Consider the following 134,166-nt stretch of genomic DNA (forward strand, 5'->3'; position numbering starts at 1 on the left):
ATAAAGGTTTTTTTTTCCTCCAACCTACCATACTGTTTAAATTCGTTTCCAATGCAACATTCTACTTAACACCAAAAATGCTTGTATCTATCATAAATACAGAAGGCTGATTCTTTTTTTTCTTTTTTCTTTTTTAATTAAAACTATTCATCGCCCGTTATCACGTCTGCAATGCTTTCCTTGTATGGGATCATCGGGACTGTAACTTCCCCACTTTGAAAGGATTTCTGATATTGAAATCAGCAAATCGTTTGACCCTATTTGAATGCCCAGAAACAATGCCTTATCAAAATTTAATTCAACTTAAACTTTCTATTAGTAAATCAAGTTCAGAAAGAAAACAATAATAATGCTCATCTCCTGTTGGAAACACAAGGTGAAAACATGAATTTCTGTAACAGAAAAACATCTGTGAGCTGTTGACCTGAGAATAAAATAGACATTACATTATTCTTTCACTTTTGCAAGCCATTGGTATCTGAATGCTTAAATAGCAAGAAAACTGATAGACTATTCTCCCATACAGTACATACTGGCTTTTTGTGGCTGTGCTATTAAGTAGAAATTATTACAAAACAAAGGGACAGCTCGTTGACTTGCATTTCTTCAAAAGGGTTCTTGGGCCATCTGTCAACTTTGAGGCAGTCCATTGCCATACAGTACAGCATTCCTCCACCATTACCCAAAACGTAACTGCAGCGATCTTTTTCTGTTCTCACATATTAGTATGCCTGTACACAGATTAGCCACGACATTAAAAACACTGACAGCTGATTAAAAAAAAGAAATTGTTCACCTCGTTACAGTGTGATGCTGGGAAACCTTGGCATTCATGCGGATGGTATTTTGACCAACCGCACAGCAGGATTAAGGAACACGACAAAGAACCTAAGGCGTTAACCTGGCCTTCAACCTCCCCCAACCTCAACGCAATCCCAGTCTGCAGCCGACATCCCAGTACCAGAAACCACGGGACACACCGAAGGGTCAAGTGTCCATGCCCTGATGGGTCATAAACTATTTTGCTGGCACAATGGGGCATACACAATTTCATGCAGGTGGTTTTAATGTTGTGGCTGATCGGTGCGTTTCGGTTGAGTTAAAACAAAAACAAAAGAAAAACAAAGAAATACAAAAATGAAAACCAGCATGTTGATATGGGAAAACAATCCACTAACATTAAAATTTTTGGTTACAAGCTTTGGAATTGCAGTTAGTCTTTACACATCTTTTTCTGAAATTGGTTTGTATACTTTTAATGTATTTTTAACATTGCTGCTTTTTATGGGTTTTTTTAATTTTTGGATTTTTTTTTTTGTCTTTTAGGGAGTTTTTTTTAAATATCGTCCATCACTGAAAGCTCTTTTACAATCTGATGGAGTCTGTTCCTACACTAGCAAGATTACTACTACAACTATTACTGTCTTTGACAAAGCCAGGCTGCTGCGGCTCCTCCGCCGTCCTGCCCAGCCTGTTTGCTGACTTCTGACTGCTGTCAGAGTCAGACTCGTCGGTAAAGACGTCTGTTGGTATCGAGGTCTGAACTCCTGAGGTGCTCAATGAACTTGAGGTAACCGTTGAAGGTGAGGACACTGGAGGAAAAGAGGAGGAAGAAGAGGAGGGACTAGCATTGGGCTTCCCAGCTAAAGCTCTGGGGAAAGGGGCCTGGGGCCAGGGTTTTCCGGCAGCTGTGGTGTTGAGTTGGGTAGTAGAGGAGGAGCACAAAGATGAGGAGACAGCAGAAGATGGCATGGTGGCTGATGTTGTTGGCGGGGGAGGAGGGCTGCTGATGGGATGAGTGGCAGACTGCGAGGTAGATGCGGTGTTAGGATTGGGGAAGCAGGCTGAAGAGTGAGGTAATAAACTAGTAGCGTGCTCTTTGGCATTTCTGACCGATCTCTTGATTGTTCTGTGTTTGTGCAATGCCGATTCCAGGTGTTGACTGAGTGCTTTCTCCCCATCCAACGTAGTGTCACAAGCCAGGCAGTCATAGAGACTTCCAGCCCCTACACCTACGCCACCGGGGACACGCAGCAACATCTCTTGCAGGTTTGCCACAGACTGACCGAAAAAGCAGTTCGATTTAAGGTGGGTAATAGCCGCTTCTTCCTTGGTGAAAACAGCTTGACACTTGCGGCATGCCAGTTTATACTGCACCTTGGGGACGATATACTGGTCTAGATGGGTGTCCACAGGTTTGCCATCCATCTCATTCTGCTCGGAGGGTACTGTAGTATGAGAAGAGGAGGAGGAGGACGAGGAGGAAGAGGAAGAGGACGAGGAGGAAGTGGGAGGTTCACTTTGTGGATTGCCCTTTTGCTCCTCTGATTTCGCTGGATCTTTGGCAGAATCTTTGCGATCCCCCAAGGTTTGAGGGGGAACGGAAGTTTGGCTCGCCTTGGGTTGCTGGATCTGCTGAAGCTGCCGCTGCTGCTGCTGTAGTGCCTCCTGCAAGCTCTGCTGATATTGCTGGTAATGCTGCAGTAGGGACCCTGGAGACAGGCCCATCAGTGCTTGTGACAATGCTGGGTTGTAAGGGAAGAGACTTTCCATACCATACATTGGTTGCAGGTAGCCCCCTTGTAGAGCCCCAGGAATCTGAGGGGTATAATATGGGGAAAAGCCAGGCATGAAGTAGGGTAGAAACTGGTTTGTGAGGAGAGCTGTGGGATCTGATGCCAAAGCAGCCTGGAGGGCCTGAAGCTGGGCAGGATCTACCACATACTCCATTCCAGGTGTGGGCATAGAAGTGGCAGGAACAGCTGTTTCAGGTTTCTCCTTTTTGGCGCTGGCAGCAGAAGTGGAAGGGGCGGGGGTGCTTCCAGTTGATGATGGAGTTGAGGGCTTCTCTGTCTTTTCCTTGGCCTTCTCCTTCTCTTTTACTCTCTCAGCATCTCGTTCTTTGGGGGGTTCAGGTCGCGACTGACTGGTTGAGGACGTGGAATTGGAGGTGGAGTTTGAGTGGGAAGTAGACGTGTTGGTCTGGGCTGGGCTGGATGCGGTGAGAGACGATGAGGAGGGAGGCTTGTTGGGCAATCCAGACGTGGGGAGGCTAGGTGAGGGAACACTGGCACCAGGCATGTTCAGGAGGTTTGAAGGTTTTGGAGGAGTTAAAGCTGCAAATGTGTCAAATACAGACAAGAAAATAAGACTTAATAGGTTTTCATTTCATGGTAGTGCAGTGCCTTTTTAAAAGATTATTCAGCTGTAACAAAACTAATTAATTAAACAATACTGAAAGGTGATACAAAAGAGGCAAACGTTTATTTTTATGTGAATCATAAAAAGCTTTGTGAAATGACTACAAATATCACAAAATCAAAGCCTTGTACTTTGTGGTATTTTCTGGTCTAAAGCTTAAGTGTTAGCATTTGAGACAGGTTGGGTACATAATAGCACAACAATAGCAACAATGGCAAAGGTCATTAAATTATGTCAGATATATTTGCATCAGTGTTAATGAATATATGTGGCAGATGGATTCATAGTTAGATCTGATGCCTGGAAATACACAGTACTTCCTGTAGCAATGGATGATCATTTATTAAACTAGTTTAGTTGAGAAAACCCATCTGCAACTCTAAACCTGAAATGTTAGTAGTGAAAAAATGCCAAATAGTGACGTACCTGAATTAGATGAGTTAAAGCTGGGAAGAGAGGGGCTGCCAACCCCTGGTAAAAGGACAGGTGGGATACCTTGCAGGTTTGGATAGGCCGACTGGAGATTTAAAGCCTGCATTGCAGGGTTATCAAACATCCCCTGCTGCTGCATGGCCTGTTGCTGCGCCAATCCTAAAACTTCATTGGCCTTCTTAATGCGGTCCATTTCTTGCTGGGCCATAAGTTGGCGGACAGTAGCTGGGTCAAAGTACTCTTTCTCTTTATCGATCTGGCTGCCAATAGTATCCTTCACCTTAGAGATGTGTTGCTGGGAGAAAATGTGATCGCGAACAGAGAGGCGAGCGCTATATTTAACACCACACAAAGTGCACTCAGTCTTCGGCCCCTCGTAAGACGTCTGATTTATTCCGAAGTGCTTGGCCATATTGAGCTTTGCCTTTTTCTCCTTCGCGCGAGCATTTTGAAACCACACCTGAACCACTCTCTTTGGAAGTCCAATATCATTGCCAAGTACCTCGCATTCCAGCATGGTAGGTGTCCTGTAGTCGTTAAAACAGGATTTTAACACTTTCAGCTGGAGGTTAGTCATCTGGGTTCGGAAGCGCTTTTGGCCAGGTCTATCTCCACCTTCAAGGCTCCTGCTACCAGAGGCTCCAGGACTTGGTGAGCAGGGGTCAGCCAGACTGGACGTCTCACTGTGGTCAATCATATGTTCATTTTCATAGTCCTTAGCATAATAGCTTGTTGCAGGGCTCACTAGTCCCGAGGACATCTGGTCATCATTTTCAAGGATGGGAGCTGTGCCCCCAGACTTAGACAGGTAATCGCCACTATTTTGGCTGTGCTTTGCATCAGCACTGTCATTATCAGCATTAGCCTCATCACCTGTGGTTGTGTCTGTAATGGCTGTATTCACAGAAGAGCAGTCATCATTATCGAGTTTGCTCTGATCAAAGTTCAGGTTCATAGAGGACATTGTGGCACTCTCAAAGTCTTCCATTCCTTCAACTTTGATGGACGAAGGGCTCAGTAGACCCCTTGGAGACAAGTCCAAGCCTTTGTTCATGGGTGACATGGAGGAGCTTTGTCCATCACTGTTTGTAGTAGGGGGTAGCTGGGAGTAACCTGATGTATCAAGAACATCCATTTTTATTTGCATGTTCTCCTGCTCAGGTAACATACCGCTGAGAGTTAAATTATATCCAGCACGTTTGGCTTCATGCCAGTGACGAGAGCGAATGTGTGCTTCAAGGGCAGTCTTTGCTTTAAAAAGAGCTCGACAAAAAGGACACCTACGATGAGCTTGGGCTGGCCCAACAGCTCTAAACTGGCCTTTTCTCTCTCTGGCTCTGGTATTCTGGAACCACACTTGCACAACTCTCTTTTTCAAACCCACCTCAACAGCAATGTGGTCAAGCATTTTACGCGTAGGATTAGAATCTAATAAATACTTCTGATATAAGACCTCTAGCTGTTCAGGTGTGATGGTGGTTCTAAGCCTCTTGTCTCGCTGTGGCTCTTCTCCACTATTTGTGCTATCGTTTTCTCCTGGACTAGTGCTAGCTTTCTCCTCTAACTTCCTTTTCAGGGAGTTCATAGTGGAGGTTGGGGTGGACGGAGAGGTGGCAGAGCTGCTTGGAATTTGTGGCATCCCAGAGATTAGCTGGGTTGCCAGGAGAGGATTGCTAGGATCAAAAAGCATGAAAGACATGTCAATTGGACGGTCGAGGAACTGCGGGTGGATGAATTGATTTTGCACAGAAAGGAAGTGTAATTGCTGGTGTTCCTGCCAGTGCTCAAAGGAGGGGAAGCCAATTTTGCACTGCTCACACTGGTATGGGATCATCTGCTGTGCCAGTTGTTGTGTGGCAGAGGTCAAGTGTGGATTGAGGCCCATGTGAGAGCTTTGTGATGAAGGCTGGCTTGTCTGTGAGGCTGACAGACCACTCTGCTGTTGCTGCTGAGAAAAGGAAGGAGTTGAATGCTTGGAGGGCTTAGAAACATTTTGGATCTTCTCTTCTCTCTGTGGTCTCTGGTGTTGTACCTCAGATTGAGGTTGGTGCACAATTTCCTGCTTAATGGAGGTTTGGTTTTCTCGCGGATCAGCGGTTATTTCTGGTAACTGCTTGGGCTTCTCATCATAGAGGTTTGAGGTGGTTGCTGGTGATGCCTCCTCTTTCTCGGTGGAAGGGAGGTGTGAGAATGCTGAAGTCGTGGGTGGAAGTGGGCAGAGACTCGAAGAGGAGGGCATTGGGGTGTGACAGGAAGACCCAGAGGGAGTGTAACATTCATGGGAAAAATCCATTGAATCCTCATTTTGGCTGTCATACTGTCCATCCTCATCTTCATCTTTGTAACACAGCTTCTTTTGGTGTTTTATTAGATCAAATATACGCTGGAAAACGAGACTACATTTCTTGCACTGGTAGTTCAGGTTAGATGTGCGAATGTATCGGTCGTTTGACAGTTCTCTTCTTTCACCATCTTTCCCTCCATCACCTTGATTTTCATAATTCTTCCTTGCTTTCTGACGCGCATTTTGGAACCACACAACAATAACACGGGTGGGGAGGCTCAAAAGGTTTGAGAGCTGTTCAAATTCATCATCTTTAGGATAAGCATTGGCATCAAAGAAATCTTGCAGAACTCTTAGCTGGTAGTCAGTAAACCTAGTCCTGGATGATCTCTTGCTTCCATAGTATTCGTGTTTCTGAGGTTCAGGAGAAGGAGGTTTGGAATCAATTTTAGTGTCTTCCAGAGTTGTTGTTGGTGGATTGTTGAAATTGTAAGGCGAGTCTTTATTGCGCTGCCTTTCTTTGAAAAGGGTGTTTCTGAACCAGTGCTTTATCACTTTTTGTGGAAGCCCTGACTTGTCTGCCATCTCTTTGATCTGGTCCTCATTTGGTGAATTGTTGATATCAAAGTACTGTCGTAGGACCCTAAGCTGGTCGTCGGTGATGCGTGTCCGTGGTCTCTTGTTCTGCTGCAGCATGGCTGGTGTCAGTTGCTGTTGGTAGAGTTGGGCCAGGTCTGAGGCCAGGCTTGGCTCAACAGACGGCAACTGGGGAGGCAACTGAGTAGGCAGGGACTGAAGAGACATGGGCTGCATCATAAGTGGGGAGAAGAGCGGCAAATCCATTGGCATGGGTATTTGTGTCATTGGAACTGGTGCCTGTGGAGGTGGCACGGTTGGAGGTGTGAGTGAGGCATTAGACACAGGTATATTTGGGGTGGGAGCTCTTTGGGGTGGAGGAGGAGGTGGGGGTGGAGGAGGGGGAGGTGGTGGAGCTGGAGCAGCCTCTGGTGTAGGCGGTCTCAGTGGGTAGAGCTTATCATAATGTTCTCTGTATTCCTTGGCAAACCTCTCAAGGGATCGGAATGGAAAGAAAGCCTGGTGGATATGCTCCTGGTGACTCTTCAGAATCAGTATGTTTGAAAACAGCTTGCCACAGGCTTCACATTCCAGCTTCTCCAATCCCCCAATGGGATCTATGACTCTTGTTATTCCACCTGGACCACTTGATCCAGTAGGTCCAGCTGTCTTTTTCTGAGCTTTCTGTTTATTTTCATTGTACTGAATTACTAACTCAAACCCAAAATTTTCCAGCAGGGCTTTAGTTGCATTTCCTCGAGCATCTGAAGCAATCCTTGGTGGAGGCAAGCCAGTATCATGGTTTATGTTTATTGAAATATGCTGACTCTCCCTTTCTTTTGGCCTGCTGTCTGCAGAATCCTTATTTACATAGTCCCCATTTTTTTCGCTTGCATGCCTCTCCCTTTGTATTTCTCTGTCCTTGTCATTCTGAGAGGAGGGAGGTTTCTGCTTTAATTCAGCTTGTTGGAGGAGTGATGCACTCTGTTGCAGCAACGCCATTTGGCTCTGAACCTGCAAGTGTGATTGTTGTTGCTGCTGCTGCTGTTGCTGCTGCTGTTGTTGCTGTTGTTGCTGCTGCTGTTGCTGCTGAAGGTGGTGGTGCATCAATTGCTGCTGCAAGCAACTCTGTTGGGCTGAGTTTTTAAGATCTTCAAGCAAAGAGCTGGGGGATCCAGTTAAGCCAAGTGCTGAGCTGCTGATGCTGATCTCAGGATTTAGCTGAAATTCTGCTCCAGGGATGTAGAAAGGAAACAGCAACTGCTGCTGCTGCAGAGGCAGAAGTGCATCAGTTGTCATTGGGAAGTGCTGCAGAAGTGCTGGGTTGAACAGCTGCGACTGTAGAAGAGCAGCTTGCTGCTGGAGCTCTTGTTGAAGCTGTGCTTGAGCTTGGGCTTGAGCCTGAGCCAATTGCTGTTGCTGCTGAAGCTGTTGCTGTTGCTGTTGCCCCCTTGCAGAGAGAATGTCTGAAAATTTGGACTTTTTCACTTCGTGGTTCTCAGACGGTGAGGAGTGGCAGCTCACCGAGGAATTCCCCTGGTTTTCAGTGTTGTGAGTCTGGCTTGTGTGGTTTCCTCCTAGAATATTCTGGGCTGCCTGACTCCCAGAAGAGCTGTGGTTGGTGGAGCTAGTGTTTGAGTTGCTGGCTGGGCTTGGACTTGATGTTGATGTGCTCATGCCGGATCCTCCACTGCTTAAACCAGTTGCGCTTGCAGAGCTAGTGATCCCCCCTGCTGCCTCAAGTTTGGCTGCCCTAGCTTTGGTCTGGTGTAGAACAGAGCGCATGTGGATTTCCAAAGTTGAACTCTGGCTATATGCCACATTACAAGTGCTGCACTTGAATGGCTTGTTGTCAGGGCTGCTGGTAGGCTCAGGTTGACCAGTAGTAGACTCCTGAAGAGCCCTCTTCACCTTGTGTAGGTGGGAGACAGAGTTGTAATGAACCAGAAGGATGTTCTTCTGTGTAAAAGACTCTTTGCATACAGTGCATTTAAAAGGACGAGATGGATCCAGGAATTTCTCCATCGTAAAGTTTGGGCCCTTTCTGAATGGCAATGCACGTTTAGGTTCAGATCCAGAATCTTCCTGCAGTGAGCCAGAGTCACTGCCTGTCGGGCTTTGTTTTTCCTCTGGATCACTTTCATCTCCATCTTTGTCATCCTCTCCCAGACTTCCATGTTCTTCACCAAGGCTTGGATCACCCATTGCCATAATGTCACCATTCATCAATAATCCCCCATACAGCTGCTGGATGTCAGCTTCACTCAGTTCCAGGTGGCTGGTTTCTAAATGCTTCTTCAGCGCCTGTAGTGTTCTGAAGCTTCGCTGGCAAAGACAGCACATGGTGGCTGCCCTGATCACATGATATTGTGAATGGAGTTGTAATTTCTCCACAGTCTTGAAGGCCAGACTACACTGGTTGCAGCGGTACTTGTAGACATGCCGATCTGAAACAGGCAACTGGTGCCTTTTGTTGTGAACCTCATTGAAGTGCATTTGTAGGGAGTTAGAGGTCTTGAACAATTGATTACAGCCTTTCTTCCAGCACAGGAATCCTGTGGCATCCTCCCGTTCTGATTGTTGATCTTCCAGAGGTGACTTGCGAGCTTCAGCTATTTCAGTAGGGAGTGACACCCCTTTTTCTGGATCAGCATCTGATGCATCTGTGAATAAATAAGTCAAGAGAAGATAGCCATTCATCAGATTCTACATTTGCTGAGTGGAATTTTTCCAGTAATATCAATAAAGGACATTCAGTGTGTTAGTGGCATGGAAAGGTGCCAAAAAAACAAACAAGCCAAGCACTGACTAATTACAAAATCTGCAAACACCAACAATCTTTCATAATGTGTTGGTGTGAATGCAGGCCAAAATTGTGAAATGCTTCAGTAATAACAATTTTTTCCAGCCTATGCAATAAATACTGACTTTTCCAAAGTGTAAATACACAACAACAACAACAACAATCTTCATTTATTACACAGGTATAAGGTTGTAGAATGTAGCTGAATCTCATTAATATACACCAAGTGCATTAACATGCTCACTACAGAACACATAGCTTTTAACAAACAGATACTAACCAGCTTGCTTCTTTGTATCTTCAGCGTTAGAGTTGGATGTAGCATGAGGGGTGCTCTGTGGCTCTCTGTCTGGACTCGGCACAGGTATGAACATGCTTGCTGGTAGTGCTTCAGTTGTCGTCACCTGGAAAAGCAATTGTAAAGGAATGAGCAAACAGGTGAGGTAATGTCATCTCTTAGTTTAAACGACTACATGAAAGAATACTGACACAAACAAGAGGATACACAAAGACGTTACTTAGCTACTTACATACATACATATTCACATATACATTCTCCAGTCCCCCACATATATCCATGACAGAAGAAAGGCTACTTTTGTGTCATCCCTCAAGAAATGAGATAGATTTCTTGAGTACTAGTGTTTTTGTTTGCTAATTACTTAACAAAACACAGTACGTACTAATAAAGTAGAAAGATGAACCTAGCTTCCCCCTGGTCTCAGAGGGTTATGGTCAATCGTGAGTAACTGATTGCACAACATCTGTTTATTCTTGCTGCTCTCCCCTAACTTAGCTCATATTTCGCCCTCTGATTGCCCCTCTTCACCCCCAAACCTGACACTTCATTAAACATTCTCATTAAACAGATCACCAGTGAGCAATATTCCATAGAGTTTAATTTAGTAATAAGACTCTACCTTTGTTAGCCTTTTTTCAATTAACTTTACAAGCAGAGCAATAATCTTCAGTCTACGAGTTGCATTTCAGTTTACATCACCTCTCCCATTTTTCCTTCTGCGTTGCCTCTATATTAAGACTTTTGATTGGTAGTTCTTTCAAGTAATACCAATTAAAGGTGCCTTGCATAAGGGACACGAAAGAGGAAAGGGATCTTGCATATTGCTGGGCCCCAAGTATAAATGTTGGTCTATACACAGAACATATTCTGTATGCTTTCTAATTACTCCTCTAATAACAGTGAGAACACAACCGAAAGTACCATAGCATGTCATATAACCTCTGGGTGAGATCGAAATAGAGCAGAATCTGCCCTGAAGCAACAGGATTTTTGAGGTCTGGTGTAATCCTTTATATCCCAAAGTCAAACACTATATGACAACTGTGGTCACACATTTACCAGAAGACATCCACACATTCCCGTCTTTGTTTGTGTTACCTCTTTATTTCTTAAAAATGAAACATAGAAAATTAGTGCAACCAGCATAGAAACGCTTAAAAAAATTTACATTACAAATTTGACTGTTTCTAGACAACTGCTTCATTAGGCGATTAGAGGCAGGAGCAGAGTATCCCAAGGTCACTTTTAATTTGGACAGCCTAATTGCCAAACATAGTTCAAAATGGCTATCATCCAGTCAGACTCCAAATTAATGAAGCACAATTATTTTCATTACCCCTATCTTCCACAGACAGAAAATGAGACATAAAATCAGAGAGGGAGGATTGGAGGAGTATGTATATATTATACATATAGTTTTCTATCTATCATCTCTTTACATCTATCCATCCATCCATTCATCCATCCATCCATCCATCCACTGAATGTCAGGGAAAAGCATTACAGACGTGCAAAAGAAAGAAAATTAACTGAAAGGAAAGGAAAGACGATAAGTGGACGAATGGATGAAGGTTGTTAGAGTGAATGCATCATTATGCATGCTTGGCAAGAAATAAAAGTCACCTATTTCAAAATTAATCAGGCTCCTCTCAGTAGACATGTGAAAAAGATAAAGTACCTTTCTATCTGCATTCACTAGTTATAAAAAGGTGCTGGCTTTAATGTGTGTTATATTACCTCTGTTCTATCTCTTCTTGTAGTGGTTCAGTACATTACTACCTCTATAAAAGAAATAAATACTGCCGTCTACCATACTAATGTGCTTGCCATTTACTTTCTGGATGGGAGATGAAGATGGTTAGGCAGCAGACAGAGCAATGTTTTATTCGCTGATTGTCCAGCAAGCTATTTAGCTTCACAAGATAGAAGAGAAAAAAGGTTTGCTCAGTGATTTACATAAAAACGGGGATAATAAAATTTTATTTCTCCTTGATGAGCATTAAAAGATGCGAGGACATTTTTTTTGCATAGGTACAAAAGTAAGTACCAGTGCACTGCGGCAGGTAAAGATTTCAGGGCTCGTGGTACAAACCAGCCAAATCTTTCCCTGATAATACTGAGAGTGCACACTTGCATTTAAAAAAACAAAACAAAACAAAAACAACAATAAAAAAGAACTCCATAAGCTGTAATTTAGTCAGATTAGTGGTGAATAACAACATTTCAGTTGGTTTTATTAAAATTTCATGAAGTGGTTTGACTGTTCATTATATTTTGATTAAGCAGTGTCACATTTGTTTCACCACAAATTGTAAAAGGCCTTGTTTTGACTGGCATGCAGGTGATCATAGACATGGCAATAATGTCAGTGAACTAATAAATGAACTGGGAGCTAAGAGACCCGCTCATCTTGAAATGATTAAAAAACACAAAAACCGATTACAAGCTCCCCTCCCCAGATGACTTTGATTAGAAGAGAGCTGGAAAAGCCTTTCTGATTATGGGTACATTAAGACAATGAAGAAGAAAAGAAAAGAAAAAAACAGAAGAAAAGTATGCATCTTAAAAGGTTTGATGATTTGCAGCAAGCCAATGGGATTGCCTGTAGCCATTACACAATTAACAGCATTCTTTGTGTTGACTGAGTGCTCGCAATTTAGAGCAGTGAGGGCAAGAATGACACAGATACAGAGGCATTTCAGTGGAAGGGGATTCATTAGCAGTGAGTTGCTATTCTTTTCGACAATAATGAATCCTTACCACAGTCCTTCACCTGACACACTGCTTGTCCCCTGACTGGCCATAATATAAGTACGTAGCAATACTCTCGACCTAGAGCTTTGATTAGCGGTTGCTTTCTTGCCTTCACCACTAAGTATAAAAGAATTTGGAGATAATAACACTCCGAGAGATTGGTCTGTGTGGATAGAAAACTGGAATAAAACTAGGTGCTATACATGCAATAAAGCTTGTGAAAGTTGGAAGGACATTTTTTTTCATCCACTTATTTTTCTCAGCTGCTGTAGTAAATTTGTATGCTAATGCTATGGCAGAGCTAAATGCTAAATGACCAGAGTAATAAAAATACTCCTACAGTCAAGCTAATGAATGCCACCCTAACAAAAGAGAAGCCAATTTCAATATACCTGGAAAAATAAAGATTAAAGAAATAATAAAAATAAAGAAATAAGGAGAGACATGGTAATAAACCCTGCTGTGTCCAACCACATGCAAAATACACCGAATACAGAACTCACTGTGGCAATGAGCTTATCAACGCAATCGGGTGCCACGCTGTGGAGATGTGTGAGGTGAAACTGCAGGTGGATCTTGTTGTTGAGCATGTCCTGGCACAACGGGCAACGTAACATGGGCTGGACAGAGTGCTGTGTCATCACGTGCATTCTGAGGCGATTCAGATCCGTGTTGGTAAACTTGCAGTACGGGCACTGGTACATCTGGGTGAAAGTAAAGACAGAACAGAGGAAGAGAGACGGGGAGGCGAGAGGAGAGGAAACACAGATCCACAAAGAGTTAATGGGGTGAAATGGGTGCACTGATCATGGTGGGCCTGCTTGAAGAGAAGCGGTGGATCAGGGATAGAGTGGGGGCCTCTTCCCTGAAGCAGGCAGATCCCTCTGATCACAGACAAGTGTGTAATACCAAGCACCGCTGAGTCCTGGCACCCACTTCAAAGTGCTCTCATCTGTCAAATACTATATTGATTTTCCACCTTATACACAATTAGCAGCGCAACTGCAGCAGGAAGCCTAATATAATTTTGAGTATATTTGAAAAGAAGATTTCTGCATAATATAAAAAAAGTCGGTGAGATAACCAACTGAAAATTATTAGTATATTTTTGTACTTTTTTTAAAAATGATGTGCAAGTTTTAGACTTTTAATGAGGGCTTGGTAATTAAGGATGATATAACCTTTAGCAAGAAACCTCTAATTCAAAGTCTGGAAAATAGTTTTATGAACATCTGAGGGCATCAATATTCACAAAATACTGTGGTGTGGAACTCTCACCTGCTCCGCAGCACCCTTCTCAGCTGTCCTGGGTCGTTTCGAGGAGAGTGGGCTTTCTGAGGCCTCTGACCGTGAAGAGGGCCTTTTGGAAGGAATTGGGGAACCTGACTGGTGCCGTTCCAAGTGGCCGGACAAAGCTGAAGAGAGACACATTCACAAAGACACACGCAAACAAGGAGGAGAGTTTTTAATTATAATATAAGTGCATTTAATGGTAAATGAGCAGAGGGGTTGTTGTTACAACAAAAATTATTCACATTTTGTCTTCCAAATCTGCTGCTGCTGCTGCTGCTGAGTGATAAATGTCTGCTTCACTGTTGGCTTGTAAGAATATTATACAACACTGGAAAGTGCTAATAAAAATATTAGCTTTCTGCAGGTTGCAGATTTAGGTTTCATACCCCCACAATTTCAGTCCATATGAGGTTCAAAACCTGAGACAAGACATACAAAGTCTTTCTTCCACAGAGAGAAGGCTGATGATCCAAACCAGTATTAAACTACTCTAAACATTGACTCTTTCCGTGATTACCCTTCAGTCCATGAGAACTCATGTGCAACATACATGCGACTGTCAAATTTGACACAATGGAAAATATATATTACAGTATGATTTTTGTTATATGGCATTATTATTGCAATATTTGGATGGTGAAAAAACAAGTGCAACAAGAAAATAACATATCTTTTTTGGCTTAAACCAAACTTTTTGTTTAAACTGCATAGAGAGAGCTGAGGGGGGAGTTTTAATTCAGGTACCTATCCATTAAGTCACAGTTTTGCCTCAAAAGAAAATGTATTTAAGGAGTGATCACACCGTTTTATGGAAGATTTCAATCAAGCAAAGCTGGGAAATCTTATCAGCTGTTTTGTTCCAATAAGATTTTTTGTATTTCTGCTACCAAATGTCTTCAGCGCATTGTAGGTTGCACGATTAATCTGTGACAAAGAGGAAAATGGAGCAGCAACATGGGAAAACCTTTTCTTAAAGCATTGACAAAATCCTGACACTACGCCCAAAGTTCGGATGCACAAGATAACAAGCTCTCATTTAACAAAAAAGCTTTCAAAGATAAAAAAAACAAACAAAGAAAAAACCCGCCGCTAGATACAATGACGGCATGAGACTGATGATTAGTCATACCTAAGTATGTTTACAAGATTAAACTACACTTTGGTGCTCACAAAATGTGCTACAGCCATTCTGAATTGGTTGGCAATTCTTCTTACTGCATTCTTTGGATTTACTTTGAATGTTGGTTCAAAGTTGGCTTGTTGGTTGTTTTGGAAATGCCTCCGAGCCAAACACAAAGACAGTAACAACAGACAGTAAATTGTTGCGAACTGCATTACCAAGTCTACAATGCATTTATCGGGACCGTGTTAGGAGCAAAGCAAACACTACTGCGAGTGGCGACAGGCATCCGCTTTCCTCCTCTTTTAAAGTGCTGCCATCTCCATGGTGCTATTGCCCTTTTTTCCCCTCAACAAAAATAGGTCTAAACAGTCTGGCCAAAACATCCCTAAGGCGCAATGAAAATGTCTGTTTGTATTGTATGTTTTTATGTATTGTATGTTTTTGGATTGTTACGTGTTGGTGTATGGAAATGTCATGTGATTTCCACTGCAATCCTATCTATCCATATATAAACTTTGAATGCAAACAACGCTAATATCACCAAAATACAATTTCTGTACAGCAAGGCCTCACACAACATCGCCTGCAAACCACTTTAGACTACTCCACTTCATGAAGGAAAGGAGAAACTGGTGGTGCACAGAGAGTCACGACTGTAGTTGAGCAGTTTAGCGTGGGCTCAGAGAGGAGCTAAATCCACAGAGCCTGTATAGGGGGAGCTGCAGTGGCACCCCACTTTGTCACCAGTGGAAAGAATTCATGGTGAAAGTATTGGAGTTGTCTCGCTGAACCCCTAACAAGCCCATAAAGAGTTAAATTTGCCCTGATTTGTACAGTCCTGGAAGGGCAAATTGAGAACAGAGGGCATTGGTAGGGGAGGGTTGGTTTGGCAGGGGGTCAGGTTAAGCAGGGCTGACCACGCTCCTGCTCCAGACATTAAAATGTCAGCTCCAATCAGGATGAGGGCAGTTGAGCTGATTACCCAGTGGGGGACCTGGTTTTGGCCAGAGCAGGCTGCAAGATCTCCCAGAGTCACCGGGATCAGCAAAGGAGACCCTATTAGGGTCCAGTCACAGTCAATCCTATTAAACACATCCGCCAATAAACAAAGGGAATGTTAAACAAAAGGAACCTCCCATTCCCTGACATTAACCTCTCAGTCATGGCACTGTCCTCACCAATTCATCCTCAACTCCACTTCAGTCCACTCTTACTTCCCCTGAACTCATCTCTCGAGGAGAAAAAATCTCCGGTCACCTTCACATTTCAATTGTCTATATCTTTGGCAAACCCACTGGCATTAAATTTTAAATAAGCATATAAATATTTTTTTTTTTAAACTGTCTTTTGTACTATTTTCAATTAAAATAAACATTTTTACACAGCACCCCAACATTTTAGGAAATGGCTTCATAATTTTATTTAACAGTAATACTTTTTCCTTAAGGACACACAGCTATCTATATTTCCTACAGCACTGCATGTCATATTTTATAAACACCATTTCTGCACCAATAGGTAGCTCCTTGGCATTCCACCATAATTTTCATACGTCAAGATAACTTTTCTCAAGGACAGATAATGAAACATATCAAAACAACTCTTACAATTTAGATAATAATGTAATTGAAATTCCCAGATAATTACCCAACTTCTTTAACTGAGGGAGAGTTATAAAGTGTGAAAAAAAAACCCCTCACGCAAACATTAAGAACAGTTAACTTAGCAGCAAAGCACATACATACAGTACAGCAAGTAAGCAGGGACAAAGTATCACGCATCCACCCCCCTCTTATCATTAAGAGGACAAACATAACTAAGTCAATTCCACTTTCACATTGCTTTCATTAATTTCTCAATTAGCACCGGAGAGGTGAAACAAGTGGCAGTTTGTGTTGAAAGCACAGCCGCTTTCTAGTTCAGGTGCTTTATGTTCATGAGTGTGTAAAAGTGAGAGCAGGACAGATGGAGGGCAGGGGAGGCTTACTGTGATGCAGTCTCTCGTCACGGCCAGTTAGGACTCCATAAATCAATAGCATTCTCCTAAGACTAGTACACCCCAACACCTTCACCGGCACCGTGACTAACATCCAACTACTGTGTCAGATTTTTTTTCTCTTCAAGGGTGATGAAAAAAATGACCGAAACATTGACAAACTAGTATGAAATAGAGATAAAACTTTTTGTTTTTGGTCATGTACAGTCTGACATGTTAGATTGGACACTGTTGTCCGAAGCTCACACATGTGACACACATATCTGCAGTGTGAACAGGTGATCCGAACTAATGACCGAAACATTGCCTCCCGATGGAGCATTTACAGTCCATGGTGAGATTTGTTACTGATGTCAGAAGGAGCTGGCAGTTGAAGGTAAAGTCTAGTGTTACTTTGTGGTATTAAAATAGAAGGTGTAAGAGCACAGAAAAAAAACCCCAACTAAATTGCCATCTAGGATAATACTGCAGTCATTAGAAAAAGTCAGTCGTGGAGTTACATCTTCATTACTGGGCCCTTTATGTCTTGTGGTGGAACTTCTAAAAGCTTTAAAAAGCTTTAAAAGCTCCTAAAACTACAGCGTGTTTATGCAACCTCAGCGTTCGTTCAGATCATCAGTGTCCATCCTGTTCACACAGAGAAAACTGGAGTGTCCACGTCTGCCAGTGACCCTTTAACTGCCCAGAGTCTGCCTGCCAACCTGACCTCTTCTGCCCAGTCTCTAGACACAGTGCCCCCATCCGCAGCAAACGTCTTCTGACAGATACATAGAGTGGGCTTTTGTCTGAAAGCACAAAAGCCAGAGCAAGAGTGGAGAAAAAAACTAAGAGTCAATTAGGTGATTATTAATTCATGCCCCTTTTCCGTAAACCAGAGGCTTTTGTGCTGTCGAGTCCCGTAAGTGAATTGGACTTTGGCACCTTGTCTTTCCCCCATAGCTGGACTGTATTATTCAAGCAGCAAAGGGGCTGTCAGCACACTACACCGGTCTCAGGAGCAATCACAGCCTTGTTGTGCTTTCAAGGGGGGAAAAAAAAAAAGATGGCTGCCGGACAGAGTGACTGACACAGCACAGACTAAATTAACCACAACAGGTCATCTGCCATTGAATTCTTGCAGGAGTGCAATCACAGCTGCCATTAATCTTTGTCCTTGTGAAAGGTTATCCATATTCTAAAATGTGAGTTACAGTAAACGGTATGTAAGGATGTTGGAGACAGGAAAAATGTTTCTTGTGTTTAGGAGAGGAACTCTCCTCCTACAGAATGAGACGAGCTCCTCATCGTGTCCAGAGCCTCTCTCATTACCATAGCTTCTCTCTCACCATCAGTTTTAGGCAGCAGTTATAAAAAACATAGCCTATTATCCATTCTGCCCATGCCAACAAGGTCATATAACTTTACTGTCACTTTGCCCGGAACAGCCAGAGTCTGCCAATCATTTTAAACTTAAGCTCAGTCGACAATTTCCTCACTATAGTGAAACTCAATGATTCTTGCCGAACACCGTTTCTTCTGATCCCCAGCACCCAGAAACCTTTCACCTTCACAGTGCCGGGACCTTCATGCACCCGCAGCTCTCTGCTTCTTGCACCGCAGAAAATCCTCACCTCTATTCCCTCAGCAAGTTGGCCATTAATATGGAGATGATTCAACTCCCCATGCTACAAGTCATTTTCTTTCACCGCTATGCAAACAATACCTGAATATTGTCTTTTCTCTTTCCCCATTTCTATCCTGGTTTTTTTAATCTACGGCCCCTGTCAGAGCACAGAGCAATAAAGGGCAGTGTTCCATCTCACCTCATATTTCCAAGATAATTATTCTGCATTAATAATAAAAAAAAAAGAGAGAGAGAGAGAGACAGGGACCTTCGACAAAAAACCTGACATTGGGGCTACACCTGGATTTATATATAAAACCATTCTTCATTTACAAAACAAAACAAAGTCCCTCTTATAACAAACTGTATAAGAAGGAGTGAGAATAGCATGCGTTGTGCAGTATAAAATGAGATGCTAATTAGCGGCGGCTCTTTTCATCTATAGACCACTGCACAACTGGATGACGAGTTGTTCACCTTTAAATGACACAGTACTGCTTGGCTATTAGACAGCCTGTGGTAAAACTCATAAACACTGAGCTTTCAGGGAGGTGGCTCACAAACAAGGACAATTTATGGCCTATTATCTTCAAAGACAAAAGGAATTATAATTTCAGGGATGACAAACACTGAAAGGATGTGCTATGAATATGTAAACATTTCCGCTGCTCTGTCTCCTGATTTCTCATGCTACTCAAGGTTTAAAAGCAATAACAAATCACCACCGCACTGAACGTCTCACAGTTTGGAGTAACAATAACATAAACGTGAGTAATTTGATTGCAACTAACCATAAGGCTGCAATTTCAACTTTCAACCGCAGCCAGCATTAAGTCTATGTGTTTCCAGTGTTATTTGGGAAACAATTCATAACGTTTAGCATGTCTGTTTGTGAGGCAGCAACAGCACAAGACTAACAGTATTATATGGAGCTCAATAAAAAGAACAGAAGAAGAAAAAAAAAGGAGCAGACTGCAATGCCACAGTGCCGCGTCTAGGGGATGCTAATCATCTAGTTCATTATACAGATCAAATGCAGTAGCCTCGGTGCAGAACACAACATCTGCTTCCCTTACGCACAGCAGAGCTGAGTGCACACACACATGCTGCACATTTACATAAAAACAGGTGGATGCGGAGCCCAAAACGCACACAGATTCACTCACTTACAAATGCATATTACAGGAAACTCTAGCGGCTTAGTCTTTGTTTTGACAGATTTCACAGGTTTAATGTCAATGTTTAACTGAGAATGCTTGAGCAATTTTTTTTAACACATATGTGAGAAAACTGGCTGGAGAAGCATTAAGGATCAAGAAAAACTGACACAGGATTGGCACATGCTACAGAGAAAGCCACAAACTAATGTCTGAGTTGCTTTCTAGTCGAGTAAATAGGTTTTGGGGCATCATGAAGTGATAAAAATACCGTGACTATTTGTACAAATGTAGTGTAAAAACAGTTTGTGAAAGTTCAAATCGGTAAGAACCTGTATGTAACCTTTAATTAATGCTCCAATAAACTGTGTCAAAATCACTCTCTGGGCTCTTTGTTAAGAGAAATAAAGAATTTAGAAGAATGTCTGCAAATACTTACAGATTCAAGATTTCATTCATCACTTGTTAAAAATGATGAAAAAGCATGAAAAGCATGAAAGTTTGAGGAAAACATATATATATATATATATATATATATATGTAGCTGAAATAAATAGTTTTTTTACCCCTTGCCTTCACCACCTTGCTCCGGCTCCTATAAACTTTTTTAAGTGCAGATATAAAGAATAAAATATTATCAAGCAGATTTTTTTTTCAAAGACTGTCCCAGTATTGACAGAATTATATATTTTTCTACCCCTCTCACCTTCCCTCAAACACACACACACACACATACTTTGACACAGCCCTTCCCATACATTTATGTTAAATTTGTCAAACCACATTGTGCCCAAGTCTGCCGGTGTATTAACACAACCCAATCCCCACCCTGCACCCACCTTCATGCTCTCTTCATCTTTCTGTCTCCCCTATACTTGCCACCCTCCCGCCCTGCTGCATTCCTATACATTCAGCTGCTGCATAAATACACCACCTGCTTTAATGAAGGTAAGGATTCCATTCCTATGCAGAAACTCTTTCCTTTAGCTTGTGCTGTCTCAGCTAGGTGAAGAAAGTGTGGAGAGACAGAGAGGAAAGAGGCTCATGGCTATCCATTTATACATATTTCATACCTGGCATTAAAAATGACCCTCTGAATTACTAATCATGCCAGATGATTCAGTTGCAGCTGGCACCAATGTGAACATCATGTTGAAATATATATATATACATATTTCTGTTTAATGTATTCATTGGATTTACTTGTAAATGTGCATTATTTCTGTGCACGATCAACAGTCAGCTGTTTAATCATTAAAAGTTGCCCCATGTATGCAGAGTTTGCGAGCATATGGCATTTAAATATGTCTGAGTGCCTTCACGTGCACATATGTGAATTATCTCTGCAATAAATAAATAAATAAAACACCAGAATAATGAAGGCATCTTTCAAGAGATGACATGCTGAATACATATGCATTTTACAAAGGCTTCTGATGTACCTCTAAATGATTTTAATGAATACTGAGGAGCTGTGGAACAAGAAAGAAAAAATAAGATTGACAGAGGCTTTAAAAAGGAGGAAGCCTTTTTTCTGTGCTCGCTAATGCCGTCTGTCTGACAGTGACTGTCATTTGTAAGGGAACAATGTTGTGCTCTGTTCCAACAGCTACATGACAACGATGAGAAGAAATACTTCAGTAGTTCTAATGATGGACTTTAGAAACAGCTCAGCTTCAGAGAGTGGGAGACTGAGCACCTTTCATATAAATAACAGGTTGGCCAAGATGCTCATACGCCATATTTTAACATATACACCCCTTGCGTACGCGCTGCACAACATTTTCAGGCAATCACCAGCCCAAACAAGAGCTCCCGTGTTTACCAAATGGATTCTGAGGTCTTCCTCACGCCCCCTCCGCCCCACAACAACAAGATAGGTTTGCATACGTTTTGAATGGGCATTGTATTCATCAATCACAAAAAGTTTGAAGCACAAAAAGAGACCCTTCCATTAAACTACAGCTGTCTACCTTTTGCTGACAACACAGCCTTGAACCCAGCATCCCAATCTACCCACCCACCTTTTCACTGACATCAAACAGAACCTCAGACCTGGTTCCCTAATGCAATGCTATTTTTAACTAAGCGTTTCTAATAAGCTGCTGGGAAGCTGTAAATTTTTCATATGCAAGCACATATTTCCTTTGTGAAAACACAGAAACACACTTATTTGGTGATTAGCGACTGACAGAGGGGAGGAAAGGAACTGAATATGCTTGTATCAAATTGCATGCCTTTCAAAAAGGAGGAATCCTAATGCGAGGAGTCGTCTTCCTGTGCACCACAGGTATGAGTGAATTATTAATCGGCCAGCTCATTTTAATGCTTTTTAAAGTGCTTTATTTTGATGTGCTAAAACATACTTTTAGCCATATTCAGTCAGGCATGCATATCATTATTTCTTCCATCAAAGAAGAGTGTCGCCCTTTCAAAGAGCACAAACAACTCAGCCTCATTTAAAATAGAAGTTCGAATATCAAAGACATTTTACAAAGCCTGGGCTTCAAACACTGTGATGAGTTTTTTTTTCTTTTTTTCTTTTTTCTTTTGCTGCACTTTATAAAAACTTAGGTATGCAAAAGGTCTGAATTGTTTTCCAGCTTTTAACCTGACTAGTGTAAATCAAAACATCCTGCAGTAACACAAGAAGTTAGACAAGTGAGAAGCATCTATCCAAGCCCGTTACTGCTCAGTGTCACGATTATGAGAAATCTCTCTACTCAATAGGAAATGTCTTGACTGCCAGCCTTGTTTTCTGAACACAGACAAGTGAAATAAACTGGGCATAAAAAAGAAAACTCGGGCCATTTTTTTTCCTTCTCAGAAACCAGAGCAGAATCAGTAAACAGAGCTTTTCATATATAATTAGATCCAGTGATGCACATACAGAACGCGCTGTGGGGGGGGGTGTAGTTTTACATTAAGCTTGTTCGTCATTAAACTTGTGCTTGAGACAGTTTTTCGTTCATTTTCTTATTTCAACCAATCTAATTCCACACACGCTCCAAGTGTCATTAATTCAGCACCTATAGCAGTGCATTCAGTACAACTACAGTAACTTTCAGCAGTAAACTATTTCTTCCAGTTGCAGTGTAAAAAAAAAAAAAAAAAAAAAATCACAACCGCTACAAGAACATAAACTTCTTCTGTTATGAGTGCTATCATCTGTTATGGTCAATAATCTGTCAAAATAATATAGTGCTTCCCAGAAATCCCTCCAACTATCCCACAAGTTCTACATGATGGAAAGTTTAGGGTTCAATGCTGTTTTCACTATACGGCATGATCACTGGTGGTCCAACTAAATAAATTAGGTAAGTAAATAAAAGCACATGCATTATCGTGAACTGTATTTACATTAATAATGCCCTCTGATGTGAAAACATTTGTTATAGTAGAACATCCAATGCATCTTGAAAAGTTTACAGCAGATAAATGCAACCTGCCCTGATCAGAGAGTGCTGAGGCCCAAAGCTCCTCCCCTCACACTAAACCCAACCCCCTGCTTAGGAGCCAGCACCTATCAATAAAGAGGACCAGAGATAAAACCATCCTGATCTGATAAGGGAAAACACAGGTAAGTGGTGTCAATGTTCTTCTGTGTGTACAGCAAATTTGAGAAGGGGGCAGTGCTATTCAAGTGTATGTGTGTGGCACACTGGGAGTTACACATGCAGGCCCTGCTCTTCACATCACCCACTGATCAAAGACAAAACATGGGTCACATGTTACCTGAACTTATTACTTAAATTGACAGCTTATTCTAACTGTAGCTGATGAGATGCCTGGGAACATGCAGCATGAAAGAGCAGCCTTTGAAAACTAGATTAGGGAGTTTTGAGAGTATTTTCAATGCTTAGAAAGGCTTTGAAACCTTTGTTAAAATATGTTTAATTTAATTTGGCAAAAGGCATGTTGCTTAGCAATGTTCAGCTGCATGGCCACGTGAATCATGTGAGTAGTAGTCCCTAAATGTGTGTAAATATGAGCCTTACCTGTCCCTTTGGTGAGCTCCTTCTCCCCCCCACTTTCTCTGTCTTTGGTTTGGTCCTCCTGGTCTGTGGTGGTCTCACTAGCAGCCTCCACATCCTCGCTCAGCTCTCCTGAAGGGGGAGGGAGAACGGGATATGTAAATCACCACGCCATCAGAATTGGTGGAAGCACTTAAAGGGGCGGTAGCGTTTTTTTTCTATAGGAGCTTGCAACAATTACATTTGCTGACACACAGTTGCAAGGCTAGCAGACAAAGAGGGCAGAATCTGCTTTCTGTCCTGTGCTGTCTGATTATCTCTGTTAAAAAATAATTCCAACTTGAATAAAAAAAAATCTGAGCTGAATTATAAGGGGGGAGGAAAGTCGAATATCCACTCTTTCTTTTTATTGCTATTGTTTTGTGTATGTATTCAAAACAAAAGACACAAGGACAATTCTCTGTGTTTAATGTGTAGATAAAACTAAAAGCAAGCACATGGGTGCAAATGGCCAGATGGAAAAATAATTGAGCAGTACAGTTCAAGAAAAAGACCCCCATTTGCTTCCTCTCATAACGCACACACACGCACGCGCACACAAACACGCGCGCGCTGCAATCTGTTAGGTTACTTACCAATACAAACCTCATTTCACTTCTGCTATCCCACTATAGCAAATAAAATAAATCATAAATATTTAAAACTTTCAGAGCCACAATTCATTTTATTTTTAAGCCAAGTCAAAGGCAGAAATCCCCTGTAACCACCTTAAAAGCCTCAGCTCGATATATCAGGCCATTTAGAGCATCGAAGTCCAAACAATGGATATCCAATAACGCCATTTGTAAGTAACACACAGAGGAAAAGATAGCAAAAACAGATAATAAAAAGGGCATCAATCTTGTTTATTTCCCTCCAGTGCCCCCTGAACATCCCCTTTGCCTGTTAAGTTTGTTTAAAAGTAGTGTGACTTGCATGGAATAGCATTGATTTGACAACAGTAAACTAGGCCGCAGTCAATCAGTTATTATACAAGTCAGCTAATTCTCAGCAAATGTACTTAAATGCTCTTTTGAAAATGCTTTCATGCATAGGTCTCTACTCTATGAGCTATTGATATATTGACAAAGCTACAACAGCTACTGAAATATCCTGTTCAAGTATTCAGCCCTGCAGTCATCACACATCTAATCTAAGCTCACCACATGAGTACCCACAGCCAAAACCATTTTTATGACAGTACATTTTCCCCAACACTCACTGTTTAGCCTGTTAGTTATGAAACAGAGCCTATGTTGTATATACAACAGGTACGTTTCTCAAACTCAAACTATGTATCATTATTACAGACACACTTAATAACCATACATCTCTAAACCATGTGGCTGTTCCTTTACTGATGACAATGACACATAAATAAAATAGATCTTAATTTATTCTGCTGAATGGGTTTTAAAATTCCTTATGCAAATCAGTCCTATTTATAACTGGAAAATACATTAGAAAAAAATTATCGTTTTGTTATATGACTTTTTTTAGATAGTTGCTTAAGGAGCTTTTTCCACTTTTCTTCATCGCGTATTTATATTTATCGCCTTTTTTTTTTACGGTTCTCTTAAGTATACACTATAGCTACAAAACCATAAGGGGGTGCTTATATCAACTGTGATATTTTATTATTCTAAGCACAAATGCACAGTTAAGAATAAGCTTTTATTTAATCATAATCAGCTGCAAAAAACCCCTCAAAACAACAACAAAAAAGTTGCATTACTGTGTTTCTTTTATGTTTCCAAGGGACTCTATGAATTCCTTCCGGTACTGGTGAGCTGGATCTTAAACATTCCCAAAAAACCCAGAGATCTGCTGCAGAGTCCCAAAATCCTATAACTCCTACCTGCATAAATCTCTACAACAGTCTGAGAATTAGGATACTGTACAGCTGCATAGGTGCTCAGATTACAAAATAATCCCCAGGTAAATTTTTTTCACCTTTAAAAACGGGGCAAGGTGTCATTTCTTAGCTATGTGACACTTGTAGTGAGACTAATTCCCCACCTACACATTAATACACACTTTGTGCTTAAACATTTCTCTGATAGGCAGCCAGCATTCTAATGCTAAGCTTCTCTGTAACCGCCCCACCTACTCCCAACTTCCTGCACACATGCTATACATGAGCACGCTGGTACTGATTTTTTTCCTTTTCCCCACTCATGTTTTTCACACTTTCTTTTTAGATGTTTAATGATCATGTCACTTTTGGCACACAGAACACATTTATAATTTATGCAGAAATGCAGACATTTCATTCCAGAAGTACCGTTACATCTTTAAGTGGCAAATGGCTTTGCCCATTTCTCATCTCATCTACAACTAGTATTACAGAATGATTAAAGCTGGGGCCAGCTATAATTAATGAAAGGTCACGAGTGGCCTAAGAGTAGGATGCAAATGGTAGAGACACTAAAACTGTAGCCATAGATTAGCTCAGAAAATAGATTAGGAGAAACACTCAAAGCTATGGCAGCAGGCCATTTCTAACCCAAATCTGAGAGATGTAAAGGACAATAGCCTGAAGGTTGTCTTCTAATTAATTGTCTTCATTAACCATCCTAATACAATGATATGAAACAGTTCCATTAATCTAATCATGCAAGCTGAAAAACCCCATTGCCGACACAGAGATTACACTCATCTGTTCTGAGCATGAAAAATATCAGCTTTGCTCTCCCAGTCACTCAGTGGGGACAATTCATGGGCTCCCTCACAGACAGACAGACGCACGCACACACTCCTACATTGTGTAGGTGCTTAGCGGTCTTCCTCTCTTGTGTTTTGCCAGTGAGTGCAGAGGCTTAATCAGACCCATAGGTGTCACTCTATACAAGCTGGGCGAGAGCAACTTGCTCACACACACATTAATGAGGTGAGGGGAGGGTGGTGGTGGGGGGGGGGATAGGGGCCGAGCAGCAACAGACAGAAACACATGGGGAAGGGGAAAGGGAAGAAATATGTGGCGATGACAAAAGCAGATGCTATGCAAAAGCTGTCTGGTGACGATGAGACACTGAAAATGGCAAGATTACCTTCAGATGAGAGAGAGCAGCCTTCCTTTTCCCCTGAAGAGCAGTGATTACACTAATGCTAATCAGACTGACAAGCACAAACGGCCTAATAAATAATTGATGGTAACCACTGCACTTTCCAGTATTTCTTCCCAGACTGTGGAGAAGAGCAGCAGCAAGTAATAATAGTCACTCTAGATATCTTTCACTAGGTCAGGCTCCTCCTCCATCCTCGGCCTCAGCAGAATATAATGCTGTGATGATAACTGCCTTTCTTAAAGTACAGAATTCCAGTCCTACCTGAGAACGGCTCCAGTGTTCCTCAAACAGCAGTGACAGTCTGCTCATTTTTAGTTGCATATATAGCATCTCAGTCACTCCACTGTCTTATTTATCTCGCTTGGGTTTCGTAAGTCATGGAGCACCAGCGCGGGGGCAGAGCTCAGCTTCTCCCTCTCCCCGGCTCTCGAGTACTGGGAGCGAGGGTTGAGCTGCGCTTCTCTCTGGGCTCTTGTGTGGAGCCGTGCGTCTAAGCTCTCATTACTCTCATTATGATTATTGAGGCTGTTGTTATCATTTTAACCAGGTGTCACAGGACTGCACTGTAAATCAGAGAGGTGTGCTTCCCCCGCTTTATCCAGAGCCGGACAGCTTCCTTTTCTTTAGCGCTGCACTGTCGGATAAAAAGCAATCTTATTTCACACTTCAGAGACTCTATCTTTCTCCCCTTCTCCTTCTTTTAAAAATCCCCCTCATGCTCCCCAGCATCCCTTGCACCCCTTCCTCATATCAAAGTTAGCCTGACTCTGGACTAGAGGGCGCAAAATGAAAGTGACAGGAGGGTACCATGGGACAATGAGACACAGGACTCATGCTGAGGGCTTTCATGCATTGTCCACTCCTCATATCAGCACCTCTGTGCCCCATACGCAAGACACCACCCCCCAAAAAAAGCACAACACACAGGAAAACACTCCCACCCCTCGTAACTCCCCTCTCAACACATACTCACAGAAGCTCTGAAGCTACACCTCATAAAACCACAACTGAGCAAAACATGCCCACAACACTGTCAGACACAAGCGGGGCTTTTGCTCATGAACGACCAATAAACCACAACACGGTACTATCAGTAACCATAATGGCCTCTGCACTACAATACATAGGGCTTAATTAAAATGTGGACACATGCAATACTGGAAAAAAACAACTGCTTTTTAAGTGAGTTGCAAGATATTCTTACTGATTTCTGTGTAGTATTTCAGTTGTAATGAGTCATATAGACCTCAGTTATGAAATGCATTTAAAATTTAGCCATGCATTCAAAAAATAGATCAGTGTACCAAAATATACATTAATCCACGAAAGAATCAATGTAGTAAAATCCAGAAACTACACCAAGCACTGCGCACAAAATGAAAGCTCATCTGTCCCTGTACTCTTCTCACTCATGCTCTTACTCCCCCTCTCCCACACACTTTCCTTTTCACATGGAAGCAAGAGTAAGCTAGCTCAGCGCTGCTGGTCAGAGTTACATGTTAGATTCCTGACCTGTCTATGGGGGGGGGGGGGGGGGGGGGGGGCGACTCACTGGCCTCTCTCCCTGCTGGCCCTGCTGTGACCTCGGGATCTAAATGTGAATGAATACTTTGTGTCTCCAAAGGGCTGAGGGCAGGAAGAAGAAGGGCTGTGGTGGGGGGTAGCAGAAAGGAGGAGCGATGGAGGAGGGGTACATCGGTAGCTAACAACTAAAGAAACTTTAAACAGCAAGTTAATCACAAACAGGAGTGACAGTTCATACTGCCTTCCGGCTATATCACAGCAACCCCTCCTACATCCTTTCAGAACTTCCCTGGTACATGCTCATCAAAACAGCCCATAGGTCCTCCACGGAGCATTTTATCTGACCCACCCCAAACCCCTGTGTTTCAAATTCCTGGGCCATTTTCAGGTAATCAGGTCGTGGTTTTTCGAAAGTGTTTTCTAACAGAAAAAAAAGAACAGAATAATGCACAAAAAGGCTCAAAATTTGCTTTTTGTGCTTTCAGTATGAAAGTAAATTAGGAAATGTTATTGAGACCACGTAATGTATTAAATATTTTCCCTAAAGTGTTATCTCATGGGAAATCATACTAATTAGAAGTTCTTCTCATGATAATGGCATGTTTAGATACATTACAAATAAAGTGGATAAAGTGAGTGCTGCTCTACTTCTTTTCTCTTTGTGTTTTTCTTGAGTGATGAAGGAGAATAGGATCTGGGTTAATGTGGGTACACAGGGACTGAGCATTCAGGGACTGCTCACTCTTCTGCCCCATCTGACACATACACCCACACACACCACTGGGTTCCTTGAATGCCCAAAATGATGGTTCCTAACCAACACATATTATGTCCACAATGGAAGATGCAGGCTGTACTTTTCCCTGCTAGGACAGAGGGCTAAAAGCCTGGACAGGGGGCAAAAGCATCACTGGGCTGTGCTCTTCCATCTACTCTGCCTCAGGGACAATGTCCTGCACAAAGAGTTACTCTGCCTAGCTGCGACTGCCACCCCCCACCATGCATTTATGCTTATCGTCTTCCACCGCTGCCTCCTCTTAAATCAGCCTCCTTTTTATTAATGCATCTTTTTTTTCTTTTTCCTCCAGCTCACACCACAATGCCTTCACCTATTTGCAGCTATTCAAAAGGACCAAACAGAACCGGGATGGGTTGATGCGGAGTGTGGGGGTGGCTGAAGGGTTGCCTTAAATAAAGAAAGGGGGAGGGGGGGGGGAGCGGGAGCATCACCGCTGTCATGAAGGGCAATCACATCAACTCTGAAATATTCACCAGTGGCTTGGAAAATGCGATGGTACAGTTATGACAGGCGAACAGGCGACTCCCCCACTCAAGCCCGCAGTCCCCCGCCCCTTTCTCCATCAGGGCGGAAGCATGGTGGACACTCTGAATATGTATAACCCGGAAAATGTATTGATTTTTCATTTGGCAAAAAGGGACACAAAAATCACATAACCTGAAACTGTCACAGCTCTTTTGTTCATAGCTCATCTCTCCTGATGTTTGGCTTTTGCCACAAACTCTCTTTAATTACCAGGTACAGTGAGCTTCAGAGCCATTCTCCACAGAGACACAGCCACATACAGCCTGCTGGGCTTAACAAGACAGCCCACATCTATTATATATGACATACACCCAGCAGCTTTTGTTTCATATCTGACTAATAAGCGTGCTGAATATGACTATACCCACAGTTTGTTTTGTTATTATACACAAGATACAGTGCAAAAACCTTGGAAATTAAAAAATATTGTGTGCCACATTAAAAATAGCACTTTCATATTAAAAGCTAGCAACGGTTAGTCCCAGCATTTATTTGATGTGCTTTTCTGAAGCACCTCTGCTTAACACGAAATTCTATTATCGATCTAAGTTTTCCCAGGTAACGGGCAGGTGCTTGTATGTTTGTCTGAGTGCACACACTTGTGTTTGTGTGTCCATTAACAGGTACTTATCTGTTTATCTCTCCTTTTAGGCACTGCAGACCGGTACAGTGGACTGTCTGAAAAAGATCTCTGTCTGTCGATTTATCGAATGCATCATTTGCATATCTTTGTAGTGCTTCCATCTGCCCGTGGACCGTTCTGTGGAGGTATTAGCTCAGAAAATCAATGTTGCCATGGTTGGATGTATGTAGCCCCTACCACGGCGCGTGTTAGGAGTCCGGCTCACAGCTCCCACATGGGTCCTATTTACATGAGTCCTGCCGACAGAGGCTTTCCTGCTAGTTCTTCAATCTTTGGAAACTTAAAGTACACAAACACAGCATGCCCCCCTAGAGTGGGCTGGTTCGCCATTCCTCCTCTGTGGTCATTCTGCCTCCCTGTCTCCAACCACCGCCCTGGGCTTGACCGTCTGTTTGTTTATGAAAGCGTGCGCAGAGATAAAACAGAATCTGACAAGGTTATGAATACCAATTTTGCTAATCAATTTTATTTAAAATATAAAATATAGGCCATCATTGATGTGTGTTTGCTCTCAAAGGCTTTAACGGCCTGCTAAGTTCAGATCTTTCATGATAGTTGATAAGGGGAGGGTGGTGTACTGGAGTTTTATCCTACTATTTATTACCGGTACACTTACTTTTATTTATTACATCATGCAGCTGTACAGATATACATGGGACACCGTGTGGGGGCTTAGCATTGATCTATATTTCTCTACTAGAGATTACAGTGAATACACAGGGTAACTTGTTCTCTCGAAAACCACCCAGCTGGTTGCTCAAAGCTAATTGCTAAAGAAAACCAATGATTACGCTGCGCAGGCACTTTAAAACATCCACAAGAGTGCGATCACTTATTGAAAAAAGCTTTCCCTACCTCTATCCATTCAGTTTCTAATACAAATCAAACATAGGGAGCTTTCTTTCACCATTTGTCTTTCTTTCTATTCCTCTTTGCATAGCCCATCCATTACTTTCACATGAAATATGAAAAGGCAATATCCTCTCTGTGTTTGTACTGAAGCGTAATGCAATTGTGTTGTCATTTATAGGAAATAATCACAAACCTCTCTTTCATTTTCCAGTTCAAATAACCATGAAAAATTAGCCTTCAATGTCAGGGAGGACAACAAAGGGATGCACACAGACTATTGCTTCACCACCGCGCTTGACATTTCTCCTTAATAGGAAAACGGGTGGTTGTTCCTATCTTTTTTCCCCAATCTTTTTCTTTCTGCCTCTTTTTTTTAACCTAATTAAAAAGTTCTGCACTCACATCTTTGTAAATCATTCCTACGTCTTTATTCAGCGTGCAGTGAGTCTTTATGTTAGAGTTTGAGGGTAAGAAAACTCCAGTCCTTGCACACTGCACCCTGCTCATTAGCACCCAAAACCCTGTCTGTTAATGGCTACTGTTGAAGGGAGATGTCGCCAGACAACCACTACGGGGCCTAGGTCGCCGTGACTACCGTCCAGCAGCCTGAGAGATAAATAATTCAAGAGCTATCAGACTCCCTGGCAGCAGAGCAGTCCCAAAAACACACACTCAGGACACAGCGTGTAAAGGCCTTCCTAACTGATCAGCATTTAGCCCTTACAAATGATGTACAACTAGATGCCTGCACAAGACCCCACACAATTAGCCTTAGCTGTAGTCTAAGGATCCTTTTAATTTAGAGAAATCTTTATTTTCAGTGTGTGCAGCAAAGTAACGGTAATTGCTTTCTATATTACTGCCATTAAATGCTTAATAGGCAGGTTGTTTTCCACTGCAATTATGTGCAAAATTATCTACCAACTTTGCAGTACAATGATGGGAGATGCATTTCTTTCCTCTGCTTGTAGCACTAGGTAATACGAGAGCGCATGTTAATCTTGGAAGCTGTATTGCACATACACAAAATGTTGCAAGTAATAAACCTTCTATGTTGATATTGTATATGCGATTAGCAATTATCGCACAGAAAATTTTCATATGGTTATTTCTCAGTACAAAGTGAAACTGCTCAGTCCTATTACACTGGTAATGCACCTTCCTACGAGTTATGCGACTTTTCTCTTAAAATACTCGATGCCAACGTGTTCTGCTCCTGTGAGACGAGGATAAATGAAGGCTCTATAAACTGTACTATAGACTAGACAACAAAATCATAGCGTTGTGCCTATTCAAATGCTTTGTTATGACTCATATGATTTTCCCAACATAAGGTATTATCCTTATTTGCATACTTTAAAAACAGGATTTCATCTGGCTTGTGAAGCATATAATGAAATTTCCCCTCAAAAGCATAATGAGAAAGACTCATCTTGTGCAATTAGTTTCTTCTTTATGCACTTCCTGTAATGTATTAATTTATTAATCACACAATGCAGGCAACATTCTTTATTTATTTGAATATGAACACACCTTACACCCTTAATTACAAAACACAACTGTGGCCAGCTGATGAGATGCAATGTACCAACTCAACCATCATTTAAGCTACTCGTCCTTCTAATCTTACTGTATGTTTAGCTCACATTAATCTGTTTCTGTTTAGTAAGCCAAACAGCTTTAGGCTTTCAATTTTATCCGGAATTCAAAAACGCCACTTAAACACTTGACAGAACAGGCCTACACAGTTTTCCTTGGAAGGAGGCTTCTTTACTGTAAAGTTTATTCAAATGACTGCTGCTGCTACTGGTTCAGTTTGAATGTATCCTTTCTGAGAGGGTCAGATGGTCTGTGTTCCTAACTGCATTACTACACTATATATTAATCTGAACAGAAACACAATTTGCATGGGTGTGTTTGCGTGCGCTTATTCATTACATATCCAAAGTTGGAATGGCTGATTCTTCATGAACATGCAATAGCACTGAGAAAGTGGGCTGAGAGCTCCTAGAAGGGTGGATCTGTGCTGCCCGCTGTGCTGCTCTCCAGAGAAGGAGACTTGGAGTGATTACAGTCAAACACTGCTACTCAGTTATCTTTGGCTCAGCCACAGGAGAGCGAGAAGACGAGACAGGAAAGAGGGAAAAAAAATTAAACTGATGATGTGGCTAAAACATGGGCCAGCTGTTCTAAAATGACCAGAGTGACTAGTAGTGTCTGATGCTTTTCTTGTAACATGCTAAAAAAGAAAAGGCGCAACACCCAAGCAGCAAACTGAGGCCAAATGATGTTTAGGATGTGCGCTGTCAGACGGACCATAGCCTACAAGACAGTTCTTTACCAAATACTGTCACAGATCAGTCATTTTAAATGTCCATAGTCCATACTTTCCATAGTATACATTTTCTGCCAGGAGAACAGCTATGATTTCTTCTTTCTGGGAGAAGGGGGGCAGGAAGATGTCTTGACCTGCTATCAGCCAACTTCGCCAATATTAAAGATTGACAAATACTTCGATGACACAATATCGCATAAAGTCAGGATCTAAATGGGAATCCACACAGGAAGCAATTCACTCATCGCGCACCGCTTTTCATCTGACAGCTGGTCTAGTGGACATTGCAGACTCCGTTTGCTTAGATAACCCGCTAATGTATTTACCACACTGTCATATGTCACTCAACAGTATCTGGTGCTCTCATTGACAGTCACTCTCCTCCAAGTTGTCGAAAAGTTTAACTCTGGACTCGCCCACCAGGCAGCGAGCCTGTCCTCACTTGAAGTCGCTGAATGTCATTTCTATGAATGACTTTCTATGATTTCTGGTTGGCAGATCGCTTCTGCTCACTTCCTGTGTGGGTGCCCCTTAAAGATCACAGAGCGGCATTTGTAAAACATCGGGTTTCCCTACCCGCCTCCTCCGCAGTGTAACGCTGACTCTGCATATAACTATGGAAATGAGAAGGTCTGTTGTGGGTCTGTGTGAGTCTCTAGCCTCTTAAGGCATAGTCAGGGATTAATAACCTCTTCACTATAGAGACCTGGCCTGCTGCTAAATTGATACTGTGCTATACCACATCTTGCATTTCTATTGTATGCATGTGTGGTTGTTAGTGTTGCACTTGTTTTTATAATGGGTGCTGTTATTGTCCTCGCTGCAGAAGACTCTTCTCACTCATTAGCTGGAGGTTGGAGAGTTAGGGGTTATAGCCCAATAAGGTACAAAATTAATTATTCATCTCAGTTGTTGGTGTTTGGGTGCAGCTATGGAGCCTAAAGCTGGGACTCTAACTAGCAGAGGTCTGCCTCTGGAGGACTGCTGGAATAAACAAGTGAAAGAATTTTATGCCGTGGGTGTCAGTTACTGGGAGAAAGCAAACACTAATCACCAAACTAATCATTAAAACAAGCTCCCTACAATAATATGGTTCTCTGTGGATTTGTGGTTCCTCTCCTGTGTACTGATCCAGCTCCTAAAGCTCCATCATGTCCGCAGTCTACATCCTGCTTCAGGCTTTTGAATGGGCCTAGATAAAGCCCCTTCCTTTTTATTCAGCCATGGCTTCTGCTGGCCCCTGCCAGGAGTCAGGACCAGTGGCCTCCTGAGAAGGCTGTGATAAGAATTCATTTCTTCCTATTATGTGCCCTTGTCCACTGCCTCAGTTCATCAGTTCAGTGCAACCAAGTCAATGAAAGGGCCTGTAATGAAGCAATCAGATGCAGCCTGGTTCTCTGGGCCCAGCACTCCATTCTCAGCTCCCAGACTCTAGCTCCCAGTGCAGGGTGTGGGTTGGGGGCGATCACGAGGAGAGAATGGACATAAACTGCATGGAAGCATTAATTCAAGACCTTGTCTTTCATAGAGTGGAGAATAAGCTGCTCTCACATGTGCTTCACACCAGGTCTGCAGTCTCCCGTGGGTTTAGGGAATCATCCGGTTTTAGAGAGCTCCATTAGTTTAACCAAGCTTCAATATCGCCACAAAACCAGCCAGTCAGGTTTCTGTGGGATCGTATGCTTAATTTACCCGCGAAGGTGGTTTGACGGAAATCTCTTTCTTCATCTTCCTCCATTTGCATCAAACCCTTTTTATTCCATTGTCTCCACTCCCTTCCCTTCTCTCCTGCCTCCACCTCTTAACATCTCCTCAACATGTGGAAACTATTATGGGGAGTTTGGGAGAGGAATGCATGTGTTGAATCTTAATCGGTGCCTTAAAGTAGGAGATTCTGGGTCTCCTTTGTCTTGTAATGTTGTGAAAGTTTCATTTCAAATTAAAAGGGGCCTTTTTGATCTACCTAATATTGTTTTCTCTCCCTTTAGGGGCAGGAAATGGTTTGTGTTATCTTTGATCAGCCTGCCTTCCCAATTCTCTCTCTCACATACACACACATATACAGTACAAACACACACATATTTTATAGGCTGTTTTATGGAGCGGTCAGGGTTCAACAATAGGTTGCCAAGTCTCCAAAAATACATCTAACAGAGTACACAAACAGACTGTAAACTTTAGTGGCAACAATGGTACTTAAAAGTTGCTAACACATTTAAAGTCAGACTTTTTTTGATGTTTGTATTGGATTTTATATTGCCTAAAACATAAGGGGGGATGCCTAAATACCTCACTTTCGCCCCTTCATGTATACCTCCTCTTCTTCCCTCTACAGTTCACCTGCTGCCAGCTTTGGCAGAAAAACCCTGCCGCTGGATTCTACCTGACAAGAGCTTCTTAACAAGCAGCAGTCATTAACCTCAGGAGCAGGCAGCTGCCATGTGATGTAGTGCACTCGGCCTGCTGCAGAAGGGCCCTATTGATCCCAGACATACTTGGTGCCTTCCTGGATGTTTATAATCAATATGCAAATGGCCTGCGGCATTGATTCAATATTAATTTTCAATTAGGGAATTCTCGGGGGGTCCTCAGGGGTCAATACAGAACCATTCAGAGGAAAGGCTTGAGCAAGTTGCAGGCATTGACGTTCCTCTACCCAAGACAACTTACTTACTGTTTATTTACCCTGCCCTGCTGTAAGTCCCGATTAAGGCTTCAGATAATAGGCAGAGAGACAGATGGGCCTTTCCGCACTTCTGCAACACCCATTACATAAACAGGATTTTAGTCTAAAGGGCTTGTCCCAACTAATAAGTCATCATTTCACACTTAGTTCTCCTTCTTGTTTTGTTAAATCACTTTAGGTAGTTTCAATTTATGTGTTCATAAAAGTAAACAAGTGCTGTGAATACAGACATTACACATGCAGTCTAAAATTCTCACACTTTGATTTTACTTATTTAATATATAACAAATCACAAGCTAAAGTGACTGTTTAGTCCTAGGCACAACTAGCATTTTTTTGGATACCCCCCCATAATTAATTGATGCCAGATGTAGCAGCCATGTAATGCTTAGTGAGTGAAAATCATTTACTGTAAATGAGTAATAGAAGGCATTTCAGCATGAATGACCTGTTCAACACTTTGATGTTTTTAAAGTCAGACTTTTCCAACCACTATACTTTTTCTTTTATTATTATAAAATTCCTGAACAATAACCACGCAGTAAAATGTACAAAAGCGTGTTTTATTTATGCCAAATAAATATGCGATTAATTCAATGATGAGCAAAGAATGAGGTATGGCATTCCAGGTAAGAAAAATCTTACTATATAACTCAGAAAATATCGGTTTGTAAGACTGCTGCTTATATTTATGTACAGAGTCTGCATATTTCAGAGAGAGCTGCAGTTTGTTATTTCACTCTTTGTCTTGCTCTTTGTAACCATGAAGAAAATCAGGCTTTTGTGGCCATTTACATGCAATACAGACAAATTCTATATTGTGTGTACGTGCGTTACTCTACGTGCGCGCACACACACACAGTTAGACAGTTAATAGTTGCACGGTTTTGTAGATGCTGGCCAATGGATGAGTCATAAAACATCAGTATCGGCTAATTCTTTGAATGTCTGAAGAGGCATCTGAAATGTTAGTCTGACTCTGAACACCTTTGTTTACAGTACAGACTACAGAAAACCTAGAGATTTACAGTTGCATATTCAAGACATGAAAAGTAGAACAGGCTGTGTGTTTTTAGTTCTGTTAGACTGTGTTTGTCTATAACTTTGCTTTAGATGAAGAAATGCCCAAGTTGTAAGAAACATCCTGTTAATTCCAAAGGTTATGAAACTTTTTTCCTTTCAAAAAGGCTCAAAGATTCAGCTGTTGAATGTCCATATAAAGAAACAAGCCGTGATGGATAAGGTAAGAACACTATCTTAGCTGGTGCCATAACGTCAAAGAAAAGACGACAAAAAAGGTGAAGTAAATTTTCTGTACAAAACATAATATTTTAAATATTTTAGATTTGTTTGATAGCCTCTTGAAAGACCGCACAATTATTATTTTTTTCTAAGGCCTGTGAAAATTCTGGGACAGCCTTACAGCCACAGAACAGTAAAGACTGCATGAGAATATTGCCAAGAGTACGACAGAGATAACCTGGTTGGACAATTTGGTGTTCTTTCCTGTAGATGCACTGCCTGAGGTAATTGGTTTAGGGATAACATTAATTGCCACATTGCTCATTAATGGATGAAGCCTTTATTGGTTCCATTGATCAGCCGGACCTGTTAGCCATCATCCTAAGCAATGGTGGATGTAACAAGCTTACATATTGGCATATCAATTAATGCAATCAATTCCTGTCTAGCAGTTGCCATTCCCCCGTCTACCCCACCCCCTTACAATTGGCCCGTCTTTTTTCCTCTATCAAGTATCTGGATGGCCGAGACAAAAGACCCATGCCAAACAAAAGTTCATTAAAAGATTTCCTAATTATTCCTACGGTTGAGGTCATTTAACTGGAGATTGACAGAACTAATGTTAGGGTGTTTTCACAAATGAGAGGTGCAAAATACAATCTACACAATACTGGGGAAAAGACATTTTAACTGACAGCAGTGACTTGATATTCTTGCTGAGCTTCAATTGAAAAGTCCAGCAGGTTAAGTGTGGATTAAACTTAGAAAATTAGCATTAGTGTACTTGTGAAGACATTATGACTAAGAATAAATGGATTTGAGCACATTAAGACTTAGATTTAGTTCTGTTGTGTTCCAAGCCTCCTGTTTAAACAAATATGAGAGTGATGGCAGATTTGTAGTAGGTCTGCCCATTTTACTTTATTCTACTCAGGGGGAAAAGCCTACTTCCCTTTTCTTATTTAAGATCAATGTGCCTTTTAAGGAGCCATTGATTACAACTCAGAATCCTCTCTGTGCCTTGTATGCTCCAAAGGGACGACTGACTTCAAATACGAGACTGCCGTGCCCTGGCATAACATGGTGAAATGGGTAGAACATAAGGAATGAATGAGAGAGTAGGGTGTGATAACTGAGAGCACACCATGACAAAGTGGAGGGATTTACCGTTGGGCCCACAGCACTTCATTTGCTTAATAACAGATCATTCTATAAGAAAGTGGCGCTCGGAGGGGGATATCACCCAACGAGGATGTCTCACTTGCAGAAATCCTATTTGAAGACAACACCTTTTGAGCGCTCATCCTCCTCCACGCCTAAGACGATCAACGCGCATGACAGGCCCCATTAATATGACGCCCTGTGTAACCTTGCTCTTTCTCCCTCTCTTCCAACAGGAACAAAACTGATAGCCAAGGAGGAGGGGCATTATGTACCAACTGAGCATGTAACAGGAGGGGTGGTGTTCAGTTTGAGAAGATATCTTGCATATCCTCTTTCTGAGCTAAGTGGAGCCACCTTTTTAAAGGTGGGAGAAATTTAGCGAACAGGAAACAAGAGCAAAGCGCTTTTGGTTTGTGTCTAATCAAATAAAATGCCTGTTTTTCTTATTTTTTTGTTCCTCCAGGGTTTCCTCATTTCTGAACTGTAACTCACACTACCATGTACAGCTGTGTTACCAGCCTGAATCACATATTACATGGACAATAACAACCACATATCGGTTGACACACAAAGACACTAGTGACCTGGAGCCACTGGTAAAATGATAACAGACCGAAAAAAAGATTCTTTTTTAAATATATACACATGTATCTAAATACAAAGCACACAATTTCTCTATTTTGTGTGTGTTTTAAGTGTTTTACAAAAGCTATTAAACACCATACAATACTTAGGAGTAAATGCAACATAGTGTTTAAAAGAGAGCAAAGCAGGAGAAAAGGCAATAGAAAAATTAAGCTTGTGCAATAAATACACAAAAACAGACTTTATTATCCAAACAGATAAACCTTTAGCTGGGTTCTAAAAGGATCCACAGATTCTCAAACTCTTTATGTAAGAATATAGACATGGGCAGGATGATGACACAGAATCATCGGTTCACACATTAGAGGCTGAATATGTCCTGGTCTACTGCAACAAGCACGAATTCTATTCTAGCTATAATCATTTTTTAAATACACTATGCAGACTGGGCCTCTGATGATTGCCACTGCACCTCTGTGAACCATGCAGTGACTAAAAAAAGACAACACGCTTGTTGGACAGTGTTTTGCGTCAAGAGGGAGACCACATGCGCAGGCAGTTGGTCGGACAGCCCCTGCTCGCTCGATGCGGACCTCCTGAAGGCCCCTGTCCCCTGAGCGGCACACAAGTGGGCTGAGCAATTAACAATTTCATGCTGATTGCCTGAAGCATGTTTTGCTATGCCATAAAGATAATAGCATGAAGGGTGCAGCGGCAGCAGCCCCCCCACCCCGCCTCCTCCGGTGTTCCTCTATTGCTTCCATCTCTCAATTCTCTCCTGTGCAATTCACATGTTGGAATGGCGCTCTGCCGTCTTGCTTTATTAAAGGCACTCTCCGTGCTTAGAGGGCGCGTTTAAGAAAAAAATATATAAAGATGACTCCCTGAAGAGTAAACAGGGATGATTATTAAAGGGAAGGAGAAAACTACAGTCTTGGTCTCCCACTGGCTTCTTGATTTGAAAGTCTAATTTGGCAACTGCACACAACAGGCGTGCAGGTAGACAAAACAAACAGATTCCATTCCCCTAGACAGACGGCGCATGCTCAGAGCGGCTACTGGTGACAGCCCTCATCTCCTTCATTCTCTTCCCTGCCACAGCATGACAGCAATCCACTCTGACCATGGAGCTCACCGCTGTGCAACAGGAAAATCTGTGTACCATTAAGCCTCCTATTTGTGCAGATAAAATATATAACATGTAAAGAGTGCAAAGCATGAGACAGTAGTTGTGTAAAGCTAAAATGCTGGTGATCTCAGGGAACGTAAAGATGAAAATGATATGAACTGTAATAAAATGATATGAACTGTAATATCTATTTGGGTATAAGTAAAGGGTTTTATATTTATCCTGTAAAAGAGTTCACCGTGCACGAAGGGAAACAGGCTGACCCACACAAAACAAGAATGCCAGCCACCATTACCGCAGGTGGACAACAGTGGTTATAGTACACAGCCTGGTGAATTCACATTATTAACTGCATAGGACAAAGAAGCATTAGCATGGCTAACCTCTTTTTTCTTTTTCTGATAATTTCAGACTAACCGTATGAACAGCACAGAAAAATTCACATGCCCTTGAACTTAACATTTGGATGGTTCACAGACATGTAGAAGCTTTCTTTTGTGCACCATTACTTCAGTTCCCAATGTGTGCCTTTCCTTTTCTGAATATGTAGGTGAGACGTTAAAAAAGAAATATTTCTGATTAAAATCCACAACTAAATGATTAACTGAATTAAGTCTGGTGCTCTCAGTATTCAGAAGGCCACATTATTAACAGTGTAGCTCAAGGCGTTCTGTTTTTTCTATGTGAAAAGAAGCCACGCAGACATAAGGAGAGGCAGTGGACAAAGGGTTGTGGCACCAGCACTCTGCCCCGTTAGCCCGCTGTATGTGACACCCCCAAAGCACCACACACCTCACTGGGTTTTGGCTGCCCCCCCCACTCCCCTCCTCCAGCTGAGTGTGAAAGTCCAGCTGGTGGACTGACAGCCTCGACACCTCAGCTGAAGATAGCTGCATTACAGGCCCCATATTGTTTATGTCATGGAGTCTGTCATTAATTTGCATTCTGAAGGAGCCAACGCGCACATACACACTTACCATTCGATAAGGAGAAACATGTTTTTGTGTTAATTTATACGATACAATGACACCCTCCCACCCCCACCCCAGACACACAACAACACACACATACACTTATAAATTGCAGTCACATCCCCCTGCTAGAAGGGGATGATAATTGCGGACGGCCAATAAATTACTGCTGCCTCCACATCAATTATAAGCATCACGTCTGGCAATGAGGAAAATGAGATCTTGTGACAAATTTCATGAGGCTTGGCTGCCCAGCAGCCTTTCTTAACATGCTACAGATAGCAATCCCTTATCTAGCCTCTGTAATGGGGAGCTACGGATAGAGAGATGGAGCTGCAGCCATTTAATTAAAAAGCTGGGGGTAGGGGGTGGAGAGGTGTAATTCATTGAAAAGGCACAGGAAGGAGACAAAGCCTTTGTCTCCAATACATATTTTCCACAACATTGTCACTCATCAGAGGCTAACTTTGTATCTCCTCTGACAACAACTCTGAAGATTTTTCCCACAGTAATTTTGCTCGTCTCTCTGCCGTTCTCTTCTCCGTTTTTTCCCTTCTCTCCTCATTTTTTTAAATTTCCCAAGAGTCCGCTGTTTTCTCCTCTGGGACAGATAGAGCATTTTTTTTTACGAATGACTGCGGTGGACGGACAGTGGCAGTGAATGAAATGGCCCCTGCACCTAATTGTATTCCCACCTGGGGAAGGCAGGCAAGGGCGGAGGCTTCAAGAGCACAGCAATGAGGATTTATGGCAGATGGGAAGACGGCAAAATAAAACACCAAAAGGGATGGCTCTTAAATCTCATTCCCAGTGCAATATTCATTGTAGTTGCAATTGGGTCTGCTGATGGAGCACTGAAAAAAAAGGATGGGGGGGGGGACTGCTGTGTTCAAATTATGGCTGTACTCTCTACTAATATTTAACATCATTAGAAAATCATTAGAAAACCATCATAAAACCTGGGATTATGACCAGAGCATTAAACACAATGATTATTCAGTGTATTCCTTCTCCGCTCTGCCTTGGAAATGAGATTTGCAATGCTGCGGCTATGTAGAGGAAAGTATGAATATTTTTCATAATTACTGTAACATTTGAAAAACATTGGCTTGCATGAATTACTATAACATTATGAAGTTGTGTTTGTCTGCCCAAAAGCAAAGTTTTCATTGAAGCTTGTATGGGATATCATTAATGCACTTCCATGGGGGCATCAGCGGGAACAATGCTGGTTATTTTATTAAATTCTAACCTTACAAGGTTTTACCAGTTGAATGGGTGGCAGAGGCACGCATCATCGTAACCGTCATTATGTTGTAGTTTCAAAGGCGGTGGGACGTGAGAGAGAAAGCAAGTTCTATGCATGCTGAAGTTTCAGAGCATTTAATAAACTTTAGTGTGGGATATCAGCTTTCTAAGGAAAACAGTGTAAAAAAGGAAGAAAGAAAGAAAGAAATCTAGCAAATCAGGTTATGTGACTGCAAATGAGAGCACATATATCTACTACTGTAAGCTGATGTACTCTGCTTGAAGAAAAGGAGGGCCGATAGTGTCAGAGTTGAGTCTTTACTTTTTGGGATTTCTCGGCAGCCCCATTATCAAGAGCAGCCATCAGCACAAAGATAAAAGATCCTAATGGAGCTGGCCCTAGTGGAGATGAAAGGTGCAGAGATGGCACACTGTTATGAATCTCTAATGCAGCCCATGTTTCTAAGGTAATGACTGACTCTCAGGCCCCTTTCATAGGCTTACTTGCTTAAGGCCTGGGTGATAAAGGTCTCTTATTCCTTGTCACTAAGCAGTAAGGAAGAAACCCCAGGCACGGCCCTTGCTCTCATTTATACTCTATCCTAAGAAGGTACAGGGTTTTAGTGAGGGGGGAAAAGCAGATCTGCATCAACTCTGATTCAGTGAACAGATTGACATAATCAGTACAAACTAGTGGCAAGGTTGAAAATAGTCTTACTCATCATCTGAATGTGACTTGTGGTCTGTTGCTGCTCCGCAACTAAATGGTAATCACTGTGATAACAACGAGAAGTGGCAGATAGCATAATTTCGGAGAAGCGAATGGATGTTGAAAATAAACATTTCGCTTTCTTTGAATTACACAGAAGACAGTGAATCTTTTTTCTTTTAAATGTTGTAGTATGCTGTTTTACGATAGGTGAAGAAGAGAAGCAACATATTCCTTTTGGGTCAGGATGAGCAGAAGGCTAATGTAAGAGCAATTCCTTGTCAAGCTTTTCAGAGTAATTGAACTGACACTTATGAGAACCAATGTTCTTTTAAATGCATTACTTGGCAGATATTCAGGCTTTTGTCCCTTAAACTTTGCCAGCAAAAAATCGAGCCCTTTGAACAACAGGGAGAGGTGAAAATACATAGTGAGAGAAGTCTTTTCTGCAGTCCCTTTCACAGAACCTAATGGATTGTGAGCACTTAATGCATTAATCAATCAATATCTCTCACTGTACATCAACAGTGCGACCAAGTTATGAATGACCTCTGCAACAAAAAAGGACACTTAAATGCACACAAGATTGCTCCTAGGTTAGTAACTTGGCCCAGGTTTTTACCACCATGATTACACCTTTGCAAGGCACAGGGCCATTAACAGTGCACTAAATATACTGAGGCTGGTTGTTATACAATTTACACATGAATTTGCTGGAGTTAGTAAAATACTATAAGCCAAAGTTCTTGCCTTATTAATTCAATCTCCTACCTGGATATCCTTCAGGATGTATGACATAAGAAATACTTCACATAGAGCTGCATCCACTTTCTGCATTACACCAAGGCCACGCACGCTTATACCTATCACATTATAATCCGCTATAAGTAGCAGGTTTGGTCACCAAGCAACATGAGAACTGCTCTGGCTTGCTCTTAGGCATCATGAAAGGTAAGTGCACTTTGTCGTAATGTGGCTCAAACACTAATTTAAAGATGGTCCCCATCTTTAGGAATATTAATATGAAAAAAGCACTCTGGGTTGAGAGGAAACGTTATAAGTAGTCGGGTATACTCCACTGATTGGCTGCCGAATGGAATTTTCAAAACTACACTACTTTTAAGATTTACAGATTAATCAGTCAGACAAATTTGCAGCCGAATAAGAAAAACAACTTAAATACTAACCGTCTCTTAATATCTGATGATGTCAGAAAAGAAATGTATTTTCATGACTACAAATCATTCCTTAGATGTTGCAATGACCTTGCGGCAGGACTGTTAACTGGTTTAGCTATGGATTTTGATCATTCTCAAACTGAAATTCTGGGCAGTGCACACTTGTCTACTTTTTCTTTTTAAATGTCTGGATAGAGAAGATAGATGAGAAGAGCTGAGGAAGTTGATGGTAGATGATGGTAGGGGGATTGTGAAGAGTGTTGATAGGGGGCATGGCTTTTTGGCCCCCTTCCTGAGTATTGCTGGAGCACAGAAGTGAACATGGAGACATAGTGGAACGGACAGGCGCTCAGGGCAAAGAGTCAGAGAAAAGAAGAGCTCAGAACAAGAGCACAAACTAATGCTATTGTGGGCAAGTCACAATGGTCTTGAAAAGTGACCGCAGAGGGCCCTTAAACAAAAAAGGCATTGCCATTCACTCTCCCCCACCCAATTAGATTCTTTTGCCCAGTTTAACATGACAAAAAGCAGTCAATTTTTCCTAATTCCTGTTGCTACACCGGCCCCTGTCCTACCTTAACTTCGTTCTACCTCAGAATGTGGCCCCATCTGTTAGACTGACAGCAACTTGTGACATGGATTCAAACACATCCACTGTGTTCTCCGTTCTACATCTCACACACAAATACGCGCCCCATCTCGGGTTTCCCAGGTAGGTGAAATATTCAACATATACATGAGAGGGACCGATTTCCAGAAAACCTCACTCACCAAGCACTGCCAAGCTTATACATTTTAATTTTTTCACTGAAAAATAAAAGTATTTCTTTCTTCTCTAGATCTTAGATTAGATGCAACTAAAGATTGATGTGTTTCCTCCATTCTCCACAGATTGGAATATAAAGGTACTCTTGAGATAGTTGCTGCTCAGCATTTCTGCTAAAAAGATGACAAACTGTGGTAAAAAACACAAATGAACTGATGAAGCGTAGCCCTGAAATTCATCTAAAAACAGTACAATATTGTGCTGCAAATAGTACTATAATTCTATTCCATACAAACATCTGTATCACTGAACAGATCCATCAACTATGGGTTTTTTGTTTTATTCTTTACAGGCACCGTTAGAGGCTAAACATATAGAACAGCATACTTAATTATCATTTCTGACAAGTGTTAAACCACACAAGGCTAAACCTAATAGATGAGGTCATTTCTAATTACAAGAAACAACAGACACCACACCGCTATTGATCTTTCTGTTGGTAAATCCATAAAGTATCCCACCACCATTGCTTAAAACTCACAGATGTCCTGAAATTGTCAAGGTTCAGCCAAATGTAATTAGCAAACACATTTATTTTACATATAAAATTAATCGATTGGTCCTGTAAAAACACACCTATATATGTATAATGATTTGAGATCACTAATGATAACTTCAGGGATTTATGAACAATGTATTTTCATAAGGGGGAGAAACATCACCATCAGAGAATGCTATGTTCACTTGAAATCGATGGTGATATACTTAATAATTTTAGAATATACACAGTTTGTATTTGTGGAGAAATTGCAACACATTGCACAAACCGACTAATACGCGTGTGTATTAAAGTGCTACTGCAAGCTAGAACACATATAATATTAGGGAAAAAAGCTGCCTCTCTCTATAGCAGAACTTGGTTTAACATAAAAGATTAATCCAAAATCATAGTCTCAAAGTTTTTAAAGTACAGATTATCAACAGTACTGCGTAAAACGACGTGTAAATGAAGGCTATGTGTAAACGAAATGAGAAAACTAGGCCAATAATTTGCTTAGAAAAAGCGTGCCGGACTTTTTCCTACCACTGTGCCATTTTTACAGTTGGTAAAATAAAAAGTGTGAAATATGACAGCAATAGACACAAGTGTGCAAACTTGTTTATTATTCATGTCTGTGTCACAGGGTGAACACTGACAGTTCCACCAGAAGTAAGTAATTAAGCACAAATTACAGTATATAGAAATTTGTTGTTGTTAGGCATTGATTAACTGGTAATTAGTGGAAATCTTGTTGTTGCAGTAACTCCTTCTCCATCTCGAGGGTCATGGTGGAACCTTTTCTCACCAGTTTGTATTTATTTGTGTATATGTCAGGATTTTCATTTACAATCTCTTTCTTATCATCCATTACTCTGCTCTTCCATCCTTTGCTCCAGACAGTGGGAAGAAAATCTACAGCCAACTCACAAAACAACAGTGGCAGAGCAGCATATCCAGGCAGATAAAGAGAAACTGAGAGGGACTGGCTATCTATTGGAGGAAGAGGAACACCATAAATATGACTGAGGCAAACAAAAAGCATTCTGTTCCAGATTGGTACTCGGCAGGTGTTCACATCTAGTTAAGCAGAGTTGGGATGTGAGAAATCTATAGAAGCTTTCTTTAACAAATGTTGCCCTCACAGAATAATTATTGTTTAGCTAGTAGACACCACCCACTAACATACACTCTTCTGTATGTGTTCTGCTAATCAATCGCATTGTTCTTCAAAACATGATCTTATTTCATGCATTGGGGCCTGTTGGGAAAAATACCTGAAAGTACGCAGCCAGAGGCTCTAGACCTAAACGTGCTTTGTAATCAATGGGAACTTACCACAGCATCACTGGTGGTATCACACTCAAAGTGGTGTGAGAATTTCTGTTTGCTGCCGATAGCCAGCTACAGAGGGGAAGGGGTGAGGGGGATATTTGTGCACACTAGACAAATCCAGCACAATTCCCAATATCCGTATGTAGAAGGTTCCCTCTAATGTCACACACACACACACACACACACACACACACACACACACACACACACACACACACACACACACACACACACACACACACACACACACACACACACAGTAGAGCCTCCCTCCCACACATAATATCCTTTTGTTTTTTTCATCAAACTCATCCATTTCTCTTCATCCACCCTCCCTCCCTTCTCCCACCCCCCCCCCCCCCCCCCCCTCCTCAGGTGGTGTGTAGTGTACTGTCAAGCACAGTGTGAATCAATGACTGGTGCTCACGCCCACAGGTAAAGGTTAGAAAGGTTCACTATTGAATTATTTCTGCACTTCTCTCATTGCTGCCATCTGCCTGGCTGCTTTTAGTTGATGCGGTTAAGGCACTGGAGGGGACCCTTTTTACTAATGCACTCAAAACATGAATGCATGTGTGCGTTTGTGTGTATCCCGTATGAGTCTGCATGTTGGTTTATTTGTAAGGATGTTTTCTTCACATGTAACTAACATAACATGAGTTTTGCACACATGAACGTGCACACACACACACACAATTATGCACACTCTGTTCGCCACTCATGCCTATCTATCAGACAGTAGATAATGAATCACAACATCTGTGCTTTCAGCTAGTCTTTGTTTCATGTGCCTTTATTCTAATGGAGCCTTCAGAGTGTGAGGGCAACATGCTGTTGGATAGGGCATCCTTCACTCTCTGGTTTTGTTTTGCTGTCAGCGAGGCTGATCGTCTCTGCTGGACCCAGGGTGAGCTCATCCATAGCACAGATCATGCCCTTTGATCCACCAGCTCCCTCTGGGGGGCACAAACAGCCTTATTAAAAATGGCTAAATAAAACTTTCCTAGCCTCAACTCGATAGTTCCCAAACTTTACCCCAGCTTCCTCTCTGATGCTGCCTATGGTCAAATTGAGCAGCCTAATTCTGACAGCAAGCCGCACTGTTCACCCGATACCAAAACACAGAAACAAATGAAGCCATATATTTTTTTAACAATTTATTGCTTCTAGTTGCTAAACTACCTGGCATTACACTAGCACTGCAATCAATACCACAGACAAAAGAATGTTGGGTATAAGACGATAATGCGAGCCTTAGGGGAAAGTTTAAGTGAGGAGTGTGAACGGAAACTTAGGAAGAAGCTTAAATATTAGAACTATTATATACAAAGAGGTAAAAAAAATTATAGGAGTAGTAGTAGATGTAGTAAATTATTGGGCCACCTGTATTGATTCTACAAGTTTATTCATTACTGGAAGGATGGAGCGCAACACATCAATCCAAAACCTCCAACATGTGTTCAGCTACGTCTGGTCACCGTAAAGGCCCTGGCACCATTTTTCTATCCTCATAAAACCACTACTTTTGAATCATCCTGGAAGAGACCACTCCCATTAGGATAGAAATGTTTTATCACAGGATAAAGGTGTGATCACTCAGAACAACTTTCTATTGATTTGCAGTGACCCTTTCCTGCAAGGGGATAACTGGACCCAAACCATGGCAGCAAAATGCCACCTACAGCAGAGCAGAGCTATCAGATCACCTCCCTGAATGGGTCAAGCATTCAGGCCTATACCATTCTCTCCACATATGCACTTACAGACTTATTGAGAACATGCTAAGGGATGACTCATCTTATCACTTTTTGTTCCCAGATCTCTAGAGAGAATGGTTTGCACCACTAAACACTCAAATGTGTATTCATCTTAATAATGACAGGCTTATACACTGCAGTCCTATTCTAATATTCCTCTCTCTGTTATTGTCGAAGGACTGTTCTTGCTCAAACACTCTGATAACGTTCTGCATCGACATACTCAATCCCCTAAGAAAGAGCTGCTCATGAGAGTTGCTTTTGTGTTTCTTTTTAACTAAAGCAAAAGCATCTTGGCCTTTGAATGTGCACAATTCTTTTAACTTATCCCTTTCACATAGATTTAAATGCAGATGTCAATTTATGCGCTGTCCCTACAGTGAGCAGTCTGTGTGACTGAAACTCCTGAAGCTCCTGAAGCTCCAGCCATTTCTGCCAGAGCAATGATCAATGAACAAAGTCATTTTAATCTTTTTGTGTTGGTATCTCGATACAAAACCTGAATCAGTGGGGTTTGTTTTGCATTTTTGTTATTTTTGTTATATACACCACAAAGCATAATTGGATGCTAATTGCTTAATTGTTCTATGTTCTGCAGCTGCATGGAAGCGTCTGCATTTGTTGCGTTTCTCCACTCATTTTATTTGTTTTTTCCCCTTTAATTTCACACCTGCTTGTATTGTATTGCTTTCAGTGTATTAACATTGCCCAATAATTTCAAAAAGTTATTTTACTAACTATGTATGCATCTCTTGAGAAATGCTCTTTACCATCAAAAGATTTGACAATGAAAGAAAGCTTGTGATCACATTTAAAATAGTTAAATCATGCTATTTATCCGTATGGGTTTCTTGTAAATGGTCTAATTAGAAAAGTCATCCACCTACGCTATCTCACATTTACCTCTGGCAGAACTAAAAATAATTTCTCTATAAAAGCCAGATAGAGATCAAATAGACTTCATATAATTTGGTCATTAAAGGGTGTAAACCTGTTTTTCCTTCATCTCATGTACCTATGGCAGCGACATGACTGGTGCTATAATTAAACCCATCACAACCATTATGTCTTTGGCACCTAATCTATTCCCTCCTCCTTCGTGTGTGTCTGTCTGTAACCACAGACTTCTCGCCCTCAGCTCTGATTGACAGACCCTGTGGAGGCTGTGGTCACTCCGTGTGACTGACACGAGGGGCAGCGAGGCTACTGCATTACCTCCTTCCCCTGCCTTTGAGTGCCTTCTGATCCTGCAATCCAGCACCTCACACCACCGATCGTCACCTCTGCTCCAATATCCAGCAGCAAAGGCTCTAGGCCTGAAAATAGAACTCATTAACACGTTTAGTAAGTACAAATGAGATGACTCTCTCCTGATGGACTGTCTATCTTTTGGATCAGCTTTCAAGGAGAGTGTGTGGTAATGACAAGAGAGAGGGAAACCAATATTATAATGTGCTGCCGGCCTGCTCTGAAAATGGGCTTGATGACAGGGAGAGCCTCTTGCACCCACACGGCCTGACTTTCAGTGTGGACACCTATGTGTGTGCTCGTTTATGGTTATGCAAGTTTGCACAATAAAATCTGGCGCATAGTTACACTCACGTAACATAACTAACACGCAGGGTGCAAAACATACAAAGCACAGACAAGGTGGACTAAAGTGAACTAATGTGTGAAAGTCTCACAGTGCGACAGCTTCATTAAAAGGTTTGTATTGCGCTTTTGAGGGCCACTTGCTTTTGGTGTCTTAACATGACTCAGTCTGTCCTAATAGGATTCATCACTTTTCTGATAATCAAATTTTTATGCAAACTCTCATCTTTGAACTTTATGCTGCCACAAAGCCAGATGTATTGGACCGAGAGGCACACCAGGAGTCAGACTTTACCCAACTTCCAGCCTGAGGGGAAAGCTAACTAGTATTTACACGAACGATGGTTCAGTCACCAGACATTTTTATTCACAGCCTATCCCAGAATAGAGTTGCGGCTTTCTGGTCAATTTGCTATTACAGGATGAGCCAGGAGATGAATTCATACCAAGCCTGTAAAGCAGGGGGCACAGGGAAAGAAAGGACTTCCTTGTGTTAGTTTGAGCAGCAGGGTCATGAATTCTAAAATACAACTGGAAAATCTATAAAGCCATCATTTTGGCTTTTTAATAAATGTCTAGTCTTTTGTAATATTTTCAAAATGAAAAGTAATGCATTTATGAATTTCCTGGCACGTTTTGCAGACAGCAAACAATTTCCTTTGCTGCCTAGATGCCCTTCGGACAGGGATTAGAAGGCAGGCGACTGACAGAGGCCTGACTGAGCTGTGGGCCCTCTGGGGCCCTGCTCATCCAGGCCTGCACAGCCCTCATCCTCATATCCACTCTGCATCACCAGGCAATAACAGCCTTTATTAAAAGCGCATTGCAGCAGTGTCTGTCTATACAACTTACTTTTAGATTGGCCATAATGTGGCATGTAGAAAGGGTCTGGTGGTTAGGGGCTATAATATCCTGTTTCTGGAAAGGTTTACTTTGCATTTTAACAAGCATGAATAAAGAAGGACATTCCAGAAATGGCTACCGTCTGTTTTGCTCTTGCCTGTGGGGAGCAAAAGCTCTGACCATAGCCATTGCATGCCATCAGAGCGTGGCCGGGCTCACCTCTGATTTTACGTAGCTTTAATAGCAGTAAGTTCGCCGCTGGATGTGAAGATGGTTATAGTTTGATAGCAGTAGATGGTAAAATCCTATAAAAAACATATACATATATATATATATATATAAAGATCAGTAATATGCATTCTGAACACATGGTAGTAATTTGACAGACAGGATGTCAACACACTATCTCCCATCATTAAATCTCAAGGTGAGCTCCACAGTGTTTGGCAAACCCTAAAATATGAGCACCTTTGCTCTATCAGAACATTTTCCACACCATTGTGTATTTTCCAGCGTTTTCTGACTGTCTCAAGAATTATGCATGAGGTAGAAAGGGAGGCATGTGGGGAGGGAAGAGAAATGCCTCTGTTGTCAGGATGGGCCTTGCTATTAGGTGTGTGACCCTGAAAGTGCACCCCTTTTAGCGAAACAAGCAATGGATCTCATACTGGATACCACTATTATGCAGTAATTTGTATGCATCCTCTTGTCTCATTTCCATTTATTAAAGCACACAGCTCCCTGCCCAGTTTCTCAAACTGGTCATTGAAAGTAACACTGATCCAAACCGGAGGTTTATGTACCATTTTCAAGCAGTTATGAAGTGGCAGAGAAAACAACCGCAGAGTTAAAGTGAGATAACCCCTCCCCAAACCAGTCTTCGCCCTCGAATACCCAGGTCTCTGTGTCCAAACAGACGGGAGACAATGACTGGTGGTTGCCCAGGTGGCCCCAGCCCCAGCCCCAGCCTTCTCCTTCTCAGCCTCCTAGGCTCACAGACAGGGATTTCCTCCTGCGATGAGAGCCAAGCCGTCACAGCCCAGCGATCAAGGGCCCGCCATCTGTGACTGAAGCAGATTTACAGCAGGAGCTAATCCACACTGTCAGCTTCGTTTGTTTTCCATCTCTGCCTCCACCACGCACATACATAAACTCACTGCAAACTCTCTACAAGTGAGAAACACTCACTTTTTACCCTTATAAAACACTCTCTTCTGAATCTCTTCCATCCACGCACAGACCTAAAGCAAACACTAACCCCTTGCACAGAAGGACATTTACCCGTCAGATCAATTTAATTTTGCCCCTATTAAAAGGCATGATCTCATTTTGCTCTATGCTTAAAAATAATTTTAGTTGTTAAAAATGAGAAACCTAAATGTGTCACTGAGTTACATGCCCCGGTGAACATCATTCATAAGAAATAGGGTCATCATATCTCTCCAACACAAGCTCCCCAAATTCCTCTGCATCCGTTTGGGAGTTTCCTCTGTGTATTAGCTTCTCCTGGACACTTGTACAACCTGATTCTTTACACTGACAGCTGTCAACAATCACTCTAAACACCTACAAACCACTCTTGGTTTCACCTGTTTCTCTGTAGTATCATAAGATATATTTGCTGTTATGACTCTCTTCATAACTGAACACTTGATGGGAATTTTAAACATCTTCAGTTTTCAGTTTCATCCCTGTATCTTTTCTATTTTATCTTTATGTAAATATGCCAGCTGCTATTCTTAAAAAAAAGAAAGTAGTGCACTGGTTCAAGTCAGTGCTGAGCTTTGTTCTCTGCACACAGGGCAGCTGTGTGGGGTTGGGGTCCCTCTGAGACCTTCTTTGTTTCGCCATACATAAAGGGTTAAAGAAGACAAATGGAGGTGGGGCCACAGAGCAAAATGCCTAAGCAGCACATTTATAGTATGGGCAAGAATTAAAACAATGCAGGCTTTTTATCCCCGTGTTAGTCTAATTAAAAAGAAACCTAATTTCTGCTGCCCTTGCTCTCCTTGGACATTCAGCCCGGAGGAGATTTGTGGCAATAAATCCCAGCAGTCAGTGTTTGCTGCATCCTCATAAAGAACATGGATATGCAAAGTTGTAAAACACTCCAGATCACATGTGAGGGCAGCCTAAATTTACTGCACTGCTGTCATAGCAACTTAACAGGCAACTTCAACATAATTAGCCAAAAGAAAAATTATTATGTAAGAGTTGTGCCAGACTACCATTGCATCCCACCTTTGTGTAACGCTGGCATGTCTTTGATCACAGAACTGAGGGATTTTTTTGCTTTGTTTGAAAGGGGGGAGGTGGGACAAATTTCATATGTTCTGGCAACAAACCCAGAAACGCAACAAGCCCAGCACCTAACCCAGCAGAGAAAGCCCTCGCAGGATCACAGAACAGCAGCAGGCGAGGGAATTACTGTCTAGGTGACCCAGAAATCCAGGGGCAACTTTGTTTTAACAAACCAGGGAATGTTCCACCACTTTAGCAAGTATGCCTCAACCACAAAAAGATCCCTGTGCCACAGAAGAGCTAAAGAAGAGGAAATTAAATATTACACTGGGAATGGCTCAATCCTAGCTGAGAGGTGGGGCTGGCGGTCCAGCACAGCTGATGCTTTTGCGGTGTGAAACGGCAGAAGTGAGGGGTGTGGAGTCAGCAATTTTAGAGTTAACGATTATAGACAAAGAGCTCTGATCATTAAAGTAGTAATGTGATCAAGATGCTGAGTTTTTACACACTGCCTTCCACCTAAAAGATCTAGTTTGTACATGGTTAGCTGTCAAGGAATAGAACGAGTAACATCCCACAAGCTAAACAACAATACTACACAACGTTAGAGCCTAAATAATAACAAGAAATGGCATTAACGTCCATCCCGATAATCAAGCTTCATCGTCACCAAAACACACTCTACAACTTTTTAAAAAACTTGTTCTTGTTTTTAAATTCTTGAATCTGTTAAATACCAGTGGTCTTTTTGAGTAAGTGAGAGTTGCTGTAATTTGATGAAGCTCTGCAAGGCAGTAACCACTGCTGACGTGTGTGTACATGTAATGATACCGTGCACACGCAGCCCCGCTGCAAGGACACTTTGCCTAACCTAAGATCCTTCATCCTGGCACAAACACGGGCAGCGGAAACATGAAAGCTTAAAAGAGGCGAAGAAAAAAAAAAAACGAATCATAAACACTGCATCTACTGAAAAACAGAAAACACATTTATTTGCAAAGAGCAAAACAACTCCTCCTGTCTGGAAAAAAGAAGAAGAAAAAAGATCCCAACCCCCCACCCCTTTTAACCTAAATGGCCCTTCCTCTTGCCTTGCATGTTCGCTTGTCCACTGTACTGTAGTCATTAACATATTTGGAGTGCAGCGAGCAGAAAGCTTAATTGTCCCTAATTGCTCGGCTAAATATGTTCTCTAATGATTTGCTTCAGATCTGTGACTGCCTTTTGCGCAATTTCCCGGCTGCTGGCTTCATTATCCCTGCCTCCTTGGAACAAAGCGTCTTCACAGGCTGGCCTTTTTTTTTTTCCTCCTACATAACACAGACAGCGAGTATGTGTGCGAGGGAAGTAATGGTTCCCTCTTGGAAGGACACACAATAGAGCCCCTTTGTCAGGGCACAGGAGTTAAAGTGATTAGAAAACCAAATCTCTACTAAGAAAGAGTGTTAATTGACCACAGCTCACTCTTCCTAATCAGTCCATAATAAATGGGCAATTGAGGCACTTTGTTTCAGCCATGCAACTGTTGTTGTGGCGGAGTCTGTGTTTTTTTGGGGGGGTGTTTTTCTTCTTGTTGCATCTGCTCCTGTTGTTCAGCTCCTCCTGCCTTCGCCCTAATGTTTTGCCTCAATGTGTCTTTAATGGCTTCTGTTCTCGCTGCACAACGTTGGCTTAGTAGGAACATTTTACGTAAAGCATAGTAGATCACAACTACAACGGAAGACTAAAGTTGTACTGGCATCTATTGTTGAGTATTGTGTCACACAGTTCTGTATGCGTAAAAAAGTCTAAATGTACAAACAAGTGTAGTGCCCATGCATATAAGTTATGGTTGAGCGTCTTCATCATTTCAGAGTAAACTAAGAGCAAATGAAACAAAAAGGCAAACAAAAAAAAGAGTCATTTAATTTGGAAACATATCTATTAATGGTCACATTTAGTCTATGAGGAATTTTGCGTGAAAGTGGGAAGCCTTTGAACAATTGTGGATGCAAATTGTTAATGACTTAGGCAAATAAAGCTTCTCAATTGGGCATGTGAATGCGTAATTGTGTGCAAGACACAGATGTGTAGGCAAAGACATCAAGAAAGTAAGAAAAAAAAGTACCATAAAGAGACACTAAAAGCAAGCCCCAGGGGCGTGTTCTGACCTGTATCTGAAGAAGGGCATTTGCGGATGGTAAAGATGGAGCTGAGGTCCTCCTCCTCCTCTGGCAGGCCCTTCTGCAAGCGCTGAAGCTTCCTGAGGCTCTCACTGCGTTGGTGCTTCATAGAGCGCACATGCTGGATCAGGTTGAGCTTGGCCTTGGTCGAGTAGTTGCACAGCACACAATGGTAGTAGCAGGCATCACCCTCCACCGCGTTTTCGTGCTGCTGCAGGTGCTGTGGGAGGCGAACGAGCGAGAGAGAGGGGAAAGATAGAGATGGAAAGGAACACAGGGAAAGAGAGAGATCGAGAGGAAAAGAGAGAGAGAAAGAAGTTATTGTAGATGGCAGATAGCTGGCTAGGCACCACCGACTCACTTTCACTCACACAGTTGGCAAATGAACAAATCAATTCCCAATCACAGCCCTGTTGTTTAACATCCAGACCTCTTCCACTTCAGGACAACTGTTTGGACTGCACACTTGTCTGCGTGAGTGTCTGTATCAGTGGGCTAAAAGGACAGGAGAGGCCTGGGAGGCACGCAAATCTCAGGGGCCCAAGGGCGGGCAGGAATCGCATCAGCCACCCTTCAGAAGCCGCGGGTCTACAGCCTCACAGACGGAAGGAAGCATTGATCCCCTTCACTCAACAGAAGCTTCCCGTCTCTGAAAAGGAAACTCCAAACATCTGCCTGTTTCACGCATGGCATACTAAATATTGATCATGGTGAGTTAAATCCTCACTCTCTCATAGAAAAAGAGAGGCAAAGCCAGCCGGTGGTGAGGCAGGAGGGGGACTGAGGGAAAATGGAACATTCCACAACAGGACGACAACCTTCAGAGGACAGGAAATCAGCATCAGTATTGACCTGTCAACCCCAGCACTTCCTCCAAGGCTCCACAGCACGCCTGGTCCAGCTTTCACCCACTCTCCACAGAGTCACAACATGCACAACACCCTATAGTGACACCATGCCACAACAATCTCTTGTCACACCACCAGGCTCCAGTCTAATTACCTCCTGCATGGCTCAATCAATGATGCAATGCCAACACAATATGTCTGAACCTGGTGCGAGCAACAGAGTTATTGACCATTATCCTAAAGCATCACACTGATTGTTGCTGGATGTTTACAATAAAAGCCCCAGACCGGGCATGGCTACTTGTGTCATGCCTGTCACGTGCTGTTTCTTATATCAAACTCTGCAGTCTCGCTGTGGATTTCTGTGGCTGCAATCGATGTCAATCACCAAAAGTTTTCCTCTTTTTCCTCTGATCTTATTGGCGCCTGTGTCTCCTGTGAGGCATGCTGAGAGAGTACAACTAAATAATTGTAAAATGCAGAGTGTCTTATGCAGAGAGATTGTGGATGAATATATACCTTTTAGTACATACAGTACAAGTGAAGCAGCTGTTCAACGAAGGCCAAAATAAGGATGAAACACTGCTGGATACACTGAAAGGTATTTCTGCTAATTTTTAAAGCTATAATATGCTTCAATTGTCATTTACTTTGTAAACACAACACTCCCTTGAATCTAACACTATATATATATATAATTTTTTTAAAGAAAATCCTGTACATTGTTTCTTTAACCAGGCAAAATGCACTGAAGAAAATTAACCTTGACGTTCACCTATACCATTTTTATACATTCAAACAGTATTATCTTCTATGTGTCAGTTTCCCTTTATAAACCATTCGTCAAGAAGACACTGAACTATCCTCTCCTGCACTAGACGGCCTGTTTGGCTGGCTGGAAGACATAAAAGCAATGGAAACATTACACATTTAACCACATTACTTCTAAATCAGGTGTTGACAGGCTGGCAAAAAAAAAGTCATAACAATATTATGCCTCCCTAAAAAGCTCTTGTCCCTTTCTCCTAATGTTTAATTTTCTGGCAATATTCTAATATTGCTATGGGGTTTTCTGAGCTATTGTGTTTCATTCTCTTTGGCTTCATATTTCTCACTTCTACACCTAAAATGTGCATTAAGACACTGCTTCCAGGAAAAGGAATAGGAGGTTTTTTTTCCTCTTTGTGAGCCCCAAGGCTCAGTGTAATAGAGTTATTAGGTGATTGTAAAAAGCTCTGTGTGCTCTCCTTTCTCGCCTCGTTTTAAGCCATCCATGATGTCATGAATAGGTGTTGCTGGATATTGGGGGGGGGGGGGGGGGGGGGGGGCTCCTCCTTTTCCTCCTTTTCCTCTGTGCACAAATATTGCATCAGGACTAAGGCAGAGAGAAATCTGAGAGACAGATTTGGTTATAGATGACATCAAATCAATCAAATTTCTTTTAGTCATAGCAGATGTCTTGAAGTTTAAAAAAGGAGCTCTTGCTGCAAATGACTCAAGACTCCAAAAATCTGCAAGAAAACCAGTTTTTAAAAAAGTGACAGCACCTGACCAAGACTTCAAAGCTAGTCTCATGAGGCAGAAAAAAAAAAGTCCTGGGAGTTTTACAGCTTCCCATAAAAAGCACAGGGTTTATATAGGAGTGAACCTGAGACTGCCTGCCCCAGAATCAGCCATAATTCACTATAAACCTCGACTGGCCAGGAAGATGTCCTCAACAGGGCCAGATCTGGCTAGCCCCGTTGTTTGTAGCTCTGTCTACAATGTCAAATGGTTACACCTGTAAACCAACACTTTCCCCATCTCTTATATTGGCCATGACCCAAAGCAGTCTGGAGCCCTTTACAGAGCTCGTGAACGAGAGAGGAGAGTGAGGTGGTCACCGCTCATTCAGTATTAGGGAGAGGACGATGGTGTAAAAAAAATACTTTTGACCAATGAACAACAATGTGCATTTGATCATATCACACTTTCTCTAATATTGATTGCGTGATAGACTATGATCTATCTAACTGTACAAACTGCTTGGACAAAGTGCGCTTGCGGGCCAGCTTCTTTTCCGATTGTGTGCACACATGCATATACACTTTGAATGTGAAACATAATAATGTATGAGACAGGGCCTATGTCTGTTTCCTATGAACCTGCAATGAAGCCCCCAGTTGATAAATCACCTCCAACTGGAGTGCAGGAATTTGGCAGCTTAATGAAAAAGTCATGTTGGGTTGGGAGGAGTTGGTGTGCCTGGCTCTTAGGTTTCTAACTGCCCTATCAAGGCCCCAACTACAGGGGAGCTGTGGAGCATAATGGGGGGAATCTGGCTGGGTCAGTGGCATGGATTCAATACCACTGAACTGTCTAGGAATTTACAGGAGTTATATAGGAGATTCAGCTGGGCGAGTGTTTGTGGCTGCCTATATAATAACATATTAAAAATATTGCAGCAGTGATTGGGAGATTTTTAAACACGATTAAAGGCAATGAAAGTGCTGCAAAACTGCGACTAATAAAACAGCTAAATAAGCGAGCTTTCTGAAGCTTCACATTGTACAGTAGCAGCTGTTACAGTAAAAAATGAAATGCAGTCATAGTTTTTTTAAGCCTCTCTCTTCGATGGAGCACCTTACCTCTTGCTGTGGAGGCTGAAGCAGTGCTCGGTGCTTTTTCAGGTAAAGAGGGACAGGGGCGGTGTGAGCACCACCCCATCCTCTCTCTCACAACTCTACAGTGCACCTTGCCCTCTGAGTGGGCAACGCATGCCTGTATCAGTTTCACCACCCACCCAGAGCACTGCATACATCTGCATTTCCATCCACTTAAATGCAAAGTAAAAGTGGACCTTTAACACAAAACAGTGTGGTTGCAGAGAGAGTCCAGCTAGCACAAGATGGAGGTGGGCATTACTGGAAGGGTGGAAGGGAGACAGAAAGCCGGTAATTCCAAAGAATGGCTCCCAAAGGAGCCGTATAATACAACGTGTACACGTAACAACACATACAAAAGTATAGACAAAAAGAGAATCAAAAATGTACGCATACAAACACGCACAAATACGCACACACAAACACACACACACATACACAGCCGTATACCATTATGATCATACCCTAATTTCCAACATTAAATTTGGCAGTGCTGTTAATACAAAATTAATGCATTAAAACAGATGACTATCTGTGAGCTAAATAGCTATCAATTCTAAGAGAGCTGCCAAATTCCCTCTGTGAGAGAGCTGGTGAGTATCTGCTTGGATATTGCTTTGTAATTGTCTCCCTGATTCTCTGTACTAAAAGCTCTTGTCTGTGTGTGTGTGTTTGTGTGTATGCATGATTGTGTGCGTGCGTGCTTCATGGTTTAAACTGCAATTCACACCTGAAGCAATGCAGTGCACAGCACTCGAGCAGATCTATGATAAGATTACGTCCTTTAAATCGCAGAAGTTATTATTGGGGTACTTTTGATTTTTTTGGGGGGCTTTTTTTGTTATTCAAATATAGCAAAAACAATGCAAAAATTCCAATCAGTGAAGTATTACACTCTGAATGGAGACAATGAAATGTGCCGGTTGGGTTGAAAAAGCAACTAAAGACAAAGGGATGATAAAATCACCTTGTGCTATCGCTTCTTCATCGAGGCAACTTGATACCTGTGCCTAATCTTCAAATAGTATCACGTGTTTTGACAACCAAAGAATCTGCTCTTAGTGAGAAAAAGTGTTGCACAGCAGCACAAACACTTTGCAGGACTCAAAACTGGTCTGGGGCTGGAGGTAGGATTTTCGTGTCCAAACAGACCAAAGCTTTGTGGTTACCATAAAAAAAATTTTTTTTTTAAAGTATAGCATCTGGCATGCCTAATGCAAACAAGAAAAAGAAGACTAAGAAGAAAAATAAACATAAAGTTTCAATATGGATGTCAAGTGGATAAGCCGATTAGGTCAATACTCACGTCGCTCTTCAGGAGGACAACCTTCAGAGGAATGGAGACTGTTACCTGCATTTTTATGAATGCAGGCTGACAATATTAAATCATTGAACATTTGGGCTTCATAATATCAAAGTCTGGGAATGACAAATCCCGCTTCATGTCAGAATGTGTAAATACAAAGCAGTTTTTTGTAGCTGTACGATACTTAAGGCTGAGTGTTTTCAAGATATTTCCAGGCCATCTCAATGTGTAAATATATGAAGTGATTAGTTAAAAAAGCAGTTGGCCAAAACTGACATCTGAATCTTAAAGTTTAATTTAAATTTAAAACAGATTATGTAAATTGGGATTAAGTTGAATTTTTTCAAAATAGATGACCCTTTTCCTCCCAAGCCAAAGTATACTTGTACATGTGCAGATTTGTTGGGAACTTCGTGAATCTGCATTCTGGGATTCCCCTAGAATAGAAGCAGGTTATTCAGCAAAGAAAAGGAGAGCGACTGTGACTGGAGTCAGTGAGTGCTCGTAGTTTGGCCTGTGATTTCCCCGATTGCCAGCAGCACGAACAACAGCTCCAACCACAGGCCCCACTGGGTGCCAAGTGTGGTGGCTGCTTTGAATTAGCCACTGCAAGTTGCAACATGCCTAAGAGTTAGGTTGTGGCTTAAGGGGACTGTGTATTCCAGGCCAAACTGCATACCTACTGCTTCCTGAACCTCATCTCCACCCTCGTCCTTTCTTTTCCTTTACTCTTTAATACCTGCCAACCCTCGTCTGCATCCTGTCCCTCTGTCTCAAAGCCCATAATGTGCTAAGTTGCTTCCTCTACTGTCTTGCTGTAGAAATGATCCATCACTACCGGTGAATAAAACCAGGCTGCATATTTGTCTCTGGGAGGGAAGGGAGAAACAAAACGGACCTCTGTGTCGTAAGTGGGGGCAGCAAAGTAAAGATGGATCACTGTAGGTGTCCTTGGAGAGGATGACTTAACATGGGCCTATAAAACAAAGTAGCTTGGGAGGGGTCATGGAGACACTTAAAGACAATGCAGCTACTGGTGTTCCACACCCACCACTCTTACTTACTTTAACATTAAATAAAGCAATAATTATTGAATTCCATTTGAATGAGTAAGATGCTAGAAAGTAAACAATGGGAACATAATTGCAGAGGGAAGGCAATCAATGCAGGCAGTCATTTGGGCCATGTTGATTATGTAGGCTGCTGTATGTGCTCTGTGTGTAAGAGTGTGTGCACTTTTGTGCAGCCATTGCAAATCTAAGGTGAGCCAAGGGGAGTATGTGCTGTGACAAGGAGCTGAGTAATACACTCTCCCACATGCACACACAAAACAAGAGTCGGGTAATCCCTCCTTCAATAATGACCCAGGGCTCTAAACAATAGCTCTCAATCAGCTGATCAATGTGTCCACATAATTCATGTGCGACTCACTGTCTTTGAAAAAGGAGGAGGAGGAGGATAAGTAAGCAGGCAGGCAGTAGAGAGATCAATGCCCTGTGCGGTGATAACGAGCCTGGGCCTATGCCCACAGGAGCCCCACTCTGGCGTCCAGGGTCTCTCTCATTAAGAACATTTGGATAAGCATGGCTATACATACATAATATGCACTTCTAATCATAGGCAGATAAACACATTTCTCCCCCTATTAATGAGCTGGGTCCTGCTTTTGTGACACACAGCAATGACTCCAAAACAGGCAGGAAATGATGTCAATCCCCAAATAAGAAAAAAAAAAAAGAGTAAAGCAAATTAACAGCAAGCTGTTGGCCTCCTCTTTCAGTAGCTAATTAACAGCTTAACCTCCTGGTGCTTTTATGAAAGCCATGCTGGGAGGAGCTTGCCAAAATTGCAGTACAATAAGTCTGCCTGCAGGAGGCGAGAGCAGGGTGGAGCTACGGGGGTACCCAAACAACTATTACAGCCACTTGATGACATGTGTACTGGCAAGGTACCATCTGGAAGCTGAATGGGGTAAATCAGGACCTGCCCTGGCCCTTCTCTCCATTACCCAGAGTACTGTGTCAACATAACAACCCTCCATTTTGGACAGCGGTGAGAATAATTACTTGTACAGGGCTGCGGAAGAACATGTTTTTGATTTTCATTTAAGCAAAACAGGAGGCACACAGCAGGCTGCAATATTCAGATTTTGTGTTTCACTGCATAAAGTGTTACTCTCTTACAATAAAGACTCAGGACATTCAGGTGGAAGAGAAATAGTTTTGTGTTGATCTCAGTCTTTTGACTGTGACAGGTGCCGGTGAGACAAAAGATGAGACAAAACCTGAACATGTTCATCTCTAAAGCAACCCGAAAAGGCTGCGATGTGATTTTCATACGAGAGACAGAAAACAGGCAGGTATTTTGAATAAAAAGAAACACACCTGCTTTCGGCACCCAAAGCAACAACTTAACTTCTTAATGCCCCACCCCATTCTTTGAGTTTTCTTTGCAAGCAGTAATAACAGCGTCTTGAGGCCACTAATATTAAACTATAAACCACTCCCTATCTTCTGGCTAAGAAAATGGGCCAACATGAAAGACTATCTGAATCATATCTAGCTTTACACAAGTGTTGGACCCCCGTGCGTATACAGCTTTTTCAAGTGCTTCCTGTGAATGTTTGCAATGCAAACCACAGGAGTACCTGATGAAGCTTGGCTACAGACAAGCAAAGCCATCAATCAAACAGAATCCCCTTGTACTCCTATAGAACGAGTTCCGTGTGATTTAGAGGGATATCTCAGGAATTTATGAAAGGTGCTGCTCAGGTTGTCTGAGGAGAGCTTTACAGGCCTATTAATGGAAGCGAGTGTGAATACTAGATGAGAACAAGATGACTGACTACAGTAGATCTGGACTATGCTGTACTGTAGGTCACTGGTGTGTGAGTACGTAGAGGCAGAGGCAGGGCTGCACCCGTCCAGCTGACAAAAGTCTCCAACACCTCCCTGCTACTCATTTGTCACTTGACAGCCAGACAATGGCAGTGTGGCCTTGAGGAGCAGCTCTGAACACGAGAGGCAGAAAGCTTGTTAGATGGAGATGAAGGATGAAAGAGTTTGGAGAATGAACCCTACATGAGTACATGAGGAAACGGCAAGAAGCAGGATGGGATTGTACCAAATACAATTAGTCTTCGAGAACAAACATCACACTCTGCAGCGTATGCAGATCTGGCGAGGGAGTATCCAGCAGAAATAAAGACCTCCGGTGGTGAAATTAAACACGGCCATCATCTCGTGTCAGTGTTAGTGATGTATCCTTTTTCCCACTTGTCGGCCATTGCGACTCAGAAAAAGAGCCTTAAACATCCTCACAGCATTACAGGTGACCGAGGGCCATGCTTGCTAAATTGCAGGTGTGCCGACATTCTTCTTGCCGAGTCTATTGTCATTAGCTGATCTCCTTTAGCACCTCTGCACTGACGTAATGGGAGAGACGAGACACAGAATCAAGCCTCCTCAGGCTTGTATTATCTAGCTTTCACCCCTGGCGTTCTCAGTTTGGTAGTGTAAATATTTCATTAACACATAATTGGTTACAGCTTCAGGCTACGCAATAAGGCTGTGATAGCTGTAACACTGTATATATCTGGCTTCTCTGTATCCTTTTTAATGTAAAATTCATAGAAAATGTGTTTTGGGGAGAGGGTGTTTGAGATCTCGTAAAGGGAAATGTTTGGTTGTTCATGCACTGCCCTCACACAAGCTCAGCAGAGACACCAGCTAATTAAGAACAGTGATGATGTGCTCAGCCCGTGTCAATATTTAACCCAGTCTTATGCAGCTATCTTTATTAGTAGCACTGCACTAACAAAAGGAGCAATGTGGCTTTTGAGAGGTCCTCGTCTTAAAATGAAAATTAATGAGTGGGGTTGAGTGGAGGTGAATATACAGAATAGCTCTATATGTGGGCCTATTTGCATGGAACATGAAGTACCTTGTTGCGGTGAAACTGCTGTTGAGTGTTCTTCAAGCAATTCATACACCAAACACCCACCAGTTTCACCTGCCAACTAAAAGCTGAAACTTTAATGAGAGAAAGCCTGACATTTCACTTTTTCTGCGTGTAGATACTCGAAAGCTTAACACTAAACGGCAATACCATCACTTCCATAATATGGGATATTTATTTTCTCAGTTGCACTTATAAAACACGTTTAACAGAGTCGCCACATACATCCTTTTAGCTTTCCTCTTCATTGTTCAGTAATCAGTGCTTAAACTGTTACCTTTTTCAAGTAGAAAAATATTAAACAAAGTGGCGCTTAATACGGTGGCCCCACTCCCCAACCTCAAGGACACAGCCAGCGCCATCTGTACTTCCTGTGGCCTTGCTAAGACGGACTTCTTAACAGGGTCACTGTTATTGCCGCTCATTAGCCAAAGGGGAGAGGGGGAGAAAAATAACTCCATTTTCCATGAAAAAGAAACAAAAGTGCTCATTGATCAAGGGGATCAATTGAGGATCAATAACCTAAACTTTCATCATTTTCAGCACAGCATAATTACAGCAGAGATATAGTTGTCATCACTGAAAATCAAACAAAGACCAGACTAATTGGGAGAGCCCTATTGCTTTGGTCATGCTGGCAAGAAAGCTTTATAAGCCCCAGAAAGACTTGATGATGAACGGTCTTTGGAGCTTCCCAAAATAACTTCGTGTGCCATTAACAAGTGTCATCATGGAGGTCACTGAGCTGGCTGCCCATTCACAGACATCTAATACTGGGCACACAAGATCGCCTTTCTCATGTGTGCATATAGGGTATAAAATGAAAATCGTTCATATGTTTATGAGATGACTTGATTTTGATATATTGTTCTGGAAGCGCATTCTTATTATACCAGCACAATTTGCTGCTGACCTCCTGTGCCATAAAAAGTTGTTTCCCACTGCAGTAGCTGAGCACTGTAAAGACACTTGCAGAGTGGGTAAAGCAAAGAGGCATGGCTGATATAACTTATATTTCACAGCCTGGCATCGCCGCCAAGCCGTCCTTACTTTCCACACCATATACACTGCTCAATCGTGCAAAAAATCTCAAACTATACTTCAAAGCCTACCACTTTTCCCCTTCCTGTTTATTGATTAGACAGAGCTCTTGTTCAGTAATTGTGCAGTAAATCAAGCATGGTGCGCACTAATCTCAACCCCGGGAGGAAAGTGTTAAAGGTAAAACCTGCTGAAAAGTGCATAATTATGGTGCTGTGTGCAGCCAGGAGAGAGGATATTCTCCTCCCTCTCACATTTCTCACTCACTCTCTGCCTGCGCAACCAGAGGCAGCAGGGAGAGGGGTTGGCAGAAGAGCAACGGGAAGTGTGTACAGTTTCTAACCACCTCTCGCTCTCCCTCCTTTACTCTTTCAGTCCCTCTCCCTCTCAGTGCATTCCCAACCAAAGCGCCGGGGGCGCCATGCTTGTAAGGAAAACCACAGCCTTTTGAGTGCCTCTTGTATTTACAAACGGAGGCATGTTGGAATCAAAGGCATTACCACATGACATAACACATTAAACAGTTGGCAGATTGAGAATTTATATGCTGAATAGATATTGAGTTGGGTAAACAGGAATAGTGTCCTTATTGGATCAGTTTAGCTAACAATACTTGGTATGAGAGTGAAACTTACCTAGACCAGAGCACACTTTCAACTGCAGAAGCTCCCTCCTTTCTCTTGCTTTTCCTTCTCTCTTACCACACAGCTCAGGCTAGAGCCCAGGTGGAGACAGCTATCACTTTCCCATCAACTTCCTGTTCCTCTTGTCTCTCCGCCCCTCTTTCTCTCTGCTCTCTCGCTCACTGCACAACTTTTTTTCTGTGCCGTTTTTGAAGTAATACAAAGCCACGTCTCGTACCCATTTTCAAAAATAATCAACGCTGCAGTTCACATTTTTTTCCCTCCTCTCACTTCTCTCATCCTCTTCCCAACAGTTTCCCCATGTTGCTGTTCTGCCTAATCTCACCCCAGTTTTTATTTCACCCTCATCAGCAGGGATCTAAAAATAAATGATAAATGGAATATGATATTTTAAAGCCTTATCTCTTATCTGTTCCTACAGGGGAATAATAAGGTAGTTAATCCTGCAGATCCTACTCAAATTGATTAATCAGCACATGCGGACAATCAAATAAATGATTAATATTCCCCAGTCCTGTGGTCGGACAGTTACCCCTGAAACCATCAGTAATAATTCAGTAACCCTTCCCAGACCACAGGCTGTAGCTAGTCAGCCTCACTCAGCATCAGCCTTCTGATCTGATGTTCAGCAGGACTTTGAACTCCCCACACAGAAACTCAGACACACCAGGGGTAAAGCATTCTGCACCATACTCTCTCTATAGGCCTCCTCCAGTGCTTACCTGATCAGAAGCGTGTATATACAGAATTTAGGTAGATGAACAGGAAAAAGTGTTCTTTATCTAGCTGCTGTTAAAGATAGCAGCACTGGGTGGGAAAAGATCACCATCATATAGTTTCCAGGTGACTTCACAGAAGTGCTATAGAACAGAGAAAAAAAGCTTCCACAAAACAGCGTTACATAATACACACACCAAGAATAAAAATGTTCAAGGAGTCTTTAAAAAAGAGAACATCCATACTTGAAACTGTTTTATGCAAGTACTGGGTAAAGTGCTGCTGTGTTGCCAAAGACACAGAAGCCTGATGACTTCAGGCACTCACATGCGGACATACTGTCAGAGAGACGGGCTATATGACAACAACTATCCCCAAGATTCGCCACATTGAGCACATCTTTCCCTGTTGGTGAACAAATGGGGGGGCCTTTCTATTCTATCCTATTACCCATAGTATTCTCCCTCCCACAGAGGTCACAGAGCAGCCATCTACATGGTGCTCCTCTGCATCTGCCAGCTAGAAGAGTTATTAATCAGGGAGAAAGCTTGTGGCAGAAGAGAGCACCTCTTGCCCTTCACATTTGCACTAGGCCAAGAATGAATGGTGGGGGTGGGTACTATGGTAGGGCGGGAGATATACGATTGCACGATGGGAGTAGGGGGGTATAGGGGGAGTTATCCGTCTCTGCTAGCTTTTGAATACAAGAAGTTATGCAAAGTCTGTAGTCTAACCCAGCAAACAGATACACACTGTATATACCAAATGTATACATATGGGCCCCAGCCCACCCCAATCCGTCCTCTCTGCCTAAAGGAGACTTGGCTTTTGTGTTGCTTCTAACCAGCTGGTTGCCTGAATCAGCACATGTAGCCAATGAAAGCTATTTATGATTACCAAGACACCGTGAGTCTTCAGAATTGCTATGACTTTTTTTATGGCTTCCCAGCATTACTGCAGCCATTTAAACTCCCTCTAAGAGGTCACTAACTTCAAGAGAGATACAGTTTGGGATCAGGTTGAAATTTAGCTACAACACACACTGAAGTCCATTCACTGGTGTTTTGCAGGGCGACGCTATAAGAACTAGAGTCTGAACTAGAAGAAGCTTGAGCCCTAGAGTGTGACTGGCCATTCAGTACTCTTGCCAATATACTTTGTGATATATGGCTTTGTCTTTAATAGGTATGAGCATGGTGTGTAGAACAGTGTCATGAAAAAAAAGCCTCTGGTTTTATATATAAGCGTTACAGTTCACTTTGATCTCTTCTCTTGCTCCACTGTTTATAAATCAGCCACACAAATATTTATGAGCGGAACGAGGAAAATGGCTGGTCTGGTTTGTATCTCTGCCCTCCTTCCCTCCCCGCTGCGTTCTCTCCCTCCCCCTGTGGCTGATGTGTAGATGAGGCCACCGCAGACGCAGAGCGAGCATATAGGCCCCAGGCCACATCCATCATATCTGTTCTGTCTCTGGCTATTGTGTGGCCCCAGAGAAGGTTGAACCAACCAGACTGGGTTAAAGAAAAGATGGCAAATTGACTATGAATAAGAGACGAATGCAGCATGTAGCACATATCTCACTTATCACAGGCTTGTAACTGCTATGTTTGAATGAATTGTATGAGTCAAACCATGAACAAAACAATGAATGTCAGCGTGTGGATTTTGTGCTGTGTGGATAAAGTTGTGCCCCCAACTTGCGCATCGCTAGTTCATCAGTAACAAAACTCAATAAATTAATACAACCATGTTCAATGTGTGCTGCCTTTGGCTTCTTTTTAGCCAACCTGTCTGTTTGTGTGTTTTACACTCACACAACATGCCCTAAGCTTCTGGATCTTTATGCTTTAATTGCTCCCCCCAGCTCTGACCCCTGATCCAGATTACTCTGATATACAGTATCTCCATTAAATTGGGAAGTAGGTAAATATTTTCTAATGACCCTTAGTTCTAGCGACACCATTAAAAATGGAAGGAGGGGGGAAAAGAAAAATCAATCTTCTTTCCTTTTTGCCCTTCACTGACTCTATTAGTTCCCTTTTTTATCGGTTGTCTCCAAAAAATGTGGAGGTAGATCGAGCAGAATGGAGTGTCCACTCTCACTTTGACAGGGCAATGGACTTTACTGAGATGCATTTCAGTAATGAGGAGATTACCGACCTACGGTCAGAAAGAGAAATCTTTTGAGCAGCATCTCCTCTGTCCTTCTCGTAACACATTGGATTTACCGATCTGATACAAAAAAAAGGAAATAGTCAGACTGCCTTTATCTAAACTGAACAGAATGTTGATCCTGCAATCTAGACTCGAGATCATTAGAAAGATAATCCGGTCTAAAGCAGAGAAGAGACAAACTGGACCAAATGTTCCCATCATGTAGTGCACGAAAAGTTCAAGGTTTGAGCAAAAGTATGCCCGTGCGTGTGTCCCCTTTACAGTAAAAAGCTGATGAACCATATGCGTGTGTGTCTGTGGGTAGGGGCAGGCAGGGGTGGGGGTGAGGGGGTTGGGGGGTGGGGGGGCAGTGGTGGACTGGCTTGTCGATCGATGCAGTGATTGGCAGTTAATGGCTTTTCCTGTTCTGCCTTGGTAACCCTGGCCTGATGGCTGTTGCTTCTGATCAGAGATGGCAGATGGTGTTTGATTTTCGTATATAAACCTCTGACTTTGTGGAGATGGCTTCATCATGTTTAATGATTTAAAAGTTAAGTTGAATACTGGGAATACTCCAATGCTGGCTCTCTCATTTAAAAAGCCCTAACCTCCCTTCCAGATGTAAAGACTGATCTCTCTTAACAACATGCACCACAAATGGTTAGTATTCTGCTATAAGCCACTCATTCCTTCAATGATAAATTATTTGAACTGAATTCACAACACACATGCTTTTTCCATTTCATATCATGCAGACATTTTAGTCCCTGGTCTCATTTTACAAAATAGATCCTCACAGGCTCCTCACTCACACACATATAATCTAATGCGATGACTCAAAGAAATTCAAAAATCCCCTAAGATCAAAGATAATCCTAAATATCATAAAATCTATTCCCAAATTATTCTGTCCTTTCACCCAACTAGACGGTAATGATGGCACAGACTAGAAATCGAGCCCATGAATAAGGAGAAAAGGTTGCAAATGGAGGAAAATTGAATGATAAGCTCTATTTGATGTGTAAGAGAAGACCGTAAGAAAGTACAAACGGCAGGTTTGGAAATCTCTCTTTTCTTTTTTAAGCATAATTTCATGTTCTGATGGGTTTGTCATTATTTAGCTCCTCACTCAACAAGGTTGAACTGCTTAAAGTGTAATTCTATGGTTTAAGTCCATTTAACACAACTCCAGATGCTTTGACATTTTATCTCCCATTAAAAAAAAAGAGAGAAAGAGGTGTGCCCAAAAAAAGCGGTTCTCAAAAATGATCCAAAAGTGAGTCAATTCCCAAAAATTCCCATGTTAAAACTGACCAGAAAGAGCCACGTACACAGTCTCAATAGCTAATTTTTAACTTCATTTCAATTGTATTGAGGCATTCGGTTTTTAAACCCTTTCATTTGATTAGGGCTGAAAGTTTGGTGTGTGGTCACTTATGATCATAGTTGCCATTCATCTTCTCAGTCTCAGTGTTGGAAATTCCACTATGCTAGTGCTGTCGGTGACATCTGGAGCATTTTTAATTCGATTATCTGACCAATAATATGGCTTGCTGTGTGCTTTATTGTTATTATTATTATTATTATTCACAAACAGTGAAACTCTAGTTAATGATTAATAACCACAGGTTGCTGGGGAAAAATGTGTCATGTGTCAAGCGGTTGCTGGAGATTGCTCGTAGTCGCTACGTAAAACTGGGTTGCAAAGGGCATATATGGTGCTGCACGAAAAATATACTTGCAAATGATTTGGTTGCTAAGAAATTACAGCACTTGCTCGTACATGGATGCATGGATGATGCCAACCTACCTGCAAACACTTGCCAAGCAAGTCTGCATGGTCCATGCAAACTACTGATGACAGCAGCAATCTGCTAGCAATCAAAGCAGTCACAAGAGAGTTTTTTTGGTGCAGCACTGTGTGTTGCACCACACAGATTTCACCTAGCTCACCATGAACATTTTCCCCTATCATCTAATAGTTGTCATATGTGCACAAACCAGTCTGCAGCTCTGTGAGACTGAGGTCATATAGCATTAATTTGTAGGTTTAGCATTGTCTAATAATGTAGCACTTCACCCTCTTGTACCAATATGTTCACTTCTGGCTCCAACCCCCCCAGCATGGCAGCAGTCAAAATAACACAGAGGCTTCACAAACCAACTGGTGACATCATGTTGGCTCGGTCTTTTATATGGAGTCTATTTGATGGGTCTATGAAGAATAGGGAGGCTTTCTGATATATAGAGTAGGGAGTAAATTTGTTAGAAAAGAGTGTGTGATTATTATGATAATGACAGCAGTGTGTGTATGTGCTTGTGTGCACGTGAATGAGCGAGAGTTAGAGAAAGTGAGAGCGAAAGAGAGAGATTTAGGTCACACTGGGACTTACAACTGCAAAATTAATATGCCCTCACTCCTGAAACATCAACAAATAATAAAATACTTTGCTTTACATAACTTATTAAGATGCTCTCTCCCTTATGCTTTCAGCATGCAAATTAATACACTGATCATTTGAATAATCATTTGCATTCCAGATCTCACAATTTCATGTCCAAACTTTAACGGCTCCCGGAGTTCTCGTTTTAACAGTAGCTACACAGACAGTCCTTATGGTTCAAATTATTTTAACATGACTATTCCAACCTAACAAGCATAAATTAAGTAAATTCCTATCTTGTGACAGAGATAGGCCATCTGAAGGAAAAATCAGAGTTTGAATTATTCAGCAGACCTTAATTTTACGGGTACTGTTGACTGTGGTGAAATTATTAAAAAAAAAAGTTGTGGGGCTGGCAGTGAAGGATGATAGTATATTATCTGTGAGTTTAAGAGTTCAGTGGCTATGAGGACTTCCTCTGCTGTCTCAGAGATCTCAGAGGAAAGAATGCTCTGCAAATCCATGTGAAGACTGAAAAGAAAATTTTAAAACACAAACGTGTGAAAGTACTTATGCTGAACAAAAGCCTGCACTTGAATCCCTTGCTTTCATTAGCTTTGCCAAGTAGCAGAAAAGTGTGAGGGTGACCCAGAGGTTTGCCACATAAATGAAGCAGGGTGAGGTGAAGGTGAATAGGCAAGAGAGACGATATGCTGGGGGTGGGGTTTAAAAGGCATGGTAGTTAAACTTTTTTCTGTCTCTCACTCTCTCTCTGTCTATTCTGGGCATCAGTGTGTCATGAAGGAATGTGAGGGCCATAAAATATCAGTGCCCTTGAGAAGCTGAAGAGCATTCTTGTCCCCAACTCTTAAAGCTGTCTTTCACTTACAATCACTTTTCCCGACTCACCCTTCGCTCTTATTTCAGAAGTAAGTTTAAAGTAGAACACAGGTGTAGAAGATGGCACCCATGGGAGAGATAACGTTTGGGAAAATTCCTGGGATTAAAAAAAAAATAATAATACAAACTTTCTTTCTGGCATCTTTCATCTGACGCACTAAGTTGAGTTTCAAAACTATGCCTTTGTCTCCGTTTGAGTCTGCACCCCCACACACCCATAGAGCTACCCCTTACATCACTACCTTGTAATTTCCATATAATAATTTAAACAGGAGATTCTATTCTCTGCTGCTTCTTTCGTTTTCATCCCATCATTTTATCCATCTTTTGTATTCAAGAATAAAAGCCATAATGAGAAAACAAGGTGCAAAATGATCTTTTCCAGAACCACTAATAAAAACCGCATTACACCCTGGGCTGCACCGCTTAATTACAAAAGGATGAAATCTTTTCTTCTACATCTGGAGAAAACATTGGCTGCATAAGACTGAGGGATTTACAGCTCCCAGTTCTAACCTTGGACTCCAGCACACAGCAATTAGGCAAAACATGGATGGACAACCAGAGCCATGAACTTCAGGAAGAGATGGCTATTCTCTCTTGACACAAGGGGAAAAAAACCCCATAGGTCCCACAGTTTCAAATAAAAATTGTAGTCCCGGGAAACTGGTGGATGATTTTTTTAAAAAATGTATCCTCAGTAGTAGCCACAGATGGGTAAATCGGACTTTCCAATGCGCTGAGGACACCACATTACATTTTGTGTTACACAACCCATACAAAATAGGATGCCTTGAGGAAAACATCTATCAGCATTATCCCTATGACCTGTCAGAAATCCAGGTAACACACTGCTGAAGTTCTAAAATCCAACGGTAATCAATGCATCGCAAAATGGAACAACCTTAGGGTCTGATTTGTTAAGACAAATAACAACTGGGAAACAACTTAGGAGCAATTGCTCTACAGGAAGGAAAGCAAGGGTCTCACAAGGCTGTCAAATAACTGCATGTTATGAAGTGCATATAAATCAATATCAAGTATATAAAAAAAATACTTACTTAGTAATAACAAAGCATTTGGTACTCAAACATCCTTTTTTAGTCAAAACGGGAAGGTTACAAGGCAAGGGAAATGTTACAACACTTAGGGGCATGTATCCATCCCTCTGTAGAGTGTTGCTGTCCCATGACTCTGCCCTGCTGGCCAAACCCAAACAGAATACCGGTCCCTGTGTGCTCATCCTGGCACCTAAATCCTCTCCCTCCTCTCATCTCTCTTTACCCCCACTTTAATGTACAGCTGCACTAAACACAGACCTCAAAACTGAGTAGTTTTGTGGCCCAGACCACACGGAGGCCATTAATCTGGTGGCTAAGCCACTGATGTATTGATGGCACACAGTCAGTAAGCTTGCCTGCTTCTGTCTCTCCATCCCCTTAGCTTAGGAGCTACGCTGCAGAGATTCACAGGAGCCCTGGTGTGGCGCCCCAGAGTAGCATTTACCTGTAAACTGACACTGTTGGTCTTTCAGGTGTGGTGGCTATACACCACCTGATCTGTTGACCAACTGGGCCTAAAGAACTTGAAGTCTGAAACTCAACTGAGTCGAGCTAAGAGCCACATAGCAGTTTTGCATACACTCACAATACATCATAAGTATATGAGCAGGAAATTCTGCTTTCTGAATCACACACAGCAACATTTAAGAAAAAGAAATTCTGTTAAACTGCTGTCTAGGCTAGTCATATTTCCAAAATAGGAGAGAATTAACGTCAGCACTACTATTAATGTCTTGTGGAAATCAGATGGAAACCATAAATACTTTAAGAATACTGCAGAATACTGATTGTGAGAATAACGTGAAAAGTCTTTACTTCAAGCCGGGGATTTACAGCAATTTACTTATTTTCAGATGACAGTCAGTCCACATGGCAACTCATTTTACTGCAGTTTGACTATCAAATTTATAGATTCGAAGACACTGCAGAAGCTGTTGATTACATGGACTGATATAAGGGTCTTTTTGAAGAAGAAATATGACTATCAAATATTTATGTTCAAAGACACTGTAAAAACTGCTGATTATAGAGGCTGATAAGGGGGTCATTTTAAAAACAAAAAGGTATATCATTGCCAGGCACCTTTGAAGTAAGGTTTTGTGGAATTAGTAAAGAAAGACAGAAACAACTCGCTTGAAATATCATCTTTACAGAATTTTAGCAGGTGAGAAGTTTGTCCAAGATGTAAATGCTCGCTCAATAATCTCTCCATCTCCTACGATCAAATTAAGAACTTCATTTTACTGTTTTACTGTCACAATTGCAAAATTTTAAAATAAATTGAAGCCGGGAAGGCTTTATGGGCTTGGGAGCCTGACCTTTTGATTTAGTGAGAGAATCAGTGTGTTGGTAATAATGTTAAGAGCTCTGCAGTGAGGTTCGAGAATTTCTAACAGGCAGGAAGAGGACTTAGCTGGGAATCCCCCCTAAAAAATACAATTTAAATTAAATAAAAGCACATATAAAACCTTATGCAAATCCACATCTCCACAGTTTCACTCTCCATGTTTTGAGTTACTTTTGAAAAAACGATTTCCACTGTAGAATTGAAAAAAAGAAAAGAAAAAAAGCAAAAGAAAGAAAGAAAAGTGAATGTAACAATATTTTTTTAAACAATTACTTAATTAAAAAAAAAAACTAAAAATTTGGTGGGAGATGCACAGCGGTTTTGTCACTTTAGGCAAGTGCTTTGTGGTGTAAATCTACAGTGAGGCAAAGTGGAGCTTATCTCTGTCTGAAACCAATGAACCTAGTCACAAAAACCTGTGCCTCATATCTGTTTACTTTAACAAACCCATAACCTACACTTTATGCACTTTTCTCTTGCCCAAAAACACACACAAAAAAAAGTCATATCAACACATAAAAAAAATAACATAACGGCAGACAATCAAAACACAAAGAGCTTTAGGAACAGAAAATTACCAAAGAACACAGAAAATGTGTCACTCTATCTAAAACAAACCCCGGACTGAGCACCTGGTTTATAATCCACCAGATTTTTAACTCTAGCAACTGAGGGGAAAAAAGCTGAGAGCTGAGAAAAGTCTATCCTCCCCTGTCAAAGGAGCTTTCTCCTTCCTCCCTTTTTGCTTTCATTCACTGTCACTGAGTAAGCCCCAGCAACACCCACAGTAGGGCCTGTGCACATACAATCAACACCACCAGCAGCAACAGCTGTGCCACGGGTCAAAGCCTGACCCTTTCTCTGGCCTTCTCAAGGGGTGGGAGCTAGAAGAGTTGTGAAATTTTTGCACACAGCCAAACACTAACCCCTGCTAGCTCCCCCTTACATGCCTAACAGCCGCTCTCTTAAATCCACCCTGGTTCTCTGTGCTGTAATGCTCCTTCCTTGTTTCACCCACCACTGAGTGAGTGAGATTTGTTTGAAGTAAGATGCAAGAGTTTAAGACCCTGCAGGTGACTACTGAAACAAAGAGTGTAACCAGGGTTCTGGATCATAACAATGTTAACTGGGGAGTAAACAGAGGCAGGGGCCGACACAGAACTTCTCTATGAACTACTGAAAAGATACCTTTCATGTGCCCTATGGCATTTTAGATGACACGGCTGCTCTGTGTGTGCGCCTGCCTGTTCGTCTGTCTGTTTGTGTGTGCATTCACACACTTGTGCATGTGAAAGGAGAGAATGGGCTGTCTCCCAGGATGTGCAGTGAGCGCTTTATTAGAGTGGTAGTACCAGTAAATCAGAGCTCAGCTCTTCCTGGAACTGCTGCAACCTTTCCCACTGAGCACTATTACTGAACAATCATAGGCTAGCCATGATAATTAGCAGTGTATCCTCTAGCACCCCCACCACCACCCTCACTCCTGTCTGTCTCTCCATCCACCACCTACCAGTCCCCCTCATAGAGAAATGCGTCATACGTGAGAGGGTAAAGCAAGGCACCCACTCGCCCAAGTTTTGGACACCTCAGATTACCTTACGTTATATTTTTTGTCTTAATAGCAATGAGAGTAAGAATTTGGGCACATTCGTGAGAAAAGTTTAAGACACTGGGAGAAAGATATAATCACGACAAGCCCAGTCGGCAAGTAAAGCGAGAACTTAACAACAATTCAAAAACCCACCTTACCTACTGTAGGGTGCCATAAGTTGCCTTACTCTCCGCTAGAGAGCTCTTGGACCAAGACCAAATCAACCAGACTGCTGTACACATCCAAAATACACATCAGCATTATTTGATTGCAAAACTACAACATTTTTCCAGAGTTGGAATCAAATCCATAACCTATTTGTGGTTGTTCTCCAACTGCATTCCAATGCATAGTCCAAGAAGACTCGAGTCAATCCCAGTAGTTCTGATCATTAACAGGGAGCGGTCATCATTGCTTGGATTCCCGCATCTGAGAAGCCAGTGCTTCTGCTGAGTAGCATCATCAGTGAAACACCTTAATGCCTTTTCATGTAACCACTAATCCCTTCATTTACATTACGGCCTCTTTTCCTCTATTATGTTTCATCATGATTATTTGCTCTCTGCAGAGTGTGGACATTTTCTTTCCTCAGTGTTCACTGATTCTTTTGGATTGCACTGAGGGGTAAAATAAGAGCAGTAACTCTACACAAGTTACAGATGTTTTCTGTCCGTTAATGGGCAGAACATATGATCAAAAGCCCTGTTCTTAACGGTAAGGCATGGGACAGTCCCTGTGACCGGCTGTGTAAGGCAGAAAAGAGGGAGTTGAATTTTTTAACACTCCTCTGTGCTCAGTAGGGAAGGAGCAGAACAGAGGAAGGGATTTCAGGACTTGCTTGGTTAAAGATTCCCCATCTGATAGTGACGGCACTTTCCCCCCGTCTTTCCATGGCCAAGCGGCATCTGGAGTGGATTTTGTGCTAGCAGACACCGAGGAACATGATTACATTCGGCTAACTGCGCTCTAAACTGATTATGCATGTGCCAAGCTAATGGACTACATTTGCAAGAGGAAAAATAACATCCAATCAATCTCAATTACCGCCGATTGCACCGGCCCCCGAGACAAGGAAGGTAGCCAGCTAACCCTCCATGCTCCTCCCCTTTCCCCCAACCCTTGACTGGAAGCTGAGGCCTGTGGCTTGGCCTGGTTAGTCCCCACCCTTTCTGTCTGGCCAAAGCAGTCGGGCCTGGAGCTAGATGAGTCTCTCACCTCCACACTAAAACACAGTGAAGCCCCAAGGCCTGAGTGGAGAGCTGTATGTATATCACATTAGCCAGTGGAGGGTTCTCTAGGAGTGACCATCCTGTGAGCAGATGGGCGATCATCACGCTGTCATCAGAGCGACCAAAATCCCCATGATCCATGGGAAAAAGAGAAGGTATAAGTTAGTTTCAGTGCACAGGGGACTGAAGCAGAACTCACAGACTTCAGAATTGGTATCTCTGAACTGAGAGCACAGCACACAGGGGAAAAGAGCATCACCCCCCACTGTGTGGTGGTCTAGTGGTCAGGATGACTTGCTGGATCGTTCTGTGGTCTTTTGGAACATTCCAATACATGGGGTGGTGGGGGTGATATTTTTAGAAAGCCCTAATATGGGCCGCATACCACAGACTCTCAAATTATCCCATCCAGCTTAGCCCTCAGTTTAAACCTTCCTTTTTAATTCCAGTAATTACAGGCTCCAATTTATATGGAGCTGTGCACACAAAGGGCCTGTTTAATGCAAACCAGTTTGATTTGGGTGAAGTGTCCCAAGCATCTCCCACATCTTACAGCCTGTTTATGCTGACTTGATGATTTATTTTCTCCCCAAAAAGGTTAAAAATGGTGCTATTTGCATCAGATTTCTTTGGGGAAGCATAAATGAATGGTGATTTTTTCTTTTTTTGCGCATGCATAATATACCAAGTTGGTTTTACAGGCTTTTAGGGCACTGTGGTTTTCTGTCTGTCAGTATCTCTACCAGGACAGTAAATTCAAAATGGTAAGAAAACTGACATTGTCAAGTGGGGAGCCAGTACAGTGAAAAAACCTTAAAACCATGTGCTTGTCCGTTAAACATTGATGAGCTGTAAAACACTGTATTAATTCTTGTTGACTCATGAACATTTAGGTTTTGGAGTAAGGTCTGGGATGAGAAGAGCTTAAAAAGACCACTATGTTCTCTTGAGAGAGCAGGTAATTTCTGGACAAATGCACATACTCCCAGTCAGAAGATCAATTGGTTTTAAGAAATATGGAGCCATCTTAAGAGGCTTAAGTCATAAAAAATGATCATGCCTGGATGTGTTGTACATATTTAATCCCCCACAGCCCAAAGAGCAGTGTGACATGTCTCTTCTCTCCTAAAACTTGCACAGACAAAGAAATAGGGGAGATTTTTTTGGGGGTTTGCACTACAGTTGAAGCACAAAGATGTAGAAGAAGTTATACTCTATGCGGCAAAGCAAAACATGGATCTTTCTCAAAAAGGTGTAAGCATGAGAGAAAGTAAGCCAGAGCTGGTCCATTTTCTTCTAATGGGAGACTGTTATTGGAATTTGGCCCAGTAAGTCCAGAAGCTAAGGTTAAGAGAGGAGGACCAAAGACTGGGAAACACATGCACTGACCTGACAAATTCACAGACTATGTGTTTACACTAAAATGTTAATATCAGAATGTTTGTGTATGATAGCATTAAGAGTTCCCTAAAGTAGCCAGCTCTGGCTATGAGCACAGCAGCACTGCCTTCCTGCAGTGTAAACCTTGAGTTTGCAAGGAGCAGCCAATCAGAAGAAAGGTGGCTTAAAATAAGGAGGGTCTTTAAGGTAGAGGAGGCTGCACCCAAACCCCTTAAGATAAATAAGGATTATACTGAAGGGAATTAAAATCATTCTTAATATAGTGCAAGAATATAAATATGAAACTGAAAATGACACTATAATGCTATAACGCTAATCTAAAAATGTCCCTGTGATCTCTGTTGTCATGGAGCAAACCACAGAATGACAAGCTAAACACCTCCTGACCTCTTTAAAGTAGCAATAGAAGCCCCGCTTCACACCTTCCCCTTTAAGAAAAAATGAAATTGATTTTTTTTTTTTTTAAATTTTGCTGTTACTTCAATACAAAGAAGCTGTGAGGAGGAAACACGGCTGTCATTTCAGCCGGCCTGACAAACATTCATAATGCTGAATGATTTTTAAATGGACAAGATTTTTGAAGAGGTTCAAAATGACCACTTCACCTTAGTTTTTAATGCGGTTAAAACACCATGCTTGAGGTAGCACATTTTTCACATACCTTTTAATACCTCCATTGCACTGTCAACTGAGTTCTTTAAATACTCAAACAAGGATGCTGAAGCTAGATTACAAATAAGGATGACATCTATTAGGCAACATTCAGTGCTTTGTGTTGGATCCTGTTGTGTGTGTAGTGTATGCTTATAGCAAGTATGTTTGGTCAGTGTTGGTATGTGTTTTGTTATCTGTGCGTGTGTGCGCAACTATGCCAGTTTGGGTTAAGCACAGAGTGGCCGAAGCCGCAGACACACAGGATAGGTACCTAAGTGGAATCAGGCCTGTTAGATTTATGGCCATTTGTTCGGAGAGTGTTCATCCACTGGCTATTATGGAATGATTAGAGGAGAAGGTGAAGCTCCAAGTCCAGCAAAAATCAATACGGCTGTCGAGAACAATTCAGCCTTTCCCGCTCCGAGGAGTATTAGCACCAAACCTCTGTCTCCTAACACTTCTTCATTCGTCTCCAAGTGATTCAGGCCCAAGCTTCCAAAACAGCTACGCCTGTTCTGTCCTGCATGTTCTTCTCATTGCAGCAGTGGGGCCCTGCTTCTATATGACAACTGGGAAGGCAGCAGCTACACGACAAAGCTTTCATTCATGCCTCTGGAGCGCACCGAGTAGCGGTGCAAAGCTAAAACATGTACTGTATGTTGCAGAGAAGCATTGCTTTAACGGGGATTCGTTTTTAAGATTTGTTTTGCATTTTTAGCAAAACAAAGTTCTGAGGTTCAAAGACTAAAAATAATGTCAAATGTGACAATGAGTCTGTATTAAAACACTTCAAATGATGCATTAATGACAGAATTGTAAATCGGCAGCTGTGTTGCATGAACAGGACAAGGCTGAATAATGGGTTTGATAAAAAAATAAAAATAAAAAACAAACTTGTGGATCACTGACCTTGTACAGTTTAAGGCTAGCCTCATGGCGGGAATTGACAGTGTGCATCCTCAGCTTCTCCAGGCTATTAGTGTAGTAGTCGCAGGCATTGCACTTTAGGTGCACCGGATTGCCTATGGCCACACATTTCAGGCGCCATTCGTTGCCTTTGCCCCCTTCTTTGATGTGGGCCACAAGCTGGTACTTTTGCACATGCTTGTCTGTTTTGCAGTGCAGCTGGAAGTTGGCCTTGAGCTGAGTAGTGTAGTGGCACAACTTGCACTGATGCGAGTCTCCAACAACGGCACGCCACTCCTCCTCCGGCAGGCTCCGTTCAGCTCCCATATGCATGCCAAGCACATCCAGGTTATCAGTGGTGAAGCGGTTGCACACAGCGCACTGAAAGAGCTTGAGAGAGGGATCTATAGTCTGCGATAAACTTTCTCCCAGGGTCATCAGTTCTTCGGACACCAACTGCCCACCACCTAGCCGCACATCCATAGGGATTTCCCCACCTACTAGAACAAAGCAAACACACGAAGAGAAAACAAAACAAAGAGAAGAGAACAGTATCATCAGCTGAGACCTATTCAAAGCATACAGTCTAGATGGCTATTTCAAGTAAATACATGCTTAAAAGAATGTGTCTGGTAGGTATGATATTATGTGAAGGATAATGCTCATTTTTTTTGTCTCTAGCCAACAAATAGCTCTGAGCTAGGAAACAAGAGCGCCTGGACATTTCTACAAAAGCCTTCCAATGCCAGAAAATGAACATGCACATTTTCACTGTTTGGGCTGATGCTCTTTCATCTCCTGCCTGTAAATCAACTCTAAAGGTCAACAGAAAAAAGCAACGTGTTTTCTAATTACAGTAAAGACTTTCCAAGCTCAAAATACCATGAATCAACCCCACTCCCCTTGTTCACACAATGATGCTTTTTATTCTTTTTAATTTACACTACTTTCCTTGGATTATTTTCCACCTTTCTCTTCAGATTACCTCTAACACCTAACAGATTAAGTCTGCTTGGTACTGAGTCGAACCATAGAGCAGAGGGGGAAAAAACACAAAAAACTGCAAGCACATATCTTATGACACCGACCACATAATTGATGTCTGTAGAGTCTGGGAAAAAAAATGAATGCTAAAAAAACGAGGTAAGAGCCGGTGTTTTTGCCTTTGCTTGCTGATCTTTAATCTTTCACTGGCCAGACTGAGCATGCAGGCTTGACCCTGCCTGGCTTTACACTAAATTAATTCCAGCAGCTTCTTTTTATTTATTGCTGCAGTATGCAGCCTGTTCTTGGACTTTTCTCCATTACCTGAGTTTTTATAGCCAGGAGAGGGAGACCTTTGAGAAGCCCTGTGAAATCACTCACAGACCCAGCTCACCAGTCATGGCTCTTTATGCTCAATCATACAAAACCACAGATGCACACATATGTCATTATACTGTACCTACCAGCTTTTTCCCTCTTGCACTTCCCTTTTCTCTCATTGTCTGTTACTATTAAGATTTCATTATTTACCATAGACCCCTTGTCCACAGCTAAATTTTGATTGCATGTCATCAGACCAAGCTTTTGTTTAATATAGGCTGCTTTATATTCAAACTATTTTAATGTGAACCTCTGTATATTAGGCCATCCTTTTTTTTGTGCTAGGGGATTCTTGAAAAGAAAAAAAGGTAAAAGACTGAATCTTTCCATTTGATCAGACTGTTTTCAAGACAAATGTTTTAGGTATATAACCATCTGACTTGACAGCTGTATTGCTCCACGGTGTGCTGTAACCATATTTCAGGACAGAGAAGTAAAAGTTGCACCTCTCTTTAACTCCTGCTCTTGATCTCGTATTGTCTTTATCAGGGCTGTAGTCCTGAGTTTCGGGAGCGAGGATAAGAAAGAAGCTGATATAACCTGAGGTCAGCACTTGCCATAAATTGTACCTCTTTAGAAATACACCCTACAGTAAAAAAAAAGAAAAAGAAATCCAGAATGAGAGCATAAAAAGTGCACCTCTGTGTCTGTTTGTTTAGGGATCTCGTACTGAGCCTTATGTATTATATGGTGGTACCGTTAATATCAGAGTGTTTGTGTATGATAGCGTTAAGAGTTCCTTAAAGTGTGACCATGGATAACACTACTGCAGTTTATGGGCCCAGACTGTGTAATTATTGCCTCTCTTGCAATATGCTTATTACTACTCACCTCACAGGAAAATGAACCAGATGGCAGAAGAGGGAAAAAAAATTAGTCACAGCAATAAATTCTTGTTTGTGTCTTCAAACTGGTGACAGTTGAAACAAGTCTGTACAAACTGTGTGGTTGTAACTGGTCCTACAAACACTTTGCTATGCTGCTGAATTACCCTTGCTGAGGCCTCTAACCTCCCTTCTTTGACCAAGATTAAATTTATAGCTGAAATTACTGACTTGGAAGAAACAGAGAACTCCAGCGGTGAAGTTCAGCAGCAGTTTGAAAGTAAAAAGCTAAGGCTGGTTGACTGTGTGGAAAGGAGGGGGAAAAGCATAGATTATACATGTTTGGCCTTCTAAATCACCTTGTATGGATATCACACAGTGAGCTTCAAAATTCTGCTAAATCATATCAACACACTGTCATTTGAGTGCCCTGTAAAAGATTGCATGAGTAGGGAAATAAATAATCTTTTGCTTTCTGTATGCTGCCTGGCACATTTATTATAAGAAAAAAAAATGTTATGCTGGCCTTGTGCACTAGAACATTCTACCATTGCTGGTAAACACATATCTTATGGCATGAGAACAAAGCAGCTGCCTAAGTACAAATCCGTGATATGCCGGAGTACAGCATATTGTATTGCAGCTTATCGCTTTGGTTTGTTTTTCATTTGATAAAATTTTGCATTATTGTCTTGTGTTCGTGTAAATGAATAAATTAGGAATCAAGATAGAGTTCAGCTAAAAGGTCTAGTTATTGTTTTTTCTTTTTTGTGGGGAAATGCTTTTGAGAACCAAATGGGACATACCAAGTGCAGGAGCCAAGGCAGCCATGTTCGGATCTAGGTGAAAGCTCCCCATCAGGAACTGGGCCTCAGCTCCAGCTGGGTCTATCTTGAGGCTTGGTGGAAGGCTCATGTTCTGCGTCAGGTAATACTGGTAGAGCTCAGCCTCAGAGGGCGAAGGCATAGCACCCAAGCCAAGTCGCCCGTGCTGCATCTGAGTCACATTCTGCTGGAGCAGCATCATGTTGTGCATGTGCTTTTCACTAGTCATGTGAATACGAAGGTTCCGCGCCACATTGGTCTCGTAGTCACACACCTCACACCTCCAAGAAGGTTTGCTCTTCGGCTTGGTTGGGGAGGGGACCCCACAAGGTCCGGACATGTGAGTGGAGGATTGTGAAGGATGGTGGTGGGGAGGGTGATGGCTACTGGCCTGGGTGACTGACGGGACAGCCACCACTCCTCCTGGTGTATGTCCAAACACCTGGTCCTGTGCAGACCCAATGGAGCCTCCATTCTGCAGTGTCTGCATATTGTTCAGGTGCTTGTCTGACTGCATGTGGATGCTTAAGTTCCCCTTTGTGGTGGTGGAGTAGTTACACACCTACGAAATACAAGATCCGTTTTTCTTAAACTGTGATAAAATGATACAGATACAAATGTAATATCCTTAGCTGCTATATAAAATGCACCTAAATCAACAAAAAGTTATCTACATACCTCACACCGGAAGGGCTTGTATCCACAGGTATAGCTTTCTCCACGAGCCAGACGAGGGTGGCTCTGACCACTGCTGCAGTATACGCAAGAGCCTCCAGAGTCTGGGTGCTTTTCTTTCATGTGGGCCTCCAGAGTCTGCTGGTACTTGTAATGCCAGTTGCATTTGGGACACTTGAGTGTCTTGCATGAATTGCGTGAATGCATCATGGTCATGTGACCACCCAAAGAACGTGAGGAACCCAGAACAGTGTCACATTTAGGGCATTCGACCCCACTAACTCCACTGCCACTGGGCCCATGGTTCTGTGAACACTCACCCATTCCTGTTATGTCACAGGAACCCCCTGGGAGGGGGTGCGAGTGGCCATGAGATGAAGGGTGGAGGTGATGATGATGGTGGTGCACGTGGTGATGATGCAGAAGGGCTCCATTTTCCTCCTCTCCCTCTGCAGGGCAATCATTTGGTTCTGGAGCTGTGGCACTATCTCGATTGGCACTTTCATCAGGAGCAGCATTGGTGGACAGAGGCGAGGAGGAAGTGCCAGAAGTTTCATCCTCGCTCCTTCTGACGGCAGCTGTCACCAGTGCCATGGGAACAGTAGGTCCCTGGCAGTTAAAGCTCAGAGGGAGCTCTGAGGTCCTCCCTCCACCATCTGCAGTTGAACCCTCTTCCTTGACAGAGGAGGAAATGGAAGCAAGGGCTTTGCTGTTAAGTGTGGAACTGACTGCAGAGGTGCAGGGAGAAGGCTGGAGAGTGCTACTAGGCATTAATAAAGGAGATTTGGAAATGCTTTGGTTTGAGACAGCTGGTTCCCCCGCTTCACCCCCACCGCTGCTACTGTTACCACCACAGGCCATTGCAGTGCTTTCTGCCTCATCTTCCTCTGCCCCTAATAACAGTTCCTCGTCCTCCTCAGAGCCCCCGGTCAGGCTGGATAAGTGTGCCTTGCTTTCATGTCCCTTAGTGTTCCCATCTTCTCCCTTGCAAGCCAACTCTTTCCCAGCAGGCTCCTCTGTTCTCCCTCCCTGTTTGGGCAGGGCACTGGAGTCTTTGGCAGAGCCTGGGGATGAGGTAAGAGTGGGCGCTTTGGGAATGCTCAGCCCTCCAAGAGAAAGCACTGAGCCTAATGGGGTTTGTTGCTGCTGCTGTTGCTGGAGGCCAGAGTCAGAGTCTTTGTTCAGGAGGGTCTCACTGCCCCCACTGCTGCTTCCAGGCTCTAGATGGACACCACTAAATGTGCCATAGAAGCTCTGTCCAGAGTTAAGAGGGAGCAGCGTAGATGGCAGAGGAGTGCTCTTATTTTTTGGTTCCAGGAAACTTATGAGGGGCTCTTTGTCCTTCCCAATGCCCTGGATAATGGCAGATGCATGCTTATCTCCTAACAGCCGCCGCTCATCTTCACACAGTGTCATGCGGTGATCGTGGACAGCATGAGTGGCAAAGGAACGGGCATAGCCGAAGGACAGCTTGCAGAGAAAACACATGAGAATGGGCTTACCCTTGCCATATAGGGCTAGCCCATCAAATTTGGAGAAATCCACATTGTTGGGAACATCTTTGGATACACAGGACTTCTTGGCAGACCCATCGCTGTTCAGGTAATCCTTGTTGCTTTTGTGCCGCACATCGAAGACACGGAAACTGTGCAGGACAGGGCTAAGGCCTGCCATTGTTGAGGTATTGGGGAAACCTTGGTCTGAATTACCAAACCACTTTCCAAAGGACGAGGCTATGTGGAACGTGTTGATGATCTGTGGGTAAACTGAGGACGAAGTCCCAGCAGGTTCCCCTGGTTTCCCCCCACTCGAGAGAGAGTTTGTAGGAAGCAGGCCGGGTACCATGCCTCCACTACTTTGGATCAACTGACTGAGGCTCTCCACAATGTAGGCTGAGCCATCTGGTTGGTAGACTATCTCTCCAGCCAGGTTCTCCACATCACTACTCTCCTCTTCCTCTTCCTCCTCCCCTTCCTCACTCCCACTCTCAGGTGGTCCCTGTTGTTGTGTGGGCTGATGTCGCAGAAGAGTGGGCATACCTCCTCCCCCTGAAGCTATTGGCATCCCAGGAAAAGGTTGAAGACTAGGGAAACAGTTGTCAATCTCCATTTCATCTAAGTCCTCAGATTCTTCCTCTTCTCCACAGCTCACTCCCTCTTGGTCTTCTTCGTCAAGACCCTCTCCTCTGGGATGCAGCTGGCCTGTGGCAGAGCTATCACGGTGGGTCCGGGGTGATGTCTGCTTTGGCTGCTGCTGCTGCTGAGACTGTAGTTCTCTTACCCTGTCATGAGGTGCAATAGAGTTTTGGGACTGAGAGGGGTAGGGACCAGAGAGAGACAGCGGGTCCAGGGAAGGTGCCTGGTTGGTGCAGGTGACCTGTGAGCTATTGTGATCGTTCCAGGGCTGAGGTGGTTGCTGCTGCTGGGAGGAGCCGAGCCCATCGTCTGTCCCAGAAACCACGGGAGACTCACAGCTGTCCATGCTGATGCCTACATGAGGCATTCATCGCATCCAGGCCTGCAGAGACACAAAATGATTACGATAAGAGGTTAAAGTTGTATTTGGGACAGTAAGCACACAAACAGCACATAATTTATTTGCTATGTAAATTAGGGAAAGATCAGACTTATAAATATGAAAGGAAGACAATGGGAAAAAAAAGGTTTGAAAGAAAAAAACAAGCGAATGTATGGCGATGTATCGTAAGAGACAAAAGTCTGAGATATAATTGGAAAAATGACACCATGCTCATTACGCTAGATTAGGCACTTAAACACAATACCTGAGACAAGCACTAATAAGACTTCCACGATTCATCTTCCTGCCATATCACAAAGGTACCATCTTTTATCTTCACCTTCCAAACAACACCCCTAATCTTATATTCTGCAAATCCTACATCCGTTTTTAATTAACTTGCAGTCAGAAAAAAGGCAGCAACAGTCTAACTTAATGGATCAAATAGATTCCTTGTGAGATAATTAGACATTGAGAAGCCACCCATCAGCATGTCGTACATTTACATAACTAGAAGAAAAAAAAAAGGGAAAACTGTATCTAAAAAAAGAAAGAAATTCTTAACAGTAATACTGTTACCACTCCACCTCCAGTGGTGTACATAGAAGAAGAATGTAATTCATGTGCATTATTGAGATAGATTTGTCTGGACGCTAACATGAGCAATAAAAGTCAGTATTTTCTATGAACCCAAAACACATAAGCTGGTTTGGGACTTCACTGCAGCTGTGTTTAGATCTTGCATCCAATAACCTCCACGCTTAGCCTGGTTTCAAACACTCCAGCCATCCTCTGCCTCTGAAATAATAAATGGGAGCTGAGCTTTCGGGAGCTGGCCATGCCCCGAGCATCTGAGAGACTCAACGCAGGCTGCAATTTAGAGCGCAGAAGAGATAAAATGATAGCGCAAGATACTGCTGAGCTAATAATTTTATTAAAGGGATGCAGCCAACATTGATTAAAGGGGGCAATCGCGCTGAAACCAATAACTCTGGGCTGCCCTTTAACCCAACAGTACTGAATATTACATGAGCAAAGTTTCCCGGCACCGAGCTCACTGCCATGTCCTGGTTGATTAGCACATTCACCGCTTGCACTTGATTTATTTACTTATTTACTTAGGGATGCAAATTTCAGCTGCGATCAGAATGGAGTCTACCCCACACCCTAACATATAAAGCACTGAAGGAGAGGAAAGATTGATAATGTCTGTCTGCCTCTTCATGAATGTCTGATGAGGCTTGCTTCCCGTGCAACATACCTGAGACCTCCCCAGCCTATGTGCACTCAAACTGCAAAAAACAAAACAAAAAAGTCATGATAAAGGACCCTCATTTTGTATTTGGTCTGCTAAATGAAGAGTCAATCGTGAGCAGTAAGTAAAATTAAATAGAGAACCATAAATACACACAAATTTCTGCTAGCATGGTCTGTCTGATTATTTTGTTTACATTCAACAAAAGCTAACCTCAGTGACCCTTAAGTTACTTTGCATATAAAATGAAAGATATTAGACTGGCTGGCTTATTAACATGATTGCTTTATACAGCCAGACATGATTTAGCGATGGCTGCCATATTGAGTGAGGGGATACTAGCCTTACTGGTCTGTATTTATTATCTGCTCCATTAATAAGAGGCTATGAGCTCAACAGCCATTTCACACAAATGGACTGAGGGCAGTGAGAGTAATGCAAGAAAAAACGCGCCACATGTCAAACAGACAGTGATTCTTCAGACTAAAAGCAAGTGGATAAACTGTACGAAATGAAATGGGGGGGTGGGGGAGAAAAAGTGACTCGTGTAAATGGACTGTCTCATAGGAAAACATCTCCATGTGTCCTGTCAGAACATGGAGTTTTTCACACTTTGTTCCTGTAATCTATTAGGCCCCTCCTTCAGATTCCACTGCCTGTCTCAACCAGGCCTGGGAACACTAGGACCACATGCACAACTAGTTTTTAAGAGCCCGGCTCAAATCCCCCCCACCTGGCTCTACCCTTCATGTGTTTCATGTTTTGTGGAGGTCCCTCTAAATGGTCTTCCATGCTTCATTTGGTAAACTAGATGATCAGTAAACCTCGATCCCCCAAAGAAGGGAGAAACCCTAGCCAAGCAACAGTGTGTAAAACAGAGGGTTAGACTTGAGGGAGAAGAGACTGGGATAAGGCCAACAATGACCTCTAAAGTTCTCTAGTCTCCTCTTTTCCTCGGGTTTAAAAAAGGTGAGTACAGTACCCATCAATTCACATTACCGCTCAAGATTCCTCAAGCAATTAGCAACAGACAGGATAAAACAATGACTCTTGATCAGTGCTGGAGCGCCGAGATAGTTTGGTGTGTCCAGTGCTTACAGAAAACAGAATTGCCCTTTAAAATCAAGATGGTGTAATTCAATAACCTGCAGTGGTTACTGATGAGCAATGGGATTGTCTGGAGTCGGAAAGTCGCAGATGGGCCAACTGATATAATGCTGTTTGTCTCTAGGAGGTCTGCTTGGCTCAGCGACACCTGTTTAAAGTAGGAAAAGCTTTAATCTCTAGGAGGCACTAAAGGAGTCCTGGAGACAAAGAGACGCGGTCAAAGTAGAGGGGAAGTGGAGGAGGCTGGTGTCTTTGTGTGCTGATTGTGTTAATAACCACAAATAAAAATGAGGGAGTAGACCACTAGAGATGACTAGTACTGTTATTATTTACAAGTTACCTTTATGTACTGTTATACATTGCAATATTTAGAAACAAAAAAAATTGCCTTTTGAATACTGGCATTACAAAAAGTGATTCTGTCATGGCGTCTGCCCCTGTTTTGCCTTTTAATTCTGAATATGGGTCCACTGAGTTGACAATAAGCAGGCTGTGCGCAGCCAAAACAAGCCTTAGTTGACAATAAGAGATAATCACAGGGAAGAAAAGGCTGGATTCCTGAGCTGATCTCAGGGAAAGCATGATGATGCACAGATCCTAACTGCAGCATTCACCCCCTACTGCCACCTGCCATCAAAGACTTTATGCCAGAGTCTCCTTGCTCTTCTATTTTCTCTGTGCTGAAAAAAAAAAAAAAAAAGGTTATGCTCGACCCCCTCCCAACCACAAAGCAGATAAGACTGAACCTTGTGAAAAGGCCTTGGTTTTAATGAACAATGTCAGAGAGTGGGTCTGGATGTCATTTTGTAGGGATGCAAAATGAGATAAGTTTTAAGATATGGGTCCTTTCATTAGGTGGGATTTACTGGCCAACTGAGGCAGGAATTAAAGGCTAAAGAAGCATCTGATTATAAGCATGCCTGATCACCTGCCCAAAGGCCTGGTCTTGCCTTTAGAAGACCCTGGTCTCTAGGGTTTCCTGGGGAATTAGCTCAGACTCTATCCAAACTGTAAATACTGCTACTTAGGGGTGCCCTTACTCTTACTGCACATACGCATACTCACGAGTTGTGAGGGCACACAAGTTTGTTAACCTGCCAAGAAAGACCCCACACAATACACCAGTTGTGATTTTCAAACATGCATCAGTGATGTTCCTTGTCTGTGTCTTGTCTCTGCGCCATCACAGAGCCTGGCTAGCCACCGCAGGGTAAGGGGCGGTTATTGGAAAATCAATGGCATGAACGCTAAGCAAGTTACAGGAAGATGTGGGAAGGAAAGGTTCTTATTGATAAAGCAAGGGAAGGCTTTTTATGTTGCACTAGGGACATGCTCATTGATGGGGAAACCATTGTAGTCCTCAGGCAGAGCGGCGCATGGGTTTATCTTGTAAGCTTGTTTCAATTAATCACCAATAAAGGCATGCATGCATTGCACTTTTTAACATATGTCTACTTTAATGCCTGGTATGGCTTTAAGTCTGGTTTTAAGGCCCTCATATTTTAGTGACTGAACTGATATTTTTAAAACTTCACAAGTGTTTTTTCTTTTTCCTCTTCCCCCTTTTTCCTATTTTGTTTTGTTTTTTTAACTGCAGGTTTGCTTCCATATAAAGACCTTATACTCCACTAAGGCAAGATGTTGTTAGGTGTGGCTGTGTGCAGGCAGGAATAGGACCCAAGGTGCAGACTCCGGAGACAGACGTGAACTCAAAAAAGGCTTTAATTTAATACTCAAAATATAACAAAACTAAAAAAAAAAACTCAACACAAACTTAAACTAGAGAAATGACAGAACACACAGCTAAGAAAACGGTAGATCGCGACACAGACACAGAGAAACACTGGGCTTAAATACACAGAGGGAGCAATCAGGGAATGGGTAACAGGAGGGAAACACAGCTGGGGCAAATCAGGCCTAACGAGACAAGAGGAAGCAAAACCAGACACATTAACATCAGACATGGACTTTCAAAGTAAAACAGGAAACACATAACACAGACTGAACAAAGACACAGACTCATATGCAGGCACTACAAAGGGAACAGAGACGTGTGAACAGGGCAGACACAAACACTGACTGAACAAGGGGATATAGGAACTTAAGATACACATAGGCTACGTTCACACTGCAGGCGAAAGTGCATCAAATCCGATTTTTTTGACCCTATGCGACCCATATCCGATCATGCTATGACAGTGTGAACGGCGCAAATCCGATATTTTCAAATCCGATCTGGGTCACTTTCGTATGTGGTACTGAATCCGATACATATCCGATGTTTTAGAAAGCGACTGCTGTTTGAACGGTCAAGTCGCATTAAATCCGCCTTTTACGTCACCGACACAAGACTGAAGCCAATTATCAGCGCCCGAGAAGACATCGCGAACGCTTCCTAGCCATCCAGTGTAGATGTCAGTGAAACTGTTGGGAAGACAACGTAAACATTTTATTTATACTGTATAATCTGCAGATTCTGACAGAAATCTGCAGCTATCCTTTGAAGCACCGCTCCTCTCTTAAACAGCAATAAGGATCATTATTAGGTTATTTACATTATTATGTAAATAACAAAATAACTTAAAGCAAAAATTGGGAAACGTAAAGTCCGAAGTCTTTATATTAACGGCCATCAGTCAAACAATACTGTTTGTTCTTGGTCTAAACAGAGCGCGTTGTGTGTGACATCTTTTGCGCATGCGGGCCGCTTTGAGCGTTCACACTAGAGCGCGTTTGCTGTCGCATTTTATTTGTAGTGTGAACGAGGAGACAAAAAAATCGGATTTGATCAAAAAATCGGAATTGAGCATTAAGACCTGCAGTGTGAACGTAGCCATAGACGCGAACTAGACAAGGGGATGCAGGTGATAGGGGAGACAGAGCAACTAAAGAAGACAGAGACATAAGCCATAAGACAGAACTCAAAGAAACCAAAAACTAGACAGTATAAATAATATCGTAAACTCAAAAACCCTGGGTCAACGACCCAGGCATCCTAACAGTACCCCCCCCCTCAAGGGCTGGCTTCCAGACAGCCCAAACCAAAACATCAAAATCAAAAAAAACAAAAACAACCCAACCAGGGTGGGCGGTGGGGGAAACAGGATGGAGGGCCCGAAACAAACCAAACAAGGAGCCAGAAACAACAAAACAAAACAAAACAAAAAAAAAAATGCAAACACTGGAGCCCGGAAAGCAACAGAACAAAAACAGGAACAAAGCCCAAAACAACAGCACCAAGGCCCAGGCAAAGTCCAAAAGCAAACAAACAAAAGAGCTCACGAAAAGCGCAGAGGCCCAGGCAATAGTCTCAAAAAAGTTCAGGGGGCCGGCCCGGAGGCTGACGGCACAACAGTCCAAACCCGGGTAGGTCAGGGGGGCAGCCCGGAGGCTGATGGTCCAAGAGCCCAGAAAACAGTTCAGGAGGCCGGCCGGGCGGGAGGCACCGACGGCGGCGGAGCAGGTCAGGAGGCCGGCCGGGCGGGAGGCAGCGACGGCGGCGTAATTCAGGGGGCTGTCCATGACGGCAATGACGTCCAGTCATCGGCCGGACAGGACGTGCAGGACGAGCAGGCCGGACAGGACGTGCAGGAACAGACAGCATGGAGACCTCAGGAGCAGACGAAGCTGAACACTCGGAGACTGGACCAGGCGGAGCTGCAGAGGCAGAAGCTGGACCAGGCGTAGCAGAGGCAGAGGCTGGACCAGGCGTAGCAGAGGCAGAGGCTGGACCAGGCGTAGCAGAGGCAGAGGCTGGACCAGGCGTAGCAGAGGCAGAGGCTAATGGCAGCTGGACAGGCTCCTCAGGCCCTCCAGCTGACGTGGCTTGAGGCTGAACAGGCTCCTCGGACCCTCCAGCAGGAAGAGACGGCTGAAGCGGTTCCTCGGACCCTCCAGCGGAGACAGGTGGCTGAACGGGCCCCTCGGACCCTCCAGCGGAGACAGGTGGCTGAACGGATGACCGAGGAGAGGAGCGACGGTGGCGTCGCTTCCTTTTAGACGAGGGAACAGGAACCAGTGGAGAAACGGAGACCTCCTCCTCATCCTCCGACCACACAGCCGCCAGGAAAAAGGCAGGCGAACGGACAGGCGAACAAGGTCCCAGCTGGCGTGAGGAAGGGGAGGAAGCCTGCAGTGGCGATGAAGCAGAGTGTGCGTTGTCCTGCGGCAGCGGTGGGGAAGATGTAGTGAGGGAGAGAGCAAGCTCACTAGCCCTGACTTGCTCTCTCCAGGCAGTAATGGTGTTCCCCAACTCAGTGTCTCTAGCAAACTGGCTAAGCCGGGGATTATGCCGAATGATGGCCTCCACCGCGCTCAGCCCCACTGCCATGGTCCTTAAATCCGGGGACTGGGCGATGCGGTCGAGCAGGCGCACCAGCCGCTCCATCTCGCCGTTGAACTCAAAGAAAAAGGAGTCTGCAGGGTCCATGTTCTGGTCGCGATCTTCTGTTAGGTGTGGCTGTGTGCAGGCAGGAATAGGACCCAAGGTGCAGACTCCGGAGACAGACGTGAACTCAAAAAAGTAGTGATGGGACGTTCTGTATCGAGGCTTCGGAGCGTGTGTCGAGTAATGGAGGGGGCGTTTCCGCGAAGCGCGTATCGAGGCTTGCTTCATTTATGGGAGGAGCTGAAAATGATGACGTCCGAAGCCTCGCTGCCCGGCTGTACCACGTGACTGGTTCATGAAGCGGTTCGAACTTTGCCGCAAATAATCATTTTCCATACTGCCAGCATAAATATACACAGTATACTGCCATCACTACACTATAGGTGTTTTACACACTCCTTTTGTTGTTGACATTTACAGGCTGTGTGCAAAATGCCACACTCTTCAAATTCATGCCAGCTATTATTTTTACGTCCAGTAGGTGTCCTGCTAGAGCAAATGAAGCTTCATGAAGCTTCGCGTTGGGGTGAACCAATTGGATGAAAAGCTTCAGTGCTTCATGGGGCTTCATCTGCCCATCACTACAAAAAAGGCTTTAATTTAATACTCAAAATATAACAAAACTAAAAAAAACCTCAACACAAACTTAAACTAGAGAAATGACAGCGCACACACAGCTAAGAAACCGGTAGATCGCGACACAGACACAGAGAAACACTGGGCTTAAATACACAGAGGGAGCAATCAGGGAATGGGTAACAGGAGGGAAACACAGCTGGGGCAAATCAGGCCTAACGAGACAAGAGGAAGCAAAACCCGACACATTAACATCAGACATGGACTTTCAAAGTAAAACAGGAAACACATAACACAGACTGAACAAAGACACAGACTCATATGCAGGCACTACAAAGGGAACAGAGACGTGTGAACAGGGCAGACACAAACACTGACTGAACAAGGGGATATAGGAACTTAAGATACACATAGACGCAAACTAGACAAGGGGATGCAGGTGATAGGGGAGACAGAGCAACTAAAGAAGACAGAGACATAAGCCATAAGACAGAACTCAAAAAAACCAAAAACTAGACAGTATAAATAATATCGTAAACTCAAAAACCCTGGGTCAACGACCCAGGCATCCTAACAGATGTGAGTTTATGACTGATATGGTGTCACAGGAAGCTTAACTGCATGGTACCAAGAAGAAATAAATACATGGCATTATCAGTAGAGCAGCATTGTGGTGCAGTGGTTAACACTGTCATAGCAAGAAGATCCAATCATCATTAAATATAAACAAATACATAAATATACCTCTTATACTTTAGTCATTCTTTATTAAAAAAAAAAATCCAAGATTACTTTCTGTCACTGTGAACATCAACAGTCAATACTTGTTGTTAACTCTGTGGAGGTGAAGTCTTGGTTTCCTTGATCCCCATCACTTTAACTCAATTAGCAACAATTAACAATGAAACACAGTAATTTATTATGTGCTGTAAATATTCAGTCTACTCCTGTGCTAATGCAGACATAAAGGTGCTCCAGTACTGCTCCAACTGCAGGAGGCAAAAAGTCACCTCAGGTCGATGGCACTCGGCCTGTAAACAGGGCTTCCCGTAAAATCAATGATCTTCAGTAGGAGCTATCAGTCTGTCTAACAGAAATAGCCATGGCTGTGCTGAGTCTAAGGCAGGGAAGAACAGTGCTGTGTGTTTACATCAGTGTGTGAGAGTAAGGGAGGCTGATCACTGGCCTGTCTGGGAGGTATTTCTCAAAGGCAGCAGAACTGAGGCATGTAGATCTGTCACGCATGCAGCTAGACAAGGCTTACAACTCACAGATTTTATTACTGTGGTTCTTTTTGTGTACTTTATGCGTTAATCTAATGCTGGAACAAACGTATAAGTTACAGCCAAAATAATCCTTGCTGATTACAATATGAGCAAACTCAAATACCCAGGAGGTGATGTGCTGATTGTTTTAGTTTCACAGTACTCAATTTTAGTAATCATTTTGCACTAGCAAAACTGGCCAGTGAAGGCAAAATTGATTTGTTTGTAGTATCAATTGCCTCCTTTGTTAATAGACCTGAAATAGAACCTTGAAAATGATTTTACCCTTTATGCAACACCATCAAATCGTGCTAATCCATTCCATGTTGCAGAGCGGAAGAAAAGTTATTTAAGACAAATCACAGGACAGAACGGTATGTTGATCATACACAGGGCAGTCTGATTAAATGATCAGACTTGAGCTCAGCTAAATTCCAAAACCCCTCAGTGGGGATTTACACATGGCACTAGAGTGTTTCCTCAGTTTTGGAGGGTGTGATAGAAACAGCATGCTGGTGTAATTAGAAGTAGTTAATTAGCTGTGGGTTAATTACTGGGTTCTGCAGAGCGATAGTGAAAGACCTGGTGGGGTGGCAAAGCAAAGAAGCAGCGAACACACAGCAGGAAGCTCCCAGTCTCCCACCAATTAGCAACCAGCATGGGGAGGGGAGCTTCTCTGGTGCACTCGGAGTACAAATGTATAAGAATCATTTCATTCAAACCTCTGTGCAAGGGAAGAGAAAGCAACGGTAGATAAAATTTTCATGGCGTTAGAAACATTTTAGTATTTTTCTTATTTGGGGGGGATAGAAAAAGTGGCAAGGTACATTGGAATTTTAGACGACAAGGTGATGCAAATAATACAACAGCCATTAAGTCCACAGAGTGAACGGGAAATATTATAATTACTGCAAAAGCAACTACTTCCTACGGCAACAAAATCATTCTTCATTTTGAAAGGCTGCACTGCATTATTTTCCTGTTATGTCCCACGTGGTTTGTTAAGAAAGCTTTGTAATTTATAAGCGCATAAATTATCCTTGGAATTAAGATATTGATGTATAATAAGAGAAGGGCTATTGGGCACAAACTAATGTTCACCCCCAGGCAACCCAGTGCGCAGAGCAATAGGGTGTCTTTAAAATCGCAAGACTGTGAGAATGAGACAGAGTGAAACTCTGCAGCTGTATCTTCCAAACAGTTATCTGATAAGTTTGATATACATTATCCATTTCTGCTCAATTTTAGACTAACAGACATGGATATTGAATGATTTGTAACAGTCTGAAATGCAACCTCACATACTTTGGCACGCCGATCTGACTTTCCCATAGTGTGGAATGCAGAAAAGCTGAAAGGACAGATAACACTTTGTGCAGTGGTCTTTCAGGGTTTAATCAATCAGAGAAGTACACGCTGATCAGATTGGGGACGATGCAAGTTAAAAAAAACAAAAAGGAATGCCCCAGATAGATATTTGCAGATGTACAACTGCGTTTCCTGCAGTTTAGCACAACAGAGAGAAAGAGAGAGGGAGAAAGCGAGAGAGCTAAAGACACGTGTCCACTGAAAGGTCAGGGACAAGGGGGAAATGTGCTGATCAAAGTCTTTGAGCCCCCGGACCTTCATTTCTACTAATTATCAAATCTTCCCCTATTTATATCTGCGGGAAGCAGACGGTCTCTAAAGAGAGGATGGAAGTGAAATCTGCAAACTACAGTGCTTTCAAAGCTTCTGTGTGCACTCACTCCATTTCATTTGTTCTACGGTACCAGGATTAGGGTAGTAGAAGCTAAGAGAACCAGTGAGCACAACTAAATGTTGTGAATAGACTGCAAGGCTGAGCAAACTGTAAAATACTTTATCAGTGCCATTCTTCAGCGGTGGAAATGTTACCTGTCATTGCATGGTGCTATACAGAGATGTGGTCCACATACAGTATGCACAAATGTGTGAAGACACACCTTCTTGCAGCTTTCAACTAAGGAAACCACAAACAGACTTGTTAAAGTGATCAATACCATTGAAATATTAAACCTTAAGAAGCCACATTATTGATTGGGACCCAATGATAAAATGGTTTATTATCACAATTGTGGGGCTTTATGTAAATGTTCATCCACCATGTGCTGTGGCTTAATATGAACCTTCCCACACACACAGACGCACACATAAACGTATACATAGGCACATGTGCACGCATACACACACCTTCCAACCCACTCAGCTCTGCTCTTTTACCCTGCCATCTAAAACCTGAGGGATTGGAGGGATTGGGGCGGACAGGGAGTTGTCATTACCACTACTTCTGCATCCATTAAGGAGAGCTGACACTGATCAGCATACTGAGCCTCTGTTGACTGAGAGAGGAGAAAAGGGATCTAGCCCCCTAGAACAACCTGGCAGCTCTGGGATCTAGTCTAAGGGACATCAGGCTGGTGTTACTTTGAAGGCAAGCATGCAGGTGAGCACAGGACTCAGACTCTATGCGAGGATCACGCCCTGACAGACAGGTCGGGGACAGGTATGACATGTCTATAATGCTGGGTCTTTCTGTCTAATCTGGAAAACAAATACCTTAGTAATGACCCAGTCCTGCACCTGGTAAAACACAGGCTTCACCAGCACCTGGAATTAGACAAATATCTGTTCGCTAAGCATTCTTAAAGCAACACGCTCAAAAATACTTAAGGTAATTTAGAAGGTATGAATATATGATGTAAAGATGCTTTTTTTAAAGAAATAAAATGTAGAGGAGAAACAGCAAATGTGTAATATTCCGCTAAAATATTGGTAAGTATTAAGGCTAAGGTAGGACATTAAACAGTGAGCAAGACTATGAGCAGTTGAGTTAAATGACACAAAGGCCCAGAAGTAAAACACAGAGCCAGTGCCACAAGCCTGCGAGTTAGAGGCCAGTGTTCGGTTAAGTATCTAAACCTGAGCAGGGTGATAAGATCCCTTTTAGAAGGCATGTGAAGGCCAAATGACCAGGAAACCCGAGTAATGTGGGTGAAAGCTGTCTGCGGTGAGAGCAGAGACGTGGAAAGTCATGCAGCGTTATGTGTGGAAAATGGAAACTTACTATCTCTTTTACACACCTCATACTGAGAAGAACTGCAGTCCCATTCGCATAAGCTTGTATGTGCATATACCATATCATGTGTAAGCACACACGCGCACACGCACGCACGCACGCACGCACGCACGCACGCACACACACACACACACACACACACACACACACACACACACACACACACACACACACACACACACACAAAGCAGGGATTAAAGAGTGTCCCAGTGAAACCATTCTGTGGAAATTATTTCTTTGCAGAAAAAAAGGCATGAAAGCCAATGGCGACCTGGCCTCTAATTCTAGAGTAGGATATCCTGGATAAATAATTAGAGGGTTGCTTTGAAGACCTTGCACAGCTGAACCATTCACTCCCCACTTCACATTTGCTAAAGTCATTAATGACAAAGATTTAGAAAGGAAAAGCGAAAATCTTTCTGGTACACAAATACTTTTTTTTCTCTTTTTTTTTTTTTATGAGGCCTGGCCCAAATTCCTCTCCGCTTAGCTGAAGCCCTTATCCTGGGAAAGAACTGCACGCGTTTTAAACAATAAACCTCAAGGGAAAACTGAATTCTATTGCCCCATTCCCTACTGAATTATGAGGGTTGATTAAGTTAAAAGAATAATGCGCCCTGTGTTTTAAAAGGGGAAGTGGACAAGAAATGTTTCAATGCAGCAGACAATATTATCAAAGCAACAAAGACTTTTATATTTCAGAGCGTAATAAAAGAGCGTAATAACAAGCCCGCTATGAATGCAAGATTAGAACGTACCATGCTCTAATGAACAAACTGACTGATCCACCGTTAGTCCTCATGCTTAGTCACCGCATGTGTCACGTCTTCAGTGGGCTGTGTGGCTAACCTGGATCAATCAAAGCGGGGGAGAATCTGACAAGTAGAATTCCCAACAAAAGAAAATCCACTCACCAGTGTGCATTTTAAATTCCACTGCATACAGCAGCAAAATCTTTCAGCATTTCAAACCCCCCCCAAAAAACAAATAAAAGGAAGATGAACCCACTGAGCAGGGTTTCCATGCTGATGAGATGTCTAATCTTTACACTGCCAGTTTACAAACAAAACACTCATTAATCAGATCTAGATGTAATCATAATGTTAAAAGAAGAGCAGAGCTTGCCCTACAGTTTACAAGGACAACTTCCAAGGTAAACCTTGCATGGTGATGTGCATTTCTTCTGAGTAAAGCTGTGATGAGGAACTGTCAACAGAGGAAAAGGGAAGGGAAAAAAACAAAAGAAAAACAACTTGTTAAGTGTATAACAAGGTGGCCTGGAGGGCAATGCCGAAAGACACCTCAGCACTTGACTCTGTAGTGTGCAGGGAACATCAAACAGCATTTCTGTAGCAACGCTGAGCACTGACGGAGCCGACCACAGTGTTCAGAGGGCCCTTGTGTGAAGAGAAACACTTCAGTTTGTCAGGAAATAAACAGGCAAAATGTGACTAAAAGACAACAATTCCTTCTGCAATAGTAATAAGTGCTCATATGCACTAAATCTGAACCCAGTGTATGTTGGGAGACTTATCTGACATGAGGGAAAGCTACTGCCATTGGAATAGCAAGAAGCTGTATGTGTGTGTCACCCAAAGACGCAAGGATTGGGTGGTAAAATTAACCCTCTGTTTGAAGCTACGAAGATGAAGAAGGAGTAAAGACAAAGCTTACTGAAATAAAATTAACAAATGATCTGAACTGTGATAGAACAGTGCTTGAACCAAAACCTGGCATGCTGCTATCTACTGCACAAGTGTCCATTCACTTGGTGCTGAGGTTGCAGATGCTCAGTGGTAACAGGACATTAAAATATCCTACCCCCGTGGGGACAGGGAAGAGACAGAGGAAACAGACAAATGAGAGGGAGAGGGAGAAGCAAAAACTGGAGTGATATTTTAAGAAATGTGGAGTGTGTTAATAAGTTCCTCTTCTTCCTGTCCTCGCCTGGCCTGGTCTGAGTGTTGTGACAGCTACAGTGCTGTGGAGCTATATTTGAGAAAGACCAGCCCCTTGCCCCTCATCCCCGCATATACACTGCAGCCCTTGTTCATCTTTCCTAATGAAATGGCCACATGCCTCCTCTCATCTCAGAGTTGCTTGCACACTGTAGCACCTGGTAGATATAAATCAGGCTCACTGAGCTGTATTTGGGAAGTGAGGCATTAAGCATGACATGGGCTGTCAAAGTTCAGATCGCACCGACCGCAACATCTAGTTGAACTGCTGTAGAACAGACCAGAGACCAAGAAGCAGGCCTACCATCGGCCTCTTATCTTCTGCCTCACAGCTCTGCATGACATGGCTGCCACATCTGGGCCCCAGCTGGGCAGCTTGCTGAGCACAGTGTAGCCCAACTAAGTAATGCTAATGTCAAGAAACCCTGTAGCACCCATATTACATATATTCATGTATTCATGGTTAAGAATCCTTTTTTTTCTTTTTTAAAGGCATCAATAGTTTTTTAAAAAAGTGACAATTTAAATGGACATTGATTGCTGTCATTTATCTTTTGGCTTTCTTATCTGTGGGCTTGTGGGTATTATTACAGGTTTTAAGTGGTTAGGATCTATTTCTGAGCAAGGAGATAAAAAAGTAGCTGAGCGCCAGCAAGCATACTGTATGTACCCTTATGTGTGCGTGTGTGTGTTTGAGTGGAATTTTTGTCACGTGATCGCAGAGGCTGAAGGTCAAAGACTGTAAGAGAACCCACACATTCCTCAGAGGACAGGCACACATCTTCAGTGCATGAAGATTTGTAGGTCTGCATCAACTGCGATGCATGCATGCATAAGCATATTGAAGAAGCCAAAGCTCCAGTTTTCCGCCACTCCACCCGTGTACCCTAGAGATTTATACTTGAATATTAAATATTCTCCACCAAGCTTTAGATGTATGGGATAACTCCAAACACACACACACACCACATGGAGGCAGGGCGCTTAAAAAGAAATGAAAATGGTGTGCAAAGTGACAAAAGGGGCTAATGAGTGTGGGGGGGGGAAAAATCTGTTAGAGATTTTGTTGTGGGCTTTTATAGATGATACATCCTGCTCTTATTTTCCATAAGTCACAATGAAGTGTTGAGGTGGTGCAAAAAGATGACTACAAAAAAAAAGGAAAAACAAATGGACAGAGCAAAGAATGAGGGGACTACATAACTACCCAGTTTAACAAGTATTTCCATTAACAATTAATTATCTTCAAAATCGAGGGGCTCAAGCTAAAGAAAGATGCCTGACGAAGAAAAAAAAAGAGGTATGTGAACAGCAGCAATAACACTGGTTTATGACACATAACATTTATTAATTCAGCATGTTGGAGGGAGTGCATGCAAAGGGGACAAAGACTGTTGAGTATATATGGGGTAGGAAAAAATGGGTCTTACAAGTGGCTTCTGATTGGTGTTGCTATTTGAAGTGAAATTTTAAGTGAAAACTTCATTTGGTTACATTGTTTACTTTGCCCTGGTGCACCCATGCACCCATGCACCCATGCGAACATGCATACAAATACAAATAAGAGGTACATTACATCAAAATGTAAGAGTCTGGGGAACGAGTGAAAAAGGACCAGAGTTGTCTCCCACATAAGGCTAATAAGGCTAAACATATATGTAGGAAGGAATAAAGGAATAAAAACCCCTAAGATTATTTGTTTTTTCATAGGAAAGTAAACCTCAGTCAGTGGCGGCAGATTCCACACTGCCTTGAGAATGGGACATTTAATACACATTTAATTAATGATGTCATTGTTTTGACATTGAAAGTGCATGCCAGCAAACAAGATAAACAAGGTCTAGCGTTAGGAAGAGTGCTATCAGAATACTAAGGGAAACAGAAAGCTGAGCGATCACATTCAAAGCACTTTGAATCTTAACGCTGGGTGCTTAGCTGACTCCATTCAATCCTCCATGTGATGAGAGAATATTTTACTCACAAGCACTCATGTGTAAAGGTCAAATGCATGTATGTTAGACTAAATAGCAGACAGATACCCTGCAATGTTGTGAATGGATTCTCTCAGTAGCGTTACACCAGCGTGGTGGACATAGCTGAGTGTGCTTACACATGCCAGTGACAATTAGAACAACACAAACAGACAGTTATACACAATACACATATACAAGCATATATTTGACACATACACACTATTAATATATGCAGGGAGAGAAAGAGAAAGAAGCCATAAAAGTATAAGACAAAAAGACAACAACATTACACCTAAGACATAAGGCGACAACAAAAGATCAACTCATTCATGGGTGCATGAGCCAACTTGCTTACCCACATTTGTGCTTCCCTCCTTTCACACAGACACAGAAAGAAAAACACGTTCGCATGGAGGCAAGAATTAGAGCAGGGCCAACTGGCTCACCCTGAAAGTTCAAGTTGAGTGCCACTACAAATTACAAGTTGACAGCTTTAACTGTCCCTGGTATGTGTTTCTTACAACATACATGCATGTTGGAGTTTGCTGTTCAAAGTGCCTCTAGACATCTGCTCTGGATAAGATATTTACATGACTCCGTTATCTCTTCATTAAAAAAAAAGGAACACAAAAAAGTATGTAAACAAGCTATGTTCAGATTGGTTTAGTGTAATGATGGCGAGCACCTTTGTCTCTAAAGCTTGGACGAAAAAAAACCCTATAAATTTGTTTTCTACTATTTGTAGTATATGTTACTACTCTCATTCTGTGTGTTCTTTTCCTTTTCCAAATCGGCATAGAATATCCCTTCAAACCTACTAAAAAACAAATGTCCCAACAATGTTCCTTATGGTAGGATCATCTGCCCCATGTCTAGCAGATGCCCCCATATTTGGGGAAGGAGAGTGATAGAGGCTGTGTAAAACGAGAGGGCACCTAATTGGTTCATAACCTGTAATTGTGGAGAAGTAATTGGAGTGGACTCACAGATGCCAGGTGCACACTATGGAGGTGGGGCAGTGGTTTGCCCTTTGACTGTGAGTGTGTGTTTGCGTGTGTGTGTTTGTGTACGTGTTCATGCATGTCACGGGGTTAGCAAAGATCGGAGTTAGGAGATGGGGGATGGGGGGGGGGGGGGGGGGGTTGCGACACTTCTGCAGCATAGGTCCCCAAAGAATATGCGTTAGGTGTGGCGTGTGCCTAGTAGGTCCTTAACACCACATGAAAGTCCATGAGCTGAAACTTGAAACAACACAACCACACCCATGGCAAACAGGCACACATATAAAAGCACATACAGCCAAACAATGTATACATGCATACTATATCACAGCTTCATGTCCACCGGCAATGTTTTTTAGCCCGCTGTTGACTGTAAGAAATCTGCAGCTCAACATTTTCTCATGGCTTGCATGGTGGGTCAATGGGATCAATGCGCTCATGGTCCACCTAGCCAATAATACACCTCTAGCAATCAATGTAATGGGGGCTGAGTGTTAATTGGGACAAAGTAAGAGGAGGGTGGGTGATGGAGCACATGGTCCTTTTTGCAGAAGCATCAAAAACGCTGAACAGGGTCATGCAGAAAGCTGCTTAATGTTGTCAGCATGCTTGTTTAATTGATTGCTTAAGAAGTATTTTTGTATAACAAATAGAAATGGTTAGCGTGTGGTCAAGTGCTGCGCAGTAAAGAAAAGGAAGTAGTTCAGGGAACATCTGTTTGTCTTGCCTATCACCTTGTGATTATCAGTAATTAGCCAACCCCTGTAGTTGTGTAGGTGAGGTCATACATTCCCGTAATTGGGTAGAAACAGCTCCCATTCAACTTGCCACCTTGTTTCTACACTTTGCTGTTTATAGTCTCTTCTTTAACATTTACATTCTCGAAGAGCACCTCGCCAAAGAATCACTTTCTCTACTTCAAGGTTGCATTTTAAACTGCAGTTACTTTGAATAGATAAAACGGAGGCAAACCCAAAACAGGCCTAAACTTGGTATGGGAATAAAATTAGTAAAAGTTGAGTATAGTTTGCATTATCCACTTTCGTGAATGTTCAGATAAAAACAGCAAATAATCCAACATATGGATTTGAGCTCAGTTGCGAGATGACACTTGCTTCAAAGAAAAGTGCCCTTCACATCCTGCTCTAAAAAAGAACTACAGTATCCTGTTCAAGCAGAAAGCAGATCATCTTCTCTTCACTCAACAGCCGTGCTGCAAACTTACTGAAAACCGAGAGGGTGAAGATGACAATGAAAACAAATCTGCATCGTAAAGTGGGAAGCTGTTTTTGCTGTTCATAGGTAGAGCAGCTTAGAAGTGGTACATCATACACTGTTAAAAATAAGACTGGCATATTCAAACATTTAAGCATGCTTTTGGCAGCAGGTGTCTTTTGATGGAAATCATGAGAAACTTTCAATTAAACAAAAGCAGCGAGACGGGGGGGGGGGGGGGGGGGGGGCATAACAGAGTCAAATGTTTACCCAGCTTGTTTAGTGTACGGTTGTTTATTTCTGATGAGAAGCTCACAACTAAAAAAAAAGTATATGTAGAGCACAGGAAAAACCTGCCCGACAGATATTCTGTCTGTCAGCTAAATGGAAGTAGGAAGTGATGGTAAGGGAAACATCCTCCACCAGTACAAACGGTTTCCCCTGTGTTGCCTGTTGTCTCGAGGTTAGTCAATGTAGCATCCCAGAAAAGGGCTGCGCCACACAAACAGCTCAGAAGTTTCACTCACTACAGGAAAGTGTCTCATGCCTACAATCAAAAATGCATTGCTTTCTTTTTACCTTCGTTGACATCAGTAAGAAACTGCTACCACTTGCACTGTAACGGTATAACTTCATGTATCAGTCGATCTTCTTCACCATGAACAACATGGTTGCCACTTATCTGAGCTATTTGCTAGAAGTGAGGACAACCAATAGAGATATATTGATTTTCCACCATTTTGGTGTAATTTGGTGAAGATTAATTAACATCTCGCCTTGCTCTGCTCAGCTTGCTGACACAATGAACAGGGACGGGTCACAGGAAGGTCTAAAGTCAGAACCCAATTGGTCCAAAAACAAGGTGGCCTCCACAAGACTCTTGCCCACCCCCAGCCTCTAAATTACCTAGGCTGACACTGGTGGGGAGGAGTCAGGAGCCCACTTTAGGTCTGTACTCAGGCCAGTGGTTGAACGGGTCAAGACCTCCCCATTAGGGAGCAGGTCAAAGCCACATAACTCTTTAGCTAAGGTGAGGGTCACTGCGATGGTCTGTCCGAGTCGGGGTCAACCAGAGGTCTCTGGCCACTGAGGTTCATGGCAATACAATAAAAGTAATCAATCTGGCCGCTAGACCCTGGTCAATAATATACTCCCAGGCTGTGGAGGGTCACCACCTGTTCCCTGGCCTCTCCTTGGACTGTCCTGGACCTCCTGAAGTGCCTAGATCTTGGATTTCACTGTCCTGAAGGAGAAGTGGAAGTCTGGTGCAGAGAATAATGAAAGTCCACATATATAGTTAAGCACTCTGGTATAAAACCATGACAAATGTATAAGCTCTCAATAGACAGCAACTGCAATCGTTCGGTTGTAATTATTTTACTGCGTGCTCACGCAGTTAAGTCAGCTGTCAGTTAATATCCATTTGGTAACAAATCTGGATCTTCTTTGTCTATAGGTGGCACTTCACGTCACACCAACAAATACCTGGTCATTTCAGGATGCCTCTAGTAGAGAATAAAATGTGCTTTACCAGAGTCCAGCCTAAACAGAGACAGAGCTAGGCTATGAAATTGACACGGCTCACCGACATGAGCTGTATCCTTTTGTAAAAAATGCAGACATGCCTTTTTATATCGTACTCCTATTGCACTGACAAAAAAACCTCCTCATACACTGTATGGTGACTAGTCAGAATGCATTTTCCTTAATACTGCTAATCTTACTTTCTTTCAGTGTCTTGTGACAAACATTGCCAGCACTGCTCTCTCTCTGTTCTTCCCTCTTTGGCCTCTCACGCTTGCCATGAATGGAGACAGACAGCATCCTTGGCTCCTGCCAGGATGAGGCAGCAGTTAATTCTTGGCTGCCCTCCCTCTTTGCTTAAAGGCAGGTATAGAGTTTCCAACAGCTCCAGCTGGCTTGATACAATGGAGATCTCAGTGCAAAGGCAAAGTTCCAAGCAGGTGAACTAACCTCTCCTCCTTTGCCTTATAGGCCTTATCAGCCATATCAACAGTGGTGCCACTAACATCCCTACACCTCCACCAGAGCTGACTGGAACTTTCTCAAGTTCCAGTCACCCTAACCCTTAAGTCTCACACCATTGCCAGGCTGTGTGCCCTTTCTCATAAAGAAATATAAAACTACAGTCACATTTGAAACACAGCTTAACAAGAAGCTGGTTCACGGTCAAACACCACTATTCATCAAATGCGCTAGAATAAAAATGTAATAAAAGAATGTAAAAAGTTTGTGTCTAAACACATACATGTTTTTAACATGAGACGGGTATTTGGACTCATTTCTTATCTCCATCTCATTCCTTCTTTCCTTTCCCCCCTCTGCTCTTTCCTGCCAACAACATGACATCTCATTAGGCAGTATAATCAGCATCCTATTTGCATACATCTGTTTTATTTTATTGATTGCCTCTCATTCGTTAAGATTCAGGGCATATAATTAATGACCAACCCCCTGGTGCCACACCCTGGGGACAGCTAATTCCACTGCATACCAAGGGGATTTCAGCAGAGGGCACAAGTGGGCTTGTCACAACGGGCACCGGGCCAGTCCTGGTCCCCTCCCTGCCTCCGGCTGTCCTTGGTCCCAGCCAGCTCCTCTAACAAGGAGAGCCCTTCCTGGGCCGCGTTAACTAAAAGGACAATTATCTTGAGAACAATGATGCTTTTCACAGGGGCTGTGTTGTCATTAATGCAGTGGATCTGGTTACAGCAGCCAGCTTAAGCTAATTAACGAATGCTATCTGTGGACTCTCATTGCTTCTTAATTAAGTAAGATTCATTTCAAAATGGGGACAGTCACTTTTTGAAAGGAGAGCTTTGCCTTTGACTTTTGTTTGAATTAATTTACTTGGTGAGGTTTGCTTCGCATGTCTAAACAACTGCCACTTAGCTGCGCCACACTTAACAAACACATGCTCAGCAGTGATCTAATACTTACGACCGACTTCAACGTAAATATGAACACAGGCTCAGATTGAGAAAGAAATATTCTTTTAAACAACAGCTTTGCATACGGGCAGTAATGCCAGAAGCAACCTTGCTCTTCCAGTTTATCTGTGGCCACAAAGCGATTTGTTCTGAAAAGCTCCAGTCACTACCAGCCTTGTGCTTCCTTTGACAAAAACACTCTCTAGACCCTGATGTTTTAACATCCGTCTCCACCATTAAAAACATATTCTGATTAGAAATTGCTGACTGACTGACACGCTGAATACTGTGGGAACAGTTGCTTTCCAAAAAGACAGCTGAGTCTGTTTTTTCTTTTTCTTTTTCTTCTTTTTTTCCAAGTTGCCTGCTGACCTTTTACACAGGAGAGGACTGTTAGTCACCAGTCACTCAGCACTGACTGACAACATGGGGAAAACTGAATGAGAGATATAAGTGTGTGTGTGTTTGTGTGTGTGTGTGGGGGGGGCATGCACATGTTGGGAGAGAGAAAGAGAGAGGGAGCAAGAGAGGAAAAAACAGAAAGAGAGAGAGAGAAACAGAGAGAGAGAGAGAGAGAGAGAGAGAGAGAGAGAGAGAGAGAGAGAAGGTCAGGAAGTTCAGGCTGTGTAAAATCTCGCAGAAATCTCCACATCTTGGACTGCTGCTGTCTAAAGATGGACAAACACACGTGGAGGTTATGATGACACATAACCCAATTCATAGCCTTTCCATATCCTTCAAATGACACATATTTACTGCTGTCTCAGGACTCCACGAAAATAGCACTGACTCAGATGGCAGGCAGCTAGTAAACCAATCATATGCAAACTACTGCTCTAAAATGCCGCTTCTAAGGTCATGCATTTTCTGTATCTAAAGGGTGTGTGCTGGTTCAGCAGGAGCGAATCAGATGTGTAAACATAGACACACATGAGTGCAGGGATCTGGTTTGGCAACTATATATGTCCTTACTTGCTGGGTATTGTGAAGGAGGTTACAGCTGTTGATTGTGATTAAAATGTAAACATAGGCCGAGTTCAGAGAAAGGGCGAGTATGTTAGTTTGAAGCTTGATCAACTCTCACAGTTCTCCACGCCCTCTGAAATTCTCTTATTCTTCACTTAGCCAGCATGGCTGGGCAGTGTCAGAAAGACATCAAGCACATAGTGGAAAATAAAGACAATGATCTTACTTCGGTTCGAAGTTCATGAAATGAAGAAATGGAAGCCCAAGTTTACCTGACTAGGAGAAAAAATGTCTGAAAAAATTAAGGCGCTCATCTACAATGATCTCTTAAACTATCAACTAAAAGTGAGGAATTATCTCCATGTGGTGCCCATTTCTGGGGTCCCCCTGACCCCATTCTGAGTGCTCTTTCTTCCATTTACCCTGCTTTTAGCCTCTCAATGTGAAAAATGTACTGTTTTAAGTAATCCTTGTTTGTACTGACCATAATTGATTGGGTAATCCTGGTTTAACATGCACTAAAGCCAGTGCTTAAGAAACTATTAGGAGGGCTAGCAGCTTAAAGAGGCAGGATCTATCTATGGCTGACTGCTAGATCTCTATTTTTGTGCCTAGATGTTGGATGCATTTTATGATTTCTTTCCGTGGTTACCCTGTCTACTAGTCCTATCTTCCCCACATATATCCGTCTTCTTATTCTGTTTAGTGATACAGTAGTAAATTCACATGCCAACGTATTGGCAAGACAGTGCTTGGCTTATCCTCTGAACTTGACAAGAAAATCTCCTGGCATTCTTCCATCAACCTAGTGACACAGTTCCTGTGGTGTTTAGGCCAGCTTCACCTAGAGCCACAACCCATCTCCGCAGATGCGATGCCAAAAGTCCCTGTCAACTCGACATGACACACGCCACCCTGCACAGTCTTCACTGTGACAACCCTGTCATAATCAACACAAATCTCTTAGCGTCAGCATGAGGAGTAAAGGTATTATGAAGGTGGAGAGAAGGGAGAGAGAGGAGGTAGAAGGAAAGGCGGTAACACTAAGTACAGGTCATGATACAGTCTCAGCGGCTCTGGGATCAAGCAGCAAGTGTGAATGTGGTTGTGCACCCAGGACAGTCAGACAAGGGGAAGGCTAATTCCTGCTCCTCCTTCTGCCCTGGCTGCTGTGGTTTGAACATGACGCATTAGGAGATGGGGAGGTCTTTCTCTCTCTCACACACACATGCATACACACATATACACACAGAGAGGAAAGAAGAGAAGGAGAATAATCCCTACCAAGACCTCTGCCCTAATGGGGCCCACTACTGTAATTACAAGGCACAGATTTCAGATCAGGCACTTAAGTAGCCAGCTAAGAGTGCCCAGAAAACAAAAAGCTCTGTAATTATCGTCTGTCTCCTCTCTCCCCAGTGTAACTTCAGTTACCTGTCATGCTGCTGTTTTGTCAGGACTTCGTTGTTTCCTGGATTCTCCCTAATCCATGGCTGGAAGCAGCCCTGGCAGTGCGCCTGTCTGTGCAAGATGCACATTTCAGCTCGCGGGGGCGAGTGACGACATGGCACACAAAGATAGCAGAAACCTGAGTCCTCGCAGCCCCACAAGCACATGAATGCATTTTTTTTTTTTACAAGAGAAGGGAGGAAAAGAAAGAGGGGGAGTGTTCAGTTTGCTCTAGACAAAAGATCCATTGTGCAGTGAAACTTTATATACATATTAGAAACTTGAAACCCAGAGCCTCAGCAAGCAGGATTCTTGTAACTGTGAACAAGATAACATTACCTACCATTCTTTCCTTCTGTCCACAGAAAAAGAGAAAAGCTTTCAATTCTACTTTTTTTTCCAGGATCCTTTTCTTTATCTCGGATTTTTTAGGGTCATCTAATATCAGCGATAAGAGAGCTGCGGTCTCCCGGCTGTTTTGTGGCCCATTAAGTAACACATTCCCCAGTTGGAGCAGAGCAGGGGGCACAACTTGTCGACAGAGATTTGCACTCAACATTCTCTTAGCTTGCAGCAACCATCTGCTTACCCTTTCAGGTGTTTCAGCAGGAATGCTATGCCCATTCCTATACTTACTGCTATACTTCACCTGCTTCAGGCTGGAAGGTATTATACATGCACTTCCTCTGCTTTACAAATACTACTCATCTGTCTTCCTAACAAGATTAACACATACGTTTTTATTATACGCCACAGGAAACACTGTCTTATATTACCTGTACCGTTCAAGGGAATATTTAAAAAAACAATGCAACTGGAAACTGAGATAACTACATGCATAGCACTAAGCATTCACTATGAGCCATACATAACACATCATTAGATTGGGGTGGTCTATATGTGCAAGAAGTTTTTTTGTTTTTGTTTGTTTGTTTTGAAAAAGGAGAAACTTGCAATTATTAGAAACTAAAGCGAGTTCAGTTCGGTATAAGTAAGTCTGTGTCTAAAAGCCTAGGAAAAGTTCCCAACATAGTGACATCATCAACTTCAGACATGTAATTAACCTATTGCCGCCATGCAGTTAGGGGCAAGACTGGACAACCAGTTTAGTAATAACAACCCTTACAACTTATAATTATTTTTCCCAAAAGGACAAACACTGAGATGCACACCAAAAGGATGACCTGCCAAAGAAAAAAAGAAAAAAACCTTATAAACACACACACACACACACACACACACACACACACACACACACACACACACACACACACACACACACACACACACACACACACACACACACACACCAGCATTAAAGAAAAGGTGAGGAGCAACTAATATGCAACACTGGTCACATACAATTATCACAACAACTAGTTTTAAATATTGTTTATGTTAAAGCAGAGTGAGTGTGGTTTACTGCACAGGAACACTGCTGCGTAATTAAAACAAGCATGCCACTTTTTTGGTGTTTTGAACATGGGTTAATGTTTACTTTTGAAGGTACTACATAGTCATTTTATTATTGACTTACACTTCAAGCTGTGTTTTAAGCAAATTAGAAGTGTAAATATGCCTTATGCAACTTTACTGAACTGCCCTTTGATATTCATTTGCTTATTTTTTTTATGCTGTCTCTTCCCCAAGTAAGTAACAAGCTTTACTGGGATTTAGGAAGCATCTATTGAAACCACATTAACCCAGTAAAAGGTTAGTCATCCCCACAGGGTACCTTGGCACTCTGAAGAATGAACTAAATTTAAAAGTTACTTACTGTAGGATATCTTAGGGGATTATGTTAAGGTATGAAAACCATCTGTCCAGGTACATTTATACAAATCACAAAACCCTTTACTCTGTAGCAAGAAACAAGAAACATGGGAGATGGGTGACTAATCCTGATGCTTTCCATTTTAGTTCTGGCTCAGTCTTTATTTCATAAAGACATTCTGGGAGTGTTTGGATAAACGGCAGCTTCCATTTTTACAAGTTCTATTAATATGAGCCTGAGGTGGATGATTCATTGTGAACCAGACCTGGATTTTGTCAGCCTTACTTGTTCCATGAATACAAACCTTAACTTTTTCCATTAATATTTATCCAATTAACAACTATGACCAGTACATATTTGTCTGTTCACAAACTGTACTGTGGCCCGGTGAACCTCTCTGTTCCCGACTCTTTTTGAGTTTACTAATTATAAGTGCCAGGAAAAAGAAATATAAAAGCACAGTGTTGAACAAAGAGCTAAACACAAGCGTACCATTTGGGGGCCTCAACAGATTTGCATGAGGCCAGATTAGGTGATTTCCAGTCAAATGATGTAACTGGCACCTAAAGCGAGGAAGTGTGGGTGATCCTTTGTTACCGCTCTCCAACACGAAAACATCATATCAAAGAATTGATCCCATACAGGAACGGGGGAGTGCAAATAGGCTGGGATAGGGTGGGTTTTGTCTCAGCTGAGCTTAAGTAAGCATCAAGTCTAGTTTGCTGTGGCTAACTTACACACAGGGAGCCGTAAGAATAAAGAGGGCTCTAAGTTAGTTTTAATAGGCACATTATTTCTACCCCTAACACCCGCACAGGCCCCACTTTGAGCCATTGGCTGTTTGAAGTTGGCAACAGCTGTAGTGTTCCAGCCTTTATTTAGAGGTCAGCATGCTGACTTCACTTAAAAGGAGAGTGGGACTAAAGGGGAGTGCGAGAGAGAGAGAGAGAGAAGAGAGAGAGAGAAAGAGAGAGAGAGGGAGAGAGAGGGAGAGAAGAAAAGGCAGTGGGAGGAGAAATAAAGAACAGAGAGAGAGTAAGAGGTGAAAGAATGAGTTAAAAAAAGAAAGAGTTACTAGTGTGGCAAGGGATTAGCTGAGGGAGAGGTTAAAAGTTTGTGGAGTTGCATCTGGCCTCCTGCCTGCTCTGTTGTTTATTGCCGCCGGCGTGAAGATCTGGTGCCAACATTAACCGCACCTGAACCACTCCACAGCATACACACACACCAGGACAAAACAGGAAGAGGCATGCACACAGCCTGCACTTTACTCCAATACTTTGGCAAGACATTACAGTGTACCAGCTTATTCTCCTCTATATACCAAAGAGTGTGTGTGTGTGTGTGTGTGGGTCTGTGTGCGTGCATGTGTGTGTGCATGTATGCATGCGTGCATGTGTGTGTGAACTGCACTCACAGATGCCAAGTCATGACTTCTCATTTGTTAATCCCCTGTTGCTTCTATTACCCCTTGTCTATCCCTTTCCATCTTTGTGCTCTGTCACTCTGGATGACTGCCTGGCTGCAAAGCCCTAGCGTGCCTCAGCCAAATCTTTCTAACTTAGTTGTTTCGAAAGTCTGGTGTGACAACAGTTCCAGGTCCGCTCAAACCCCCACAAGATGTTCAGTGAACATAAGACAGATGGATGTTCTCATGCTCGTTGTAAGAGTATTATGTGCCATCAGTGAGTAACACAACACTGAACGGACCAGAGAAATACACAGGGCCACTGTGGGCAGAAATCACACACAAAGAAGAATGCAAGGATGCCACCCACCACAGACCAATAAGACAGACCCTTCTCTGTTCAACTTCTCTCTTTCACTGGAATTCCCCCTTAATATTGCGCCAGCTTATATTGTGTAGCACGTGCATGAATAAGTACGCACACGGAAATATACAAAATTATGGGGACCCATGTGGGCCGGAAAAGGGAACAAGTTTGGGCAAAGATGGTTTGAAAACACTCCGGGGATTAAGGGCAGGGTACTCCTTTTGCCCCAGGCTGTATAGACAAGCACAGCAGCCAATTAGTACAAGATACCAGCCCTACCACCCTTCGTCCCTCAATGCCTCCCCCCTCTGTTCAGCTTTGCCCTGGTCTTCTGAACTTGGTATGGTCAAGGCTGGAATGCTGAAGCAGTCATATTCACATGCACATCAAACGCGATTAAGTACAAGCCCTCTGGATTTACATGAGTCCGTAAACCTTCACATCTCGGGCTAGCTTCTCAAAAGCACTTGGCTTCCTCCTGCCACAAAAGTATCCAAGTTCATTTTGGTCTGACACAGGCCCCTCCTTTGCTTGTGGAAGTAATACCAGATTACAGAGCAACTGTTGTTAAATGATGATATGATGTGTTTTTCTTGTTCTTTTTTTCCCCCTCTCTTTGTTTGTACAGCTGTTCTTCAACAGCGGGTCATCTCACTGGTTTGCTCTTGTATGGCTTACTTTGTGCAAAACTGACATCTCATTTCAGTTTGATATACATGTACAGATTTGGGTGTGACGGGGGACCTTCTGTGATATAAACAAGGGTACTTAATCAGTGTGTATCCCAGTAAAGGCTGACTTCATTCCTTCCTTTTCCTTCGTCTCCCAGCTAAGCCTCAGCTGTGCATGATTTGGCTAACTCTTCCGAAATAGTAGTGTGAGGGTTAACTTTTCCGCCTGTGACTCAGGTACATGGGACGTGTCCTAACAGGCGACTCACAAATCGAGCACCTCGTACCGCATAGCCCACAAAAAAAGGTTATTTTCACCAGAGCAAGAAGGTCTAAGAAAACAAAATGAGAAGAGGAAAGATGAACACATGTGTTTTACAACATTCTTTTCTTTGTCTAATCAAAGAACGCATGAATAAAAGATACACTCATCAAAACACCCATTCATAAAACTTACCACCTTTAGGTGCTTGTGGTGAAGAGACCAGGGAAGACATAATCCCATGGGGAGTTCAATGGGCACAGCAAATTAGAATATGCAGGGAAAGATAGAGTATACATACATACCCTCTCTACATACCTCTTTCTTTCACCGTCTCCACACACACACACACACACACACACACACACACACACACACACACACACACACACACACACACACACACACGGCCCAGCAGGCTGGAAGCTCTCCCAGGGCCCAGATGCTCTCTGTCAACACCAAGATTCCAGAGAGGAAGCAGGGCTTTACAGCAGCAAGCTGTACACACAGCCAGGACCTGCAAAGACCAGGAGCCAGGAGAGGACAACCTGCTCCATATAAACACAGACCTCCCTGTCTTCTGTCTGAGCCACTGGTTTTGCTTCCTCGCTCGCAGAGCTCCTCTTGCTGGCTGGACCCCCTCTCTCTGCCTGCCACCATCAAGAGGTAAATAGCTATTGGCTGCTCAATAAGTGGCTTCAGTGCGTTGGAGTGAGGGGCCTTTTTTCCTCCGCACTCTCCCAGCCTTGACAAGCATGTATTGACAGAGTAGTTACACACTAACCCATTGGGGGAAATCCTCCACATTGTGCCCCAGGCAGCTGATAAATGGAACTCATACAGTACCTGTAAGCATGATCTCCTACACATGGGCACACAAAGTGCATCTATGCATACAAACAGCGCACTATTACCACACTTACACTAATTAAGGAGAATAGGGGGCTTTATAGGGGCTTTATGACACACATTACGATGGACGAATAAATGTGTGTAAGGATAAAGAGAAAAAGAAAGGGGGGTTACAAATAATTATATACCGTCTAAATCTTCATAAGCTGTGACACAAGAACTTAAGTTCATGAACCTTTGGTGCCTCAGAAGGTCGCAGACTACCAGATTATCCGAGTTCTACAATTTGGAAACTCTTAAATATAAAATTATTTTAAATGGTAATCAAGGACATCGGAAGTACTTTTATGAACCAAAATACAGAAATAAGACACAATGTAAGTGAACAACACACCCAAAAGACGCTATGACTTTCTCTCATGTTTCAGCACAGACGACAACTAACTTTTGCCTGAGCTTGTGCTTATCAGACAAACTAATTCTCAGTCTAACTACAACCATACTCACCGTCTCTCTTTGCCCTCCTAACCATTTGGGCTAAATGTCATATGTGCCACGGCGAACCAGGAAAGGATTTAGTGACAGGGTAGAAAAGGAGGAGTCAGCACTTGTCCCCCCCGAACATTGGGGCAGAGCAGTCTCATGTCATCCTCTCTCTCTCCCCTCCACCCCCCTATGTCCGATCCGCCGCAGATAAATAGCTAGGGGTGCAGCAGTTGCTTTCACTTTGTGATATGATGTCAGTAACCTTCATTGATCTGCAGCCAGGCAGGCAGGCCTTATCACTGCTTCTCCCTTGTGATATACTGTGATCCAGGGCCCTGACTGCTTTTTAATACACTGCACTTTAGGTAACAGTGTCCCAGGCTAACCACCCTTGCTGCTAACACCTGAGGCAGTATTTTACAGCAGTGCTGTGATGGCCAGTGAGATTACTGAGAAACTAACTCTGGGAAAGTCTGCCAGCAAAATGATAATGCTGAAAAAAGTGAGCCGCTGGAATGACATGTTAGGAATTCTGTACGCTGATCAAATGTTGTGGCACGACTTCACCTCCGAGCAAGCGGCATGGAGACGAGAGGCAGTCTCGAAGAAGAAAATTCCAGGAACTGTGCATTAAAAGAACTCTTGCCACTTTTCAGAACCCTTTCAATCCTGTGGCTTTGTTTGATGCTCTACCTGTGCTGTATTTTTAAGTCTAATCAAGCACCTGTGACAGAACATAGAGCCTCTGTTGACAGAGCACAATGCTCTTCTCAGGGGTGAATTTAGTGCTGACAGGCACTTCCTCACTCCAGATTTATACAAGCACTCAAGCTTAGACAACACCTGAGGTGATTGCTGAAAGTTGTACCCTTATCATGAGAAGCCTTACACAAATAAAATTAAGAAATAAGGTACCCAATGCTCCAGTGTCATGCCTTGAAAACTGTAGTTAATTGCTAAAAGCATTTAACTAAAAGCATTTAGCATGAGTGGGCAAAGACTTTGGAATACTACTTCCATTACTACTCCTGAATGTGGCAGTTAAGAGACTTTTTAAAAACATATATATTCACAAAGCAAAGTCATATTTAAGTATAACTACATAACCTATTATATACACAGAGGTTTACTCCAGCTAACCACCACCCCCATGTACATGGGTTGAAGAAGGCTGCAGATAAAGGAGACTGGACGACTAGGAGGAGAATTATCCCAACTATTGATTTTAGCTGTTGGGTATTACAGAAGGAAACAGTGGGTTTATCAGGCCAGGATCCCTCTGCACTTTCACTAACTAAACGAGTATTTTCCGGGCTTATCAGGCAAAAAGCCTATTACTGATGGTCTCAGCCTCCCCCACAACTAGACAAAGAGGAAGGGTGACCACCATTATGCACCTACTGGATGGGTTTAGTTACATGGCACTTTTGGAGACCTCTAACACTTATCCAGCACTTTGCAAACCCAAAATGATGTCCATATTACCACTGCATAATACTCCTTAGGGGTATTTCACATTTTATTATATTTATGTATATTTACGGTTATCTACTAATGGACTTATGACCTCCTCAACTATCTACTCTCCATCTTTCTCTTCCACTGTCTGCCTCTCTCTGGGTCAATGTCATTTCTGTGGGTTCTATATATGAAGACTATAACCAGAGATAATGGGAAGTGCTATAATCCCTGAGAGGAGGCTAATACCTGCCTTAATCACAAGGGGAATAAAGTATATGTTTTAATTACGGACCAAAAGATCTAGAAAGATACCTGTGAGGTACCAATCCCAGGATCCTCAGTGAGCAGGTCTTATCTGTGAAACCTGAGGAAAACCTTGCATGTATGCACTTTGCTCTGTATTAGCCAGCATGAATTAGAAGTACTCGCTATTTTAAGATGAAATTATACTCAGAGACATTTTGACTGTATACCCATTTCCCATTGTTAATAATGAACAAGAGTAGAGACTGAGAAAATTTCCCTCAGCAATTATCGCAGAAATCCATAGACTGATCAATGTGCAATCCCAAGGATTGTCTTAATACATATAAAATATAGACAACACCACGTGTGCGTATGAATGTGCATGAATTTATTGTAGCGTAAAATGACCTCAACAAGATGAGAATATTATTGAAGAAATAAAAGCTGGGTGTAATGATTTACATATTTCATCACAGGCAGCAATGAAAGTGAGTGATTAAACACAGAGCATGAGAGGAAGGGAGGCGGTATTGAGAAGAGCGAACAAGATAAACTGCTAAACAGAACAAAATGATAAAGAAATAAAACTACTTCCCAAGTGCATAATGGCACAGTAGGACATGCTGGATAAATATGTCCACCGTACGCTTTAGAGTCTGTTAGCCCAAGCCAGTCTTAGTTCTAATTAAAGACTTCAAGAATAGCACTTATCCATTATGTCAACACAAAAGTGCACATGTTCTAGTCTACAAGACAAGAGCGAGCCTAGAAGTGGAGGTGGGTGGCACGAGCAGTGAAAGACGACAGAGAATTGTGGCCAGACGTGGCACCCATGAAGGGGCAATGCTCATCTGCCCACCGGCCTGCCTTTATGTCTCCAAGTCAGCCCAGTAATTTGCTTGGAGCGGAGATAAATCTTATCTCGGAGACCTGATTAAGTTTTTAATTTACACTCCAATCAATAGCCCAGGTCTATTGGCAATGTGTCTAAAACTCTATTTACCAAAGGATTCCCTGCTATCAATTGATCAAGGACCCGGCAGCCATAAATTATGGGAACATGTGTGCGTGACAGAGGGGGAGACAGAGAGTAAGGGTGCCAAAATAGCCTGTGAGTGAGAAATTTAAAGAGCTAGGTCATATTTGACCAATTGTAGGACAGGATAAAGATAGGAGCTATAACCTCACCTGAGAACCAATCAAACTCACTTAGAACTCAGCTTAATATGCTTTGACAACATTGGGCTTAATGTGCTGAGGAGTGGATTGTAAATGAGTAGCAAAGCTAAAGCGAAATGCCCAGTTCACCTACTCTCACACGACCTTCCAAAAAGCGGCACCCAGAGTGATCATATCAAAGGCCTGAAAAAGTAAGACCTCCCACTTCCGACCCTTTCTGCATGAGTGCCGTTATCTGTTTACAGTGCCTCTTTTCCCAAAGGAACTTTAAAAAGGAATCTGCTGGAGACTGGGTTCCCCACACAGAATTCCTACATGCTTTTTCTATGCTAAGCATCCTGTCTGGGAAAACTGAGGGAAGAATTTTACAGGCACCCATTTACACTCCTAAGACATCCGGAAACAACTATTTTCTGTTCTTTATTTTTGGGTACTGGGATATTTGTTGAGGACTTTAAGGATGGAAAGATTTGTCATGCTGAAGCGATGAATAATCAGAAGTGTAAACATCCAGTTAATCATAACTCTCCTCACTTGATTTTTGATGCATGTTTTGTAAGAAGGCAATGGTAGTACCATTCTGGCTCAGAGCTAAAGGGCACAGATACAGTTCAGACTCCTCTCTGCTGTTCCCATGCAGAGGAAGTGAAGGGGAGGGAAAGGAGGGCAGCGTTATCACCGTGGAGAAAGTGTCGTCATGGCGGTTCTGCTCTGACCCTGCTGACTTGCCGATTCCTTAACATGAGATCATTTTGGACAGCTGACCTCAATATTACTGTGCTCTGATGAAACAGATCCAGTGGAGCGCCTTATTCTGCTCACCCTGCCTACAAAACATAAGTGGGACACAGTTCATTTTCAGTTTTATTGCTGCGCCACAATTAACTGGAATTACCGGAATTAACATAAGCAGAGCGAACGGGGCATTTTCCTCCCTCCTTATCATTTTCAGTGAGACATAAAATAAACACAAGTAGGCAAACTGGGCTTCCCACAATAAGACTTTCTTAAAAACTCTCTGGCTTCATTTTCTATCTGGCTCAAGTTTCACACTCTCACACTCCTGATATTTGACAAAGCAGAGTTATTGTTAAAAAAAATAAATAAAAAATGAGCGCGAAACCATTCTCCAGGTTTGTCAACAGGTTGGCCAATGGGGCGCCACATGTTTTTCGTGTTTTTAAAATGACAACATACAATAATAAGGCAGAAAAATATTGTTGTAACAAATGTTTGGGCGGATGTTCTGTACTACTTTGTCATTAGCGGAGAAGCTGTCTGGTAAAATCAGGCATAAACATGTGTCAGAATTACTTGTAATTATAGTTGAAAAACTTCCGCATGGGAGCATGAATCACCTCTGCAGCTGGCTTTCATGGAAGAAAAGAACACAGTACCCTGCTATCCTCACCTTCACAACTGCAGCGGGGGGAGGGGAGCAGAACATGGGAGACATGCAGACTAAAGAAGACAGACGGGCTCATACCAAGTCAGAGAGCCCAGTTTGCTGGTCCTCTGCTGGATTATCTAAAGAGCCACCGACGGATATGTGTAATCAGCCCCATCCCCATGTTTTTCTCTCTCACTCTCTGCCTCTCTGGCTAATGTCTCCGCCTGATTCGATTGAGGCAATTAGGCAGTAATCTATAGAGCTAGGGAGTGATGGAAACATTTCCCACTGTCCTCCTCATGTTTCTCCGAGCTGCTATAATTAGCTAACTTTGTTTCTCATTAAACATCAGAGCAGTATTTACATACCCAGATCCAATTTGGCTCTGTGGAGCCCATTCCTTTTAAACCGTCTTGAAATCCTGAAACATGCCCGTAAACAAAGGAATAAGGGAGCTGCAATCCTACAATTAGTTCAGTCAAACATTTATATATTCGATGGGTAGAATGCAATATAGATATAAATGAACAGGTTACAAAAACAATTAAAAATAAAACATGTACGTACAAAACAAAGTGGATGATCATTCAAAAGAAGGGTGTTGGTTCTGATAAAGGAGGGAAGGAAGGCCCAGTTGATCTGAAGTTCTGATATTATAAATGGATGACACACTTCCATCTTTGGTTTCAGTGAGCCATCACAACTGGAATAGCGGGCTCACATGTGTTTCCTTGAGGCTTATAATCATTTTAAATATTTTTGCAGGAACTGAAACAGTGAAGAGCAAGACTGCAAACTTAATTTGAACCAAAGTTTAACATTCTGGAGCTCTGATTTGATCATCATAATTATGTCAGGTATTTGATAGAAAACAAAAAGTGAGTCCTCTCATTTGCACTTCGGTTGGTTTACACACTCATGTGGATACATTTCCCCCCTTATTTATGAAAGTGATGGCTGAAAATCTGCACTGACATTCAATGCCAAAGGAAATGCAGGAAAACATCAAAACCTCCATTCCTGCTGAATTGCTCAATAATGTGTTTAAGTGCACTACAAGCACCACATTGAGCTAAAGTACAGAGCTCACAGGAGGCGTGAAAGAATGCCAAAAGAGTGGACTCTCTTTTAAAACTATGCAGGCCTTCAGCAGCTTTAGACGCCACCCAGAGTTGTACAACAATCGCAAACTTTTCAGTTGATATGCAAAGCAGCATGGACAATTTCATGTCCCCATGGTAACAGTACCCCTGTTTTGCAAAAATGTAATGATTAATCATGCTTTTGATAACAAAGGACAAAAACATTGATGCAGCTTGAACATGTGTCAACGTATGTGTGTTTTCAAGTGTTTTTTCGGTCTCTTCTGGATCAGCTCAGTACAAAGCTTACACTATTTCTGTACTTCTTTTACTTGTTAAGTTGATTTTCTCTATTCAATTGGAAAAAATTTGTAGCTGCTTTTCAGTTTCAGACAACAATCACACTGAACTCACTGACAGACAATTAAAACCTCTCATTTGGTATAGACTTCTGCAAATGCAATATTTATTTACTACTACTGCTGCGGCTTTTTTTTTTTTAACCCAAAATAAAAACAGCCACAACTAAAAGTCCACTGTAGTCATACTCATCAATAAACTGACACTGAGAAACTTGAGCATCACCTAAAATCAGTAAGTGTGCACTAAAGCTAACAAGCAGCTTAATGGCTAAAGTTTAATTCAAGTATAAAATATTTCTTTTGGCTTTTTTTTAGCATTACGGCCTTAACACTACAGTGTGTGTGATGTACACATGCATTTTCTGACTAGAATCTGGCACAAACAAGTCACATCGACCGAATTCTGACAGGTCTGACGATCTGAAAGCTTTAACAGGTAAATGTTTGAATGTGAATGAAGCACACAGAAATCCAATCTACTGCTCTGCCTGTCTATTGTACGGTGTAGCTTGAATACATATGCAGGAGTACAGCCGGGGCTGAAGAAAAGGGTAATTCAATCAGCAACATTCCTGCATGACACAGATTCACTTTGTCAGTTGAGCTTTACCAGTAATTCATCTTTCTGAAAACAGACACTATCTCAACAATAATTTCTTTCAACTCTGATACCTGGCAAAGAGGTGCCTGAAAATTTAATAACAGGTTTTTATTGGCTAACACCACAATCCTTTCAGATCTCACCCTATCAAGAGTAAGTTTCCATTTCCTGATGTCTCCGAGAGAGCAAAATCGACCTGTGGAGAATGTGTTGTGAGACGCAAATGGTAATTCCTGCCATTGTGGCTCAACTCACAAGTGACCATACTTTTAAACAAACCATATGAACACACAAATGTGCACTGACTAGTAGTGGAATGCGTAAGTAAACAGTGCGAGGGGTAGGGCTGTATGTAGAAGACCAGATGGGCTGACAGGGGGACTTGTCCTGGGAAAGGGCTTTCCCAAACCCATACACCCCCCACAGTTCCCCTCTGGCCCTGTGTGAGGACTGCATGTAGCCTGGTCTGAGCAGCAGAGGGTTAACCGCACTGCCCAGTCACAGGCGTGAAGTGAAACAATGAAATAATGGCAGTGAGTGAACGCTCAAAGGCAGGGGGCACAGTGGGTGTGGGAGGGCAGGGGCTCGCCATTGGCTCCTGCAGATGTTGCCGGGCTTCAGCGGGTCACACAATCACACGTATTAGCATTCCTGATAGAGGGAGCCCGGATTAGGGAGCTGAATGCCTTTCTCAACTCAGTCAGAGTTTGAACACAGCAGAAAAGCAGCGCGGAGAGAGAGAAATCCCAGAAATGCGGTGATGAAAGGTGGAGACAAGAGCATAGGGGAAGAAAAGCACTCTCAGACAGTGTCGAGGAAGGCCCGCTCACAGAAAGAGCAGGCACAATGTTGCTGGCAGGAGAGAATTGCAAAGAAAGGCAGTTGCAGGAAGAGGAAGATTGACAGACAAATTGTGCCAAATTGACTAAAACAGCTAATGAAACAGTTTAACAAACAGACAATAAAGAGAAATCAAGCATGTGATAATTTAATGGTTTTGTGAGGGTGGAAGAGGGAGTGTATATATGAAACGAAGATTTCTATTTGTGGCTGAATGAGTGAATGAGCATAGACAAACGGCTTTCTTTCTTCTTTGTATGTCTGAGAGAGCGAGTGAGAGTGAGAGAGAGCAGAAACAAAAGCTTTTCAGAGTGTATGTGTGCTGTCCTGTCCCTCTTTCCCAGGACAGAGGTCTGGAGAGGCCTCATATTTCTGGCTGCTGTCAGGTCAGGGTGAGAGGCAGAGACAGCAAGGGGCAGCTGTTTTCTATGAGGTAGTCCGGCTTCCTCACACATGGCCTTTGATCCATTTTGACTTCCTTCGCCAACCAAGCTGCCCCCCCCCCCCCCCCCCGCCCCCCCAAAGTATTTATCATTACATATATGTGTGTGAGGGTAAGTGTATGTCAGCAAATGAAAGTGGGAGTTGCTATAAGTGTAGTAAGGGGTGCAGGTGGTGGCAAACTGTGGAACAAACAGTGAAACTTGGGTAGTAAAATGAAGTGAGACACAGCTCTAAACCAGGTCTTTTACTCTCTTCCTCTCTCTTTGTTTTAGCACAAAACATTTTCACAAGAATGCAGCAAGGCCAGTCTGATGTAGCTGCATGCTGTATGGAGAAAAGTGAGTAAGATATTCTAATGCACACATTTTTATTTCAAAAGAAACAATAACCCATATCATATTCTGAAACAAATAAAAGTATCATGACTGCAGAAAATCCAGGTGTCTGGACCTACAAAACAGGGGAAATAAAGCCTGTCTTTTCAAAACTTAAATCACACGAGCACATGATGATCCCGTGAAGTCACAAACACCAAGTGATCCTAAAGTGTGTCCTCACACACACACAACACTTTTATGAATTGGCGAGAATTAGCTCAAGTCTAGCATTTTTTTCTTTAATTGTGAATTACACAGCATTTACCTTTAAATTCAAGGACTTGTTGTACTCTCATTACTACAAATAGCAACAAATGACTCAGAAGTCTGTTTTATTCACGTTTGAAACTTGAGTTGTATACAGTAATACAAACAGGGCTACCCTTGATTATTCTTTGGAGCATTGTGATTTTATTAGCAAGCACATCTTTGCACAGGTGCCTAGGAGGAGACTCCGTATTTGGAAAATCTGTAGTGCATCCTGCTGCTCTAAAGTCCCTGACAACAAAGAAAAAAAAAGAAGAGAAAAAAAAGCAGCAGTGACAGTGAAACCACACAAAAAACCTTCATATTTGGCAGTTAAGGGAGGTGTACCTTTGTCCCCAACCAATGACTATCAGTGGCTCTACAAGTTAATATTTGCTTCTGCCTGCTCATAAATTTGCATTTCATTAAAACCTGACCTAAATGCATTTTTATCACGCAACGTAATTAGCTGAGCATTAGTTGTAGGAGAGCGAGAGTTTTATGTGGTTGAATCCTTTCTGAATGGGTGGTGGCTAAACAAAAGCTATGGGAGGGATGGCTACAGAGTAAAGAAGAGCTGGGCCACCAGATGAAAGAGGAAATAAACAGGGCCAGAGTGCTGCCTCTTTAATCTGCTACATTAACTCCAGCACCACAAGGGGAGGAGCCAGCAAGCAGGCAAACGGCACAGGCACACAAAAGGGGAGTGTCAATGAGGGGGTAATAAGGAAAGACAATGAGTAAACAAGCAGGGGAAGTCCAGGCTTGGCGTGCTAGAAACTCCCTGCTTCTCACTGCCAGGCACACACAAAGGCCCTGCTGTAATTAGCTACCCCAATAGGTTGTTTAGCATTTGCATATAAATGCCCTCACAGGCAAACGCTAAACACGCTGACACAAGCCATGCCCAAAACAGACGTTCGCCACACCTCTACCCTCCAGGAGGTCTCAGGGGTCCACTTATGTTGGGGTACCCCTCCCTCCACCCCGTGCTTGTACCCACTACAGGCAAGCTGGCATCCATTACAAAAAAGGCGGACGGCTCACCATAGTGTGGGTACTCAGTTCTTGTTTCTGGCGAGATTGTGAAACACTGAAGCCAGGCTTCCTGTTGAAGGCCCCACATACCCATCTGTCATGTGAAAGTACATTTTACCCTGACCACAGGGCTCAACGAGACACAGAGTGCAGGTGTCAGTCTGCTGTTTTGTTATAACAAGGCAGGAAAGAACTCATATATATTCCATGTACAATTAAACAGCCATGAACATCTGCACATATGATTGCGCAGTTGTTAAAAAAAAAAAAAAACCCATAGGAAACAAGTGTTTGGTCTTGATCAGGGTCAAAACTTACAGCCTTGTTTAATGTTCCTGGTCTAGTAGAGAAAAAAAGGTAGATGTAGCAGGAGAGATCAAGCTGACCGATCAAAGACAGAGCCTGAAAACATTAAAAAAAACTTTTCACGCATTTATGTTCCATGATTATGTTTCATGCAAAATGTTTTAACAGGACATGTGCTTCAGTTATACACTTCCTCTTCTGTCTGCTGTTGTTCTGACAATGGCAACTTGTGAAAAATGTCAAAAAAAAAAAAATATGAAAAACTACAGAAAGGAAGGAAGTGATGAGACTGGTGTCTGCCCTCCCCCTGCCCTGACCACCGCCTCTCTCTCTTCTCTCTTTCCTCCAAACCCATATTCTCTCCAGTGTAAACAAAAGCTGTGTCATCTACACACTTGTCCTGCTCCTGGTGCTGCTGGGAGGGAAAGAGTTCATCCACACAGCTCCTACGCCATACAAGGGCTACTTCCTGTGTTAATCCTCAGCACAGAGAGCGGTTTTACCAGTCTACTCTGCTTGTTTGCAAGAGTTTTTCTGCGCATTGCTTGTGGCACAGGAAGACCACAGAAAGAAAAGCTATCCGCTAGCATTAAACACTTGGTTCTCACCTACCATGTGGCCTGTTGTTCCCCATCAGGGCATGATCCGACATGAGGAAACACCTGGCTCTAACAAAAGCAGGCAGTAAGAGGAGCCTTTTTTACAGCCTTCCTCGTCCTCGTACAGATACCTCGTCTGATTTGCAGGGACAGCGCTGGATTTACATAAGACATACAGCCCAAATTACACAAATGAAGCCTTTTTAAAATCTCAGTCAAATTTGCATGATATAGAGTTGTTATAGGGGAAAAGACATTTTAAGGCTCCACAGAGGAAGGAGAAAACATTACATTGAAAGGGAGAAAGTAGAATCTTTATTGTCAAAGAATTGGCACAAGCATGTAAAGAGGAGAAAAACTGTTGTAACAGTCAGTATCCGTTTTGAGTCTAGCTCTTACCTCAGCCTGACTTCCTATATGTGGTCAGGGTGTGTTTTTTTTTACTCTTTTGTACAACAATGCTTGCAACGTGTTGCCACCTGAGTAAAACTGAAAAGTCACAAGTTCAATAAAAGAGGAAAAGAAAACTTTAATTAAAATGAAACCAAAGTCTAACAGACGTGAAGAAGTTATAAAAGGGATGTTTTAACCTAAAGTCATTATTATAAATTGCCATTATGCTGTCTTATTCTTACATTGGTCTCAATATTCAGCAGAAAAACTAATAGCTCCATAAACTAGCCGGGGCCCCCATCTTCATTCATTAAACAGTAGGGAAAATGAATTCCATGGTGACCAGACGAGGCGAATGACGTCACAAAGCCGAGGTCACCGGTCTGTTACGGCCCTATAGCCTTGTCTCAGCCCCATGGGACTTACCCCACCCCCTCCAGCTTAGGCCAGATCTCAGGTCTGTGACACCAAACATCAGAATGAAAGCCAAACAGTCTACCAGATTTACGCATCAAATACATAAACGCCACGGCGCTGTCATAACGAGACCTCAGCTACTGGGTGCAAAACAGCGCTGAGAACATATGTGGAAGTATAAGGTATATACGAGACAACAAATGCCATGAAACTGGATAAATATACATTTATAGTTGCTTAGGGAGGAAACGAGAGTATGCCTTCTCCTCTGCTGGCCACACACACACACACACACACACACACACACACACACACACACACACACACACACACACACACACACGCAGAGTTACACTGTACATCTTCAGTTTTCGGTGTTGCTGTGTGGGAGTCTGCACTCTCTAATCAATTTATTATGAGGCACTGAAGTCCTTATGTTTGTTCATTTAACACAGGGAAAATGAGAAACAGCATTTGTTTTTGGTACAGTGAGACCCAGAGTGAAACCCACACGTGTCTTCGGAGGAGGAAAGCAAAGAGAGGAGACGGGAGAGGCAAAGGCACACAAGACAGAGACACCATTCAGAATAACGTAGAGGCTTGCAGTAATATCGTGGTTTTGAAGAACTGCTAGTTTAATTGCAGGTTGGTGTCCCATATAATGTTGCCTGTGTGTGTGACACCTGCCATAAATGGTTTTAACTCGGGACAGTGGCAATTATAATTGAGCCAATCAGAAATCTTTCATAAATCCATGGACATGCTCACTGCAAGAGGTAGATGCTTATTTGACGAGGTGAGACGGCGACAGACGCACATGCAGTATATCTTCTTTTTAATTACAGCGTCTGCCAAGGTGGGACTTTGCTATAAACAATCATCTGTGCATTCGAACACGGTAACACCACATTATAATAATACATTCTCAAATGAAATATGTATATCATGACCTGCATTTGTTTCATTATTACTTGTTTTAGAACTGAAAATATAAAATAATAAAATACAGTGTATAGCTTAAAAACTGAAGGATCCAAGCCTGCTGTCATTTATTCAGCTGGTGCTTTAATTTATTCATTTCATTTGATAATGACTTAGGTGGTGATCAGATTGTATGTATTTAAAAAAAAAAAGCACAATTCCATAAAAATCCATCATACTATAAAGCTCCATGCTGCTTTATATTCACTGAAAGCTAATAAAGAAAACATATATATTGATATTGTTTTCAGGAAAGGACCATCACAGCTATTTTCTTTTATATAATCCAACCAATCACAGCACCAACTAAAAAAATGAAAGAATTTCGTTTCTGATTTACGTGCACCTTCCAACAAAAAACACACACAAAGAGCTAAAGTTCTTCTCACTATGCAGTTAAAAAAATATATAGTCATGTAGGAGTAATAAAATGCATCAGCATGTTATGTTAAATGTATTAGTAAAAATATAATACACAGAAGGTATGCATACACGGTACAGTGAACACCGAGGAAAAAAGGAAACTATATGCAGAAGCTGAAAGAAAGCTGACATCTGAAGACTATGGAGGCTACAGCACTTAGAGGCCATTTTATTGCTTTGCTGTGGTCAAGTGAGGTGCACTGAGCTCAATTCCACCACAACAATGGCAAAGAGGGCCGCAGAGACAAAAGAGGGCTATCCCTGCTTCTTAACCCCTTCACTGCTGGCAGATCAGTCGCCTAGGGCACCAAGCAAGCAACACCAGGCCACCTCAGGAGAAACCAGGGGAATGACAAATGGCAAGTTTTGACTCGCATGCTCTCTGTACGACATCTTGTAATGCACACATGCCCACATTTAGTTATTTACATAGACAAAACAACAGATGATGTGCGCAAACTCCTAAATAATCTATCGGCGAACAGATGAAGCCGGCTGCCTTTTATGAACAGGAAGCAGCAGTCTGTAGCTTCATCTCATCCTTGTCTAATGCTGAAATACACTACAGTCCTTCCATCTCCGCCCCTCCCTCGCCTTCTCTTTCTCTCCATCCCCTCAACGTGCAACATGGTCGGGATACTACACATTTGCAAGTGAATTACACTTTTTGTTGGGATTTGTATGAGAGTGTGTATGTGTGTGTGCGTGTGAGTAAAAATAGGAAAGCGGGTGTGAGAGGGAAAGGGTGCTCCTGCCATCACTCTTTTCTTTTCTTCTCTCTGTAATCCTGAGGAGGATAAGCTGTGAGGTACACAGAGAGGAAGTGCCATAGACCTGCTGGGGTCCAGCACATCCCAGTGGTACATTCCTACCGCCCAGCTATCAGACACTCATAACGCATAGACAGATGCAGACTAATACCTCCTTAGGCAGACATAACTACTGTTTGTCACAGTCTCAGAGCGGAGTAGATGCTATGCAAAAGCACAGAAAGGGAATTAAAATCATTATGACCTAAATCTGAAATCAAAACTAAAGCTACAACCAAGAAGTGAAAAAAGAAAATAGAATATCACTGCATTAAGAAAAAACACTCGAATTGCAGTTTTACCTCACTGTATCAGTGAATCAGTCAGTAAGTAAATACAAAAAAAGTCAAATACAGCTTGTTTATGCACGTGTAGCAGTGTTAACACAGGGCACAGTAGCAGAGGAGAATGACTTGCATGGAGGAACAAATATTAGCATCACTTTCACATAGTATTTGATCTGTTATTTTAAAACACACACACTTTAATTGGTATTAATATAAGCCATGATTTTAGGTCATTAGATGACCCTGGCATAAATTAGCAACAAGAAAAAACGGCGTGCTGATGGCTTCTTTTATATAAAATATTTATTTTATTACTAAATGCTGGCATCTATTCAATAGGTCAATTATATGAATAACATAATAATAATATTATAATAATAAAAAATATATATGTATATTTATTAGACATATATAGACACGCACACACGCACTGAAAGCAGGAGCTATGCAGCTGATGCACTGTCACTTTTCTGAACCTGTCACTCCCTCTCCCTCATGCAACCCACACACACCCACGCACACACGCACGCACGCTTACATTTCGGTTACACAAAGTAGATTTCACAGACACAGATAAACAATACGAGGGCAGTTATCACTCCACAGAGCACAGTAACACAGAGGAAGAGGAAGAGGATGACAAAGAAATAGGGGAGGACAAAAAAGACGGCGTGTGTGTCGTCAGAGTCACAGGCCAGAGGGGCCCATGTATTGTTCCAGGGCTCAGTGTAGAGAGAGAAAGGCAACCTGGGCTGCCTCTGTCTAAGCGTCCTCCATGTTTTATGCATTCTGCCCTTTGTGATGATAAGCACTAGCGTGGAGGGTGGAATGCTGGCCTCCAGGGTCCAAGAGAAGGGTGGGCTCATGGGGGGCTGGGGTGCCGCTCAGTTCAATTTTGCAGCCCTTTGAGTCCTCCCTGTCATCCCTACCCTGCCCGCGTGTAGGCATATGTAGCCTTATGCCGACGCAAAACCGATGTTCCTCCCATCCCTAAATGCAAGAGCTAGCTGCTGCTGCCTCAGATAGGATGCACAGTCAGTCATAGCTACCACACACACATGCACAACACACACTCACCTTTTACGATACTGCCAGTATACTGCCGGGACAGGCATGCATCACACAGCTTTTCCACTCACAGTCGATACAGCAACCCAAAAATAAAACAGTCTTTATCACTGTTACAACACCGCTATCTATCAAGCAGCCTTATTTGCTGCAAAACTGATATTGTACATTTACTACAGAAGCAATACTGAGATTCTAGTCAAGGACGGAGATGCACAAACACATTATAATCCCCTTTTCATGACTTCCACGGCACTAATTTATTGTTAGAATTGAATGAAAATTTGTATAAATTTGTGTCACACATTATTGTACTCTGTTCCATGGCAGACAGAAAGTCAAATTAGACGTCACACTTTGCTCCTAAACATTGGGGGGGGGGGGGGGAGTGTTCTTCTCCTTCTCCCCATCTTTCTAATGTCTGTATGATAAGAGAGCGATGTTGCGTTCTCACAACACAGGTCTGCTCTGATTTGAACGCTGGCTTAGATTTTTGGAAACTGTTTAAAATTAATAAAAGCATCGACTACAAAAACAAAAGGGTATCATATAAAGACCTTGATGGGGAACACTCAAAAGATATTAGATTTTCAGAACGGCAGTATGCCCACAAATCTGAACGCTGCTGCGCGCACACACACACACACACACACACACACATGCGCATCTTTCTCAGTCATAAATCTTGTCTACCACAATGATTTAACCAAGATTGTTAACACGATAACATATTGTGAAAGAGTAAACCACAAAAAAAAAAAAACCCAACCAATTTCACTTAAAGATAAAAGGATGACACTGAAGATGAAAAGCTCGGAAGAAAAAATGACAGGGAGAGAATTATAAGGAAAAAAGGAATGGCTTTCTGAGGATAAAGAGGAACTCTTTTTGGACACTGGGGGCCACTGGGATTAGGGATCAGGTAGAGAATTCATGCACACACTGTAGGCATGCTTACGCACACACACACACACACACAGACACTAGAGTATGACATCCCTTCTATTCTCCCATCCCACTTTCTCACTATCTGTGTTTAACTAAGACACCCTCCTCCCCCTGCCCGCTTCTTTATGATAGCATGACACAAATACTGCAAATACTGGCCTCGGCTGCAGGACAGCTGGAAAAACTGGTCTTTGTTGCATGACCATGCATCAAAATCACACATCAAATTCAAAAGCCATCGTCTGTGATCACTGCCAGTCACATATATTGTACTATCTGACTTACATGCAGACAATACACAGAAAGGAGGAAATAACTGTCTGGTGACTGTTTAATAACCGTCCAATAACAATAATAATAATAATAATATGGAGAATTTTTTTTTTTTGCATAAATCAGTATGGATTTTTGTTTTCTATATGTACATACACACACTTTATCTGACACAAGTGAAACTGTGCTGAATGTCTCCTACATGGCCCAAGCCTACTGTTTCACCCAAAGAGGGCTCTCTCCGACAGAGGACATGGCAGCGAGCTCTCCCACGGCACCGGTGCCCAAGCACGGAAAGGTGGGAGTTAAGGAGAGCGAAACGCAAAAACACAGAGAACAGGATGGTAAGTGAAAGAGGGAGGAGAGAGAGAGAGAGTGAGAGAGAGAGGGGAGATGGAGAGGAAGAGAAGGGGTTACGACAGCCAGAGGCGCTGCCTCCCCTTTCTCTGTGCTACCCCCCCAAACCACGGAACAAGTCCATCTGTGATGACTGCAACTCCCCTTTATCTCATTTACAAAACTGGACCTGCTGTTCTCACTCATTCGGTCAAGTGACACCTGAATTCTCTGAATATACCTGTCATCAAATATTGTAATGGAAGATGAGGGGGTGGCTAAGTGCAAACAGTGGACAACCGATTTGTTGCCGTGCAAGATCAATGGCAACTGCACATCTCCACAGCAAATACTGACATCATATCAGAGCTTTACGACACCAAATATTGCCTTCATGTTATGAATAACAATCGCAACACAAAGAACACAGAAATAACCAGGTGTGAGTACACGATAAATCACAACCAGAATCACGCTTCACAACGAAATGCACCACAGTGCTATTGGGGTGGAGAAGAAAATCAAATCCAGTTGATTTCAAAGAAAGAAAAAGAATTTAGATACTTGTCCATCACGTTCACATAACAATCCCACCGTGTGATGTCAAAAAGATAAAATTATAACACTAATAAAATTCTGATAAAAATAATTACAATTAAATTTGGGAAATAAATCCATAAGCTATTTTTTTTTCTTTTATTGTCAACATAGGGAATATACTACCTTCATATTTTGCTTAGGTGATTTGCCATACCTATTTGTGTTGAAATGTTTTGGATTTGTGGAAATATTAAAAATGAGCTTTTGGCAAAAAACACTCTTCTAAACAAAAATGATAACCTAGTCTTGAGAAAGATATTAACGGAGAGGGAGAAATAACTCTGATCACAAGAAATCAAATCAAAATAAATACGATGGCCTCAAATATTTCTACACAAGCTGTCTGTGGTAAATACATCACTCTGGTAGCACTTTAAAACTGAGCGGAATACTTCCACTATCACAGTCAGAGATGAGCTTGAGATACTACAGTTAGCGACACCAAACACAGCTCCTGACAATTTGTGAAATAGATTACACAAAAATAAAGCCAGTGACATTCCTATACCTTTTCCTAGAACTGTTATAATTAAACATAAATATGACAATGAGGCAAGACAGGAAAATCAGACAGGTGAGATGACAGTAAACATTTCTGCTGTCTTTGTTTTGTAAGGTAAGAGGGAGAGAGAGGGAGGATGTGGAGCGTTAACTGTCAGGCAGGGGAGGAAGGGAGATCACTCATGTTTTGGCACAGCAGCCTACCTGTCCTATATTAACACCTTTAAAATTCGAAGCACATAAAAGTTACTGTTGCAGTCGCAGAAAGACACTGGAATACAAAGTACAGAAGAAGAAAAAAATGACTTAAATGTGAATCAGATTACCGATAAAAATGCAAAGAAAAATAAGAATGCTGGTCTCTCCTCTCTCTGGCAGTGCTAATCTCTTTCTGTCTGCTCCTCTACAGCCTGAAAGGTAGGGATCTGTTTACCTGACCTCTTCCTCTGATTGCTCCTCTATGGCCCATGGCTATCTGACCCCTCTGCACTCCTACCCTCAGCAGCACCCCCACCCCTTTTTTAAGGGGGGGGGGGGGGCTTTCTCTTGCAACCTCTTGACTACATGAACGTTTAATTGTATTAAACCCGTTACCGATCTATTTTCGTTTCTCCCATCCTAAAATAAGTCTTAATCCTGCAGATGCTGACAACCATACGGGCTTTGTGTGGCTCCCAAAACATGCCAACAACTAGCCTACCATCACCCTGTTCCCCCAGCCAGACCCACTCTCTCCCCATTATCCCTCGGCTGTTTGCGAGGGGGTTTCCTCTCTGTCTTTTTTTATCTCTGCTCTCACTCCATGACCCCTGTTCCCCCCGTTTCTTGCTGTCTGACCTACACCCCCCCCCCCCCCTCACAGACAGACACACACAGCCTCTCACCCCCCTTTCTGCTTCCCCAAACGGTACACATATCCTATCAATGCCTCTGCTCGCTCGGAAAAACCTTTTTCTCTCTTTCTATTCCCGACTCTGTGTCGCGAAATATATCGCAGATTACCTAATCATTCTCGCCGCTTTTTTAAAAAGCCGTATATAGACCAAGTCCTCCTGAAAAGTAGTCGTTATGTTTGAGGATATTTACAGAAATTTTCATCTTTCAATTACAGTCAAGGCAACAGAATTTCCGATTTCTTTATTTTTTCCGATCAGATTCATGTTTTTTGGGAGGGGGAGATTAGTTGGCCTATCAAAGCTATAATCAACTGTATTGGGGGGAAAAGGCCTCTTCAGCTGAGACCATCTCTTTCAAAAGGCGTGTGTTTTCCACTCAACAATGCAGTCTGTTCTATTTTGAAGATATCCAGTTTGACTTTCTTTTCTCTCTCTCTCACTCTTTTTTTTTTATTCCTACAAGCGATCACTAAATGCATTCAGTGACCTGCAGGTTTAGCCTGGACCACGCTTAAAGTTTCCGGCAGTAACTTTGGAATGATAGTGTCTGCTTAAGGTCAGTCAAATGAGGAAATGTGTTGTTGTCTTTCTGGTCAACGTTTCTCGGGGAAAAGTCTTTTCTTGAA

The 134,166-nt window shown here is 42.5% G+C and overlaps 1 protein-coding gene across 1 annotated transcript; it reads right to left on the reverse strand.

Annotated features, from left to right (window-relative positions):
* Window positions 1-279: 279 nt before the first annotated feature.
* Window positions 280-86,999, reverse strand: zfhx3b (zinc finger homeobox 3b). Its single transcript, XM_026168445.2, has 10 exons — window positions 83,907-86,999; window positions 83,211-83,790; window positions 80,219-80,715; window positions 55,418-55,649; window positions 23,522-23,629; window positions 13,630-13,766; window positions 12,855-13,055; window positions 9,577-9,700; window positions 3,628-9,156; window positions 280-3,116 (listed from the first exon to the last, which is right to left on the reverse strand). Exons 1-10 carry the CDS (start codon window positions 86,403-86,405, stop codon window positions 1,366-1,368), a joined length of 11,658 nt encoding a protein of 3,885 aa, XP_026024230.1. The 5' UTR covers window positions 86,406-86,999; the 3' UTR covers window positions 280-1,365.
* Window positions 87,000-134,166: the final 47,167 nt, after the last annotated feature.

This window comes from Astatotilapia calliptera, chromosome 1 (assembly GCF_964374335.1).
Source record: "Astatotilapia calliptera chromosome 1, fAstCal68.1, whole genome shotgun sequence".
NCBI classification, from domain to species: Eukaryota; Metazoa; Chordata; class Actinopteri; order Cichliformes; family Cichlidae; genus Astatotilapia; species Astatotilapia calliptera.

Coding starts and splice junctions, on each gene's coding strand:
- zfhx3b (XM_026168445.2), bottom strand. CDS start 86,405: ATGCCTCATGTAGGCATCAGCATGGACAGCTGTGAGTCTCCCGTGGTT. Junction 23,630..55,417: donor ATGCCCTTCTTCAGATACAG/GTCAGAACACGC, acceptor CTCCCCCTTCAG/GAGAGCTGAGCGAGGATGTG. Junction 3,117..3,627: donor CTTTAACTCATCTAATTCAG/GTACGTCACTAT, acceptor ACACATTTGCAG/CTTTAACTCCTCCAAAACCT.